Source organism: Hemicordylus capensis, chromosome 5 (genome assembly GCF_027244095.1).
Source record: "Hemicordylus capensis ecotype Gifberg chromosome 5, rHemCap1.1.pri, whole genome shotgun sequence".
In the NCBI taxonomy this organism is placed as follows: domain Eukaryota; kingdom Metazoa; phylum Chordata; class Lepidosauria; order Squamata; family Cordylidae; genus Hemicordylus; species Hemicordylus capensis.
Genome location: NC_069661.1, coordinates 144944603 through 145063943, shown reverse-complemented (window position 1 = coordinate 145063943; position 119341 = coordinate 144944603). Strand labels below are relative to the sequence as shown.

Below are 119341 nucleotides of genomic sequence, written 5' to 3'. Positions count from 1 at the left end.
CCCCCCATATCCTTGGTGGGAGGAGCATATTGCCGTGCTAAATAGTCTCCACAACTGGATCAAGCACTAAGTGAGCTACTTGCCTCTCACCACCTGTAGTGTATTCAATCATCCCTACTAATTAACGACCCTACTTGTGCACCTTTGGAGTCCTACAGTGCCCTAGTCCAGGAATTACAACAGCTCCTCTCTCATAAGAACTGCAAGCCACATGTACATCAACAGGCCTCCAAGCAGTGGTTTGATAACAATTGTGTTAACGCCAAAACAGCCCTTGCCACTACCTATCAAGTTTGTAATCTAGTTCTGGACTGCTGGCCATGCAGAATCTCCTTCAGCAGAAAAGACAGTACAAACTTGCTGGCTTGTAAGAAAAGAGATGCTATGAAAGATGCCTGAATGAGACACATTCAGGCCGTTAGATCCAAAGATTCTGCCATGTTTTGGCATCTTACAAAGCACTCACCCAGCTCTGGTCCAGATGTAGCCCCCAAGGCCACCTCTCAAGAGCTGTTACAACTCAGAAGGGCGTCAAACAAGGATGCATTTTGGCCCCACTTGTCTTCAATTTCTACGTTAACTCTATGGTGGGCCAGCTTGGCAACCCAGATTTCCACCCTCCAAAGCTCGCTGGGAGACACATTGCCATCCTGTTATATGCGGATGATGCAGCCATCCTCTCAAGGACCACCCCACCCCCATTGGCCTTAGAAGAGCACTGAGGGCCCTGATGCTGAACTGCAGAGAGGACTGCCTGGAAATCAACTACCACAAAACTAAAATTATTGCCTTCACCAGGAGGCCTAAGATCCACTCTTGGTGGATTGAAGGGCATAAGATTGAGCAAGTTGCACACTTCAAATACTTGGGAGTAGTTTTTCATTCGGGTGGCTCTAGGAAAGCTCATGGAGAACAGGTGGTTTTAAATACCCAGAGAAACTCCTCTGCCATTCTCAAATTCCTGCGGACAAGAGGAGGACTTTATGTACCCACGGCTCTTGAACTGTTCATAGCCAAGTTGCTAGCTCAGCTCCTCTATGGTGCTCAGTTGGGCCCCTCACCCAACATTGCAACTCTGGAACTTGTACAATCTAAATTCCTGCGGGCAGCACTCCAAGTATCGAGATGTGTCTCCAGTGCCACTCTGCACCTGGAAACAGGCCTGATCAAGCTAGAGGCCTGGGTGTGGGTGGCTGTTATTGGCTCAGACTATCCTTTTGCCCAATTGGTCTTGCCCCCCTAACCCTACACGGTGATTACCAATTTAACTAGATTCAGACAATTGATACAAAAATAGCTACTCTGGGCCTTTCCTCCTTGACCTTGCTCAGTATGGGAAACAATCAGGCAAAAGCAACCATCAAGCAGCACATTATAGACATTGAACGCCAAACCGATCTCAGCAGGGTCCCATAATTTCATATCCGTGACAGGCTTAGATATTTTGCTTCTCCAGCAGCATACCTCACTCAACTGGAGGTTCCAAAGCACCAAAGGGCTTTTACTTTGGCTCGCTGTCATGCCCTCCCTTCAGCAGTGCTAGACAGCCATTATTGAAGGACCCCAATTGCAGAGCGACTATGCCCCTGTGGCCTAGGGAAGATCGAAACTATTGAGCATGTTCTCCTCTACTGCTTGTTCTATAAAGACATTCACACCTCCCTCAACCTTCCATTGCTAAACAAGTATCCAGGTCGTCCGAGCCAATTCTACAGCTCCTTGTTACTCTATGACTCTAAGCCTGCCATCACATAGCTGTATAGCACCACCAGGTACTGTGAGGCTGTTATCAGCATTCATCAGTGGATGACAAGTAGTGAGTCCTATCAGCCTCAATCTGGCCCTTGGTGTTGTTGGGCAGGCCCTGCAATTGTTTACACGCCTCCCTTTTTATTGTTCCTTATAACCTTCAATCTGGCTGTTTTCCAGTTTTATAGTGCTCAGGCTCAGGCTTTGTATTTCTGTCTTTTCATGTCTTTTAACTTTATTTCACCCATGTTTATGTCTCCCCCCCCCTTTTATTTTTTAATGCCTTTTATGACTTTTACTCTTTGTCAGACTCTTAGGCCCTCATGCTTTCGGTGTATTATCTACTAGTATTTTTAGTCCTTTTAGTATTAGTATGTACCCTTTTATACGTAATCACTACTCTCACTTTTAACGTGTAATCACCCTTATAATTTATGCTAGTCTATAACTGTAATAAAGATTGATTGATTGCTAAAACAATGTATAGCACACATTGAAAAGCAGAGCAACCTGGCACAAATTTCTGCAAGAAACTTTCTTGGCAGTTTCATGAATTAACCTAAACCAACTCACTAGTTAATGAATTTAACTACCCTGTCCCAGAGAATGTCTTCTCCCTTGTATAATTTAATGCACTTCTATCTGCTATACTGTAGGTACCGTAAAATCTCTATTACCAGTCAAATCTGTCCTTGTGAGCAGGGTGTTGAAACTGTGAGTCATGTTTTTTTTACTGCCCATTTTACAGAGATATTTGTATTTATCTTAATCTTAATCTTAATCTTAATCTTAATCTTAATCTTATCTTATCTTATCTTAACATCCCTGTTAGAATGGATGATGGATATACAACATTTTTATTAGCTGATCACTCTGTATCTACAACACTATGTGTGGCCAAATTTTGTGTGGCCGCAGATAAGATTGGGTCTGAGTTGATTTGAGTTATTGTATTACTGTATTATTTTCATTGTGTTTTGTATTGTTTCTGTGATGTTGGGTCAATGGCTGTAATAGCGCATTAATTCATACAGTATTATGGACGAAACAATTCTGCCAGGTGGTGGCACTTTAATTACTGTTTTTGTCTCATAACTGTTTTATTATTGCAAAGTATACCTGACTTCCACTGATTGCTTCTAGACCAGCAATTTAGTTGGTAACTGCCATCTTTCACTCAGTGATTGCCAACCCATTCTATTCCGGCATTTTCTGTATCTTATTTTTTTATTATTATTTCTGGTAATGGTGGTGTTTTTCATTTATAATTCAGTAATTCAATATAATGCACTTTCCTTTCACTATAATGTTAATTGATAATTACCATCTTCACGTCAGCCCACTTATGCTTGAAACATTCACACATCCACCATCTTGAAATGGGGTGGATAACATCTACACAAACTATGCCATCAAGGTGTGCCTGTGTGTCCCTACAACTGCACCATATATGGTTCAGATTGGTTAGGCCGTTCACAAGTTACCCCACTCGCACCTAACACATTAATATGCCCACAGGTAGGTGTCCTTCCCCCTGTACCAAATTTGGTGCAAATTGGTCCGGGCATTGCAAAGTTGATAAAGACATAAAGCTCGGTGATCTCATATGCTTACTTTACTTAAGGAAAGTAGGCTACAAACACCTTCACCATCACTATATATTTTCCAAGGAGTCAAATTTGTGTCAGACAGAGTGATCAGGCTTGGTCTTGTATAGTAGAACAAGCAGCTCTGTATGGTAAAACTTTGCATTGGGCTACCATGAGATTTTATCAGAAGAAGAAAAGGCTGCTAGAGACCATACAAGTATGCCAAGCTTGAAATGGGGAAATGGGGGAGGATGTCCTATCATGACCTGACAAGGCACAGGTCAGGCAGATTGCACCAGGAAGAAACACAATAAGCCTCACAGACCAGCACAATTTACAAACAGAAGCACACACAAAAAAACCTACATAACCTAGAGGTTTGTGATACAGTAGTTAAGCACATAGTTAAACATAAAGATCAAATAACAATGATTCTTAATGAACTTCTGTTGAATTTTACTGGCTATTAAACAGAACTTTGCCACATTATAAGATCTCAGGTCATTCTGGTCAGTTAAATCAAGATAAAAAGAATCTATACAACCTGGATGGCAGCTAATAAAAGGAGTTATATGTTTACGCCATATATCTTGGTAAAATTGACAATAAAGGAGCACATGAGCCGTTGTTTCAGGATCTCCCAATTTGCAGAGACGTTCTTTGTAGGGGATTTTTTGATATCACCCTTCCAGGACTGCTGTTTGCAAGGCATTGCATCATGCCTGTATCAGAGCTCTACAGTATTTTGGCATGGTTATCTGGTTTAGGGATCTGGCAGGGTTGAAACTCAGAACTTGGTTGCCCAAATGGACACCAACAGGAATAAAGCTCTGATCAGTTTGACACTCCATATCATATATTCTTTGTTGAGTTTGACCCTGACATTTTCATGCCCCAGAATTATCCATGCAAAAGGGGAGAAACCATGATGATGCAGCCTTTCCTCCAGCTCTCTCTTCTGCCTGGATTGATAGATATCCTTTAGCACAAGTGGAGCTAGACCAGCAGGGTGGAAAACCAGCTTCAGCCAGAATTCAAAGATATTAATCCATGCTCTGGCCTCTACTTTAAGCAGTCCTGCTTCCAGAAGAAGGACAGTACTGGGCACACATTGGGGTACCTGAAAGATGTTCCTCGGGAACTTACATTGCATGGCTCCTACCTTAGAGAAGTTAGAGTACATGCCAAGTTGAGCTCCATATAGGAGCTGTGTTTGTACTTTAGCCAGAAAAGTTTTATTGCGGAGGGGATAAATTGGGCACCCCTGGAGTGATGGAAAGATTGAATTGCTTGTGTACTCTTGTGTACATTCTGCCTTACATATTCTCTGTGTGAAGAGAAGACTGGAATATTACGCCAAGGTATTTGAAATACTTAACTTGTTCTAATCTGTGCCCATTCAGTGCCCACTTCTGAATCTTTGGTCTCTTCACAAACATCAAGATCTTAGTTTTGTTATAATCAATTTCTAAAAGTAGTTCTTCGCAATAGGTAGCAAGAGTGCGCAAAGCTCTTCTTAGACCTATCAGAGTTTGCGAGAGAATGACAGCATCATCTGCATATAGAAGTATAGCAATATATCTGTCTGCTAATTTTGGTAGATGATGATCTAGATAATCTAAATGGGAGACAAGACAGTTAATATAAACGTAGCAGCAGAGCCAAAATATATCCCTGTCTGACTACCCTGAATGTTGATAGTTCCTTGGTGAGGTGTCCCTGAGTGCTGCAATGCACCCTCAGACAATAAGCCAAAATTGACATGTGGAAGAAGAGCACCTGATAGCTAAGTAAAGAACACTTGATTGGCAAAGCAAATAATCCTCTAGTTAGCCTTCAGAGTAAATATTCAGTATGACCAGCAGACCTAAACCCTAAAACCCTAAGTATCCTAAATAATGTTTTTTAACATTAACATTGATAGAGTTGTACAATTACTTATCCATGATGAAATGGCACATATTAGGAGGTCTGCACGAACAGCTCATAACAATGTTGTGCAGAGGCTGCAGGGAACAGTGCCGCAGCCCCACACAACCGGTTGAGGACTAGGCACCACGCCCAGAAAAGCGGCGGGACAGGATGAGCACATAAGGAGCCCCTTACTGACTCCTTAAGGGAACCACTCCCCACCCCGTCAAGCCACCTCAAATGCCAGCACCTGAGACAGTTCAGTGTTTTCCCAGAGGAGATGCTGAATTGGCTCGTGTACATCTCTACTGAATGTATTACTGAATGTACAGTAGTTGGCCTCTGGAGCCTGTCTTAAATTACATATTGAAAGAAAGCTAAATTGCATTTGACTAGTTAGATACACAACTAGTGTGCTACAATCATGGGACTCTAAAGCGGGCAAAGAGGGCAGTCCTCCTCCAAAGATTCATGGCCAGATTAATGTGGAGCAACAATTGCTTTTATTTACATATCTATACATATTTATACATATCTATTCTGTCTCCCCTAAAACGTTGTGCAGATGTCCATGGCTATAATCCAAACTCATTGGGTTTCTATTCATTTATGAGTAGACATGCATAGGATTGTGCTGTTAGTAACACTAATGTAATTCTTACAAGGGTTTACCATTTGAAATATATTTCTAAGTCAACTACTTTTTCTCGATAGTCCTATATACACGTTAAGCTCAATGTGTGTAAAATCTGGACAGTGCGTATTATTGTTGCTCTATATATGTGCAAAGTTATTCATATTATGTTCAATACATATACTGCACAGTGGTGTGTCTATAATTGGGTGGAAGTGTTCTAAGAACACAGGATTGCCCTAGGCCCCATGGGATGAGGAGCCGCCGAACACCGGTCAGCTGCTGCCACCACGGCAGCCCCACTGAACCTCATGGCCCAGCGACAGGCATCAGGCCACAATGTCATTATAGAGCACCATGGCCAATGAGGGTTAGCAAGTTGTAGGCTTAGTGGGATTGCTGCAGAGGCTCCAGGTGAGGGGAGCAATGAAGGTAGGTGGGGGAAGGAGAAGGCGGTGGCGAGCAGGTGAGCAGGCAGTGAAGAAAGATGGGATCAGGCAGGCAGGCAGGCCCATCTTCAAGCTTTGGCCCAGGGCCACCCCTGGAGTTAGATCAAAAGTCCCCCCCCCCCCGCAAAAAAAGGTGCATGGGCATGGCACAAAAATGGAGGCCCTATCTGCAGTTCTTGCACATGGGTCCCTTCTGAGCTTTACACATACACCAGTATGCACAATCTACATTTTTAAAGGGGTCCGGCCCCGATGTGAACCTTTTAAAATGAATGCATGTACAGTCATTCACGCACAGATGGCTCAGGTGCCCCATGAGCTGTGGGAACTAGGTACGATAGTAATGGATTCAGAGTTAGGAACTAACACAGAGAGTGAGAATATTTTAATGACTGCCCTTTAGCATTTTTAAGCCTTGTCACTCATTATGGCTAACACTGAAGACCTCTTTCAGGCAACAATATAATTCATCTCCATTCTGTAGATGAAGAAATGCAGCCAACAAGTATTAGAGTGATTTATCCACTCATACATACTCAATGAGTCAGGAACGGCCTGCTGTGCTAACTCCCTGGGCACTCCACAAGACGATCTTCCTGTCTTCATAATGAAGAGGAAAACAATGGGCATGCCTTGTAAATATCCACTTGTTCGCATTTTAACCCCACAAGTATTCCTAGGAGAGATGACAACATTTTCACAGTTGAACAGGATCTATGTTGGCTTCCCCTTTCCAAGAGTTTATTTTAGTATTGTATTTGTTTGGTCCTTGACAACAGTTTTTATCCTTTCATTGCTCTTGGCTTGTCCTTTCTGTGGTGTAACAGAAGAGTAGGTAAGGGGCCCAAACTGGGGTATGCTTGTCAATATTTTGCTCTCTGTGTTGTACTTGTTTTATGTAATTGAGTTTGTCTCATACTGAATAATTGCTTTTAGCTGTGAAAGCATATTGTACTGAGAAGCTTGAGGAAATTTTGGTTGGAAGATATTCTATTTAAGTCCCATTGATTTCAATGGGAGCGGTGTAGACATATTCTTTCATTAAAATGGATCGGATATGCAGCATGTACAGTGATTATTCAGCCTTGCTAAATTCAGTGGGACTTGAGTGTACATACAGCTGTAAAATATTTAAATACCTGGTCTGTGCCCATCACATTTTATTTAATGTTCTGTTTGATTCTATGTTTGAACATATTTTAGAACTGGCCAGATGCATCTTTAAAAAAAATTCTAAGCATGTTAGCTCTGTACTTGAGGGTCATATCTGGAGTGGTTCAATACTGTATAGATTAGAGATTCATATGCTGGTCCTGGTGCTAGAAATATCTCTAGGTATAGATACAAACTAGCTTTTGGCCATAAAAAAGATTCTTGAGGCAGCAAATAATTCCCTGGCTTTAGTTCCTTTTGCTATATTGCCTTATAAATGTGCTGGTATTGTTTGTGAATTGTGTGATAGAGAGTCAAATGAAACATTACACTCATGCATTGCAACTGCCCAACCAGCAGACACACTTTTAGTTCTCCACTTCTTCTCAAAAACACATTTTAGAACTTATCCGGATGTGACCTCACTGATCCACAAGACCTGCTAACTGTGGATTTCCCCCCACAAGCCTCTAAACTGCTTAGGTGCATCAACATGCACAACATTCTATTCTACATTTCCCTACCCTCACTCCACACAACTGGCCACTGCAGAGCGACAGAGAAATACAGAAATCATGGTACCACGATAATGTTAAGTTATTCTAAACTTTACTGAGGCAAGGAAGAGCTACCTACACGTGTGACTGCTGTTCTCAGAAGCAACTGTACATTTAGCTTAATGCTTGGCTCTGAAACACAACTTAATATTGCCTTTGTTTTCCTGTGCTCTGCTCTTCTAATCTGTCGTTACATTGTTTTGGAACTAAGGAACCACGTATATAATGCAACCACACATCACTGTATTTTCATCCCATCATTAGGGATGTGCACAAAACAGATTTTGCATTTTGTTTCAAGCTCAAAACAAAATGCAGACTGAAAAAATCATTGACGTGGTTGACACAATGAAACAAAATCCAAAACATTTTGAGTGTTTCAGCAATAGGGAACAATGGGGAAAAATCAAAACACCCCAAGCTAAATGGTCAGGTTGATTCACAACTGGTTGGAAACCCATACTCAACAAGTGCTCATCAACAAACTCAAGGGAGATTTCGAGTGGGGTACTGTTTGCTTAGGGAGCAAGAGGTTGCCGGTTCAAATCCCCCCTGGTACCTATATCAGGCAGCAGCAATACAGGAAGATGCTGAAAGGCTCATACTGCGCGGGAGATGGCAGTGGTAAACCCCTCCTGTATTCTGCCAAAGAAAACCACTTGGCTCTGTGGCACAACTTTACTTTACTGGACCTGACCTGGGCTAGATACTCTTTAACATTTTTATTAATGAAATAGATGAAGGAATGGAGGCAATACTCAGGTTTGCTGAGAGAGAGAGAAAGGGAGGGAGAGAGGGAGGCAGGAATAAAATTCAAAGTGACCTTGACAGAATGGAACTGGCCTGAAACAAAATGAAATTCAATAGAGAAAATTTTCCGCCAAAGTAATTACATAGCGACTAACAGGACGTGCCACATAGATGTGTGACAGTAAAAGCTGCATAACTGAATTTACATTCCCACCCCCCCGCCTGCATAAAATTGTTTCCTCAAATGGCAGCTATTTGTTTCCTTAGCATGACTGGACTTCAGTTAATAAGAACTCAATTTTGACTAGCTGCTTAGTGGCCCAAGTCAGAATCCTTATGATGCTCAGTTACTTTATAAACCAAGCATTTATTTTTAACCTATGAGAATCCTAAAGTGCAGAAGTAATGGTACTTTTGTTAAGGGAGTAGGAAGAAGAAAAACAAACCTCAGAGGCTGAAATAATGTTTGCTAAAGTTAATCTACACTTCCAGTAGCATCTCTTCAGAATGACATATTATCTAAGGAAGGCAGAGATCAGGGGAAAACGAAAGAGACTGTAACATGCCCTGAAGCCATTCCAACAAAGAATTCAAATAAATTAATAATTCAGTAAAACAGCACAATCAGCATGCAATGCATAGCCACATCCCTCATTGTAGAAGATTTCATGTTTTGCCTCCAGCTATCCTTCCCACCTCTCTGGACACATAGTGTCTGATAGCTCAGTGACCATAAAGATGGAATGAGAAAACTTCGCTTCACTCAAAGGATCATAAGATGGGTGTCCGGCTACATGTCCCTGTCTCCTTTACCCAGCCCGGCTAGGCTTATCTGGTCTAGCCTCAGAGCAGGGACGGGAAGGGGATTGAAGCATCACCCTGTGCGTTCACTGTCCCAGGCTGCTTGTTCCTTGTGTCTGCCCCTCTCGAGGGGGCGGGGCTGACACTCCACCAGCCAGCCTATCATCCCGGCCGGCTCCTTAAATGCCTCCTCACAGGCTATGCATTGCCCACTCCCAATTATGTGGCCAATGCCCCTCTTTATTACCTATAATTGATTACCCTTACAGCTGTTGCCAATGCCTCTCCCCCTTCTCCTGCCTTCTGCTCAGACCCCCTCCCTTCGAGAGGCATGCTGCTCATATTATCCTCGTATGCCTCCCCTCCGGCCTTATCAGGGCTCTGCTCCTCCTCCACTGGAGCCAAGTCCCTGCCTGCTGGCAGTCTTTCCTCCATCTCTCCCCAGCTGCCACCTGTCCCTGTCACCTTGGGCCCTCTCACCACTCCGTCCTCGGAGGTAAGGTCAGCCGGCCTCGCCAGACAAAGGGTTTCAAAGGAAGAATGTATTATAAACTTTGAATTACTTTCCCTCCTACCCCACTTTGTGATTCTTCTAAAGCAGTCAGGAAACTTGGTGATCTCACTTAATTCAGAACTACCTTAATAGATCTGGAAAGTTGGTGATCTCACTTAATTCAGAACTAACCCCCCCCCCCGGAGAGGGGCAGACACAAGGAACAAGCAACCTGGGACAGCGGAGGCACAGGGTGATGCTCAATCCCCTCCCCAGCCCTGCTCTGAGGCCAGAACCGATAAGCCTAGCCAGGCCGGGTAAAGGAGACAGGGACATGTAGCCGGACACCGGTTTTCTCATTCCATCTTTACAGTCACTGAGCTATCAGACACTATGTGGCCAGAGAGGTGGGAAGGATAGCTGGAGGCAAAACATGAAGTCTTCTACAATGAGGGATGTGGCTATGCATTGCTGGTTGTGCTGTTTTATTGAATTATTAGTTTATTTGAATTCTTTGTTGGAATGGCTTCAGGGCATTAAGTACATGGCAACCCAACCTCTGAACCATTACACTTGCTTGGTTCTTGCAGTGTCAACGATGCATACAGATACAGACATCCTTCATCTATTCCACGAACCTCAATGGCCAGCCTCATATGGCTGGGGCCTGCCCAAGGTTGTGGTGATGGTGGTGTTAATCTATGAAACATTAGGTGAACTAAAACCAATGAAAGCCTATGCATTCTGTAGTGTTGCAGAGAATTCTAGAATGCATATGCAAAGAAGCAGGCAAATTTTAGACACATTGCAAAAGACTGGATGTGCACAATACATTCAGCATGGTAGGCGCCCCTTGATTTATGTTACCCCCAGACGCCGGCTGCCTAATCTGTTTACACGGTCAGGTTGGCAGGGCACTGCAATTGCCCATTCTGCTAACTGTACCTGACATATTACCAGCACTTAAAGCAAGGATGTAGCAACTGCTCCTCCATCATTGAGAGCCAGCATAGCATAGTGGTTAGAGTTTTGGACTAGGACCAGGAAAACCTGAGTTCAAATCCCCATTCAGCCATGAAACTCACTGGGTGACTCTGGGCCAGTTATGTATCTCTCAGTCTAACCCTACTTCACAGGGTTGTTGTGAGGATAAAAATAAGCACGTACACTGCTCTGAGCTCCTCAGAGGGAGAACGGGATATAAGTGTAAAATTAATAATAATAATAATAAGTTGTTCCTCAGTCATTTTATCTTCTGAGGATTTCGAATGTGTACTGCAAGGAGACTGGGGTAAGCGCACTTCCTTACAAATGCTCTCCTTTTCTCTAACAGGGTATGTTGGCACTCAGCATCATGTCCACATCAATAATAAGAGGCTTGCTCAATTGCCTTAGAACAGCGAGTCGATCATGATTCTGTAGGCATAAAAATCAAGTGACAGTAGGTCTACTGACAATCTCATTTGTGAGTTAGATCAACAGCAGAACCTGTGCATCTTGATTCTTATGTTGTTCTCTCACTCAGTATAAGAAACCTATTAACCCCATAATATGCCATTTGAGCATAATAGCATACCTGCTAACATGTCCCTGTTTTCCAATTGGGGAAATAGGGACATGTTGGCAGGTATGCAATATTTATTCATTGTCATCACATCAGTTATTACAATGTGAAGAAATGTTTTTGAAAGGGAGGAAAGCCTGCAGAGCTTTGATGAAATTTGGATCGGGTTTCATCATCTCTCCAAATTAAAGCTGGGTCTTAAAATGAAAGGCCTTACCAGACAGTACCTTATCTTAGCCCACAATACCCCCATAATAAACAATCTGGGATGTAGGGAAGAATGCTTAAATTATGTATAGTACTTTTAAATTAAACATGCCTCATATAGTGGAAAATTAATGCTAGCTGTACCCTGCTTTTAACAGTATTATGCAACCAATCTCTTCTGTATTATTAGGAGTCAGAACATCAAAAGAGCGTTGGGAGAATGAAACAAGCCCCACATGACACAAAATTTATCAAAACAAGTTTGCAGACATTCATCTCATTCTAGTGGCAATAGATTTTTCTTTCTGCTCAGCACTCATTTCCTCTCAGCATGTTCATCTTTGTGTCTCATCTCCTGGTTTTGTTTGTGTTTCGGAAGCAGCAAGATGCTCAGCTGTATGAACACAGTTCTGTCCACGAGGTATCTCTTGACATCTCTAAAAGCACCTGGCATTCTTTAGCACTGAATAAATGGACTTATAAAATGCCCTGTGGTTTTGTAAATAAAAGCATTCTCACAGACTTTTAAAAACAACAACTGACAATCACTTTTTACATACTGTATGTCCTCATCAGTGAAGTTCTTAGTGACTTTGAGTTGCAGATTTGTCCGGCAATTCATTAGAGGTCTAGGCCTTATGCTCAGCTTCACGGCAATAGTCCCAGAGAATTATCTGTCACCCTTCCTGCAAGGAGCTCTGCTTTGTGGTATTAGGCTCAGAGATGACGATTTACTTAAGTCCACCCAGTGAGCACTCTGGCTAAGCCTGGATTTGAACTCAGTTCTCCCAAAAGTATTCTGCGGGGAAAATAGAAGACTTGGGAGGGAGGGGATTCTTCTATTCTGCACTCCTGGAACAGGTGGAAAAGCCAAAGCAGTCTTGGCAAGTTGTTTCTTCAACCACAGGAAATACTCATTGAGAAAAGGCAATACTTATATATGAAGCTGCTTTCTCCTGGATGCAACAAAAATGTCAGATAAGATCTTGTACTGCCACTTCCTCCTCTGCTGCCTCTGTAGTCGTGGCTACAGTGCTTATGAATTATTCAAAGCATATCACTTGTATATTTGTATTTAGGACATATTATGCAAATTATGCTATCAAGATTTAGAGTGGGGCTTAGGATGTGGCAAATCTACCACACTAGAACCACGCCAGAGACAGCAAGTTTTAGGTGCAGAAACCAGACTACACAGGAGCGGTAGTGTTTCTGAGGAAGGGATTGAAGAGCTTGAATTTAAGTTTTAGGATTAAGGAACTGCAGTAGCATGCGCTTGCCTACAAAGTAATGCCACAATATAGTAAGGGAGACCTTAAGCTGCAGGACTTAACTAGTCTTTGGCAGTGTTGGATTCTGGTCATTGTATTCTTGCAGCAAACAGCAACACTATAACTTTTCTTCTGGAAACTAACTTGTTACAACAAGCAAAAAAAGATCTCTCTCTCTCTCTCTCTATATATACACATTAGTCTCATGAAAAGCTGGTTTAAATCCAGGCAAGTCACCAAGAAAAAAAAAGCCTCTTGAAATCATGGGTTTAAATCAAGTTTCTCAGATCAATGGTATTTCAAATATTTATTTAAGATTCTACATGGTTAATCGAAATGCTAAAACATATTAATTTACAATTAAGGTGTTAACATCTACAAGAGTGCCTAATTTACATATTGTGATTTTTTACTACTTTTAGAAAATGTTACATTTGTTACTTTTATTACTATGACATCATCATCATCATCATCTATTACATTTATAAACCGCCCCATCCAGAGGCTCTGGGCAGTGTACAACAACTTTTAAAAGACATTAAAACACACAATTGAAAACATAGTGCTAAAAACAATATAAAAACAATTAAAAAACATTAAAACCATTTAAAACCAATTAAAATACTTTTAGAAAACAACAACACTTTACAATCTTTGGAAGGCCAGGCCAAACAAATAAGTTTTTAGGGCTCTCTTAAAGGCCAACAGCGAGCCTAAACTGTGTTTATCTGCCGGCAGTGCATCTCATAGGCCAGGAGCAGCTACAGAAAAGCCCTGGTTCCAAGTCGCCACCAGACATACCAGTGGTAACTGGAGACAGACCTCTCCAGATGACCTAAACGAGCAATGGGGATCATAACGAAGAAGGTCCTCTCTAAGGTAACCCAGACCCAAGCCATTCAGAGCTTTCAAGGTAATAACCAGCACTTTGTATTTCACCTGGAAACATAGCAGCAGCCAGTGGAGCTGTTTTAAGACAGGCATAATATGGTCTCTCTGGCCCACCCCAGAGACCAATCTGGCTGCCGCATTTTGAACTAACTGAAGTTTCTATTTTCCATTTATTAAGAAATCTTATATTCCACAACATATTCCATAAATAAAATCTTTATTTATTTATTTATTTGATTTCTATATTAATATTATGTCTTTTTAATATGTCAATGTTCATGTCAATTTTAATTTTATGTCAGTTTTAATACAATAAAATCTAACAACAAAAACCATCCTTCAGAGCAGTAGGCCAAAAGCCTAAGAGAGAGATTTAGAGACAGGTGAATCTAGAAGGCCACAGTGAACAAGATGGTCTTCAATTTCCTTTGAAATACAAACCAACAGTGATGGGACCAAACGCACCTGCTAGGGGAGGGAGTTCCACACTGCGGGGGCAACCACAGAGAGCAGGTAACCTGTCCCTGTTGGATCTAATGGGACAGGCAGATTCATATTGGAGAAGGCAGGTACCTTGGCCCTAAGCCATATGGGGATTCCAAAGAAAGAACCTGTGCCGTGAATTGTGCTCAGAAACCCACTGGTAAACAGTGCAGTCTATGAAGAGCAGGTGTCATGTGTCACCTAACACCCTCTGGCACTCTCACAGTTGCATCTAAAGGGGCTTCAACGTCCTTGGCTAACTGAGCAAAGAGACACCTTTAAAAGTGGCGATTCTTTTTATTTAGCAGGGAGAGAGCAACTGTTCCTATCCGCTTTGAGAACTTTGGTTGAAGGGCGATATATAAATATCAGTTGTAGTAACAGTAGTAGTTCAAGGGCAGTTTCTGAATGGTGTTCAAGGACAGTCCCATGTAGATTGTGCTACAGTAGTCCAAATGAGAATTACCAAGTGCATGGATCAGCCAGGTCCAACTGAAGCAAAAATGGCTGCAGTTGATAAACCAGCCAAAACTGGGCAAATGCTACCCCTCTGTTCCCCGCCCACTACAGCTGCCACTGGATGGTCTAGCAGTAAAGCTGGTCCAGGACTAATACCAAACTGCATACCTATTCAACAGGTATTAGAAGCCACATAAAGGTCCACAGAACCAACATGGATGAATTTCCCCTTTCCTGTTTCTGGGTTCCACCTTGGTGGTTCCTAGTCAGCCACCAAGGTGAGCAAAGCAGTTTCCACCCCAACTAAGTTGCAAACCAGACTGAAATGGGCTTGCATGAGACTCCTCTAAGAATTCCATTTACATGCTTATTTAATGGACAACTTTGTTCCTTATGTACTATGTATCAGAATCAAGGGTTGGTAGCTCCTGAGTACAACCGGTGTTTTTTTTTAATGAGATAAAAAGGAAATTCTATTGTTTAGAGAGAGTAAATATTCCTAATTTTAGAACAGCACAAATAACAGAGCTCAAAGAGAGCATAAAAACAGGAGAATATCTGATCACCCAAGGGAGCACAGTGAATTATCCTAGTCGTACAGGATGGCATCTCCTGGAGCCAGAAGCCCAGTTCATTGGGCCCCAAGTATCAAGGCCACAATAAACAACACAGGATATGGCTCATTGTGCCATATTTAAAATGCTTGCCCTCAAAAAGATGCTTCGTCATTGACACAGAAAAGGGGGATGTTGATTAAATTTTAAGGGATTATTAAAGTAAAGTTTTAGCATTCTGGTAATTGAATTAAGTATTAACCAGTTTATCTTAGAAGAGGGCAACCAAGATGACCAGGGCCTAGAACACCTTTCTTATGAGGCAAGGCTACAACACCTCGGGCTTTTTAGTTTAGAAAAAATGACCGCGGGGAGACATGATAGAGGCCTATAAAATCATGCATGGTGTAGAGAAAGAGGATAGAGAGAAATTCTTCTCCTTCTGCCATAACACTAGAACCAGGGGTCATCCCACGAAATTGATTGCCAGGAAATCTAGGACCAACAAACGGGAGTATTTTTCCACACAATGCATAATTGGCTTGTGGAATTCTCTGCCACAAGATGTGGTGACAGCCAACAACCTGGATGGCTTTAAGAGGGGCTTGGATAACTTCATGAAGGAGAGATCTATCAATGGCTACTAGTCGGAGGGTTATAGGCCACCTCCAGCCTCAAAGGCAGGATGCCTCTGAGTACCAGTTGCAGGAGAGTAACAGCAGGAGAGAGGGCTTGCCCTCAACTCCTGCCTGTGGCTTCCAGCAGCATCTCATGGGCCACTGTGCGAAACAGGATGGTGGACTAGATCCAGCAGGGCCTGATCCAGCAGGGCTGTTCTTATGTTCTTATCTTTAAAGAGAGAAACTAATTCTCAAAGAAAATTATAGTCTTTGATTATTCTTATTTATATATTATAATTCTATAATTATTTAGTGAAATACCAAAAAAGAGTTGTATATTTGCCTATCTTTTAAAAAAGCCTAGCAAACAGTTTAGACATGACATCACTATTCAAGGTTAAGCTGTTCCTTCATATTATACTTGGCTGATTAGGTCTACCTCCAGGTATCCTGTCTATGCTAGGATTTTAGCTCATGCTTGTCATCTTTACAGATTAGACAGTATATGTTTGCATGCATCTGTTTATTTGCATTGCTTTGCTCTTCTCTCTTCTTTGCCCAACATTGCCTGTTATAACCACATACAAGGATATGCCATGTTTCAGACTAGATTTATATATTTCTCTAAAGCAGACAAGACACCTCCATGTACATTCTGTAGCTCAAAAGTTCCTAAATACACTTAGCTGGAAGTAACTGCCATTAAATTCACTGAATAAATACAGCAAATAAACTCAGTTGGATCTCTTGTCAATTGACATGTTAAGTAATTTAGACCAAAGGATACCTCTTGAGATGGAATCAAACACCATCTGGAAATCAATGAAAGCTGCATATAATGGGATTTTCTTGGTACAAATGTATTTTTCTATTAAATATTGAAGCACAATACAGTGGTCCATCACTGATCTCCCAGGTCTAAAACCTGCCTGTTCTTGTTCCAGAATGTCCTCCCGGTCCATGCACTCACAAAGTTTGAGGCACAAATGCTTAGCGTACAGCTTACTGATGACACTGAGGAGACTTATCAGCCTGTAATTCAGAGGGTCATCCCGCACTCCCTTTTTATATATCGGATCAACAACCGCTAGGCCCCAATCAGCGGGGATGTGAGTTGTTTGGTCTATATAGGTGAATAATGCAGCTAAGATTGGCGCCCACCAATCTTTGTTTGCTATCAAAAAGTCTGGAAGTCTACTATTATATAGGCTTCATGAAAACTCAACTCTCTGCATCCGCCTCAGCCCTGCTGGTCATCTCTCAAATAAGATTCCAACAAATAAGGGAGTCAGACAGGGCTGCATTTTAGCACCGTTTTTATTTAACTTTTATGTGAACAATTTAATCCAGCATCTACAACAAACAGATATTCATGCACCCAAACTATCAGATAGACGCATACCAATCTTAATGTACGCTGATGACACAGTTATTCTGTCTCAGAGTAGAATAGGCTTGAAGAAAGCCTTGGATGTGTTGGTTGGTTTTTGTAAAGAACAGATAGTAATAAATTATACTAAAATGAAAATAGTTCATTTTGATAAGGGTAATCGAAGTTACAATTGGTCAATCGATGGTCACAAAATAGACCAGGTCAAACAATTTAAATATTTAGGGATGACCTTCCAGTCTAATGGCTTCAAGAATGCACACATTAGCTCAATGGCCGAAGTGGCTAAGCACAATATTGCAGCAATAATGAGATTTTTCTGGTCTAAGGGGGGGAATTATATCCCGGCAGCAATCAAATTTTACAAAATCCTGGTGGTTCCCCAAATACTTTATGGAGCCCAATTGGGGATGCATGCAAAATTTGGCAAACTAGAAAAAATCCAAACGGGTTTCTTGAGGAAGCTATTTGGCACCCCCAACTGTGTGCCCAATGCGGTGATCCACTCAGAAGCGGGCATTCTCAAACTGGAGTCCAAGGCCTGGATGTTATCAATCAACTATTGGATAAAACTGCATCTTTCCCCAACAGGATTAATCCCCAAATTACTGGCAGCAGAGCCACAAGCATCCTGGTGCAAGGAAATAATGCACAAGCTTTCCTGCTGCGGATTATCTCCCGCTTTACTGTTGGAGGCTGGTGCGACTACAGCTCACAAATTGGTGCAGCAAAGACTGGTCGATATAGAAATACAAAATGAGAGGGCTACTTTACCTCAGTTTTACAAATCTGTACAGCTAAAGACAGACTTAAGCCCAGCTACCTACTTGTTTACGATTACTCAATGCAGTCATAGATGGGCTTTCTCTAGGGCGAGGTTTAACGCCTTCCCTTCAGCGCTTTTATATGGGAAGTATAACAAATTGCCCTATGGAAAGCGCATATGTCCTTGTGGCCAGGAGATCGAGTCAATAGCCCATATTTTATTAAAGTGCCCAATTTACCAGGATGTAAGGCAGCAATTAATCCATCCCTTGCTAAATAATTTGAAGGGGGAAACCGGGGATCTTCTTTTAAAGTACTTATTAGCCGATGAAGATTCAGTAATCTCCAGAACAGTTGCTAAGTACTGTTATGTGGCTTTTAAAATAAGAGTCTCAAACTCATGAGGGTATTCTTTAAAAAAAACAAAAACCTGCCATTTTTAGGTGTATACACACACACACACACACACACACACACACACTTATTTTAAGGATTTTATGTGATTTTGAGTTATTAATGACTGTACATTTCTCTTTTGGTCACTGACCATAAATAAATAAAGTAAGTAACTCAGTTGGATTTATTTCTGAACAAAAATGCATAGCATACCAACTGTTGGGCAGTGCCCAATTTGTTTCTCCAACTCCTTCCATTGCCCTTGCTCCACCTTTCTCCTGGAGTGGCTGTATGCTACTATTAGAAGGCCATAGCTGCTCCAGCAGCCTGAAGGATGCTGCACTAGGGGCTAGGGTGGTGGTGGTGATGGATCCATTGATCCCTTTTCTTCCATGCCCCTCAAAGGCAAAAGAGATTTGACCCAACACCAATGCAGTGCCACCAACAGATAGTTCTGTCTCTGTGCAAAGGCTGGGGACCAACTCTCAGACCTGAAGTGTGCCTCGAGACAGGGGGGAAGCCAGACATTGGGCAGGCTGTATGAATCTGTGTAGTTGAGAACAGTTGGAGATGGCACCCCACAGTTAAGTAGGTTCTGCACCTGATGCTCATTTTCCACCCACACCTGAAAGTTATTGGGATCTAGGAATGAAGTTGTTTTGCTGCTTTTCAAGATCCACTGTTGAAAACCAGCACACCAAAGAGTCAGAGTAGATGATGATGATGGCAGGTTTAAGTGTGTAGACCCAGATCTGCCCAAATAATGTCTAACACAAAACTGAGTGACTGTTTGATTTTTTTAAAAAAAAACAGTTTTAACAGCAGGAGGAATATGCGGGTGAGACGTGCAGGACCCTTCCCCAGCCTGCCACTTCCCTTGTTCACAGTCCCTCTGCTGGATGCCTTTTTCCTAGCCAGGCTAATTTTCAACGTTGGAGCTAAGCTGAGAAGAAAAGCACCTGGCAGAAGAGAATGCTGAGAAGTAAGGAATTATGTGGGAGAGTTTCGCAACCCCCACATGTAACCTCCTTTTGCTCTTAAAATTACACCCCCAGCCACCTTTATCTACCTGTCCGAGGCAGATCCAAGCTTAAATATGTGAACGTGTGTCATTGCATCAGTTTGGTCACAAGGTATTCAACATTGCACTGCTGGGGCCAGACCCAACATTTTGCAAAGCTGAAAAGCTTGTGGCCAGGCAAGATCAGATTTGAATAAACACACTACAATTTTGCATACTGAAACTTCCATCCTGGAATTTAAATTGAGCTATGAAATCTTAATTCTTAGCATCACACACACACACACACACACACACACACACACACACACTCTTCTGGAAACTTCTGAATGGCACGTGCCACATTCCACCAACTGGGATATGAAGTCATTGCTTTGGAATCTCATTGGCATTTAAAGATATTAGGGAAAAGTCACCAGTTTGGCATGAGGTGTTCGGTTATCTGCAACCATTGTAGCCTTTGGGTGTAAAAGAGACAACTCCAAGTAAGATACAAGCAAAAGTAGTAGAAAGAATGTACTTTACCTGGATACAGAAAGAAATATTTCTACTGAAATACTGAAATACATTTGGGTAGTTTTAAGGGATAGAAACATAAGGAAGTATAATTTATTTATTATTTATTTGATTTGATTTTTATACAGCCATTCCAAAATGGCTCAGGGTGGTTTATAACTAAAACAAACCATTAAAACAGTAACGAACTAAAACAAAAATTAAAACACAATATAACAATTAACAATTTAAAAACATTTTAAAACAACAATTAAACAATAGTAGTAATTAAAAACCCTGAAACCGGGTTAAAATATTAAAACCTATTTAAAAACCCTGGAAAGCCAGGCCAAACAGATACGTTTTAAGATTGTAGATCCTTAGTTCATTCTTCTAAATGAACTACACTTGCGGACTAGTCTTCACTTACAGAGCCCCACAACAGGTGAAACAGGGGCGTAGTGAGGTTGGAGTGGGCCCAGAGACAAGATTTTAAAATGCTCCCCACCCCCACCCACTGAAGCTCAGCTCATGAAGCAAAGAAATCTTAAATGAGGCTCATGCTATTCTGGTAGCTCCAGGTCTTAACACTCACATCAATTTTGGAGGATGAATACAACTGAAGGAAGCCCTGGCGGGTATGTGGCTGAGGGAATCAGTCATGTGACTTGCCTCTGGGGGGCCCCCAAGGCAGTGGGCCCCCAGACAACTGTCTGCCCTTGCCCTATTATAGTTACGCCCCTGAGGTGGAATGCTCTCTAGGGGCTGATTCCCACCTCACTTGATTCCTCTACACTTGGCAACTATCAGCTGAATTGGTAATCTGAATCAATTGAAAAGAATTGTGTGTACAGCAATGAAAATATTCTACCTGCAGTATTAAGTCTGTGATGGCCCAAATGCAAGTTATAACTGGATGCTGCTGTCATCAACCAGTTACCCGCTGGTCTTGGAGCAAGAGGAAGCAACAAGCTTGTATTTCTCTCCTAAAGAAGATATCAAGCAAGGGAACACAGCAAGGAAATAAATAAAAATAAAATAAAATAAATAACCAAGAAAACAAGAGGGGAAGGAGAAACTGTCTGTTAGGGCTGGTGATTTTCTAGGGTTTGATTTCTGGCTGGGTGGAAGTGTTTGTATCTTTGACAGAGGAGCAGCCTGTGTGGGGGATTCATTCCAGGGAAGTGCCTCAGCTTGTGGGAGGGGCCACATTCCGAAGGGGAGTCAGTTTGCCTGCTGGTCTTGAATACAAGGCTCAGAACAGAGGAGCTTTGTTCACAGATATTGAAGGAGTTTATTGGGAGTTTAGTGGGAGATTGGCAGGAAACTCTGTAGGAAAAAAAAGTGGTCCCTCTTCATCACAGACATCTGAGTACTACCCCACTTTTGTGATTTTCTTGGAGGACAAAGCTAAAAACCTTTAATTACCTGACAACTGCACCCAGTACATAGCTTAGTTATAAGTGCCAGCAGGGAAGGAGGTGCTTCCCAGTGTATTGCACAGAGTGTCACATGCCTGAGGGGCAGAAATTGTGGGTGTGCACTCAGTGTAAAGAGCTCCTGGCTCCCAGGGAAAAGGTTCGCTCCCTTGAAGCCAAGGTGACTGATCTGGAGAAGCTCAGGGAGGCAGAGGAGTGTGTGGAAGAGACCCTCAGGGATGCGATAGAAGCATCTCACTCCCAGGCTGACGGCGCTTCTGATGTCATAGAGAATGAGAGTGAAGTGACCAGTCTCACCTCCCTCTAAAGAGTTAACAGCAAATGAACCCTTGTCTTGACTGACAGGCTGGTGACTCCAGGGCTCAACTGATCAGTACACCAGGTGGGTGGGATCTAGAGAGCTGTTGCAGGGAACTCTGAGAACAGGAAAGGAAGTCTTGGTAAAGAGTGTGGACTGGCCTACAATCTGTGCTGGAGGAGTGAGGAGGACTTGCATTAATGAAATTTTGCTGCAGCAGGATGACTGCAGATCCTTGTGAGACAGGATTACAGGAGGCTTGATTCTCATCAGAAGCTTGGTGAGTTCAAAGGAACAGGAAGCCAAGGCTAGGGGCTTCAGAAGTTTAGGGCAGGAGTAAATGTTTTATTAATAATTTGTGTTAGAATTTCTGTTTCTTTGGTGTGTGTGCTTTGCATTGTCCTAAATATCTGTTCTTTGCAACAGAGTAACTAAGAGTTCAAAGTGTGCCACTGTGGAATCATCAGGGTGTTTTTGAAGTATTCTTGGAATCAATGAAGTATTTTTAAGTGTTTCTAAAAAGCTAAAAGCTTTAGACAGAACCGGTCTGTAGTAATTGAATAAAAGTCTTTTCTTGACTCTTTACCCTTTTCAAGCTTCCAAGGGTGGTTATTAACCCAGCAGGAGAAAGGGGGGGAGGCAAAGGGGGGATTTCTCTGGTGCAAAACACGTCTCAAAGAGAGCTTTTCTTTAGTCTTGCCTGCTATCAAAAATGGGGAGCAGATTGTTGCATTTGCCCAGTACCCAGCTATAGAGGGACCTTGGACTAAAGTACTCAACCCAATGGTCTGATTCTATGCAAGTTTTAGAGTGCTTGGTGGCAGCAGGAACCTATCAGAACTTCTGAGTTTACCAGAATCTTTTCTTAGCTTTTCTGGGTTTTGGAAAGTTAAAGATTTTTAAGCCAGTCAGTCTGCTTTTCAAGCAGAGGAAAGGGATGCTTCAGCACTAGAGTCTTCGCTCATGCTGCAGAACTGGTTTAGACCAGTCAGGGAGGTTATCCATTAACCTGGCCTGAGTCAGGAAAGGAAAATTATTCCACTACCCACAGTCCACTACAGAGAGTCTTAGGGAAGGAGGACATAGGTCTGAGGAAGAGGGAAACACTCCCTTAGCAGGGACCCCTTCCTTGGGTGATGCACGCATATCCTCTCGCACAGGGGATACTCCTCCAGGGGGTGGGGGCCTCCTAGTAATGGGTGACTTGATCATTAGGGGCATAGAGAGATGGGTCTGTGACCTGTATGTAGACTGCATGGTGACTTGCCTGCCTGGTACATCGCGCTGCATCCAGGTAGGCTGTAAGGCAGTGCTGGAGAGGAGTCAGCTGTTGTGGTGCACAATGGCACAAATGATGTTGGGAATTGCAGTTGGGAGGTCCTAGAAGCCAAATTTAGACTGCTGGCAGCATACTGAAGTCCAGGACCCCTAGGGTAGGGTTCTCTGAAGTGATACCTATTCCATGTGCAGGGACAATGAGACAAGCAGAGCTGAGGGTTCTCAATATGTGGATGAGACGGTAGTGCCAGGAAGAGGGGTTTAGATTTATTAGGCACTAAGATACATTTTTGGGGAAGCAGTCTGTACAAAAGGACGGGCTCTACTTGAACCAAGTTGGAACCAGACTGCTGGTGCTCAAAATCAAAAAGGTAGCAGAGCAGCTTTTAAAATGACACCTGGAGGGCTGCTGACAGGAACTGGGTGGTATCTGCTTCGGCCAGCAAAATCCCCAAAGGTCTGAGAATGAATATGTTTTGGACGAATCAGAAGGTGACAGAGTAGTTCCAGGAGTTGAGCAGAAGGAAACATATGGCAGCTTGCCAAATAGGTCAAATGATGGTAAGTGGCACATACCACCACCAGGTGAGGGACCCGGCCTATAGGTGTCTGTATACCAATGCCAGAAGCCTCCGAGGTGAGTGAGCTGGAATATTTGGTTACTAACAAAAACATAGATATAGCGGGTGTAATTGAAACCTGGTGGAATGGTGAGAACCAGTGGGACACAGTTATTCCTGGATATAAACCTGGTGCAAGATATCAGAGTTGCAGAACCATTGGATAGCAGTAACCATAGTGTGATCCAGTTTAGCATATATGCAAGTGGAGAATTTTCAAGGAAGTCCGACACAGATGTGTTGGACTTCAGAAGAGGAAACTTCACAAAAATGAGGGGACTGGTAAGATGGAAGCTGAAAGGGAAAGTCAAGGGGGTCAAATCACTCCAGAAAGCATGGGACTTATTTAAAACCACAGTACTAGAAGCACAGTTGGAATGTATACCAAGGAGGAGGAAAGGTACCACCAAGTTCAGGAGGACACCAGTGTGGCTAACAAGTAGAGTCAGGGAAGCAATAAAAGAGAAGACTTCCTACAGAAAATGGAAGCCTTGCCCAAATAAAGAGAACAGGAACTCTGGTGAAAGAAATGCAAGGAGAGAATAAGGGATGCAAAAAAAGAGTTTGAGGAGTATATATCTAGAATTGTCAAGGGGAATAACAAAAACGTCTTTAAATATATCAGAAGTAGAAAACCTGCCAGGGAGGCAGTTGGCCTCTTACATGACGAGGGTGTGAAAGGGATGATTCAAAAGGATAAGGAGATTGCAGAGAAGCTGAATGAGAGGAAAGCTGGTCTTGTGGTAGCAAGCATGACTTGTTCCCTTAGCTAAGCAGGGTCTGCCCTGGTTGCATATGAATGGGAAACACTGTGTGAGCACTTACAGTGTGAGCATTGTAAGATATTCCCCTCAGGGGAGGGGGCCATTCTGGGAAGAGCAGAAGGTTTCTAGTTCCCTCCCTGGCTTCCCCAAGATAGGGGAATCTCTTCCCTGAGAGAGATTCCTGCCTGCAACCTTGGAGACGCTGCTGCCAGTCCGTGAAGACAATACTGAGCTAGATAGACTCCGTATATGGCAGCTTCCTATGTTTCTATGTTCTTTGCATCTGTCTCCATGGCAGAGGATACTGACCATATATCCCCTCTGGAACTGAGCTTTTCAGGTTTAGTGGCTGAAGAACTGGGCCAATTTGAGGGAAGATGTCCTAAACTGTCTTGAAAAACTAAAAATTAACAAATCACCAAGGGCAGATGGCATCCACCCAAGAGTACTGAAGGAACTCAAATGTAAAGTGGCTGATCTCCTAGCAAAAATATTTAAATTCTCACTAACCTTTTGGAGTTATTTGAGAGTGTCAGCAGGCATGTTGATAAGAGTTCCGGTTGACATAGTATACAGTACTTGGACTTCAAAAGGTTTTTGACAATGTTCCCCACCAAAGGGTCTTGAGTAGTCATGTAATATGAGTACAGGTTCATGTGTGGATTGGTAACTGGTTGAAGGACAGGAAATAGAGGGTAGAAATAAATGGACAGTTTTCACAATGGAGGTAGTTAGGAAGTGGGGTCCCCAGGGATCTGTACTGGGACAAGTGCTCTTTAACTTGCTTGCTAATTTATTTTTTTCTGTGTAAACCGATTTGGAAATTTTAGTTGAAAAGCAGTATATAAATATCTGTTGTATTGTATTGTATAAAAGATCTAGAAGTTGGGGTAAGCAAAGAAGTGGCCAAATTTGCAGATTACTAAACTATTTAGGGCAGTGAAATCCACAACAGATTGTGAGGAGCTGCCAAAGATCTCTCCAGACTGGGGGAGTGGGCGACAAAATGGCTAATGTGGTTCAATGTAAGCAAGTGTAAAAGTGATACACATTGGGGCAAAAAACTCCAGCCTCACATATATGCTGATGTGATCTGAGCTGTTGGTAAGTGACCAGGAGAGAGATCCTGGGATCGTAGTGGACAGCTCATTGAAAGTGTCAACTCAGTGTGCGGCAGCTGTTAAAGAGGCTAATTCCATGCTAGGATTCATTAGTAAGGGGATTGAAAATAAAAATGCTAATATTATAATGCCCTTATACAAATTTATGGTGCGACCACATCTGGAGTAATGTGTACAGCTTTGGTCACCGTATCTTAAGAAGGATATTATAAAACTGGAAAAGGTGCAGAAGAGGGCAACCAAGATGATCAGGAGCCTGGAGCACCTTCCTTATGAGGCAAGCCTACAGCATCTGGGGCTCTTTAGTTTAGAAAAGAGGCGGCTAAGGGGAGACATGATAGAGGTCTATAAAATCATGCATGGAGTGGAGAGGGTGGACAGAGAGAAATTTTTCTCCCTCTCTCATAACGTTAGAACCAGCGGTCACCCCATGAAACTGAAGGTCAGGAAATTTAGGACTGACAAGAGGAAGTACATTTTCACACAGTGCATAATTAATCAATGGAATTCTTTGCCATGGGATGTGGTGATGGCCACCAACCTGGATGGTTTTAAAAGTGTTTAGACAGATTCATGGTGGACAGGTCTATCCATGGCTACTAGTCTGGTTGCTGTGGGCCCCCTCCAGCCTCAGAGGCACAATGCCTCTCAAAGCCTCTCAACCAGTTGCAGAGGAGCAACAACAGAGGAGACGGCATGCACATACCTCTTGTCTGTGGGCTCCCCAGAAGCATCTGGTAGGCCACTGTGTGAAACTAGATGTTGGACTAGATGAGCCTTGGGCCTGATCCAGCAGGGTTCATCCCAGAGTGTGTGTGTACACTCTCTCTCTCTCTCTCTCTCTCTCTTTTAGCAATAGTATTCCACAGAATATAGTCCTCAAGGGAACATGATCTGGAAAATGAGGATGAGTCAATGACAGGAAATAAATAATTATGCACACTTTTCTTACATTGCACTAAACTCCAAGGGTTTTGAACATAGGAAGCTGCCTTACACCATCAGATCATTGTTCCATCTAGCTCAGTATTGCCTACACAGGCTAGCAGCAGCTTCTCCAAGGTTGCAGGCAGGAGTCTCTCTCAGCCCTATTTGGAGATGCCAGAGAAAGAGAACTTGGAACCTTCCAATGCTCTTCCCAGAGTGGCCCCATCCCCTAAAGCACATACATAATAGTGCTCACACATGTAGTCTCCCATCTCTACTGAAAACATAATTTGAGGTACAATCAGGAACTGTTCATAGGACTTTTTGGAATTAACATACATTTGTAGTCATTGTGCTTTTCACTATGGATCCTCATTTTTCTGTATGCATTACAGGTGCCATCTGCTGGCATCTTCAGGTAGGCCTGGGAACCACAGTCTGAACACCTTGATCAGCCACTAGTGGTCAGTGTAGAGACAATACTGAGCTGGATGGACCAATCATTTGACTTAGGATAAGGGAACTTTCTAAGTTCAAAGTGAAGTTTACATAGAGAAAACTAGATACCTGTACTGCTGGTTCCTGATTGAAAATGCCATATGTGCAAGGAGCACGTAATAGACACAATCCATAATCCACAAAAGGAAAGCAGTTCTGTGTCACCTGCCCCTTTTCTCTCTGGGCTAGTTCAGATGTCATGTGAAACCTTGTTTAAAGCAAAGTTCCACTCAACATCCCTCAGCCTTGGGAGTGCATGCTCCCTCCTCCCATCCCTGCACAAGCGTTTACTTCCTATCTAGGATAGGATAAACCAAGGTTAGTCTTGAACCAGAACTGACCAATCTCAACTTATTCTAACCCACTTGCTTTAGAGAATCTGAGATCTTCACTTCAACTCTCACATTCAGATCTCTGAAACAAGTAAATTAGAATAAGCCAAAACTGGTCAGTTATGTCAAGACTAAGCTTGGCTTATCCTAACCTAGACCAAGAGGAGACACTCGCACAGGGATAAGAGTTCACTTCTGAGGTTGTGGGACATCGAGCTGAAATTGACTTTAATCAAGGTTTCGCGTGACATCTGAACCAGCCCCTCTATATGGTACCTTGTACTTTACTGCCCTGCATATGGCTGTGCTCAGTTAGTGGTCAGTTTACGGTAGGGGAGTCTTAATGTTTTGCAACTTGATCCTTTCCTAGTTAAAGCATACTGAAAGACTGCAACAATGTGAACCACTCACTCATGTTATCTTATTTTATATTTAAAAACGGTATGAAAGAACAACCTATTTCTTTACTTGCTGGAACTTTGGGAAAGTCTGTGAATGATATTCACACCTAAGTTGCATAAAGCAATTGGAAATGAATCTCCATATTCCCTTTAGCACCTAAACCTCCTATGTAGGAAAATGTACATGGTTAATATCACACACACACACACTTACACTTAACTAAGTGTCTTAAGAAAGAGTCTTTGAAAGCATTTGGTACTTGAGCCCTACTGACATTCGCTGAGAAAGCTCTATTTTAAAATAGTATATAAATATTTTAAACAACAACATTCTCAAAGCTGTTTACATAGCGAAAGGAAGGAGAGGATGACCCCCTGTCCCAAAGGGGCTCAAAGTCTAAAAAGAAACACAAAGGAGACACCAAACAGCCACTGCTGGACAATTGCCATCCCTCCCCACCGAATTTTGGCAAACCACCACTTTAAAAGGTGCCCCTGTTTATTAAGCAGGAGCCAAGATAATGCTACCTGTTGGTTAACCAGTGAGGAAACGCTACTGGCAGACCATTTGTCAGAAATAAGACACCCTTAAAGGCCGGCTGCTGTTGGTAGGTACAACAACTGTCCGATTCATCACAAGAACTTCCTCCTGATTTCAAAGAGGCATCACAAATAATAAAAAATAGTTTCAAGTTTAAGAGTGTGTGAAGGTCAGCAAAACATGGACATGTTTTGTCCAGGTCAGAATCAAATAAGTATTTTTCTAGTTGAGTCTTGGCAGCTTGATAGAATTCCAAAGTAATTCTTGGTAGTAGAGGCATAACAAGTGGTCATCACCGACAGAATGGTACAGTACTGCCATTATGCACTATGGTTATTACCTGTGCCAAGGCCAAAATCCAAACAACAAAGAAATTTCCATGGGACAAAGCCTGATGCAGATATGAAATCTCTTTATTTATGTACCCCTTTCCCAAACAGTTGTTTCAAAGAGGATAGAAACAGAGCATTAAAATTAATGAACAAAAATAATCTAGTGGCATTTTTAAAAGTAAAATATCCGTTTAGACACCAGCTCTGTGTTCAATCCCAGACAACTGAAAATTTGGCAAAGAAAAGTTTGATTTTCAGAATAAAATGTATACTTGATTACAGAGAAAACCTGGAAGTATGTATTACTTTTGTAAATAATTCCAGTGTATTCCTTAAGTGTAAGTTGATTACACACACAGTAAGTTTATCTGGAGACACTGCTAGGATTGTAAAGTAGTATCTCCTTCTTCTGCCCTTCTCCAGTTTTTACTGTGCTTAGCTTAGTCGGATTTTTATCTCAGCACCAGGGATTCTTCCTCCAAAATGGTTCCTTTGGGCGATAAGACCTTAGCCCATGTGTTCAAAAGATCCCAGAATATGTGGCTCATGCTCCAATTCTTTTGTAAACCCATGTGCTTGTGAGTGTTCTTATGGTAACAAACAGCAGCACTGATGTGCATACATGTTCCATAGGAGCAGGTGTTGTCCTGGTAATTTCAAGATGAAGGAAGGCTCTCTACAGAGCATTCCCAAACTACAGATAAAATCAAGTAATCCCTGTTCAAATGGACTTGTATGTGTACATCAGTCCAACAGATCAGAGCTTTGGCTGCAATCCTCCATAAAGTTTTTTTTGTTTTTTTAAAATAAAGTTCACCGATCCTACCTGGCTGTTGAAAATAGGATGCTGAAGGAGACAAGTCTCTAAGACAGCAGAGCTCTTTTTAATTTCTTAATACAATTTACTTCCCAAAAAATTACGGGAAATTGCAGCTTAATGACTGACAATACTGCCAAGACTCTATTGTTGCTTTCCCCTGTACTTCACTTATTCAGAACTGAAGCCATACACTCTAAATACAACAGTGAATAAAGTATTTCTAAAGAAAAATGTTAATATGCTTTCATTGGCTGAACTTCTCAAAGGCACTTGAGAAGATTAGAATGTCCAACAGAACAACAGGAATTGGGCAGTCAGACCACTTAAGCTGCTTGAAAGTTTCAGCCAAGGCATGCAAACAACTACACAGTTCATGTCTGAAGTTGCTGAAGCACCCTTTACTGAGCCAAAAAAGTTTTTTCCCCATTTTACTGCCAGACTCTTATAAATAAATAAACCCTAAGTACACCATTTTGTGTGCTAAATCGGGTCCAGGAGAGCGTAGGGAATTGGTTTTGGTGGCTGCCCCTCAACTTTTGAATTACCTTCCCTTGGAGATTTGCCCATGCCATATTAAAAAATCTAATAAGGTGATAAATCTAATACAGTGATAAGGTGAACTTTTGTGACTCAGAGAGAGTTCATTAACCGGTAGTCAAGAACCTAAAATGCAGGTTTACAACCATGTGCCTGTTTAGCCTTAGCTTTTTCTTCCAAAATATTTCCTCCTGTAATTATGAAAATTACAGCCCTTGTTTTTGAAAAAGGCAGTCATTGGGCAGCCTACTGTTTCTAGAATTTGAAGTTATAATGGTTGGGGTAATACATGAGTACTAGCCCACAATAGTTGCTCACCATGGCAAGTGTCTCCCTTGCCCACAAACATAACAAGTTCCACTCCGCCCAAGTTTGGATTGTAGGGATGATTGCCTACTTCCAGCTCTGAGTCTGGGAAGACTCTCCAGCAAAAGGTGCAAAGGAGACTTCTTGTGGTATAACAACTGAATTTTGTGACAGAATACAGAAATTTTGATTAACACCCTTAAAGTGACTTTTCATTTTAACATGCTATTTGCTTCATAATACTTAGGCCCAACCTGGTACTCTAGGTAGTTCTGTCACAACCACACACTTATAACTAGCCTAGCCAATTATCTCACCTGTACGGCGAGTCACCTAATGGTGCAGCGGGGAAATGACTTGATTATCAAGTCAGAGGTTGCCGGTTTGAATCCCCCGATAGTATGTTTCCCAGACTATGGGAAACACCTATATTGGGCAGTAGTGATATAGGAAGATGCTAAAAGGCATCATCTCATACTGCACGGGAGGAGGCAATGGTACACCCCTCCTGTATTTTATCAGTGACAACCGCAAGGCTCTGTGGTTGCCACCAGGAGTCAAAACCGACTCGATGGCACACTTTACCTTTAAGGTGAGAGTGTCTGTATTGCTCTTTGCTGTAGTGTTTATTTGGCCATTGACCGTAAATAAATGAGTTCAGTTCAGTGGGAGTGACTAAGCATAAACTGAGATATCTACACATCTGTTCCTGGACAAAAAAATACATACTGTAGGAGTGTAAAATCCTGCCCCACCACCAAATGGTCAGAATGGGCTTTACAATGAGAGAGAGGCAGCTGGCTCAAGTGGCAGATTTTGGACAGTACTACGGAGCAGAAAATTGTCAGTCATTTCTTACTTTAGGTTTCACTTCTGTGGCAGGGGGCATTGGTTTTTGTATCTGAGGACCTAACATGACTTGGGCCAGCTTTGCTAATGAAATAATGTAACCTTTAGTTATCACTAACTATAGCAACAAGCAGATGCTATTCACGAATACTTTAACACAAGCCAATTTAGGTTCCTTGACTTCTATAGCGTTAAAATTGGAATTGTAAATAGCACTTTGCATTTAATTTGATGTGGCTTCCACTGTTTGCTATTTTGTACTCGCCCCCCGCAAAGCAGAGTGTTTTGTACTTTTCTTCCCAAAGCAAATATGTTGTATCTAAAACAAATCACAAGAACTTCCTCAGTCTCAGCTTCAGTCAAGGACCCAGTCTTAAGGGTGAACCAGTTCTTCTATTACTTGTTCCAAAAATACTACTTGAACACTATATTTTGCTAGGGTGGAACAGCCGCTGGCATTGCAATACAGATCAACAAATGCTAAATTTGGAAAGATTTTCCTGTTACCTTGCTTTTATACTGTTCTGACATCAACCTTAGGACAAGTAATCCATCAAAACAATCAACACTAGGAAATATGCCCGCATTATAGATTAAATACTAACTTTTCCATCCACACCACAAATCTTCAGCCAAAATCCATGGAAATATTTCTATAAATAGCATTTCTAAAAAAGCCTTCACTCTTTGATTTTAAGACCCACCTGGGAAACAAATAAGCCTGCCTCTCTCTGAACTGTCAGCCATGTGAGTCTCCTGGTAGATACAGCTCTTAACAGTCCCTCCTTGGAAGTGGCTTCAGAAATCCAAGGGAGCAGGGAGTTCACTCACCCACTCCATCTCCAAGTCTACTTGCCACTTTTTAGCCTTCCCCTGTACAGTCTCATATGAAAATGGGGAAGTGCTTCTTCAGCCTTCTCTTCTCCCTATCTCTGCAGGCAGTCTCCCAACTTGGAAAGCTGAGGCACATGGTACCGGCCCCTCAGTGAAGGCTCAGGTCACTGGAACCCCTGCTGCCCCGCCAGGAACTCTGCATGCTGCGCTTTTTTTTTTTTAAAGAGGAGAGCTGGTCTGGTGGTAGCAAACATGACTTGTCCCCTTAGCTAAGCAGGTTCTGCCCTGGTTGCATTTGAATGGGAGACTACATACAGTGTGAGCACTGCAAGATATTCCCCTCAGGGGATGGAGCCGCTCTGGGAAGAGCATCTAGGTTCCAAGTTTCCTTCCTGGCATCTCCAAGATAGGGCTGAGAGAGACTCCTGCCTGCAACCTTGGAGAAGCTGCTGCCAGTCTGTGTAGACCATTCTGAGCTAGCTAGACCAATGGTCTGACTCCGTATAAGGCAGCTTCCTATGTTCCTAGCTTAAGAATTTCCTGACAGCCAGTGCAGATCCTGTGAGAAACTAAACCCTCATCCTGCTAGGACTTATCCACTCACAAGACCAACCCAACATGGGAAGTTGTCAACCCCTGTGCACTTTGCAGCCACTCTGGTGGCTGGCCTAACTCACTCTCCTCAGGCCCAACCCACCCTCAACATGGCATCCTTGATGCCAACTATTGGCTGCTCCACAAACTTTTTCTTAAAGTCTCTCTTCTTGAAAACAGGATTTTGTTAGGAGATAATTTCTCCCATTACTGCAATATACAGATGTCTCAAATTCCTTGCAGGAAAGTAATAGTCTGCTCAAACAGACTAGGATTAGGAAGCCAGATAAAATAATTTCAAAAATTATTTCAAATAATAATTTTATTTGGGGGTAAATTTCCAGGAAAAACAATTCTTAGTGTCAAAAAGCACACAACCCTTCAACCATTTGGGGGGTGGGGGTGGGGATTGCTATGAAAGTCGCAGAAAATGTTCAGCCAGAGTAAGGCAATGGTGAACTACAATGTATTGCCCTCACTCTCAGCTGGCTTTGATAAACCTCAGTGAAGTCATGTAACGAAATGTTTATTTTTCAGCACTACAACAAAATATATAACAGGGGAAATAAAAGAAGAAGAAAACAGAGGGGGTCCCCAAAATACACAAACATAACATAAAGTATTGTAACTTCCACATTGTTACCATGCAATTTCTGTTTTGCTGGACTCAACCAAGTAGCTATTTCCAGGAAAAAGAATACTCAGATAAGACACTACTAGAAGAGCAGCAGAAATACAACATTAACAAGAATGAAAGCTCTGAAAGCTCTGCTTTCAGCCTTAAAATCAAATATTTAGATGAACATTGGAAAATTCACAAAGTTAATTCATGTAATCAAACAGAGCACCAGTTGAGCACCAGGCCAACCTAGGCAGGGTTCCAACCTTCCTGTCCTGAGATGGGCACAGATACTCTGCCTTCTCCACCATGTACATGTCACAGCTAGAAATCCCACACCACAGAAGGGCTTTTACCCTCACCCATTGCCATGCCCTTTCCTCCGCCATATTGGAAGGCAAATACAGGAAGATCCCATTTGCAGAGAGACGTCCCTGTGACATGGGGGAGGTAGAAACCACAGAACATGTACTCCTCTTTTGCCCATTTAACACAGATACTTGGGCCAATCTTATATTTCCACTACTCCGCAAGTACCCTGGCCACCCAAACCATGTCTATACCCAGTTGCTGCTTTCGGATAAAGACCCAGCCTTCAAGTATAACACTGCCAAGTTCTGCATGGCAGCATGTAGGATCTGCCAGGTCATGACTGCCAGGCCATCAATCAGCTCTGCATAGTTTTAAACTGTGACTATATTATCTTTTTTAGTGTTCCTATTTAGATGTCTTAGCCACCTAATGGTGCAGCAGGAAAGTAACTTGCCTAGCGAGCAAGAGGTAGCTGGTTCAAATTCCTGCAGGTATGTTTCCCAGACTATGGGAAATACCTATATTGTGCAGAAGCGATATAGGAATATGCTGAAAGGTATCATCTCATACTGAGTGTTAGATGGCAATGGTAAACCCCTCCTGTATTCTACCAAAGAAAACCACATGGCTCTGTGATCACCAGGAGTTGACACTGACTCAACAGCACAACTTTACTTTACTTAGAGGTCTTATTTCACATACCCTGTTTTAGCCACTGCTTTTTGCATTTTATATATTTCCCATTGTATATGCTTATAATTTTTTAAAAGACAGTTTAATCTCACAGCTACCCTCTTTTCTAAGGGTAGCAGCTTTACAGTATTTTAATATAGCTTTATAGTATTAGAGTAGTAATTTTTAAGTAATATAGTTTTATGGTTCCATAATCTGTTTTGTTTTGTTTTGAATTGTTGAATCATGCTCTAGTGTCCTATGCAGGTCTTGGACCATAGTAAAAATAATTGATTGATAATTCATGTAAGATTTTTCCAAGAATCCAAGCCTAGGAAAGCCAGTACAGATATGCTATAGAGAGGGGGAAAGCCACACCCAAACTTTACTCTATGCAGTTACATATATTTTCAGTTATATAAACTTGGAAAGCAAACAATACGTGAGTGAACTAATCACTGCATAAATATTATGACACTCTATGACACTCATTGGACACACTTCTTGGTATAATTTTGTGCCCCAACATTACTGAAGGTATATGATAAGACTAGAGAAATCCTTTTAATATTCAGAATATATTTTGTGAAAATACACATTCATTTCAATTAAATTTCTTTTAAATCCATATCCAAGCATCTCAGAAGTTTAGGTTACACACAGCATGGTTCAGCTTTGAAATCTTGATATCTAGTTTCCAGGGTATACAGAACTTAGGTTTGCTGGCAAAGGGTACATATTCCTTGTAGATGTTGGACAGCAGGAGTATTAGAACTATACAAGCCAAATAATATTTTGCAAACTGTATATTACTAAGCTGTAAATTACTTTAAAATGCTCCCATCAAAATCTGACATGGTTTATCTTTAATCTCAAAGTATAGTTATTCATCAGTCATTCACTGCAGCTGACAGCTGTTAATGATACTTAAAGTACAGACTTCCTAAATCTAAACAATGGGTTTTATTTATCGCCCTCATTATCTATATATTTAATTCTCTAATGGCCAACTGAGAAGAGAACTGCGTGGGGATGTTTGGCAAGCCCCACCCCCGCTTCAGCCATGGCCAATGCGAAGGTGGGGCGGAGCTGCTGCTCAGCGCCGGGACAGACAATGGGCTTAGGAAGCGACGCGGCGGCAGCACGGCCACCCAAAAGTGGCTGCCTGGCAGGCAGAGAGGGAGGGAACCGGGTGGCGGACAAAGCCCTGCTGCCTGGAGGAGGTCACTGGTGAGCTTAGGAGGAGGCACTGTGATGGTGGGGGGAGAAGCGGCCTAGCAGGGAGGGGGGAAGAAGCCCCACTGGCCTCAGGAGGAAGGAGACGGAAGGAGCAGGGAGGAGGTGGCAGTGTGACCGGGTTGAGGAAGCGGCTGTTGCTGGGCCGGCCAGTGGCCCGAGAAGAGGCACAGGTTGAGGAGGTGGCTGTTGCCGGGTCAGCCAGCGGTCCAAGGAGAAGCGGCTGCTGCTGGGCCAGCCAGTGGGCCAAGGGGGAGCGGCTGCCGGCGGGCCAGGGAGGAGGTCTGAGTTGTGGGGGGCAGAGCACAAGGGTCGTGGGGGGAGACAGACAGAGAGAGCAAGTTGGGGGGGGAGAGTGAGTTGTGGGAGGATGGGGGGGATGCCACAGGCTCTGTGTACTACTACACAGATGCTCTGTGCGGGTTCAGCTAGTATTTATATAATAAATCTGAAGGGCTTGTCCACTGAACAAATTACTGAACAAATCAGCCACCAAGACTTAGATATGGGTTCAACCACAGCTGCTCAGAAGTAATTTGTCTCCTAATCCTTAGTAATTTGTACCTCATTAATAAGATGTTAATAAGCCTTGCTACCTACTTTAGAAAACTGAATGCCTATGCTAAATTTCCCAAAACCTGTTGGATTACAGTGGTGAAATGACAAAACAATATTTGTCTGCCTTAGGTGTCTTTTTTGTAGAACAGAGCACCTAAGTACGTGAACAGATACTATTCAAAATAAATTACCTATTTACTTAGGAAGATGATACATCATCCATCAATAACAGATAAACAGATTAGTTGGAAGCCTCTCCCCCACAAGCAGTGAATTGTACTGAATTAAGTTAACTTGCACTGGAACTTCAAATCAAAGGATGCCACTCCTCTGTTTATACTTCTGCTATGCACAGGAACAACAAGAGTAAGTTGAGATAGCCACCCTAAGTATACTTTTAATATAGAAAGTGGGATATAGATGATAATAAATACATGCAGACATTTAATCCTGGAGGTGTGACGTGCATTGATTGGTTGTTGTGAACCAATCTTGGAAAGGCAAAATTAAGGCACAAGTGGATTCTCCAACCAGTATTAAGCACTTGGTGCCTATTTGCCAGATTTTAATAACAGAATTCACAAGGGTAGCTGGAAAAGAGTTGGTTACACTTTCCAGTGGCAATAGATAATTTCCGCTGACATGCACAGATCTGCTTGTTAACTCTGCTTAAAAGGTGTGAACAAGACCTAAAAAGCAAAGAGATGATCACAGCAACTAGCAGCCAAACCTAAGCCACACAGTGAAGACAGATGTAATGTTTTAAGTGTTTACAAGCACCTCTACTGCCTTTAGTATACTTGCATTTTAATGTCCAACGCTTGGATGAGAAGACAAAAAGATTCAATAAGGTTCCAGCATGTTAGCAAAGTCAGCTGTGGTGGACACCTATTGACTAATACCCATAACATTGTACTAGATGTACTATCCCACCTCAGTCCCTACAAATAGTGTTGCAAATATTTAACAAACATTGGGGATTTTGGGGCAGGGGAATGAGGCAAATGATGAGTATGTTCATAAATGCATACGTGTCATATTGTAAAGGGGATTAGTTGTGCCGTCGAGTCGGTGTCGATGCCTAGTGACTTATCAGGGGTGTATCTATAGGGGGCAGGGGGGGCACGTGCCCCAGGCACCACTTGAAGGGGGGGGCGCAATTTCTTAAAATTAAATATTTTTTTAAAAGGCCACCAAAAACAAAATGGCCACTGGGCATGCTCAAATGGCCTCTGTGAGGCCCTAGGGCATGCCACGCCTCGCAGAGGCCATTTGAGCATGCACAGTGGCCATTTTGTTTTCAGTGGCCATTTAAAAAAAAAATTAAAAAATGACCACTGCACATGCTCAAATGGTGCCTGTGAGGCCCTAGAGGCCAGTGGGAGGAGGGGGAAACTTTGCAGACCCCCCACAGCCTTTAAGATGTCCCCCAAAGGGGCTACAGGTAATTTTTTTTAAAATAAAAATTAATATAATATGTCACTGTACACATATTCAGATTGGCACTATGTACATAGAATAAGGGCTTGTGAATACTGAGCTAAAGTTTATGAGCTAAGATTGTATCCATTTGCTCTTACTTTGCTTCTTGTGATAAGTGAGTTAAATGTGATGTCTTAATAATATGGCTATTAATGGTGAGTTTGTCTTTGAATCAGTGTGAAAGCCTTAGTATTAAGGCCCACTGGGAGTTTCTTGCTCTCTTTCTCTCATTTTAACTGTCTTTCTGAAATACTAGAATATATTCCAAGCAGTGACACAGTTTACTCTGCATATCATTTAATTATTTTCAGAGTATCTGGGAAAAGTCAAATTCTCCATTTATTTTTAAAACTTATGTAATAATGATGCTACAATGCATAGCAGAGAATTAGACAGACACTTCTTTTAGTTTTTCCAAGTACAACTCCGCATAATATTTGGGGATTTCATGAGCCCCAGCATACTGAAATTTGTCGTTTTCCAGCATTTTAACCTGAGCTATCCAAACAAATTAATGATAGCCCCACAATTTGGATAGTTTTAAAAAATAAATCTGAAGTGGTAGATAGGAGCTTGACCACATGTATGATATTGGTAATTTTTGTAATTTTTTAAATTTTTAAAATAAAAGTTTTCTGAAACATGTGTGTCAGTCAGATGTATGTTTGGGGGGTGGCGGGGGGGTGCGGCGGGGGGGTGCAATTTCAGTGCTTGCCCTGGGCGCCGTTTTCCCTAGTTACGCCACTGCTTATCATCCTATATCGCTGCTAACTCATACAGGTGTTAAGCCATATTCTGGGAAACATACCAGTGGGGATTCAAACCGGCAACCTCTTGCTCCCTAGGCAATTTATTTCCCCACTGTGCCATTAGGTGGCTTTCTAAAAGCACAAAGGAAGGGCAAGACTGACAGCTGATCTAGCATTCAAGTTGCATATGAATACGCATGTAAGGTAAATTTTGAAGTTCATGAAGATGAAGACTAGTGTCTACTGTGAAGAATGTTGTATCTGTTTCCCGCAATATACACATCAGCAAAGTTCTTGAGGAGCTTAATGCAGACACCACGCTGCATTACAAATGCAGGAACGCGCTTGGAAGTGGGTGTCACAAAAATAGAAGTGGGTCAGTGGCTTAGTATTTTTGAATTGTGGTTAAACTCTGGACCAGTAGGACCAGATCCTACTGGTCCCTAGCACCCTTTGTATTACGAGATAAATTTTCATCTTGCTGGATAACATTCATTAGAAAGGAAATTATGTCATTACAGCTCCCCAGACTTTCTTGTATCAATTAGTTATGAAAGAGCTAGATTAATGAATAAGAAGCGAGGAACAGCAAATAGAATTGAGCCATGAGAACAAGTCTGTGGTGGTGGACATTCAAGTTTTTAACATCAGGCCTACCAGTTACCTTGGTCAGATTAAAGTGTGCCGTCAAGTTGATTTCTACTCCTGGCGTCCACAGAGCCCTTTACTTTGGTAGAATACAGGAGGAGTTTACCATTGCCTCCTTCCACTTAGTATGAGATGATGCCTTTCAGCATCTTCCTATATCACTGCTGCCCGATATAGTCCCAGCGGGGATTCAAACCGGCAACATTCTGCTTGTTAGTCGAGCATTTCCCCACTGTGCCACTTAAGATGAGCTTGGTCAGATTACTGTCCCCAAAAATCTTAAAACTTTTTCATTAGCCCATTTCATACAGCTGAGCTTGAGGGAAGTTTTAAGAAGGTTCCCTAAGCAGAGAGTCTATGTCCGTGTAACACAGGAGTTACTGAAACAGCTCAAACCCAGCTCATTTTACGTTCTATTGCAATTTTTATTATAATATTAGTAGTTAATCTTTACTGCCTTTTTAAAAAGGTTATCCAGGGTGTTCTGATAAGTTATGTAAATCATCTTTTATCAGATACGAATGATATGATACCTTTAAGTGTAGCAAAGTTTTGTTTTACAGCAGGAAAGGTTCAATAGAAGACTTCCTATCCCCTAAGTCATGGAGTCCACCTTCAGTATATCCAGCAGGGAGGATGGGAGGGTGTTTAAAAGGACAGATGACCACTAGAAGAACCGAAATTACAGGTAAGCAACCTGTAGTTCTTCAACGTGTTCTCTGTCTTTTACACCAATGGGCGCATAACAAGCTAGCTCCATAGCAAGCTCCACCCAAGGTGGAGGGAAAATTAAAACAGGAACATGGATGCACTCTGCAAGAAGTATTTAATTCAAAGAAACAAAGTAGATCAACTGAAAATAGACTGCAGGACAGTTCTGCCAAACTGAACATCATTCCGTGCCCTGTTATCAATAGCATAATGAGGAATAATGGAATGGGGCAAAGCCCAAGTAGCCACCTGACAAACAGTGTCTAAAGGGACCGCATGATCAAAGGCCACAGAGGCCGTCATGGACCTAACTGAGTGCACTTTAATGGTCCCAGGCAATTGTTTGTTTGCCAAGCTATAGCAAAGTTCAATAGCTGAAAAAATCCACATAGATAGGAACTGCAAAGAAACTTGCAAACCTTTGTGAGGTCCATCATACAGAACAAACAGAGGAGGGGTTTTTCTCCACTGTGCAGACCTTTGAACACAGAAGGACAATGCCTTCCAAACAACCAAACGATGCAACCTGCGTTCTGCATCAGACAAAAGATTCTGAAAAAATACAGGTAAGGTAATTGGCTGGGAATGGTGAAAGGTAGAAACAACTTTCAGAAGAAATTGAACATCCGGTCGGAGCACGACCTCATCTTTATGAAATTGAAGGTATAGCAAATCAACCCTCAGAGCCTGCAGCTCACTCACCCTCCTTGTGGAGCTGATTGCCACTAAGAAGGCAATCTTCCACATCAGAAGGTGAGGATCGATTGAAGCCAAAGGCTCAAAGGGTGGGCATAGCAAACCAGCCAGTACCACAGACAAATCCCAAGCCGGTGACATTACAGGGTCATCCTGCAAAACATGGGACAGCCCCTTCAGAAAACTCTTCACCAGTGGGTCCCTGAACCAGGAAATCCCAGTGGTGGGCGAATGTGCCACAATGGCTGCCAAATGTGCCTTGAGAGAGGAGAGTTTCAAACCAGACTCTTAAATACAAAAGTTAAGTACAAACATTTTGAACATACAGGTTAAGAACATCAAAACCATTTTGAGAAGCAAAGGCATGAAAACAAGCCCATTTATGTCCATATGACTTTCTCGTCGAAGGCTTCCTAGTGGCAAGCAAAATGTCTCTGAGCCAGATCCCGCTTATCCTGGGGCAGGTGGTCCAAAAAGGGGGCCACCTTTTCCCACAGAAAATGGTTATACTTGGCATTATAGGCCTGGTAGTTGGCAACGTGCAAATGTAGAGCTGAAGCCAAATAGAGTCTCCTCCCAAAGGAGTCCAACTTCTCCTCCTCTTTATCACCCAGCGCAGAGTGACTGCGACCCTTAGACTTATTCAGGGAGGCCTTCACCACAATGGACATTGGCGTCGGTCATATTATATTATTATTATCATATTATTAAAAGGTCATATTATCCTGCATCTGCACCCCATAGAAATTCTCCAAACTTCTGTTATGTTGGGAAAGGGTTGCTGGCTTCTTCCAATGCCCACACACGACTTCCAGTAAAGCTGTATTAAGTGGCAGAGATGCCAGTACTTTAGCCTCCGCATCAATGAGACCAAATGAAGGGTCCAGCTCCCCTTTTTGTTGCATATCAAGGCTCACCCCTGAAGCCAAGGCCATGTAGGACACATAAGCTAAGTATTGTTTCAGATCCTCTGATGGAGACACAGGTTTAGAGTCAGATTGAATGTCCATGGGAGACAATCCCAAAGAAATTAGGTCTGAGGCAGGAGAGTCAGGTTCATTATCCATTTCTGGAAATGCAACCGGATTTGGAACCAAGTCTAGAGGGATGCTCGGAACCTCCAAGGGGTTATCCAAAGGGGATGGTACTGACCCATCCACCGTTGTAGTCAGTATCAACAAAGGCTGTGTGACTGGAGGCTGAACTGGAACTTCCAATGGCGACATGTGCCCACTAATGCGGTCGCACAGATACCGTCGAGTAGAACTAGAGCGAGGTCTTCTTTCCAAATGCAAATGGACCCTATGTAAATCACGTCTATTCCCCCAGTAATCAGTCGCAAATTCCTCCCAGTACCGAGATCCGTACCACGACCTCCCATAGTCAGAATAACCAGAGTGGCAATCAGAGAGAAACTGTCTATGCATGCTGTCTTCTCAGTGCCAATCTCCACAGGAGGGGGGTTTGTTCTCTATGTGGCACATGGAACCCCGCACAGAGTCACAGTATCGACCAGAGTATGACTGACCACATCAATCCCAGTCTCTCCCATATCTACATTCGGAGGTGCGGTCCTCTGATTCCCAACGCGCCCTTCAATCCCCACAGATCCTTCCGCATGGTGTATGGGAGACAAACGATGTCTCGGTAGCCATGCCGAATTCGCACCACCCCGTCAGGTGAATATGGCTCACAGCATAGTCTGTTTTGTCAGCCGCTATCAAGCTTTCCTGTCCGCCATTGGGAAAGGTACGTCAGGCATCTGGTTAGATGGCTTCCTAGCCACCAGGGAACTAGTGAAAGGGCAAGGGCCGGAAGACTTCGGTACTGAAGAAACCAGTACCGCGGCTGGCATACTCTGATGCCTGAACAACAGCTGCCAAGCCTTGAACCGAGGAGGCCAATTTTGGCTTCTTGACCAAAGGCGCCTTCGAAGAAGAAGCTGGCAGGGGCTTCTTCTTACTGGGAATAGGAGGCAGATACTGTCCTGTCAGTAGAGGATGGACTTGCACCGGCTTCTTCTTCTTAGGTCCCGAAGGGACCGAAGAGGGAGTTGTTACCGAAGGTATAGTGGGCCTAGGCAACTCGTCCAATGGCACAGAAGGAACAGGAACCACAGGCGGGTCTGAAGAAGGCACCGACAGTATCAGGTCTGAAGCCAGGTATTCTAGCGCCGGCGGAGTGAAGTCCAAACACTCTGACGGTATTGATGAAGCTATTTTAAATGACTGCTTCAACGATAAGGCCTCTGACAAATGGAGGGCCAAGTCACACAGGGTAACATGCAAGCGAAAAGTCCTATTCTTTCAAGTCTGCTTCATGAACCTTTGGCAATGAATGCAGGTCTCAACTATGTGGGATTCCCCCAGACAAAGTCGACACTCGGTATGAGTATTGGGGGAAGGGATCTTAAATCCACAACAAACACATTTTTTAAAAAAATTTGTGTCCGGCGTAGAAGTTTTTGGCTAGCCAGCCATAAAGCCCGTCCTGACCAGGACTGGAGCCAAACAAACAAGGAGAGAAGGTGGGGGGTGGGGGGTTAAAAACGCCAAGAAAAAACCGCTACTGCGTAAAGTAAAGGAAACAACAGGCTTGAAACGTGGAAAAACAGGAGAAAAAAACCAAGAGGGTCTAAGAAAACACAGTCCTACTCATTGCCAAGCTGAAGATTCCGCAATGTCTACTGAAGCATGGACGACGAAGACTGAGGGGATGGGAAGTGGCCCAGCTGCATACAGTGGCTGGAGGCGGGGTTCCCACCAAAATCAGGAGACATGAGCTTGTTAAGTTCCGATGAGGTCTCTGTGAAGGCGCATAGCCCATTTGTGTAAAAGACAGAGACCACGTCGAAGAACTGTGTTTTATCAAACACACTAATTTTTAAATAAAATATATTTTAATTTCCCCTGTCTATTTGTATAAACCCCCCCCCCAGTCCTGCTATGCTGCCTCAGGGGGTGTTCCTGGGAGGGATGAGCAAAGTACGCAAGGAGTTATACTCCCAATAGGGTTACCCAAGCACGAAGGTCATCCCAGATGCCCAGCTATCAGGCACCTATGTTGGGCAGCAACGATATTGGAAGGTGCTGGAGGCAGATGATCACTTTAGTAACAATGACAAAGGCATCATTTCATATTGCGCAGGAGGAGATAATGGTAAACCACTCCTGTATTTTACCAAGAAACCACATGGATAGGCAAAATAGAATGATTGTCAATGGAGTGCCGGATGAAAGGCCCCTCAGGTTGGATGGCACTCATCATGCTACTGAGGATGTTCTGAGGATCTCTCAAAGTACCAATGGTGTTTATGATGCGGTTAGATTAAAGCCTTTTGGACGTCTAGCGGCTGATGTTGCCATGCAGGAAAAGAAAATCCGAAGCTGCAAAGACAGAATTACAATGGGAATGTGAAACTTAAGAAGCATGAATATGGGAAAGCTCGACACAGTGAAAGATGAAATGAATTGACTACAAATTGACATCTTGGGAATCAGTGAATTAAAGTGGACTGGAATAGGACACTTTCAGTCAGAAAATCATACAGTTTACTACTCAAGACACAAAAAACAAAGAAGGAACAGTGTTGCTTTCATAGTCAGAAAGGATATAGCAATGACAGTACTTGGGTACAATGCGGTCAGTGACCTAATATCAATTAGATTTCGTGGACAACCGTTTAACATGACAGTTCTTCTAGTCTACGCCCCAACAACTGATGCAGAAGAAAAGGAAGTTGATGGGTTTTATGCTCAAGTTCAGTCTATAATTGACAGCACATGCAAGCAAGATGTGATGCTGGTGGTTGGAGACTGGAATGCCAAAGTTGGAAATGGTAAAGTGAAAAATTCAATCGTACTGTATGGCCTAGGAAACAAGAATGAAGCAGGAGAACAACTTATTAGTTTTTGCCAAGCCAACTATCTCTTCATTGCTAACAAACACATTCTTCAAACAACCAAAGCGGTGCCTATACACATGGACATCACCAGATGGAGTACACAAATCAAACTGATTACATTATTGGTGCAAGGAGGTGGAAGAGCTTGGTTATAATAGCAAAAATGTGGCCGGGGGCCAATTGTGGAACAGATCATGAACTGCTCAATGCGAGTTCCAAGTCAAGCTAAAGCAGAAAAACAAAGCTACCCAGCGTCCACGATTTGATCTTGAAAATGTACCCACCATTTTCAAGGAGAACATCAGGAACCACTTTGAAGTTCTGAACCTCATTGGTAAGGAACCAGAGGAACTCTGGAATGAAATCAAAGAAGTTGTTAAGGATGAATGTGAAAAGAGACTGCCAAAGACCAAGAAACAGAAGAAAGCAAAATGGATGTCAGAACAGACGGTGGAAATTGCCAAGAAGAAGAGAGAAGCCAAAGTCAAGAAAGATAAAGACCTCAGGAAGGAACTTAATATGGAATTTCAGACAGCTGTTAGAAGAGATAAAGAGCAGTATTACAATGGCATCTGTAAAGGCTTTGAGGATGGAAATAGACATGGAAAAACAGGACAAGTTTTCCAAAAGATCTCTGAACTCAGAAGGAGGTTCCGATCTCAAATTGATATGTTAAGGGATGCCAAAGGACAGCTAGTAACTGATTCACAGAAGATCAAATAGAGATGGAAGGAGTATACTGGAAATCTGTACAGCAGGGACATCAACCTCCAAGATATTCTAAAAGATATTCCCTACTTGCAAGAGCCTCTAGTATGGGAAGATGAAGTTAGATCAGCACTGTTGGGAGTTCTCTGTGGTTCTCTCTGTCCTTTCTATTACAACAGAGTGCACAGAGGCAAAACACAGCAGAGTCTGCCTAGGCGTGTGTGTATGCTGACAGCAAAAGAAACTTGGAGCCAGTTCATAGTTTCAAGCCAATATAAGGAGTCTTTATTGGAGAACTCCATTCTAGATAGGAAAGTGGAGAGAAAGAATCTCTAATTTAGTTAGCTGGATGCAGACAGATGCTGTCTGCATCTCTGTGCACACATGGTGCAGAGAGAGAGGCAAGCATGTGTATTAGAGAGAAGGAGGAGGAAGAGAGAGGAAGGAAGGAAGGAAGTCCCTGAGAGTAGCAATCTATATATCAAAGGGATAGAGCAGTAGAGAGAAGTGGTGACCAGTGACTTTACCCCTCTAGCCCTCTGATTTACTAATCTGTTACTGAGGCATGAGGCAGTGCATAGTCCTTTACTTCCAACAAGCACTCAGGTCATTACCAAGTCAGAAGGCTACAGGAATTGATGGAATAGCTACAGAAATATGGCAAGCAACAGAAGAAGAATCAGTCAAGGCCAGCGTTCCCTCTAAGGCGTGTGCATGCTCACAAGTTTTTTTATGTCTTCTCAGTTAATTTTAGATTCCACTCAGGTTGAATCAGGAAGGCCTATTCTGAATGCACATGTGCATATATTGTCATGATACTCAGAACAAAATTCAGAACAAAATTCATTCCACACACAGATGAGAACACTGGTCAAGGCTCTAACCAAACTATGCCAGCAAATGTGGAGAACACAGTGGCTAACAGATTGGAAGAGGTCAGTTTACATACCCATACCAAAGAAAGGAGACTTAACAGATTGCACAAACCATCACACAATATCCTTAATTTCAGATGCTAGCTAAATAATGCTCAGGATCATCCAACAAAGATTAGAGCCTTACATGGAAAGGGAAATGCCAGATGCTCAAGCTGGTTCAGAAAAGACCCAGGATCAAGGGACATTATTGCCGATACATGCTGGATAATTGAGAAAGCCAAAGAATACAAAAAAAGTCGATATGTGCTTGGTCTACAGAAAAGCCTTCGATTGCATCGGCCATGTCAAGTTGTGGAAGATCCTTAGGAAAATGGGTGTCCCAGAGCATCTCATTGTTCTCATGAGAAACCTACACACAGGACAGGAAGCCGCAGTCCAGATGGAACATAGTGAAACAGACTGGTTCCAGATCGGCAAAGGAGTAAGGCAAGGCTGTCTACTTTCTCCTTATTTATTCAACTTCTGTGCTGAACATATACTGAGAGAAGCTGAATTGGAAGATGAGCATGGTTTTAAAGCTGGAGGAAGAAACATCAATAACCTGCGCTACGCTTATGACACCACTCTGATAGATGAGAATGTGGTTGACCTGCAAGCTCTAGTAATGAAAGTCAAAGAGCAAGTGGGGGGGAAAAGGGACTGCAACTAAATGTAAAGAAGACTAAACTAATGACAATGGGTACAGCAACCAGCCTCAGAATTGATAATGAAGACATTGAAGTGGTGGATAGCTTCTGCCTTTTAGGATAAACTGTCAACAGTAAAGGATCCAGCAGTCAAGCAATACACTGCAGACTAGCACTTGGTAGGGTTGCAATGAAGGCCTTGGAAAGGATATTTAGATGTTGTGACATGTCTATACCTGCAAAGATTAAAATCGTTCAGACAATGTTTTTTTCCATGACGCTCTATGGATACAAAACTTGACTTTGAAGAAGCAAGACAGAAAAAGTATTGATGCTTTTGAACTTTGATGCTGGAGAAGACTTTTGAGGATACCATGGACAGCCAGGAAAACAAACACATGGATCATAGAACAAATCAATCCAGTATTTTCACTCAAGGCACAAATGACCAGACTCAAACTATCATACTTTGGACACATTATGCGAAAACCCAGCTCCCTTGAGAAGTCCCTAATGCCAAGTTAAAGACATATCATCCTGGAGAGAATCTATCTATGTGGTTGCTAAGAGTTGACACCAATGTGAAGGCACTTAATCAATCAATTTGTATAAATATTTACAGAATATACTGAATGTAAAGTATAAATTGGTAAGATCGGCAAGCTTTTCAGGTGAGCAAATGCACATAAATGAGCAAATGGACAAATATCCTGTACAATTTGCTCAAATAAAAAACATTGCCATCGTTGAATATAACCAGTCCCATAAAAGGCTTGTCTCTAACAGTAATGTACAGTAATTTCTGCAATGGTATCTAACGTGCATCAAGCATATATGTTTCCTGTTTCAATTATTTATTTATTATTCATTTATTACATTTATAGACCGCCCCATCTAAAGGCTCTGGGAGGTGTACAAGAAGTTTTAAAAGACATAAAAACAAACACAATTTAAAACACACTGCTTAAAACAAAACAATTTAAAAACAATTCAAAACCATTTGAAACCAATTAAAATACTTAAACAATTTTAAAACTTTGGAAGGCTATGCCAAACAAGTAAGTTTTTAGGACTCTCTTAAAGGCCAACAGTGAGCCTAAAATGCGGATATCTGCCAGGAGCGCATTCCATAGGCCAGGAGCAGCTACAGAAAAGGCCCGGTTCCAAGACACCACCAGATGTACTGGTGGTAACTGGAGATGGACCTCTACAGATGACCTCAACGTGTGAAGGGGATCATACAGAACAAGGCACTCTCTAAAGTAGCCCAGACCCAAGCCGTTCAGAGCTTTAAAAGGTAATAACCAACACTTTGTGTTTTGCCCAGAAACATATCGGCAGCTAATGCAACTGTTTTAAAACAGGCATAATATGGTCTCTCTGGGTTACCCCAGAGACCAGTCTGGCTGCTGCATTTTCAACTAACTGAAGTTTCCGAACTACACACAAAGGCAGACCCACATAGAGTGCATTGCAATAGTTAAGTCTGAGGTTACCAGCTGATGCACCACTGCTTTGAGATCGTTCTCCTCAAAGAATAGATGCAGCTGTTGAATCAGCTGAAGCTGATGAAAAGCACTTCTGGCCATAGCCTCCACCTGAGATATTAGGGTGAGGCCTGGATCCAAGAGCACTCCCAGGCTGCGTACCTGTTCCTTCTAGGGGAATGTAACCCCATCCAGCACAGGGAGATCTAACTCATCCCTCAAATTCCAATCTTGCACACTGAGCACCTTCGTCTTGCTTGAATTCAGCTTCAATTTGTTATCCCTTATCCAGCCCATTACTGCCCATAGGCGAGCATTTAGGGAGTGAATGCCATTTCCTGATGATAATGATGATGATAAGGGGGAATAGATTTGGGTGTCATCAACATACTAATAACACCCTGCACCAAATTGCCTGATGACCTCACCCAGCGGTTTCATGTAGAATATGAACTGGTGACAGAATGGAGCCCTGAGGGGCACCATATAATTGCTCCTATTTCGAAGAGCAACTGTCACCAAGCTCCACCATCTGGACTCTGCCTGAGAGATAGGAGCAGAACTACTGCAAAGCAGTGCCTCCTATCCCCAACTCCCCTAGGCAATTCAGAAGGATACCATTGTCGATGGTATCAAACACCACCAAGAGATCCAAAAGAACTAACAGAATTCCAGTCTGTCGATTCCTTGGTAAAGGTCATCCATCAGACTGACCAAGGCAGTCTCAACCCCATAACCTGCTCTAAAGCCAGTTTGAAATGGGTCTAGATAATCTGTTTCCTCCAAAACTGCCTGGAGCTGGTTAGCCAGCATTCTTTCAATCATCTTGCCCAACCATGGGAGATTGGAGACCAGCCTATAACTATGCATCACTGAAGGATCTAAGGAAGGCTTTTTGAGAAGTGGTCTAATTGTTGCCTCCTTCCAAAAAGGAGGCATCCTGCCCTCCCTCAGCAATGAGTTGATATTAGCTAGGCCATCTCCAACAATTTCCCTGCTTTTTAGAAGCTGCCAAGTTGGGCAAGGATCCAGAGAACAAGTGGTAGGCCATGCCACCCAAAGCAGCTTGTCCGTGTCCTCGGATCCAATCTAATACTGCAAGAGAGATTGTGGAACCACCTTAAAAGACTCTGCAAAAACAGTGGAGTCCAAGTCAGCCCAAATACAAGAGATTTTGTCTGCAATGAATCCATTAAAAGGATCACAGCAGAACAAAGTCTCCAGGGACTGTTTTGAAATGGAAGGAGCCTGAATCAAACTCCTCACAACCCAGGACAGCTCTGCTGAACGCGAACCTGCAGAAGCAACGTGTGCAGGCCAGAATTATTGTTTTGCTGCATGCACTGCTTCCGCATAAACCTTCAGATTGGTTCTATGCTTGTGCACCAGTCGCCTACCTTGCTGCTTCAGACCCCACAACTCCTATGTATACCAAAGGGCCACTTTTAAAGCAGGTTGGAAGGGACGCTTAGGAGTGATTGTGTCTACTGCCCTGGTGAGTTCCCTATTCCAGGTTCCCACCAAGGCATCAACAGAATACTGGCAGGACCAACATTAAAACCTTCCAAGGCTTTTTGGAATCCTACTGGCCTCCGGGCATGCCTTCTTCCAATTTATGCTCCCAAGGGCTCCAGAAATCTCCCCTCTCACAAAAAAATCTCTGGTCCTCAGGGACAGGTAGAATCACTTAAGCACTCACAGCAGCCATCTCAGGAGAACCATCTTAATAGGTCCTCCATCCCTGCAGTGGGTTGTGGCTGTGAAACCAACCTTAACCAGGTAGTGGTCCATCAATGGCTATGGGGAAACCACAGGATCCCCCACCCACGGAACACCCTCCTGATCCAAACAAAAGACCAAATCGAGTGTGTGGCTAGCAACAGGAGTTGGTCCTGAAACTAGTTGGTATAAGCCCATAGTTGTCACGGCTGCTATGAACTCCTGAGTCGCACCAGACAAGTCAGCCTCACAATGGATATTGAAGTTCCACAGCACTAAAAGTTTTGTAGATTCTGAGACCAGCTCCATCAGGGCGCCAATTGGGCAGTGGGGTGGATGGTACACCAACAGAATTCCCAATCTATGCCTAGTTCCCAGCCTCAGAAATAAACACCCAATATAAGTCAATTGTCTCACATGGGCCCTGGTAAGGGAAATGGTATTCTTATGGCCCACAGCCATTCCATGCCCCCCATCCACTTCCCCTAGCCTGCTCCGAAAAGTTGGGCCCACACTGGGCCTCTAGCCTCCCCATCCAAGTCTCAGTCATACAAACCAGGTTGACTCCCTCATCCATGATCATGTCATGGATGATTTCGATCTTATTCTGAACCGATCTGGCATTGCAGAGGAGCAGGGCTAGGTTCTGTGGGTAGTCGGAACTGCTTTGAGGACAGAGAGCTGATAGGGAAGTCGGAAGTGGAAACAGTGACTGAATTACTGGTTTCCCTTCCCTGTAATGGCCAGTTGCTCTGCCAATGCCAGTTCTTCTATTCTCCACCACAACAGTAACAGCTGTCCCAGAGCTGCTGGATGCACACCCTGCATCATCCTGCCTAAGAGAACTCAAAACACATAACAAAAGGCCTGGCCAATCCAATAAAAGGAGGACTAATAAACTTCAACCCAGACCTACAACCCCATTTTAATATAACTTCCCCCAGACCCACACCAAAGGCCCGGCACCGAAGGCCAGCCCCCTTTGGCGGCCACATGAAGGCGGTCCACTGACTACACCATCAGCTACACCTCCGGTATGCCTTCTTCCAATTTATGCTCCCAAGGGTTCCATAAATCTCCCATCTCACGAGACATCTCTGGTCCTCAGGGACAGGTGGAATCAGTCAAGTACTTGGGTAGAAGGCACAGGTGGAACAGGAAAGCAATCAACCAGCAAGCAGGTTGGTCTTCAGAAGGTCCGGGGCTGCAAAAAGAAACCTCCTCAAACAGATCAGGAATATGCAGGCAGGGCAAGAAAGCTGTTGTTCGTCAGGAGAGATCAGGGAAGCTGACAGAATCTACCCTCCTCCCCTGTTCCTCTCCTCACCCTCTCTGCTCTGCCGCTATAGAATTATCCCCTTCTATATTATCCTCTTTGTATGATAGAATTATCCTCAAAGCAGTTTTCATAGATATCAATAAATAAAATGGTTCCCTGTCCCCAAAGGGCTCACAATCTTTAAAAAGAAACATAAGACAGACTGCAGCAACAGCCACTGCAGGGATGCTGTGCTGGGGATGGATAGGGCCAGTTGCCCTCCCCCTACAAAATAAAGAGAATCACCACTTTAAAAAGGTGTCTCTTTGCTCAGTTAGCAAGGAAAATCAAACAAAGCAATGCAGCTCATACAATAACTCTGTTATACATTACTCTGTTATACATTACTCTAGAACAGAACCAAGACAGACATCTAGTGGCTATTTAGAGTAACTACTCCAATTTCCTACAATTATTCTAGAAGCAAACACTCTCGGGGACACTTAACACATTTTATAATTTGTAGATACACCCTTGTACACTAGTAGTGTAATCTGTAATGTGCAAGAAGAAACACTCCCCGCCCCCTGCTTTTTGATACCATGTACATGCTGAGACCTGTCGTCTCTGGGCCTGTTTGGATAAAAAAATTATCTGACTGGTCCTCCTCACATAAGAACGTGTGTGCACACCAGGGGGGTGCACACACTCCCCATGTCTGGTACACAGTTCCTTAATTGTGTGGGGATGCAGTTAATCTATCACTCTTCTACATGCGCTATAAATACTTCAAAGTTGTGTTTTCTGCACTTGCAGAGTGACAGTTATATGAATCAATTATATGTTTCCCCACCACTTGATTAAGAAACAGCATCCAGAGAGTGCTGGAGGACATATACACTCACAAGTTCTTATGCAAGAAGGGCCAAAATATTATCTGAACTTATAGGTACAAATTATAGGTACAAATTATGCATTTGCTAATTTCACAGTGTGTGAAGAGGCCCTCACATAAACATGATCTTTCACATTAAATCTGAACAAACTTTAAATCACATGCACACATCATCATCATCACTAAAGCGATAATTTTTATGATACATCCGAAAAACTATTCACTATTGCCTATATTAAAGTATAATTTTAAAGCAAATTTGAAAATTCATATTTAAAAGACTGTGTTTACCCCAACTTCTATGATACCATGTTAGCACTTTCATGCATAACATGAATGATGAATGTATTCCCAAGCATTCAAGTGTGATGAGCTGCAAACAGACATCTTGCCTTGTATTGTAAAACAGGAGTACTAAGAGCAACAAATATAGCCTCAGAAAATTATAATATATAGACATTTATCTTCAAGTTTCTAAATTAGCTATTGCTTATATTGTTAGGGATACTTCCCATATTACAATTTTAATGACACACACACTCAAGTGCTAATCTCATGTCCAATGTGACATGTACATTTTAATGCATGCATCTTACTCAGTTATTTTTCTCTCAAAAATAAATACAAAAAGGTCTTTATGGCCTATTTTTAAACTAATTTATTTTACATCACATCTGTACATATGTATATTTTAAAATTAGAAAAAAACTAAATTTATCTAAATTTTTCTATCTTGGGTTGTTTCATTAAGGAGTTCCTTTTGAGTGACCAACAAAAGCATCTTGTATGCACTTTTTATGTTGATGATATCCCTCTAATACTATCTCAATGACATTATGAAGTCTGCCAAGTTCTATTGTTTCAACTCCCGCATTTCTACAGTAGATTTCTACAGGGGTAATGTAATATTTCCTGATCAATATGCTGGATGACTGTTAAAACACATCCACTGTCAGCTTCTTGATCCCAGATTTTGTAGACAACCAAATATATCTAGAAATCCTACAGGAATTGACACAGAGTCTTGATCTACTGAAGTCTTGATCTACAGAATGTTTTTCTCCCTGAAGTAACACTAATAAATTAGGGACCTAACCAAACCACAAATAAATATTTCAAAGATTAAAACATATCAGAACCAAATTCCCTATGTCCATTTTACAGAATCTTTGCCAAACTTTTTCTTTTCTTTTTCACAAAAATATGTTAAGGATTCCAGTTAACAAGTGTATCATTAACAAAATTGAGGTCCTCTGTGTCCTTAAAAAATATCACATCTTTTCAACATATGCAGCCAAAACCATTTCTTTATAAACAAGGCAGGTTTTTCAAAAATATATATATTGTCAATATAGAGAAAGTAAATATGAATTAAAGCCTTTAAAAATGTGCCAACACAGTACTTGAGGATGTACAAATCATTTTTGTGCATCAAAATGTGTGTATGCTCCTCAGTGGTATAAAACTAGAGTGTCCAGTGCATATCACTGAGTTCTGCTGGATCACCCAGCCCTCCTTCAGCTTCCAAGTAATTCATAAGAGCAGCCATAGTTGTATCATTTTCACACACTGCATCAAAATCCAATTGAGAAGCATCACCTAAAAAACAAGCCAAGAAATGTCACCCGTTACTTCATGAACCACAATGAAATTGCAACAACAGAATGCACAACTCACCATTTACTCTCAAGCACAAATATCCTTGAGTAAGGACAACGTTCTTGTAAAAATGGTAACAAGATACTCAAAACAGAAGAAGATCCATAGCAATTTGCAGATGCTGCTTCTGGGTTGTTTGTAGAGTATGCTGTAAATGTGTGCCCATATTAAAGGTACATTGGGCTTTACCCCGTATTGTGTCAATGGCTGCCAGAAACTAGGTCTTATTACAAGTACCATATTTTCTGGTAGAAGGGCCGCATCGGCGTAAGAGCCTCACCACTGAAAAAAATGCTGAGATTGTTAAAGATCATATCAGAAAGGCCACATCGACATAAAGGCCACAGCTAAAGCACCAAGTTCACACACCCCTTTCCATTTCCCATGGATAGCCATTTGTGCTCCCATGCGGGGGCATTTCGGCCCCTTGCTCTCTCCCCGCTGAAGGAGTTTGCTCGGGCGATGGTGACCAGGTTCGGCCCATGGCGAGGCCACAGCCATATTTAGCAGCTGGTGTGGGCACCACGGGGGCAGCGGGAGGCACCTTTAAGTGGAAATTAGGTGCTTACCTCCCTGCATCGCTGGCTCTGAAAGCTCTTCCCCGCAGCAGCAGCGGATCAGTTCCGCCACTCAGCTGGGGCACGCACTGCTTGGAAGAGTGGCTGCAGCTGAGTGGTGAAGCTGATCCTCCACCACAGCTGGGAAGAGCTTTCAGGGCCAGCGATACAGGGAGGTAAGCACCGTCTCATTTCCACGTAAAGGTGCCTCCTGTCGCCCACTGCGGCACCTACTCTGGCAGCTAAATATGGTCATGGCCTCGCTGCGGGCCTAACCTGGCCACTCCTACCCAAGCAAACACCTTCAGGGGAGAGAGCAAGGGGTCAAAAGGCCCCCACATGGAGCACAAATGGCATTGCATGGAAAATGAAAAGCGGGGGGAGCATGCAAAACCAGGGCCAGGAAGGCCCAACTGCACTGTTGCCACTCCTCTTCCGCTGCCTCTGTTCCTTCCAGGCCCTCTCGACCACGTGGAGCCTATTGTTGGTTGGAGGGTCCTGCCTTGCACCTCCTTCCCGTGCCCCTTAATTCTGGTGTAAAGGCAGCATCAGCATAAAGGCCGCAGGCACCTTAAAATAACTTTTAAAAACTTATGTGCCGCGGCCTTTCTACCAGAAAATATGGTATTGGAATGCAAATAGGAATGACATGTATTCTAACCATCCTAGCACAGAACAGTCACTTTCTAATTATAATTACACACGTACACATACATGAGAAAAAGTTCCTAAGATATATGTAGGCAGATAGGAAGCTTATTGCATAGCAACATCTTGGATATCCTGAATCAAAAAAGAATTAAATGCAGATTTGCCAAGGCAGTTCCTACTTCCAATATGTAATAAGTATTTGGAGGAAGTTTTCCATTTATGAGGAAGTAAGCAAAGTTTTACAGTTCCATACCAATTCACTGAAAAGCACTTAGCTTGCTATGGATCAGTTCAAGTTCTATGTTGCTAATATAGTTCACTTTATTTTATGCCACTAAGTAGCAATCTTCTTGGACTTTAAATTGTAAGTTTTACTCATAATTATGCTCCTTAAGAAAATGTGTAATAAAAAGCAGGACATTCATAAGATATTAGGTGAGAGATCTTCTAATAAATAATAAGACATAACGAATGATGCCTTTGAACTAACACTTGGCTTCAGTTTTTACAGAACTTTTGGCCATTCAAAGACAGTCAATGGAGAATGGTCCTACTTCTTACAAAAGTTCTAAGTTCTGAACAAGTGAGAGATGGTGAAACTGGATTATAAAAATGTCTGGGTAGAAATCTAGGATAGTTTTTTTTAACCTCAGGACTTCTGTGACCTAAGACAGGAACATTTTAGAGCATCAATCATTTTTGAATGACTCTGAAAAGGTCTTTCCTTTTAATCTATTTAAAATAAAGCATTTTCCTTGACAGGAGGTTCAGTATAGAGCTTCTCTAATATTTCTGTCCTTGCAATCCTTCTGAATGAATGATGGTTGGTTGGGTGGGCAACCTTTTCAAACACAGAAACTAGCTATTCAGAATAGAGATGTGCGAACTGGTTCGAATTCAAACCAGGGTGGTTTGAATTCAAACCAAACAGGGGGTGGTTTGATTCGAACTGGTTCAAACCTCCAAAATTGGGTGGGGTGGTAGCTGGCACCCATGGGTACCTACCACCCAAACCCCAAAGCAATCTGACATTTGTACAATTTTATATGAATTTTTGAAATTTATTTTAATTTTTTCTCATAGGGTATAATGGGACTCGAACCAGCCCATTATTCCATATTGTGGAGCACCCATGTGTACCAACAACCACCCAAACCCCAAAGCAATCGGACACTCCTATGATTTCTTATGAATATTTGAAATATTTTTAATTATTTTTCTCATAGGGTATAATGGGACCCAAACCAGCCCATTTTCCCCTATTGTGGAGCACCTAGGGGCACAAAAGTGGGGTTGGTGATAGGCACTCAGGGGTGCCTACCACCCAAAAAAACCCCAAGGCAATTGAACACTCTTCCAATTATTGGTGAATTTTAAATTCCTCATAGCAAATAATGAGGATTGTAGCAAATTTATAGCTTCACGTCGGGGGGAAAGGGGTGTCCTAGAGCAGAGTGTGGTGGGTGGTAGTTCCCAAGGTGTTCAAGGAAGCTATCAGAATTATTTGAAATGAATTGGGCAAAGGGCTGATTTTTAAGTGATTTATTAAGTTTATGTGTCTTTAAGGTTAGCAGATGAGAGTGGATTCATGGTTTGTCATTGAAAATCTAATATGCTACCAAAGAATCTACACTCAGAACACCTCAGAAACAACAAAACCCAGTACCCCATGGGTTAGCAACCCATGGGGGTGGTTGGGACCCTCTGTGTACTAGGCCACCACGAACTCTGGGCTGTCCCAGCACCCCACAAGTGGCTTTAAGGTTTTTCTCCATAGGGAAGAATGGAGGTTTCAGCAGCCCCATAACTGCACTTGGGAGGTGCTGGGGTGGCCCAGAGCGAGGGTGCCAACCACCCACATGGGTTGCTAACCCATGAGGTACTGGGTTTTGTTGTTTCTGAAGTGTTCTGAGTGTAGATTCTTTGGTAGCATATAAGATTTTCAATGGCAAACCATGAATCCACTCTCATTGCTAACCTTAAAGTCACGTAAACTTCAAAAATCACTTAAAAACCAGCCTTTTGCCCAATTCCTTTCAAATAATTCTTATAGCTTCCTTGCCCACCTTGGGAACTACCACCCACCACATTCCACTCTAGGACACCCCTTTCTCCCCGACGCGAAGCTATACATTTGCTGCAATCCTCATTATTCTCTATGAGGAATTCCAAAATAATTTTAAAATTCACCAATAATCAGAGGAGTGTCCAATTGCCTTGGAACTTTGTGGGTGGTAGGTACCCCTGGGTGTCTACTACCCACACCACTTTTGTGCCCCTAGGTGCTCCACAATAGGGGATATGGGCTGGTTTGGGTCCCATTATACCCTATGAGGGAAAAAATAAAAATAAATTCAAAAATTCATAAAAAATCGTACGAATGTCCGATTGCTTTGGGGTTTGGGTGGCAGGTACCCCTGGGTGCCAGCTACCATCCTACCCATTTTTGGATGTCCGAACCAGTCAGAACTGGTCTGAACCGGTTCAAATTTGAACCAAACCAGGGGGAGGTTTGAGCAAAACCAAAATTGAACCACCCCCTCCTGGTTCGAATTCGAACCAAACTGGGCAAACCGGTTTTGTGTACATCCCTAATTCAGAGAGCTTATAGCAATCCTAAATGCAGGTCTCTGGGGGTTGCTTAAGATTCGGGTTGTGCGAACCAGTTCACTTCTAGCCAGGCTTGACATTGAGCTGGCCTGGTTCAAGCGGTCCGAGTTCAAACTGGCACAGTCCCCCAAGGGGCCTGGACTGTCATTTGGGAGGCCAGCGGGGTGTGTGTGTTGGATAGGGGTGTGCACGGAACCGCAGAGCTGCGGTCCGGCACTGTGGGGTGGGTTCCTTTAAGGGCGGGGAGGGTTTACTTACCCCCCCGCCACTTGCCCCCGTCCAGCGCGCATATTTAATGTAATAATTGGGGCAGCAGGATACTTCCCTGCTGCCCCTTGTCCCTCTGCAATGCCGCCAGCCGCTTTGACTCACAGTTTTGAAAGTAATTACTGCTGCCCAGTGCCAATAATGAAGTTGAAGAAGAAGCCGGCCTCCACTTCGGCGCCTCTCCGCCCAGCGGCTCCCCTAGGAGCCGCCGCCACCTCCCAGCAGCCACTGAGAGCGGCTCTGCCATGGAGGACGCGCCGCGGCGCCGCGGCTTCTTCTTCAACTTCATTATTGGCACTGGGCAGCAGTAATTACTTTCAAAACTGTGAGTCAAAGCGGCTGGCTGCATTGCAGAGGGACAAGGGGCAGCAGGGAAGTATCCTGCTGCCCCAATTATTACATTAAATACGCACGCTGGACGGGGGCAAGTGGCGGGGGGGGTAAGTAAACCCTCCCCGCCCTTAAAGGAACCCCCCCACCCAGACCCGAACCAGCCAGATCCGAACCGGTCTGGAAAGTCCGGAGGCCTTTACAATGGCTTCCGGACCGGTTCGGACACACCCCTAGTGTTGGAGGAGCCTCCGACGTTGCTGCCGCGGCCACCTCAACTATCCCCACCTGTGGGAAACTAATGGTAAAGATTCCCTTTTCACCGCCTGCCCCCCTCAATAGGCTAGGGAATCCCCCTTTTATTGTTTTGTAAACCGCCCAGAGAACTTGTGCTTTGGGCAGTATAAAAATATGTTAAATGAAATAAAATAACCGGATTCCCCTTTACAAGTATTACCCACAAGCTGGTTTTTAGAACTTGGGGCTGTCTGGTTCAAACTCCTACCCTAGAGTTCTACCCATACATTTTTAAAATCCAGTTTCACCATCTCTCACTTGTTCAGAACTTAAAACTTTTGTAAGAAGCAGGACCATTCTTCAGTGACACTGTCTCTGAACGGCCAAATGTTCTGTAAAGACTCCGGCCCTTCAATCAGCCTGCCCTGTCATTTGGGAGGCTGGGAGGTTTGGAGGAGCCCCTGGCGCCACCTCCCATGTTGCCTCTGTGGCTACCTCCGCCAGCAAGAAACTAACAGAAAAGAGAATCTTTATCTTTCCACCCCCACCCCACCCCCAACTAAGCTAGGGAATCGCCCTTTACTTGTAAAGAGGAATCCTAGCCGGATTCCCTTTTTCAAGTATTACCCCCCAAATGGCCTACAAGCTGGCTTGGCCTTGCTCAATGGCCAAACCAGACGGATTTAGCCAAGCCCAAGACCGGACCAGACTGGTTCGAATCCCACACACCCCTACTTAGGACAGCCACTTTTTCTTTGCAAGATAACTGAAATCTTTTGATAAGAGGGAACAAACATTTGGGTTTCTTTTTCCTTTACGTTCACTACCTGGGACACCATTACTCAGAATAGGATGACAGGCATAAACATCCCCTCTTGTCCTGAAGGGGACACACCTTTTAAAATAGTGGCTTTCTTGTGTTTAAATGGAAGATGGCAACTGTCTTCATTCTTCATCCTATTCATTCTGGCATTCCAGTGTCTGCGGTTAGTGCTTTTTGCATTTCTTTTTAGACTAGGTAAGCCCTTTTGATTGGGTTAGCTTCAGTGTTTTACATCTAGTTTTACAGGTACATTCGATCTGCATTCACAAGCTATACTTTTAACCTAAGATTTTTTTTTATAAGCAGGACTGCTGGGCAATCTCAAGCTGTTAGAAACAGAGAATATTCAATTATACAATCTACTACATCAGAGGCTACATGTTTTCAACAAGTAACAAGCAGCTTACTGAGAAGGGGTTCATTGCTAGGAAATGCAATAGCAGTAGAATTTTGCCCTAAAGTCTCCAAATTCTCCATCTCTGAAGGACATAATTGATTAAGTTCTTTATTTGGCACCTGTAAACACAAAAGGTGACAACAAAAGCCAATGTTCAATCATATTTTTAAAAATCATATAATATTAAAAAAACATATTCAAGAAATCACAAGTATCAATATCCATCATTAAGAAAATGATGGAATCTTTATTTCAATCACCAATCAGAATCATAACAAGGCAATTGTGAATCAATACTTACATACCAGTTGCCACCAACATTGCAAACAAACTAATGTTTGCAACAGATAAAAAACCACTGCCATTTCATTCTACATATAGTCTTGTAAAACACATGTCCTCTGTCAGACTATACTCACTATTAGGTAGAACTTGGCAACATCTTCTTCATATTTATTTCTTTAAGACGAACCAGTGGCTAATCCCATGTGTGGCAGCTCTCGTGAGAGTTCAGAGGCTTCCGGATACCCATGGAACGGGGGCGGGGGAGAAAATGGCAGTGGCCGGCGGGCGAAGGAAACTGTGATGGCCAGCCAGTGGCAGAGTAGGATGGGTGGGTGGGAAGGCAAGCTGGCAGCAGGCCGGCGGCTGCATGGACAAATGGCGGCAATGGTGGTGACGGAGGCGGGCGGGGGGAAATGATGAGAATATGATGGTGGCCAGAGGGTGGGCTGGGTGGGGGAAAAGAAAACAAAGGCAAGTGGGCAGAGAAGTGGGGTGGGGGGACAGCGGCTGGTGGGGATGGGGGCTAGAGGTGCAGATGCTCTGCTTCCAGCCCAGCTAGTTTAGAGATATATTATTCAAATCTGCTAAAAAGCTAATTTACATAAAAAGGTATCCGACAGTCCCGGAAAGTCTTTTTAAAATTACAGCAAATAATGATCCCAAATGTCTTTGTAAAAATTATAACACAGCAATACATGAGCTGTTTCAATACTACCTGAATGGGCACTGACATTCTGCATATGGGACTGTCTTGAACATTGTTGCCTCTAACAGGGATTCCCAGATGTGGTTGACTACAACTCCCATAATCCCCAAGCAAAAGCCATTGTAGCTGGGGATTCTGGGGATTGTAGTCAACCACATCTGGGAATCCCTGTTAGAGGGAACACTGAATCGTCTTTCATGCACAGCAGTATGTAATGCACTGAGGCGTTCAGAATCAATCCAATCCTTCACTTTTTCGTGCACATTCTTGGCATAGATCTTGCTCATCACACTTAGTAAGCGTATAGGGTGTTAGCTGGCAGGTGTATCTCATTTACCTTTCTTATATAAAGAAATTATTATTGTAATTTCCCATTCTTTTGGCACCTGGGCTGTTGCATCAATTGCAGTGAAAAGTGTCAATTGCAGTGTGTTAGAACACAGGCACCCACTATTCTAGATTGTCCTTTATCGGATGAACTGTTATCAAATCACTTCCTGGAGCCTTATCTACTTTGAATTTCTGGACCAATGAGGCCACTTCTGATGTTGTAACTGGCAACCATTTTGGTATGGCCTCTTCACCGAACTCTAAAGTAAAATCATCAGACCCTCTGCTGCATATAAATTACAAAAGTGGTCCTCCCATAATGTGGATGGAATATGGCAGGCAGGTCACAATGGTCCAAGCGAACAACCACGACAACAAAATATTTATATACTGCTTTTTAACAAAAGTTTCCAAAGCAGTTTACAGAGAGAAATAATAAATACATAAATGAGATGGCTCCCTATCCCCAAAGGGCTCATAATCTAAAAACAAACACAAGACAGACACCAACAACAGTCACTGGAGGTACTGTGCTGGGGATGGATAGGGCCAGTTGCTCTCCCCCTGCTCAGTGAAGAGAATCACCACATTAAAACGGTGCCTTTTAATAATCTCTGTATACAGCATTATGCAATGATAAGATAGATCAAGTCAAAGTTCCAGACCTTCTTAGAGGCTAGTGGTTTATGGATACTCACATTACTGCAGTTCACTGTCAGAACTGGGGAAGAAGACTTCCTCATAAGATCTGATGGACTTAATTCACCAAGAGGAGGAGAAGTATGCAACCTATGTGAGACAGAGACAATACCTTATCCAAGAGAAATTTATCAATTTAAATGCATTCATCTATCAAAAATCTCAGCTCTACTATTCCAGCCAGTCACCTGTTTAGAGAAAATGAATCACATTCAACCATATGATATTTTAAAATTCAGGCTAAAATGATCAAATGGCTATTTTGTTTTTGTTTTTTATGTGTTGAGCTGACTTGTATAGATCAGAGTGCTAACTTGTATCAATAGGACAAATTAAAATGAAATAAGGGTATGAGCAAGTACAGTGTACTTACTAGCCTCTGCTTCATAGTCCAGATGTGCTCTACTGTATAAAATTTGATATGCTACAGTACATACTTTACAAAGTTTTAGATGAGGAGCAATACTGTATGTATTGTATGTGCTTTTATAAAATGTCCTGGATGTGCTTTTCTAAAACGTTCTACACCCTTAGTAGAGTTTACAGCAAATTAAAGTATTACCTTTGTAAATTTAAGACTTCATTTGCAATCTCAGTTCCGATACTTCCAGCCCACGGTACAGTTCCCGTAGTCATACCTGGTACATCAAGAAATGATGGTTTTGATGTATCTACATTTCAAGGGAAAAGAAAATCAATTTGATTCTATTATTACATTTTAGACTATTTCCCATTTAAAAATATATATTCTGATTTAATTCTTGTCCTTACCTAAAAGGTTGCTGTTCACCTGTAATGACTGGAAAAGATCTCATTCTTTCAGTTTTGGTGATACAGATGGTGCTTTAACTTTTATGTAGTGCAACAGTTTAATTTATAATTAACTGCAAGATTACTTTTTAATAATACAGTGCTATGACACATAACTACCATAGAAATCTTTAAATATATATATTTTACTATTCCAGTGTGTATATTAAAGCTGATATGTTTTAGATTATCAGTAATATATTAAGATGTTTCCATTGTCTAGTATCACAAATAAAGAACTATAATAAAAATTAAGATGTAGATATAGTGTTCTTTTGGGTGGTACAAAACTATTGCAAAGAAAAGAGGTAGAAAAATAATATTATTCAAGTTGATACTATAGTAAATATGTAAGTACTATACATATGCTCTATAGAATAAAAAGATCCTTAAGTAATACCCAAATTTAATATTGAGAACTAACTTCTACAATTTTGCTTATCATGCTCACTCGGATGAGGCTGGCACTATTTGATGAGCCTCAGTCTTCCTCCCAGCTTTAGAGCTGGAAAGTTAGGTGGGGATTGTCCTGACAATTGTGTGGAAATCCTTGCACCTCCCCAGCTCTGAGACTCGTAGGAAAGCTGGAGATTTATTGGCTGCTTTGTGGCCCAAGTGTTCATGCCAACTTGGCCATGTAGGCTCAAATTAGAAAACATCCTCCATGCTTTCCTGCTATGGAACCGGGGTGGGGGGAGGGGGGAGCCCTTAGCTGCTGCATGCCTCTTGGCTAAGGCCAAGAGGAAGCTGTATGGACACATTCCACACCTCCCTTTCCTGCTTTGGAGAGCTAGCCACTACTTGGCCCAACTGGTAAAAAAGGAGGTAAAGGTAAAGTGTGCCATCAAGTTGATATCAACTTCTGGCACCCACAGAGCCCTGTGGTTTTCTTTGGTAAAATATAGGAAAGGTTTACCATTGCTTCTTCCCGTGCAGTCTGAGATGATGCCTTTCAGCATCTTCCTATATCACTGCTGCCTGATATAGTACCAGCAGGGATTCGAACCAGCAACCTTCTGCTTGTTAGTCAAGCATTTCCCTGCTGCGCCGCTTAGGTAGGCAACAACAATTTTGACTTGGCAACCAAGACCAACCCAAACTATGGATCACTGATTTTAAAAACCATGGAATAAATACATTTGGCTAAGAATTACAAACTGCTAAGAACAAAACAGATTATAAGTTAAGTCATATAAAAGAGACTTTAAAGCCTCCAAAATGACTTCGAAGTTTCTCCAAAGTAGATTGGTGAAATGTATAAACAACTGACCTTACTGTACCCCCACTCCCAATTTATGAATAATGTGCATACAAAATACTAGATGTAATTGTGTTACTCTTATTTACCTTAGATAAATATCAAAATGTTGCAGCAAGGCAACCAAACCAGTGAGGCCTCATTTTAATACTAAAATAAGAATTAAAAATTGTATTATATAAAGTATATACACATCATGTATGCTTTTGGAGACACCTCTATAACAGTATAGATTGTCTCAGAGACAGCATCCTATATCCAAGATCATCTGCACTTTGCTTTCTCAAACAATATGCACACTTTGGAGTATTTCAGCATGAAATGCCACTTTAAAAAAAATAATGCCACTTAACAAGAATAATATCATCTGCTGTATACAAAAGCAGAGTATTATTGTGTTCCAGCCACTTCTTGGGGTGCTTGATATCCAAGGTGAGGTCAGCATGGGTGGCTCCCATGCTGCAGGGCTAGCAAAGGAGAAGCCACACTTCTGGAGAGACCAAATTGTTTTCCAAGCAAAGAAGAGAGAATTGATGTACTTATAGAGGAGAAGACAAATGAGAGTCCTGAGAATGGAGACAGATTGAACAGCTATACCAGTAAGAAGGGAAGGGACAGGTTATTTAAATGGCCCTGCAGGCTTATTCACTTCAAGGGCTGATATTGCTGGATCTCTCTCTTGTTTTAAGGGATACATATAGAAAATGCATCATGGTTATTAAAACAAATGTCTTTTAATAGCCTGAAAAAACTTTCATTTCTCAAAAAAATCTTCCAAGAACAAACCCAATGCCATACAATAAAATATCCTCTGAACTTTCAAAAAGTTTCACTCAGTTTCAAAAGTGATGTGGTGGGTCTGGGAAAGAAAAAGCTACTTTTTAGAAAAAGAAATCAAAAGCTCTGTTGAACTGATCAAATTGCATAAATCTGGCAATTTATAAAAATAATAAAATACAAGCTGTGGCCTATGTTAGGAATCATTTTTTAATGTGTGACCAAAATTCAGCCTTCAAAGCATGGGTTGAGTTGTGCACCCTTGCTATATGCAGTAACATTTCTGGGAAGAATGTGCATACTATTTGAACAACAAGAAAGAGAACTCACCTTCTGAGGACAGGGAACTGCAGGGTAGTAATGCATCTTTGTCTGATTCATTGTGACCTCTAAATTGCAAATCATAATAGAGAAAATTAAGGAAAGAAGCTTTTCCAGACACATTCTCAGGGCTGTCCTTAGGGCGGGGTGACTGGGGCGGTTGCCCTGAGCCAGGAGAGGCTCCACACCGGCAGGCAGTGTCGCTCTGCAGTCACCACAGCTGAGGAGCAGCAGGCAGAGAAGCAGAAGCTCATCTCACTGTTCTGGGGGTGGATCCAGGGGGAGGGCACCCTTTGGATCCAGATCGAATTTGGATCCAGATCGACATTTCCTCAGCGGCAGCAGAGTCAAGAAAAGGTTAACACTCTGCTCTGCTAGTCCTGCCCTCTCCCAGAAGGAGCTGCCTGATTTGTTCTCCAGGGGTCTTGTGCTCCTATCCCTCTGCCCATCTCCAATCTGGCTGGCATCTATATATATAATTCTCCTTGGTGTGCCTTGGAATGTGCGTCCCAGCGCCCAGCTGATTGGCTGGGTGTCGGATGGGCCTGATTGGCTGAGGCCCACCCAGGAGGATTGGTTGCCGCAGCAGCAGCAGGCCTGGCCACAGAAGCCAGAGGCAGCGGCGGGCCCAGCCCAGCCACGGAGGCAAGGCTCAGGAGTGGGGTGGGGGCAGAAGTGGCAGTGGGGAGGAGAGGCGGCTGGGCCTGGAAGTGGAGACTGGGGCATAAGGTGGGGGGGAAGAGGTAACCGCCGGCCCCAAAGAGTGCACAGATGCTCTGTGCGGGGTCGGCTAGTTTGAATGTAATTTGCCATGAGTTCTAAGTGAATCAAATTCTCAAAATGGCTTAAATAGCAAAATATGAAGAAATGGTTTTCTCTGCGTTTCCCTTTATAATCATTACTATTTTATTTTGCTTTGTGCTTACAAAGTAGCTCATATATAAATAACTTTTACTGTATATAGACAACCTTTGGTGGGTTGAAGCAAGGAGCAAGTGTTGGTGTTGTTAAGTTGCAGTAAACCTTCAGAGGTAAGGCAAGAGGGACAGTTTCCAGAAGGGCTGGGGAAAATGGGAGGGGAAGCAACAGGATCAAGATTTGGTTTGACAAATCTTGCCTATTATTTATTTATTTTTATTTCACAAACAAAAATGGTAAACACAAAGAATTTCAGTTCACGAAGTGTACAAGTTTTGCTGATTCATGCCCATTTTCCTTCATGGTATTCCTGCTTTTGACAGAAGCAAAGCAATACACTTGTATGCTTTACAAGGTGTTTTACTGTCAGTTTAAAGATAGGAGCAAGTTCATATCTGGGTTTCTGTCCTATGTATTCAACTAGTAGGTGAGGCCTGTTGTTGATTGGGCAAAGTAATTTTGCATAGATCGCACTAATAGAGGATTTACAAATAGGTAATAGATTTTTTTTAAATTAATGTGCTTGCAAAAGAGAAGTTAAAAAACTGTTTGAAATTTGTAGGATTCAACTTCAAATGATTTTAATTTTATTGAATAATAACTATATATGGTAAATGTGAATCTGAGAAAGATCAGCTTCTTTGGGGCATGATGTAGTTTTGGAATTACTGTTCTGATTGAGTGGTGAACATCTGTTGAGAAAGACGACAGTTAAAATCTGCTAGTTATCTTGAGCATTTCTTTTTTTAAAAAGCAAAATAATATTTAAAACTCCGCCGCCCCCGCCCCCTTCCCCCCAAGCATATTCTGGTGTAAATAGTAGTGCATTCATCTAATTTCAGTGGCAGGATTGTTCATGCAAAATTTGGTATCTGTAGGTCATTAGGAAGTATTACTGCATTTTCCACAAATTATCCAACATATATAATGGATTGTTTAACTATAACCTACACTCAGTGGCCACCATCTAACTTTGAGTTAAGTGTTGGGAATCCAAGTGTCTTCCTTCATCAAATGAGATGTTTATTGCAAGATAATGCAATTTTGAAATTCAAGTTTGGAATGCAAGTGTGTTAAATTGCGTATGTTTGCATTTGTGTTTTACATATTATGCATATTAGATTGAAATGTTAACGGGTCACCGCACATACTGATTTGCCCCCAATCAACCAACCCACCTTCAGGAGAATGAGATTATACCTGTCTGCTCAGCTTTCATAACTAGCTCATCGCTATGCATTGGCTGTAATATGTAACTGAAGTGCACACACAAGACCCCAACCTCACTATTATTATCTATCTCCCTTCATATACTACCTGATATATACACTTCTAGGCAATGGACACAATCCAAATTACAATATAAAAACAAAAACAAACAAAACACATTTACAGAATACAAACAATTAAAAATAAGTCAGAGAGTGAAACAAAATAATTTCACAGGAAAAATACTGAACAGTTTAAAATTAATTTTAATTAAAAGCCTGCAAAAACATAACAGGTCTTAAGGGTCTTTTTAAAAACAATCAGAGATGGAGAAGCTCTTATTTTGACAGGGAGTGCATTGCATTCCAAAGCCCTGGGGCAGCCACAGAGAAGGCCTGGCCCCAAGTAGCCTCCAGATGAGTGGGTGGCAACTGTAACTGGACCTGCCCAGATGATCTTAATAGGTGGCAGGGTTCATGACAAAGGAGATGGTCTCTTAAATACCAAGTCAGAATTGTGATTTTTCAAGCCTGTTTCTGTTAGACAAGGGTCTTTGGGGATTAAACAAAGTGGAGAGTATTCCTTTACCCCAATATGGATTTTACCCTTTGTGCCTGACATGTGAAAAGGTCTTAAGTTCAATTAGAAAGATCACACAGATAATCAGACTGGCCCAAATCTGGTATCAGTGCAATGAGCATGATATATATTTTAGTAAAATCCAGCATGCTTTTCAACATGTCACTAAGGCCAACAATTGCCGTAAACTGTTATACAAAATGACACTTGCTTGGTATGCAGGGCAAGACTCCATAGACCACAGTGTTAACAGCTGCACAATGAAAAAGACCTATTATTTTTATACTACAAGTTCATAATTAGATGGTAAAAGCAAATACATCTTTTACTATGTGTTTTATATTTCTATATTAATAAACTATAATTTCATAATGAATAAAAACATTCACCACTTTTTATATCAACAGTAACTTACAAAACAACTGTATTGGTTGACACAATGTACTCCAGTTCTTTGGTCCATGGATTGATGAAACTGAGCCACTGACTTCTTAAGGTGACAAAAGAGCCATCTTTTGCTTTGAATTTGTAGGAATTTGTGAATACTCTCTCTTTACTTTGCAGTACTAGAGGAAAAAACAGATGAAGATAATAGCTTATAAACAAAGACAACATTAAACCCAACTGTAATTACTCTTGCTTTTGCTTATCTAACAGTTGCATTGTGCCATGTACTTGAAACATTTCTCATTCCGCCTAACATTCATCCTATTATGCAGGTCATTAGGAGTTCAATTTAACAGATGAAGACCATGAGCAGCAACTTGCTCCAAGACACCGAAACTAGTGAGCACACTTCCAGTTCAGAGATCAAAGTTCCGGGAATGAGCGCAATCTCTTGCAGCAACCACAGCACACAGCTGTTCCCTGGCTGGGAAAAACGCTATGACCGACAATAGCTGCCCCTGCTCCGGATGCCCACAGTGGAGTGCGATCATTGCTGGATGTTTTCACGCACAAGTGACCAGGCGAGTGCCTGCTTAGTTGGCTACACACTTTATCTAGTATGAAGCACTTGTAGGACAAGTGCTGAACCCACTCCGTTATTAATGCCTTGGGTGTAAGTTTTTCGTGACTCATCCCCATTCCCAATTTCTGCATATCTCTGCTAAACATAGAAGCACTATGAAAAAAGCACTGTGACTGTAGAGTCAAGGGCAGCATTCTAGACATCCATTTCTGTCCACACAGACTGAAACTAGTGGTTGTTATCTGCAGGATATATGTGCTGGTTTACTCATTAATTCAATCAGACTCCAATGTTGGATTTCCAAAAAGTGGTTATAGAAAAGAACACAATGTTCATATAAAGACAGATACAGGCACATTCTCAATGACTAGAAGCATTTCTAGTTCTAAACATGGAGAGAAGGTAATTTGAAGATTTGTTTAAAGTGTTAAGGTTTTCCATAGTCAATGTTTAATGACCAGACACAATGCTAGGTTCTAATGGATCCTCTTGTTCACAAGACAGGCTTGCATGACCAAAGACACTAAAGTATTTGAAAGAAGATGCTCTTATTTATTAGTATCTGGATGTATTCTGTATACTGTTAACCTAGCCACAGATCAATCTAATACAACTTAATGATACAGTCTAAATGCAGTGGGCTGGGGCTGGGGATATTAACAGTGAGATAACAGTATGTTTAAGTGTGCATGGAGGAACAGCCCTCTATTCCTCCTAACCTTTTTACCGCTGCCAAGAGAACTTTTGGTATGGCTGGGTCCACCACAACAGCCCTTCACATTTATCAAAAATTTCAAAAACAAAAACAAACCTCAGTAGTGTGAAAAGACTTATTGGTGTGGGGTGGAGACAATAAACAAGCTTCTAGTTTTTTAACAAGAAAATTTACTTGAGAAAAATTGGTTGAATGAAAACATTTCTTTTACAGAAATAAAATACAAACTCAAAACAGGTCAGGGAAAATAAAGAGCTGGAGAAACATAATCACTACCTGCCTCTATACAGGTCCCTACTCAGAGTCCTCTTGTATTTTTTACTGGGCTTGCTGGGCAAACTATTTGTTCTGAGTATGGCACAGGTCTGAGGCTCAATCCAGCCTAGCTCTTCCTTTTCTTCAGAGATTTCAGCTCAAAGGCTTCTCTTCTTCTTGCTGCTCACTCTCTGCAGACTACCAACTCTGCTGACTCACTCCCAGGACTCTGTCTTTCCTCTCTAAGCATTCCCAATATATGCAGTTTCTCTGCCCATCAGTTCCTCAGCCCAGCCAATCAGAACAACAACAAAAAAACTCCCTCTTTTAAAAAATCTCCTTTACCTCCAAAAACCAACTGTCAAATGCTAAACCAAATGTGAAACTAGAGAAAAACAAGACTGAATTTTTGACCCCACACAGAGACCGGCCAACATTCTATACATATATACAATGGAGAAGAGGTTTGTGCCTCATTCCTTCATAGTGCTCAACATACATTAGTCCAGTAATCTTTACAACAGTCCTGCAAGATAGTATTGCCTCATCTCTGTACTGCAGGCAGAGAGCAGAGGCCGAAAAATAGTAACTTGCCTCAAATGCCCTCAAGCAGATTTATGACTAAGGTGAAGTGCAATCAGGGACTCCTCCACTTGTAGCTCAAATCCTAGGCTACTATGCTACTTGAGCTCTCACATGGGCAGGTTCCAGATGGCGATTTACTCCTACTCCACTATGATTAGCATGGGTGGAGCAAATTCATACAAAGGAAGCATTTACAGCGCTTTCAACATAACAGCAAAATGTTGTTCATATTATCAGTGGCATTATTTGCTTTTTTCATAACAACTGGCCCTTAATGTATAATATAAGCATTAAGTGTGGGCTACTCAGGCATTTTAGCAGAGCTGTGTAGCAAGACCCATGAGATGGACGTGTGGTTACCTGTCTGGGAGTGACTTTGGGGAGTGTGGGCTCTACCTGCCCTCTCAGTTCCACTCCTGGGCAGACTTGCATCCTGGGCCCTGCAGTCTCCTTCTGGTCCAGAGCTCCATCTAATACTGATCCTCACCCCATCAAAAAAGCGTTTGGGAGGGGGTCTTGGGGGGAGTTGGGAAGGCTGTGTTCCCTTCCAGATGGTGCACTTGGGGAGGTAGAATTTATGGTCTCTCTCTCTCTCTCTCTCACACACACACACACACACACACTTCTTGTGTAAGAACACCAGTACTTCAGAGTAACTCAGCAATGTTTCCTTTCATAAAGGGAGAAATAGTAATAACAGGTCCATGGTATCTGGGGAGGGAGTGTGCATGGTGCCCTGCTATCCCATAAGATATTGTTTTCAGTGAGGTGGTTTGGAGTTAGTGCTCCATTGCAGTAGCTTAAGTTTCCCACTGATCTAGCATGCAGTTGTTGCACAAGAACACTAGGATATACACACACACACACACACTTCACATACATACATACATACATACATATATAACGGTGAAACTTGGAAAATTAGAATATCGTGCAAAAGTCCATTAATTTCAGTAATGCAAATTAAAAGGTGAAACTGATATATGAGACAGACGCATTACATGCAAAGCGAGATAAGTCAAGCCTTAATTTGTTATAATTGTGATGATCATGGCGTACAGCTCATGAAAACCCCAAATCCACAATCTCAGAAAATTAGAATATTACATGGAACCAAGAAGACAAGGATTGAAGAATAGAACAATATCGGACTTCTGAAAAGTATACAGTGTACTGTGCTTGATTGGCCAGCAAACTCGCCTGACCTGACCCCATAGAGAATCTATGGGGCATTGCCAAGAGAAGGATGAGAGACATGAGACCAAACAATGCAGAATTGCTGAAGGCCGCTAATGAAGCATCCTGGTCTTCCATAACACCTCATCAGTGCCACAGGCTGATAGCATCCATGCCACGCCGCATTGAGGCAGTAATTGCTGCAAAAGGGGCCCAAACCAAGTACTGAATACATATGCATGCTTATACTTTTCAGAGGTCCGATATTCTTCTATTCTTCAATCCTTGTCTTCTTGGTTCCATGTAATATTCTAATTTTCTGAGATTGTGGATTTGGGGTTTTCATGAGCTGTACGCCATGATCATCACAATTATAACAAATTAAGGCTTGACTTATCTCGCTTTGCATGTAATGCGTCTGTCTCATATATCAGTTTCACCTTTTAATTTGCATTACTGAAATTAATGGACTTTTTCACGATATTCTAATTTTCCGAGTTTCCCCTGTATATACACACACACACTCTCTCTAACAAGACAGAAAATTACATTTGGAAGGGGATCCGCAGGGATGCACTCTCTTCATTCCAGGGCACAGATGAAGTAGGAAGCAGGGCCCCCATGTCCTCTACAACTCTATTGGCCAGAAATGGACGGGATGGATGAGAGCAAGCCTGCTGTGTGAGCGAACTGAATTAAAAATGTAATGACCCATCAAAGGGCAGCAATGTGTATGGCTAATTCTAACTCTGATTTATGCTTATACACACTTTATATACTCTCATTCTAACCTGCAATACTGTCTCCTGCAGTAAAGTCCCCCAGTCTGGAAAATGCCATGTTGTAATTATATTTGTGCTGCAAGAATTAGTTATACAACCACAACACTACCATTTTGCCACAGGTTTACTTAATTCAACACTGTAGTCCATGGACTCCAGACCAAATTCCCAGAAAAGGGAATTTAATCCAGGACTGTGCTGTCAAGTTGTTAATGTGTACAAACATGAAATCAGATCACACAGATTTATTCCATTTATAGTCCGCATTTTTCCAAACACACACTCAAGGTCCTTGTTTCAAACTTAAGATGTTCATTTTGCAACAGTACCCCACATTATATATAAATAACCAGAGAATTGCTTTTTTGTTGTACCTGCTTTGTGTTTATCAGTTAGATGATTATGATCATCTTGATGGAAATACTCATAACAAGAAGTTCCTAGGAGTTCTTGTGGTAGATAACCCAAAATTGCTGTTGCACTGTAAGGAAACATGAACACTATGTTGACTTTACAAACATCTATAACACTTTATTCTGGCAGCTTACAAAATAAAAAATACATACAAAGCAACAGATGGTGATGATTGAAATGAAACAGTACCAAAATGATCTTTCAAAAACATAGCCAAAAATGGTAGACAAAAATATTACCCTGTAATTCTTAAGTTTTATTATTTTAAAAAACCACCTCATTTTAGATACTAGTTCTGAAACAATATACCTCAGAACTAAGTGCTTAATGTTTGTTTATACCAATAACTTCACAAGCTGGCAACTTTAGTGAAGGTAACAATTTGAAATGGGACACTGATTTGATTCAGAGGTTTGAAACAACTGTTCTAATAAAATAAAGCACCTCTTCGTAAGCAACTAGCTTAGGTAGCCCTAAATATTTGTTTCACACTAGAGGACTGCAAAATATTTACAGAATGCTGATAAGGTAATGAGGATTCTCCGAGAAGGGTGTGTGTGTTCTATTCTAGATTATTGCCATAAATTAAAGACACAAAAATGCTTACCGTTGGTCTACAAAAACAAATTTTCCATCCATAGCAAAGCGCGTTACAAATTCTGTTGGCTTGATCTTTATATCATTGCTCTTTTGTGGAACAATGTATGGGTGCAATCGTCCAATTGCAACAAGACAGTTGAAGTTACTGATGTCTTTTTCCATATCATTCTCTTCAACTCCCACCTCATTAGGAGGCCAGCTTTTCAGATACCCAGTGCAATGAACAGTACAGTACTGTTTATTATCTAATTTAGTCAAAACACAAAACAGTTTTTCATTTTCTTCTCCAAAACATAAATGTTCTGTGCTGTGCTAAAGGCATAGTTTCTATATATCTATACATAATACTGCAAAGTTAAAGTTGGGGGGGGCGGGGTTTACACAGAGCATTTTTACACTATTGGCTTACCTACAGAAGCGCAATTATAATCTTATAAAACATTTGGGAAAGTGAGTCACAAGTGCTGATAATTAAAATGTGTTCTCACATAAAAAGAAAAATATACAGTTTAGTAAGAGAGACTGCTTTCTTGTACTATTTTAAATTGGTTTATAACATGCTATGTTAGAAATATATTGCAAACAATGCAATATTTAAATTGGTTTCTATCATGGTATGATTAATATTGAGCTAGAGAACCACAGAAGGAACTTTCCAAACGTAGCTGTTAAATTTAAAACTTACCAGTTTAGATATTGCTGAACAAGGGCATAAAACACACAATCTGCATGGACTGTATAACTTCAGATTAACAATTGGACAGCATGACTGAATATTTCACAATGAAAATAATTACATGCACTTATAAAATTGTTGCCCTTCATGGTCCATTAGGAGACTGCAATGTATTAGTCAGGATATGGACTTGGGTTACTACCAGGAGGCCATTCACTAATACATAGGAATTGCTTCGGGATGCTTATATAAGGTTATAGCACTACTGGTGTGTGGTACTTATTAGTTAGTTAGTTAACTGTACTTCCAGTACAAGCGTTAAATTCAAATACTTAATGCATTTGAGAAATTAACTTTATCTTTGACCAGGAATGTAACACGTACATTAAGGCTCAGTGTTGCATTGATTTTCAGTGAACATAGGAACAACATAGGAACATAAGAAACTGCCATATACTGAATCAGACCATTGGTTTATCTAGCTCAGTACTGTCTTCACAGACTGGCAGTGGCTTCTCCAAGGTTGCAGGCAGGAATCTCTCTCAGCCCTATCTTGGAGATGCCAGGGAAGGAACTTGGAACCTTCTGCTCTTCCCAGAGCAGCTTCATCCCCTGAGGGGAATATCTTGCAGTGCTTACACATCAAGTCTCCCATTCAGATTTTAACTATAAATATGGATCAGAAAGCTAAAGACAGATTCTCTTAAATAAGTGAGTTGAAAGTGGAGAAGAAAGTTAAATATTTGGGGGTCTGGTTATCAAATAACAACTCCTTGTTGTTTATAAATAATTATGTTAAAATATGGAACTCAGTGAAAATTGATCTACAAAGATGGTCTAAAATGAATTTGTCTTTAATGCGAAGAATTTCAATGGTGAAAATGAATGTCTTGCTAAAATGTCGTTTCTCTTTCAGACTATTCCCATAATTAACACTCTAACTTGTTTTAAGCAATGGCAGAAGGACATAACTAAGTTTGTTTGGCAGGGGAAAAGACCAAGAATTAATTTTAAGAATCTAACAGATGCAAAGGAAAGAGGTGGTCTTACCTTGCCAGATTTAAGGTTATATTTTGATGCTGTTTGTTTGACATGGTTAAAAGAATGGATAACGCTCAGAAACCCTAGAATTCTTGATTTGGAAGGATTTGACAGAATGTTTGGATGGCATGCGTATTTGTGGTATGAAAAAAGTAAAATACATAAAGATTTTTTGAACCACTATGTGAGAAGGAGTTTAATAGGGTGTGGTTAAAATACAAAAATTGGTTTGAACCTAAAACTCCGTTATGGGTATCTCCGATTGAAGCCTTATCACGTAAAGAAGTAAATATGCAAATGTGTTGGGGTACCTACAGGGATTTGTTACATTTTCAGGAAAAGGATTGTAAGTTAAAAAGCTTAAATGAAATACAAGATTTGGTTAGAGATTGGTTTCAATACCATCAGTTAAATGAGATATATACGAAAGACCTTAAAGTCGGATTTGAGGACCAGACTTCAAGTTTTGAGAAGGAATTATGTCAAAACGATGAAAATTTAGTTTATAAAATGTATAAATTGTTGCTTTTGGAGGAGACAAGAGAGGAAGTGGTTAAAACGACTATGATAAAGTGGGCTCAAGATGTGGGGCATAATATAGAAATAGCAGCCTGGGAAAAGTTATGGGGAAATGATTTAAAATTTACTGCATGTTATGCTATAAAAGAAAACTATTATAAAATGATGTATAGATGGTATCTGACACCAAAAAAAATGGCATTAATGTATAAAAATGTTTCAAATAAATGCTGGAAGTGTGGACATTTTGAAGGCACATTCTTTCATATGTGGTGGACCTGTGGGAAGGCTAAAGCCTATTGGGATATGATATATAATGAATTAAAGAAAATATTTAAAATGACATTTCCTAAGAAGCCAGAATCCTTCCTGCTGGGAATAACACAAGGTGCAATTTCTACAACTAATTTAACATTTTTTTATGTATGCCTCGATGGCGGCTAGAATTATATATGCACAGAAATGGAAGACCAGTGAACTGCCTTCAAAAGAAGACTGGCTGATAAAAATTTTGGAATATGCGGAGATGGCAAAACTTACAGCACTATTAAGAGATCAAAACTTGGAATGTTTTAAAGAAGATTGGAAACCATTTTTGTTGTATCTAAAGAATTTTTTCCCTACTATGGACTTGACAGCAGGGTTTGAAATTTAGTAAAAATCGCAGGTTGGTTAGATTAATTATGTTTGTAAGGGTTTGAATTTATGTTTTGAATTCTTATTATAGCAAGGGTAAATTTTATAGTTGATGATTCACGAAGAAATGTGAGCGGGAAGTCCACCTTTTTGTGTGTATTTGTAATGAATGATAATATTACGGTTGTTAAAATTAATAAAAATTGAATTTGGAAGGGAAAAAAGTCTCCCATTCAGATGCAACCAGGGCAGACCCTGCTTAGCTATGGGGACAAGTCATGCTTGCTACCACAAGACCAGCTCTCCTCTCACTACACAATACAAATTACACAGCATATTTACAAATACAAAGCACATTTCTTTTTATATATTGCTTTAGGTATTTTGAATGATGAAATTCCAATTCTTCAGCTTACACCAGTACAAAAATAATAATATTCAGAAAAAGACTCCCTCCCCCTGCCAAAACAACAACAACGATTCAGCATGAGGATAAATGGGGGGTGGGGGTAGATTGAGGTTCAGCTTAAGTGTTTTTGAAGAGGTGACAATTACAGAAAATGAACTAAATAAGAAATGAGTTGTCAGGAAACCAGGCATGAGGAAAAGCAATGTTCCATCCTAATTAAGAGAGCACAAATTACAAGACTGATAACTGTGAATGCAAATTCCCTACAGGCACCAAAGAAAAAATAATGGTTCATGCATGCCAAGTGAAGGCAGAGCTCTCCTGCAAACTTCCATGGTAACATACTGCACAGCATCCTGCAGGCATTGTAAGCATCACAGCAGCTGCTGCATGCTCATAACAGTGTGCATCCAGTTGTGAAAAAGAGCTCTTGCACAAGTGCTAGAATTGCACAAACATGGTTGCATGATTGTACAGCCATTATTTCCAATAACTGTACCAACACACAACTGCGATTGCACAGTTCTAGTGTTTGTGAAAGAGTGCTCTTGTACAATTGTGTGCATTGTGCAGCAGCTCCCGTGGTGCCAATGCCTGTAGGATGCTGTGCAGTTTATCAGCCTATATTCACAGGCCCCGATATCAAAGGTCATGACTTGTAACTTAATTAGTATTGTGACAAGTTTCTTCTTACCCCTGTAAAAAGCACATTTAAAGCCCTTAAGCAACACACACGTCACAATTTGAATAGTCACTCTATAGTGCAACATTAAATTGGTCAACCTTAGTTTGTAAATATCCATTGGTTGAAATAAGTTGCTCTCACTCATTGAAAAATACCTCTCTTTTTTGAATTCAGTAAGGACTCCTCTTCTTTCACTGTGTTTCTTGTATACTTTATTCGACAGAAAAATGAACGCCGAGCACCAGAATGCAGACGAGATGATCCTGCTTGAAAATCCGTATGAACTTGCAAACCAGCTTTTAAAAATTTAATAAGGGCAGAACAGGGGGGGAAAGTTTGTCAAGTGGATTATGAACATTTTATAGAATCATTAAAATATTTTAAACATACTCTCAGCATGTTTTCAGTTTATTTGAATTCTGATATTGTAATTAACTATTTAGAAACTTTTGATGGATTCAGATCTAAAAATGAAGAAATATGACTGCCCAACTCAAGAGTGAATTATACATAGATGTTTTGCAACCCTAGTAGATAGAATACATTATACAAGATCAAATTTAGTTTAACTCCATATTACGTCAGCTCTAATTTGGCTGGGGCAGAGGGGGAAAAATTCTGTCAATATTCATACAAAAGTAGCTGTGAAATATATAATGTCTGATAGAAATAATATATGGTTACATTAGAACTGGAACTTAACATTTTCTGAGTAGAGAGATTCTTGGAACTGAAGCATTTTATCCCATGGTTGACTACACCAGGTCTTTTCTATTGACAAGATCTATTAAACACAAGAAAAATAAACTAGTACCCCTGGTAAAGATGACATGCAAGATCTTGGCATATATCCAACAGCTTAAACATTACTCTGTTATTGTCTCTAAAATATGTCTACACTTTTAAGCAGCTCTCACTTATCAATGTACTCCCGTAAGCACAAACAATTGTTCTTATTTCATTCAAACAAATCAGGTCTGTAGAAACATGTCTGCAAGCAAATCAATACATATATATTTAAAAACAATTAAATAATGAAATATAACAAAGTACAAGCATTCTTAGGTGCATGCTTACTTTTGGTATCTATTAGCTTCTCTCTTGGTGAAGCATCTGAAGATGAAAGTTGCTCCTTCACTTTGGCAACATCCTTTGGATGAAGATAGTCAAAAAGACTCTGCCCAATCAAACTGGCCTAGTGAAACATAATATTATTAGCTATGCATCATACAGCCCATATACCAAACACACAATTGCAAAGGCCTTGTTTGCGTGGTTATTTTTCTGGTCAGACACCATAATAAAGATGATTTGGAAGGAAAGTTCACCAAGGTCTTAATTTTTTGCATTTTAATCATCAAACGCAGTTGCCTCTCTCAAGGTGTAACTGAAAATAATAAAATAATAATTACACGTCAAATATTTTCACATTATGGCACGCAGAATTGACAGTTTCTGAAGTAACAACATGTAAACTGAAAAGGCAGTTATAAGCAAGCAACTAGCTAGTGCTAATTCTGCTAGTTAGCGCAATTCTGTGAGAGTGACCTGCATGTACAGGTAAGACTTGCCTGTTTTCAGGGTTTTTTTAAAGTACAGAGTCACATGTACTTGAAGAAATCCTCTTGTCATAGCCAACAACAGGAAGGAGGCACACATGTAGAAGATGTAGAACTGGCACCAGTAACCAGATCAGAATGTTCAGTTATACATAAAGAAATACTTATCCTGAATATTGTACTGTGGCATGTCTACCTGAAAGAAAACTTTCAAAGCCACCATTAAGGCTTACATTCTGATGTTGTCAGCAGAAGCAACTAGTTCTTTGCTGCCATAGTAAGTCTTATGATATTGGACCTTATGTGTATTCAATTTTAAGTTAATGAATATCTTCATAAGATGTTATGGTAAACAGAAAACCAAGCTCTGTGAACGTAAAACAACTCACAACTCATGACTTGCCCTGCAAGAATTAAAAAGGGGATTTGTAGATTTCACTTACAATGCATCACAGATATTTGCATGAGTGGGAAGTGCAAGCCCTCACTTTGCAAGTCACAGGAACAACACAGAAAGAAGATTCAGATTAAATTTATTACAATCCAAGACCAGAAAACAAAATAGAAATATCGGGGGAAATGAGGAGTTTGTAAATGGATGTGATGTGAACAGCTTACAGTTTACATCACATTCATTTGCAATATTACAGATACACTAAATCAGTGTTTCTCAAACTTTGTTGGTTCGCCGCCCCCTTTTAGAAAAAATTGAATGCTTAATGCCCCCCTGCCAAGCCCCGCCCCCAGGGTGGGGGGTGAGCTGCCCAAGCCCCACCCCTAGAATACCCCGCCCCTTGCCTAAGGCACTGCTGGGGGTTGGGCCAGCCCCGAGTAATGGTGAGGACATAGAGGACAGGAATACGAACTAAACTAGTAACAGAATAAGTTTTAATGAGAAGGATGAGCCTGATGAGATTCTAACAATTTGTCAATATTCGGCTCCATGTTTGTTAACAGCATTCTCAAATCTCCACAATTAGCTATCTGCAGCCTATTTCTTTTTTTTTTGTTATTAGCGTTGTTACTGCACTGAACTCACGTTCCACTAAATAAGACGAAGGGAATGCAATAAGAAGTTTTTGACCAATAGTCCATAAACCAGGATAAAGTTCAGGTATCTGCTTCTGCAGCCAAAACTGTTGGTATCCAGATTTAAATTTAAATTTCAGCTCTTCATTTGTTCTTAACTCAATCAACTCTTCTTCTAAGTTTGGAGATGCTTCTGAAATTTCACAGGAAAATGGGTCCAAAAGCCAATCAGGTACATCCATTTTTAAAATATCCTGAAATAGTTGTTTGAAGTCCAATTCCAGAGTTTCCAAATGTTGGCAATATTCAAGTAAATCTTCGTCATTTTTTTCTGTTGTTGACAAATTTGGAAAGTGGATAAATTCTCCCCGTCCCAAGTTTATTTTATGTATTTGAAGCTTTCCCACAAATGCAGAAATTACATTTTTAGTTTTTATTAGATTCAGGTTATCACCTTGGAGCAGAAGGTTCATTTCACTTAATTTGTTAAACAAATCTGTCAGATAAGCTATATCTGGTTTTGATTTTATCAAATCTGCTCTTAAAGTAGCATCTTTGTCTTCCAAAAGGTTGGAAAAACGGCTCAAACTGGCTCCCTTTGATAGCCAACGAACTTCTGTATAAAGAAGCAGACGATTGTAATCTTCATTGTTCTCCATACAGAGTTGTCCAAATAACCTGTCCTGCAAAGAATTACCTCTGATTTTGTTCACTGCTCTGATGACAAGATGAAGTGAGCTATGTAAGCGTTCACTCAGGTTTTTCGCTACTAGATGTTGCCGGTGAATAACACAGTGTACGGCCAATATATTTGGTACCTCTTCCTTTAAATGTGCCATAAAACCATTGTAGCATCCAACCATCGCTGGAGCACCATCAGTAGCAACAGATAATATGTTATTCAGGGGAATTTCTTTCTCTTCAAAAAAATCTTTCATTACACAAAATAATGATGCTCCTTTAGTATCAGTTTCTAAAGTTTGGGCAAACAATAACTCTTGGCAGATTTGTTGATCCCTTATGAAACGCACATAAGCGAGAAGTAAGGCTTTATTCCCTGGCAAAGTTGACTCATCAAGTTGCATTGAAAACTGAGATGTTTTTAAATAATTACATAGAGAGTTTTCAATGTTTTCAGCCATCTCATCAATTCTTCTTTGGACTGTGTCATTACTCAAAAGGAATTTTTTTGACAATGTCAGTTGGTGACTTGTGTAGCACAGTCTGTAATACCTCCTTTATGGTTGGTATAATAAGTTCTTCCCCAATAGTATGCGGTTTCCCTGATTTTGCAATAAGTAAAGCTATACTGTAAGAAGCACGCAACCCATCGTTACCTTGTTTGGAAGCTGTTGAAAAGATAGTTTCCAATTTGGGCTGTTTTACAAACTTTTCTTTGAGTCCTTGAAAATAATGCAAATCTTTATTCTTTTTATCTGGATGGATTTTTGTCAGATGTTCTTGGAGTCTAGAAGGCTTCATAGCTTCATTTGAGAAAACTTTTTGGCATATTATACACATTGGTAATGCATTATTTGAAGGAGATGGAATGAAACCATTTTTCAAATAATCAACACTGTACTGCCTGCATTTTTTCTTTGCCTCAGACTTGGTAATAACTGAAACAAGAAGCGTTGGAGCTCCGAGGGGCAGGAGCATTTAAAAAGTTGGCGGGCTCCCTCAACTGCATGTAAAACTAGTGACCACCTTCCCCTGAAAAGTTTTGGCCGGTGGTGGGTGGGATAGCTGGAGGACTGAAGCCCAGGGCGGCAGCTGCCTGAAGACCTCCAGCGTCTCAGTGGAGTCTCAGTGGGCGTCAGAGGATTCAGCCGGCTCCCCTGCTGCGCCTGTGCAATGAGCCCCTCCCTTGGCTCATTGCGCAGGCGCAGCAGGGGAGCCGGCTGAATCCTCTGCCGCCCACCGATTGGTTCCTGGCGCCCCCTAATTTTACATGGAGCTTCCAACGCCCCCTTGGATTGCTCCAACGCCCACTAGGGGGCGATACCGCCCACTTTGAGAACCATTGCACTAAATCAATACTCAGAGACTAACACCTCCCAAGGGAATCAAATTACAGATTTAACCATCTGACTCCTAACTGAGCAGGCTATGGAGCAAAAATTTGCAACATTAGGAGTAATGTCTGTGTTGAGTCTGAAAGAAGAGAGGTATAAAATGTATCTGACCTGCCTGGAAATTTCTTTAAAATTGGGGTTGTAAAAAGAAAATGCATGACTATAAAACTGGCAGTATAATATCATATGGTCCACAGTTTCAACTTCTTCCACCTGACAGCAACAAATCTGATCTGCATAAGGAGTTTGGGGGTATCTCTCTTCCAGTACAGCTGGTGGCAACGCATTAAGCTGAGCTAAGGTGAAAGCTCTCGGGAACTTCAGTGTTAGAAGATTGTAAAGCTATTTTGCTGGGGAGAAATCTTCACTAAGATTTCCAACTTCCAGACAACAGGAGGCCAGACTCCTGTCCCCTTGCAAATCCATATCCCAAAAATGCAGAAAGCAGCAGTGGCACTTAGGGAGGGCATCTGCTCCATGTTCTGCGCCTGATTGTGTGATTATTCCATTGCATCACAGATATCTCCAGACAGCATGCTGGTTCTGAACAGAGTGGCTATTGGTATAAGCAACAGAGTGGTGTGCACACACACACACACACACACTCCATACCAAAGGCAGAAATCCTTATGCTTAAAGAAGAGGGCGCCGTTGGAAAATGATATTGCTGAACTGTAAAAATTAATCACAAATGCTCTCTTACATATTGCTTCTGAGCAATTTAATAACTTTGGACATGGGCCTTTCAGTGTTCTAGACAACCTGCATTTCTATCCCATATATGAAAAGGCTTCCTAGGGAAGGGAAGTTTCCCCTAGTTTTCTTAAACTATAATCCAGCTCTACAAAAGCTATTTTCTAATCAAGGGAAAGTGATTTCTATACCAACTACTCAAAAACTTTACACACATTGTACACTTTATAGGAGGATTAAAAATCTACAAAACAATGTCACCTACAGGGTCATAATTCAGTATCTTGCAAACAGATTCCGAGACAAACAGGATTTTTCCTCTGTCACATCCAACCACAAAGAGGAACCCATCTGCAGCCTATATATTAAAAACAAACACCACATTAACACACACTAACAGTAATTGGCAACTATAGGCAGCTACAAAAAATAGAGACTTCAAGGTACAGCAAGGGCACAAAATGAAACAAATTGTAGAGGGCGGAGTATTTTTAGGCATTTTACAGTCTAATTCTATGTATGTTTGCTTAGAAGTAAGTCCCACTGTGTTTATTGGGGCTTTAATACCCTTTTGTTCCTCCAAACTAGTTGGTCTAGAGTCAATTTCCCTCCCCCCCAAATGGAGGCTAATACTTCTCTTTGGGTTAGCCGATTTATTGTATGTATTTCAGAGTCTACTAATTCCTCCACCTCTTTTCCTAGCTCCCCCCCCCCCCGGGGAATCAGGGGAGCGGGCAGTGCTGCAGACAGCTACATGGGCCTTTTGGCACTACAGGAAGGAGAAATTACCCTGCAACCCATCTAGTATTTTCTTGCAACATTATAGTAGAAGGTAGAACTGTGGTCTAAAAAATCCAAGTTATTAAAAGAAATGCACAATGTAAAATAAAGGAAATCTCAAAAAATCATAGTGGAATATTTTAACAAGAAAAATGTTTAGTAGGAATTCCACTTAACAATTTACTTGTTAAAACGACATTAACAAATAAAGTTTATTATTTAGTATTATTTTTACTTCATAACAACTTTGCCCATTCACTTACAAACTCCCTTTGGCTCATTTCAGAACTGGGTCAGCAGTTAACAATTTTAAGTGGAATTAAAGAAGTATGTGTGGTGCTTTAGAATCACAAATAGCTCCTAACATGGTTAGTATTGTATTATTCTTTAAACCAGGAATAGGCCAACCTTGGCTCACCAGAAGTTATTCTACTACAATTCCCATCATCCTCAGCCACAATAAATTATGTCTGGAGATTATGGGAGCTGCAGTTCAACAACAGCCTGAGAGGCAGTGTTGCCTACTCCTGGTTGTGTGGAAAAGCAGACATACCTGATCCCCAGTTCATTTTTATTTACCTTAAGGATTAAATGTTGGAGTTCATCATCTTGTAAAAATGAAGGCTTATAGCGGACTTCTGAGAAAGAGCTGGTAGAACCTGCAGAATAAGTTTTACACACAGTCTTTAATTCACTAAGAAAATAAAAACTGTACCCTGGAACACATTTACATTTGGCATTTATCTCCATTTTATGCAAATTAGCAGGACACCCAATATCAGTCTGCAAGCAAAACCAACAAGAACAGATAGAAACAGACAATTCAATCAACTACCTCAATTATCCAGTAAAAAAGGTCAAGGGGACTCTGAGGAAGTAATTGACTCACTATCTTCCCAACAGGTTATGAGGAGAATTTTTGCCATCTGCAGGGCAAGCAGACAATGCCAGAATGAGTGGGAAGGGAAGGGAGGCTGGCATCTACAAATCCACTTGCCAGCACACTCATGGTGAGTGCTCCCAGTTCGCTGGTGAGCAGGACAACCTGTATCACAGGTCTCCTCACCAGAGGGCTCATTTCCACTGCCATTTTTGAGAAGGTAAGAAACAAAAGGAATCCTTTTTGAGTAGTAGGAGAGGGGGCTCCCACTCTTTCTTGCTATCTTCATATTGCAGTGCAAATAGCAGAAGATCTGCTTCTACCCATGAAACAGAAAAGGATCTGAGAAAAGAGAGGAGGTTGGAGAACACAAACAATGGCTAGTAGCTAGTAAGCCAAGCCTAAATTTGTAGATCCCTGAATGGAACCACTGCAGGATGAACAATTTTAGTTTTTTACATTTATATCTTGCTTTTCCTCCAAGAAGCCCAGAGAAACAGCAGTAATGGCTGTGAATTTGTCCTTGGCAGGATCACCAGACATTTGAGAGGAGATCTTGTTCCATGCAGCCTCTGCCAGTTGTACAGCCTTGATTACACAGATTCCCTTGTTCTCACAGTAATACATGAATCAAGTTTTAGACATGCTGAAGTACACATGATTTTAAAAATGATATTCTGAGTGATGTCATGAGTTATTGTACTCCCCAAATCAAAACTATTCATAGACATCCCAGTTATTACAAGGTTGTCATTTATTATATGTACATTATGACTTGCTATTACGCCTAACAAGCCATTACCATTATTAAATCTTAGAAAAAATAGGGAAGTGGGAATATGATCAACTCAAAAAGTTAATCATCTTCACAAAGACACACTAGAAACATAATATTAATTGCATGTATACTGAAACATGGAATATGTTATTCATGTATAAGCAATGTTTCTCTTCCTGCTGCCTCTGAGTGTGCAACTGAATACATTACAATTCTTCTACATTGATGCAACAAAACCATCATATGTACACCATCATGTGTAAAACCTGCATGAGTGCCTATTTATCCAGCCACACATTTGGAAATTGTGTTCTGAAGCAGTGTTGTCTTATGAAGCCAGATTCTTTGCCCTGCACTACAGGGTCTGTCTGAAGCTGCAGCAGATGGCTAAGAGAACATAAATGTCAGTAGCCAGCACTTATTATCCTTGAAGCCTACATAAGAAAAAACACAAACAAGTAGCCAAGGAAGCCTGGAACAGAGGCATGGGATAGGAAGCCATTCTTTCTGGAAATGAATGGAGAAACACACATGGCCCCGGTGGGGTTGGGGGGTTGGAAGGGTGAAACAGAGAATAGCTATATGAGACTATATGAGAGAAGAATCTTATCTGCTCTAAGTGGGAAATGGTACTATGTCTAAATCCATGAGAGCATGGCCCTGCTGGATCAGGCCAATCTAGTCCAGCATCCTGTTTCACACAGTGGTCCATCAGATGCCTCTGAGAAGCTCACAGGCAAGAGATAAAGGCATGCCCTCCCTCTTGCTGTTAATCTCCTGCAACTGGTATTTAGAGGCATCTTGCCTCTGAGGGTGGAAATGGCCTATAACCACCAGACTAGTAGCCGTCGATAGACTTGTCCTCCATGAATTTGTCTAAGCCCCATTAAAGCCATCCAAGCTAGTGGTGATCTCCACATCCTGTGGCAGAGAATTCCATAGCGTTACATACACTGCGTGAAAAAGTACTTCATTTTGTTGGTCCTAAATTTCCTGGCATCTAGTTTCATGGGATGCCCACAGGTTCATCCCATGTTGTGATTTTATGTGTTATGTGTTTTTATTTTATGATTTAATGCTTTGTTATGGGGCAGCTAACAAAATTTATTTATTTATATTATTATTATTATTATTATTGTTGTTGTTGTTGTTGTTGATTAGTGGCTGACATCCTGTCTAAATTTATTCAAGGAAGTCCCAAAGAAATTAAAAGGACAAGTTAGGCATAAAGTTAGGATGTAAGACAGAAAGTATTGTATAACTGCCATAACATTACTCTCATCTGAAATGTGGGTAGGGGGAGGAGGGACAGGGAAAGGTACTTAAAGAATATAGTAAATAGAAGTAAAGGATGCAAACACAGATAGATACAAGAAAGGAAGGTTACCAGGCTGTCAAGATACTCATAAATGTACATAAAGGTACAGATGCTACAGTATATTATCAGTTATCAAAAAGTGGTGGCTGGGTTTCCACATCAACAACAGATAACAATTTACCAAGCCTGATTCCTGGAACTGCTGAGGAAAAAGAACTTTTAAAATAATCAACTGAAAGAACAAGCAAGTGGATGAATCTAAAGAGCCACAAGCTGAGCAAACAGCTCTAATTACCGACAAGGGAAAGAGACTTAAAAAAAAAAACAAATAATAAAACAAGATTATTCACATGGTAGAATACATAATGAGGGGAAATGCAGCCTTGATTAAAGAATATTTACACACAGAAATAATCACAGGAACATAGAAATCTACTGTCTACTGAGTCAGTCTAGTTCAGTCATGTCTACTCTGACTGGCAGTGGCTCTCTAGGGCTTCTTCAAGGAGGAATTTTCTCTCAGCCCTACCAATGAGCACAAGACAGAAAAGGTCATAATTAGCTTGCAGTCCAACTACAGGTGTGCTTGGTCTTGGTTTGTTTTAACTAATCGGTTAGAACAAATCACAGTTCCCTGAGTTTGGACATAAGAAGAAATTATGGTTAGTTAAAACACTAAAGGGAAAGCCTTCGACCTCCTACTGTCATATGCAGACAAGAAGAGGAACAGCAAGAATCTCAAGCTTGCCACAGACTGTTCTCATAGCACTAAGCCACCATGTTAGGGTTATATCTGAACCAGGCTGGTGTAAAGGATCTTTCTTAAGGTTCTGATAGGAATGAAAATCTCTTTATTCTTTCCTTAAACAGTTAAATGCAAAAGTACCACATACCAATTCTTCAGACCAATTACACAATCCAATGAGCTACTTCATTGGCGCCATAAGGTATACTGTGTCTGCACAACATTTAGACTTAGTTTGGTGATAAAGTATCAGATAATATACAGAATTAACTTGTTCAAATGCAATTGCCACCAACAGGAAGTCTAGCAGGTCAACTTACTCCATCTGTCTCACATATAATGCTGTTATATTTACATGTGTGCAAGCCACTCTGCACTAGTTACTCTTTGTAATTATGTAGGATCAGGTTCCAAGAAGTACAGAGGTATGTTATACAATTCCTACTCAAACCAGAATCTTTTATACATGTACATCATTCCTCACTCACCTTTCAATGACTTTAAGTGCTGCACAGCCATTCTTAATACTGTAAGTTTATCCAGTTTACGTGCTACTGGATTGCACTGAGGTATCATAGCAGATAATTCTTCTATCAGGTTATTCATTTTGTCTCTTCTTCGCTTTTCTGTTTGGCTATGAGCTTCCCTAGGAAATGCAAAATGCAAATATATTTCTATTAGATTTCCTTGCCATACCATCAGCTCCTGAAACTTATTTTTGCATAAGAAATATATTCTATACACCACACATAGGAATCAGTGAGCCAAACCATGGACCAGTCATCTGTGAAAAACTATGATAACCTGAAAATTGCAATTTCCAATACAAGTCACTGCAAACAAAGAGAATTTACACAGCATCATTATATTCCAAGTTCTTCTAGTTCAATCAAGATTCTGCTACTACCAGTTTTTTGTTCACTTTTCCAGTTTATTGCAAGAAGCAATTTTATCTTGTTAGCAAGTTACTAGCCAGCATATGGCTGAAATGGTATTATTATTATGATTTATTTGATTTATATACCGCCCTTCCAAAAATGGCTCAGGGCAGTTTACACAGAGAAATAATTAATTAATTAATAAGATGGATCTCTGTCCCCAAAGGGCTCACAATCTAAAAAGAAACATAAGATAGACTGGAGGTAATGTGCTGGGGGTGGATAGGACCAGTTTATCTCCCCCTGCTAAATAAAGAGAATCACCACGTTAAAAGGTGCCTCTTTACCAAGTTAGCGGGGGTATATTATACATGAGTAAGATTTTTCAGTAAACACTATTTGCAACCATGGATTTATAAATGTTCTTTTAATTGCTATATTCTAAAGATTTGCCACACATTAACACGTATCCCTCCGTTGTGTGGCTTCCTTATTAATTTCAGCCATGCTAATGTAGCCATCACACACACACAACTGGATGTCCTTTGTTCAGTATCAACGCACAAATAATTACAATAGCTATCAAAGTCACTCCCTTTCCTTTTTAGGCACACACAGACTTTGTAAGCCAGCCAGTGCAGCCTTATACAGGGTGTACCTACAATTGAGCGGATGTATTCAAGGGGCATGCACCATCTGAAAAGAGGGTCATTTGGAGGTTGCAAGGGAAGAGGGGTCATGGGCACCTCCTGCAGAAACTAGGCTAAACTGCTCTGGACTGGGGCCAGGCCTGGCTGGGGGCATAATGGAGCAGAAAGCAGGACAGACCCAGCACACTGCTGCCTTGGCCAGCACCCACCCCAACAGCTGATTGCAGCACAAGCATGGCGCCATCATCTGCATATGTTGGCTGCACAGCCAGCTCATCAACTTAGTCTTTCTTGGAGCCTCCCTCAGGGTCTGAAAAGTGAGTTGTGGGCAAGCAGCAAGACAAGGCACGGAGGCAACAAGAGAAGGCAGCTAATGTAAAACAAGCATAAGCAGACAGATGCACAAAGTGCCATTGTGCTGGGACCACCTATATCCCTGTGTGTGACTCAGTTTACAATATTCAGTTACATTCCAAGAAACTCATGTTTGGAGCAAAAATGTGGAAAACATCCTCAAAACCTTGGGCAGTGCCTACGGCACCACGAGAAGAGAAGAGAAGAGAAGAGAAGAGAAGAGAAGAGAAGAGAAGAGAAGAGAAGAGAAGAGAAGAATGGGGGCAGGATGCTCAAATTTTGAACATGGGCCCCTTCAGACCTTGTTATTTGAAAGATTGTTACTTGAGATCATATTTACTTGAAAGCAAGTCCCACCAGTTTAGATTGGCTCACGTTTGGACTACTGAAGCAGACATGTAAGGAAGAGCTGTACACTCACTGTGGCAGCCTTCCCCACTCAGGCTGTGCCCAGCACACAGTGAGCGTGGCAAATATCAGGGTTCCAACCATTCCCTCAGGTCATTCTGACCCTGCTAACTTGGCAAAGAGGCACCTTTTAATGTGGTGATTCTCTTTATTTAGGGGGAGAGTAACTGGCCCTATCTACCCCCAGGACTGCATCCCTCCAGTGACTGTTGCTGGTGTCTATCTTATGTTTCTTTTTAGATTGTGAGCCCTTTGGGGACAGGGAGCCATCTTATTTATATATTATTTCTCTGTGTAAACCACCCTGAGCCATTTTTGGAAGGGCGGTATAGACATTGAATTATTTTTTATTATTACTTCTTGTTTACACAGTCAGACAGGTGTTATTGACTGGTTTGTTTTATCCAGACATCGAGTCCTTCCCAAGGACCTGGGATGCCAGAATTTTATTGTCAATTGTTATAGATATCGTCGCAGAATATAGGCTGTTCCCAGTAAAGCTGCTTTTTGTAATTGGCTGATGGTGATTTCTGTGGCCCCTATGGTGTTGAGGTGCTCTTCAAAGTCTTTTGGAACTGCACCCAGGGCGCCAATTACCACTGGGATTATTTTGGTCTTTTTCTGCCACAGCCTTTCAATTTCAATTTGTAGATCTTTGTATTTGGTGATTTTTTCTATTTCTTTTTCTTCTATTCTGCTATCCCCTGGTATTGCTATGTCGATTATTTTGACTTGTTTTTCTTTCTTCTCGACTACAGTTATATCTGGTATATTGTGTGGCAGATGTTTGTCCGTTTGTAGTCGGAAGTCCCATAATATTTTTACATCTTCATTTTCTTCCACTTTTTCAATTTTATGGTCCCACCAATGTTTGGCTACAGGTAGCTTGTATTTTTTGCAGATGTTCCAGTGTAGCATCCCTGCTACCTTGTCATGCCTTTGTTTGTAGTCAGTCTGTGCGATCTTCTTACAACAGCTGATCAGGTGGTCCACTGTTTCAGCTGCTTCTTTACAAAGGCGGCACTTGCTGTTTGTTGTGGTTTTTTCTACTTTTGCTCTTATTGCATTTGTTCTTAGTGCCTGTTCTAGTGCAGCCAGTATTAAACCCTCTTGTTTCTTTCTTCAAGTTGCCATTCTTAAGCCATTGCCAGGTCTTGGTGATGTCTGATTTTCCACTTATATTGTGCAAATATTGACCATGCAGGGGCTTATTTCTCCATTTTTCTGCTCGGTTCTTGACTTGTTCATTCTTGTAGGCCTGTTTTGTTTCATTGGTGTTGAATAGTTTCGCGTTCTTGACCATTTGAAGTGCATCTTCTTCACTGTCCCTTATATATTCTTCAAGGCCTCTTTTCTCCTCCTCTACTGTTTGATCGACTTGCAGCATTCCTCTTCCACCTGAGCTGTGAGGGAGGTAGAGCCTATCTACATCACTGCGGGGGTGCAGAGCATGATTGATGGTCATGATTTTCCTGGTCTTACAATCTAGCGTCTCTAGCTCTGCCTGGGTCCAGTCTATTATTCCTGCAGTGTATCTAATAACAGGTACAGCCCAGGTTTTTATGGCTTGTATGGTGTTCCCGCTATTGAGTTTGGACTTGAGGATTTTTCTGACTCTCCTGATGTATACACTTCCAATTTTTCTTTTAACTTCAGTGTGTGCGATGTTATCAGCCTGGAGAATGCCCAAATATTTGTCAGGTTCTTTCTCTTCCAGGTTCTTGATGTTGCTTCCATTGGTCAGTTCTATTCCTTCTGTTTTTGGTATTTTCCCTCTGTTCATTATTAATGCAGCACACTTGTCTAGTCCAAACTCCATTGCTATATCGCTACTGAATATACGGACAGTGTTTAGCAGTGATTCGATTTCTGACTGGGACTTTCCATACAACTTCAGATCGTCCATGTACAGCAGATGGTTGATTTTACTGGATGTTTTAGATGTTTGGTATCCGAGGCTTGTTTTGTTTAGTATTTGTGAAAGTGGGGTCATGGCGATTACAAACAATAGAGGGGATAGTGAGTCCCCTTGGAAAATGCCTCTTCTAATGCTAACCTGTTAACTGTGTACTCCACATGCTCATTGCTTTTTTAATAAATATCTGAATGTTTTTGCTGACACCAGTTGTTTCTAAACATTTTAGTATCCATGTGTGAGGCAATGAATCGAAGGCTTTCTTGTAGTCAATCCATGCAACACTTAGATTGGTTTTTCTTCTCTTGCAGTTTTCTAAAATCATTTTGTCAATCAGCAGCTGGTCTTTTGTGCCTCTGGTGTTCGGGCAATTTCCTTTCTGTTCAACTGGAAGCTGTTTGTTAGTTAATAAGTGTTGCATCACTTCATCTGCTATTATTCCAGTTAATAATTTGAACATGGTTGGCAGGCAGGTTATGGGTCTATAATTACTTGGAACTGCACCTTTTGCTGGGTCTTTCATGATGAGATGAGTTTTCCCAGTTGTTAGCCATTGTTCAATATCACCGCCTTTCATAATGTGATTGAACTGTTTGATAGTTGTTTATGAAGGCTTGTTAGGTGTTTAAGCCAGAAGCCATGCAGTTCATCGTCGCCTGGCGCAGTCCAATTTTTAATTTTCTTTGCTCTTTCACTTATTAATTCTGGTGTTATTATTAGATCTTGCATTTGTTGGTTACATTTGTTGACCTCTTTCATCCAGCCTGCTTTTTTATTATAATCTATTGGATTGTCCCATAATTTCCCCCAGAATTGCACTGTTTCTTCTTTATTTGGTGTTTCTACGTTTCTTGCAGTTTCTCCTTCTATGCTTTGGTAGAAACGTCTCTGATTCGACTAGAATTGGAGATTCTGCCTGTGTTGTGTAATTCTGGCTTCATATCTGCTAATCTTCTTTCACACTGCTGTTATTTGCTGCTTTATTACTGTATTTCCAGGACTTCTCTAATTTTCCTTGAATCTAGGTGGTATTTTTGGATCAGATACTGTTTGGTGTTTTCATTCTTCAGCTTCTTGTCTTTCATATCTTTCAATTTAGTAGCATCTGATCTAAGCCTGGAGATTTTATTTTCTAATCGAATCTTCCATTTAGGTGATGTACTGCTTTCTTTTTTTACAGGTCCACTGATCTTATATCCGAGCTCTTGTGTTGTTATTGTTGCTGCACTGTACATTAGTTGGTTTGTTTCTTGCAGATTATTATTATTGTTGTTGTTGTTGTTGTTGTTGTTGTAGGAGAGAGCCAGTGTGGTATATTATTATTTATTTATTGTTTATTCAATTTCTATACTGCCCTTCCAAAAATGGCTCAGGGTGGTTTACACAGAGAAATGACAAATAAATAAGATGGATCACTGTCCCCAAAGGGCTCACAGTCTAAAAAGAAACACAAGATAGATACCAGCAACAGTCACTGGAGGTACTGTGCTGGGGGTGGACAGGGCCAGTTACTCTCCCCCTACTAAACAGAGAGAATCACCACATTAAAAGGTGCCTCTTTGCCAAGTTAGCAGGGGTATGGTGATTAGAGTGTTGGACCAGGACTGGGGAGACCCAAGGAAATCCCCATTCAGCCATGAAACTCAGTGGGTGACTCCGGGCCAGTCATGTACAGTGAGGGAAATAAGTATTTGATCCCCTGCTGATTTTGTCCGTTTGCCCTCTGACACAGAAATGACCAGGCTATAATTGGAATGGTAGGTTTATTGTAGCTGTGAGAGACAGAATAACAACAAACAAACCCTCAAAAGCCCAGTGCCCAAAAGTCAGCGATGGATTTGCATTGTAGTGAGGGAAATAAGTATTTGATCCCTTCACAAAAGATGTCTTAGTACTTGGTGGCAAAACCCTTGTTGACAATCACAGAGGTCAGACGTTTCTTGTAGTTGGCCACCAGGTTTGCACACAACCCAGGAGGGATGTTGTCCCACTCCTCTTTGCAGATCCTCTCCAAGTCAGAAAGGTTTCGAGGCTGATGTTTGGCAACCCGAACCTTCAGCTCCCTCCACAGATTTTCTATGGGATTAAGGTCTGGAGTACTGGCTGGGCCACTCCAGGACCTTCATGTGCTTCTTTTTGAGCCACTCCTTTGTTGCCTTGGCTGTGTGTTTTGGGTCATTGTCATGCTGGAATACCCATCCACGACCCATTCTCAATGCCCTGGCTGAGGGAAGGAGGTGCTCACCCAAGATCTGACAGTACATGGTCCCGTCCATCGTCCCTTCGATGCGGTGAAGGTGTCCTGTCCTCTTAGCAGAAAAACACCCGCAAAGCATAATATGTCCACCTCCATGTTTGACGGTGGGGATGGTGTTCTTGGGCTCATAGGCAGCATTCCTCCTCCTCCACACACGGCGAGTTGAGTTGATGCCAAAGAGCTTGATTTTGGTCTCATCTGACCACAACACTTTCGCCCAGTTCTCCTCTGGATCATTCAGATGTGCATTGGCAAACTGCAGACGGGCCTGTACATGTGCTGCCTTGAGCAGGGGGACCTTGCGGGCACTGCAAGATTTCAGTTCTTCACGGCGTAGTGTGTTACCAATTGTTTTCTTGGTGACTATGGTTCCAGCTGCCCTGAGATCATTGACAAGTTCCCCCCGTGTAGTTCTGGGCTGCTTTGTCACCGTTCTCATGATCATTGCAACTCCACGAGGTGAGATCTTGCATGGAGCCCCAGACCGAGGGAGATTGACAGTTGTTTTGTGTTTCTTCCATTTGCGAGTTATCGCGCCAACTGTAGTCACCTTCTCACCAAGCTGCTTGGCGATAGTCTTGTAGCCCAGTCCAGCCTTGTGCAGGTCTACAACCTTTTCCCTGACATCCTTCGACAGCTCTTTGGTCTTGGGCATGGTGGTGAGTTTGGAAGCTGAGTGATTGCTTGCTTCTATGGACAAGTGTCTTTTATACAGGTACTGTAACAAGCTGGGATTAGGAGCACTCCCTTACAGAGGGTGTTCATCATCTCAGCTGGTTACCTGCATATAGTGAAAAGACACCTGGAAGCCTGAAATCTTGCTGGTTGATAGGGGATCGAATACTTATTTCCCTCACTACAATGCAAATCCATCGCTGACTTTTGGGCACTGGGCTTTTGAGGGTTTGTTTGTTGTTATTCTGTCTCTCACAGCTACAATAAACCTACCATTCCAATTATAGCCTGGTCATTTCTGTGTCAGAGGGCAAACGGACAAAATCAGCAGGGGATCAAATACTTATTTCCCTCACTGTACCTCTCAGCCTAACCTACCTCACAGGGTTGTTGTGAAGAAAAACATAACTATATACACTGCTCTGGGCTCCTTGGAAGAAGAGTAGGATATAAATCTAGATATATTTTTAAAATTCCTGTAACTTGTACGAGTCCCTGGGGATTCACAGCCCATGGGAACATACTACCACATGTCACAGAGTGTTTCTCGGGGAAGGAGCAGTGTTTTATTTTATTTTATTTTTTTATCATAAATTTACATTTATAACACACTTTTTCTCTGAGGAGCTCAGAGTGGTGTATATGCTCATTTTTATCCTCACAACAACCCTGTGAGATAGGCCCAGAGTTACCAAGTGAGTTTCATAGTTGAAAGGGGATTCGAACTTGGGTCTTCCCGGTCCTAGTCCAACACTCTAACCACTGCGCTATGCTGGCTCTCTCATAGGCAACATTTAAACCCACCACCACCACTCTTTCCCCTCGAAGTGCACTGCAGCACACGGAATTACTTCCCCCAGGGCTATGCAACCCTCAGGGACACATTAGAGAGTGATTTACAAGAAAGGTAGAAACCCCAAAATTTGCCCTCCCTACTTTGCATTGGGCAACACACAACTAGCAGGGCACCCCTGCTGGGTAAAGAGACACCTTTCAAAGTGGTGATTCTCTTATATTTAGGAGGAGGAGAGAAACTGGCCTATCCATCCCCAGCACAACATCCTTCCAGTGGCTGTTGCTGGTGTCTATCTATGTTTTTTAGAATGTGAGCCTTTTGGGACAGGGAATCATCTTATTTATTATTTATTTTTTATTTTTCTGTGCAAACTGCTCTGCAAACTTTTGTTGAAAAGCAGTAGATAAACAGTAGTAGTAGTAGTTCTGGTCCTCCAAAATGGACATGTAGATCATGTTACCAGCCTACTTCAGTAGTCCAGATGTGAGCCATTGACCTTATTTGAGTTTAAAAGTGTGCCTAAAATATGCAAGAGATTAAGCAGGCATGTAGCTAGGGGAGGGTTCCCTCTCCCTGGCAGTCCCTTGCACATGCCAGTCACGCCCCTACAAGTCATGGCACACACAGGGGCATGGCCAGCACCTGGAAGGGCCCAGTGTGGCCTTCTGGAGTTCATTTCCTGGCCAGCTTCATTGTCAACTGGGAATGAAGTCAGCCAGAACTTGGCACGAGCCAGGCAGCTCCCAGGAGCTGGGTGGCTCATGTTCTTTGAACACATCCACCCAATTACAGCACTGCCCCTGAGATGCAGGGATTTCTAAAGTAAGTAGAATGCTGATGGAGGTACACGTTTACGATCTAATAGCAAAACAGGAGGTAACATTTCATAGAAAAACACCACACAGAATCTTCTCAAGTTACAAAGGTGTGCACCACAATTATTTTTAAAATATTACACATGCATCACAGGAATAAATAATTTCCAGTAATACCATACTAACTTAGTATATCAGATTTACCCAGTCATCAGATGCGCAGCCCAATCTTAATGCTCATCTTAATCTTAATGCTCATCAATCTTAATGCTTATCATCCTAGGATCAACCATTGATCCTAGGGAAAAGAGCAGAATATGTATCTTCTCTTTCCCCATTGCTCATGGTGGGTCACAGCCCAACAAAATGTGTGTAGTGGAGCATGATTCCAGGTGGAGACAGTGGTTTTTGCCCACACCTAGTTGTGTATATACTCCTAGTTATGTGTGTTACTTGGTTGCATGTATATAGGAAGAGCTTATTGGGGCTGGGTGTGTGTGCTGGAGTTATGGGTGTTGGACAGACCCCAAAGTGAGCAATAAGTGATGCCATCCTGTTGCATACAGCCCCCTTTGGAGCAATGCAGGAGACACTGACAACTCCCATAATCTGTTTCTGTTCTTATTCTCTGGGCAGAATATTCCAAAGCAAAGAAGCAGAAAGTTCTCTCTCAAAGTGGCTACAGTTTGCTATGACTACACCTACATTTTGCAGTGATAAAGAATTCCAGGAAAACCATTAGGCCTGTTCAAAACTAACTTGTCTCTAGCTGCCCGAATCAGAGGAGACAAACATTGTTATTTGTAAAATAGTTCCAATACAGATATACATGTATTAAATAAAACCTTCAATTAACAAAATATGAACAACCTAACAACTATCCCCAATCCATGATGTGTGGAAAACAATTGTAAGAACTGACAGGCACCTATGTCCCCCAGTAATCAATGCAGTTCTGTTTTGTCTTGCAGTTCAGAATGTCAACAAAAAGGAAATCTTCCTCAGTTGCTGAGGCATTACAGATGTCCCTCAACTTTTCTGACATTAAGGAATCCACTGGGGGCAATAAATCAGCAGGCAGTGGCAGTGATGCCTATGTGCCGAATGCTGAGAGTCCCTCAGGAAAAGATTGTGTTTCCTCAAAAAGCTCATCTACATCAAGTTTGGATGATGAGCAACCTATTAGAACAGCACCAGAAGGACTCCGAGGAACAGTGGCGTAACTAGGGAATGGTGCCTAGGGCAAGCACTGAAACTGCGCCCCCCCCCAAACATCTGACACTCATTTTTCAGAAAACTTGTCTTTTATTAGCTCAATAATACAAAAATATCTATGTATTAATCCACATGATTAATGTGGATTTGATTTAAAAAAAAACTTTTTCCAATTGGAGATTTTTAAAAAGGCATGAAAATAGTTAAAAATATGATTTCCGAATATACAATTGCTTAAATATATTTTGCTATAGAAAAGTGCATGGTCAGATTGTATACTTGAACAGCCTTTGGTTTGAAGTCTAACATGGTATATATATTGGACTCTAGCTTTTATATTACACTAATCAAGTGTGTTCCTCTTTCATGTGCCTGTGCTGAACAGTCCATATGGCTAGAAACAGGTGATTGTTTTTCAGGAAGCTAAATTTCCTGCATTGTGAACTTAGTTTATTATATAGTTGCTCCAGTGTTCAGTAAGGAATATGATTTATCTCCATACATGTAGCCACCACTGTAAAAATTGTGAAGAACCACTTCTAGTACACAAATGATAAATTAGAGGCTCAAGGAAAAGCATGAACTCAACAGCAGGCAGAATCCAAAAGTTAGATTCCAAATTAGCCACAATATATATAGCAAGTAGTGATGAGATCCAGATTTGTGGTGTTCTACTACTAGAAAAACATTTGGTCTCAAAGTTTCTGGATGTACAGATGAATTTGAAGAGATATAGCAAAATCCAGCTACAAGTTGTAAGATCCAAGATTTTATAGTGTTGCTTCACTGGGGGCACAAATAAACCATAGACACAGCCTCAATATGACAGTTACATGCAATACAACTTGCAGATGGAGAATTCAGGCTGCTTCCCAATATTACTTTCAGCAGACACAGAAGCTGGCCGAAGAGTCACACCCGAATTTAAAAGTTAATGAAAATGTAGTATCACAAGAGTAGCACAGAAATGTCTGTTTCAGAGACAAGACTTGCAAACTTAAAGAACTCTAGGAAGCTTACCCAATCCATGGCTCTCCTCTAAAACAAACAAGTTTATTACCCTTCTGACATTCTGAAATCACACACTTAAGTTTCCCCTCTTCTCAAAAACACAATGGACACCACAAACCTAAACATATTTAGCTGGAAACATGTCTCACCTGTTTCAGTGGTATTCCCTAGTAAATATACTAAGGATGGAAACAAATCTCACCTGCTTTCCTCACCTTCCTTTGCAGGTGAGGAAAGAACTCTCAATCTCAACATATATTTACTAGGAAGTATATTCATTACTTCCTAGTAGATATACTTTGAATGGGGACATAAACTCTGTTGAACTGATGAGATGTTGGGGATCAGGGTCAGAACTGACTAGAATAGAACATCGAATGTGGGAGAGGCAGAATATTACAGCTGCATTCATCAGAGTTCAGATTTGATTGATGGAAGAGCATCCTCTACACCTTTATACTATTCAGGCACTGGCTTCTAGAGATAGGGTTTTGACAAGTGGAAATAAGATTTTAAAATGAGATCTATGGGTTATTTTGCCAGTGATTGGAGTCCTCCCTTCCCTAAGTTCCCTTCCGTCCCTGCAATCAGTAGAAGACACACACGCCCCGGTGCTTTTGCCAGCACTTTCCTGCTCAGCTCTCCTTCCCCTCCCAATCCCAAATCTCACCCAGCTCTCTCTGATCCCTTGGCACTGGTGGGCAAAAAAAGACCAGACGACGGCATCCTGAGATGCAAGAGGCATTAAGCCAAGAGAAGTTGGGGAAGGTTATTTCAGCAATAACGGGAGTCCTCCCTTCCCTAAATTCCCTGCTCGCCGCCTTGTGGAAAACGCCCCCCTTCACCTGGGCAGTCGATTGCCGGGCGGCTGCCCCCTTCCCTCCTCTTTTTTTAATTTTTACATTGGCCGCCTCCTGCACATCCCTCGCAGACTCCTGATTGCCACCTCCTGCTCTCACTCTTGAATTGCTGCTGCTATGCTACTCCCGCACACCCCATTTCCCAAAACTGTTCTGCTGCAAATTTGCTTGGTGTGTTGTAGCAATGCGCCCTGCTTCCAAGTCCCCCCCTTGCAGAGGCAGGCTGCAAAGAGGACGTGACATCACCTCCTCAGCTCCAGCCCAACAATGAAGGCTGAGCAACCCACTCCCTCGTGCCCCAGCAGAATTGTAAATAGCGTGATGTTTGAGCTGCTGGAGGGGGAAAACGGGAAGGGCTGGGACCAATCAAGCTAAACAAATGGCGCATGACAACTACTCCTCGTTGTCCACCTGACTGTGTGCAGGCGAGGCAGGCAGGGAATCGCATGGCACTTAGCGCAGGAAATTGCTCGCCTTCAGCTCCTGAGCTCTATGAACTCTCGCTTTCAAGTTGTAGTGTTTTCAAGTTGTTCATCACAAAACCAGCACACTTACTTTGACTGCAAGAGTAAGTGAAGCAGGTAGGGAGCAGAATCAATGGATTTTTTGCTCCCTGGTCGTCTACTCCCTCCTCCTCACTTCGGTAGCCAGGTCCAGGCAGGCCATGAACAGCAGCGGCTGCAGCAGCACACACAACACGAGGGCAGCATGCTCTCCTCCACTCCTCCTCTCGCCAACAGGAGCCAATGGGAGAGCACCGCCACATCCAGACAGATCTGGCAAGTCGCGCAGCGTGCCTGCACTGAGGGGGGGGCGCCGCCACCGGTCTGGACTCGAAAAAAGTCCAGACTTTTTTAAAAAAAAAATTGAAAAAATTTGTGGTGGAGGGAGCAGAGGTGGGGAATGGCAGGCACTTTGCCCCCCCCCCACCTCCAGCGGTGTCCAGGGCACGTGCCCTATCTGCCCTACCGTGGTTACTCCCCTGCCGAGGAAGAGATAGAAGAGCAAGAGGACATAGAGGTGGTATGCATGGCACTGAACAGTTTGCTGAACTGTGCTCACCTGACAGTGAAGATACCAAGGCCCTGGGTTATATGACAGGCAGGAATGGCAGAAGATGGTATACAACACCACAACATATCCATCAGTGGCTCAATGCAGACAACACCAAATATCCAAACGCAGGAGCAGTGCTTGAAACAAGCAGAGGCACAATAGAGAAAACCTTCATGCTTGTGGTCACAGAAGATATCTTGAACATGCTCATCAGAGAAACCAATCAAGAGACTGAATATGTATTGAGAGCCATCCTGAAAAAATATGAACTTGGAAGTCCCTTGACCTTGCCTGCTAATCCTGGCTGATATTTTTCATGCCAATCATGAAGCCTTGCAGGAACTGTGGGCAATATGTTATAAGCACCCCTACTTGTGCAACACTGCCGGAAATCAGTTTGGGGCCATCCCAAATTATTTAAGATTTGATGACAAAGCCACACAAGCAGAATGAGGAGCAATTGACAAGCTGGCACCTTGTTTGTGCAGTAGAGCTACATTCCTGGGTCTGACCTAATGGTTGATGAGCAGTTGGGTTTCCGAGGGCACTATCCCTCAAATCAAAATGAAGTACAGTTTGAAAAATATGGTAGTGCTGTGATGCAGCAACATCCTACCCACTGACAGGAGAGGTTTACCATGGGAAGGCACCTGGATGACTACAGCCAAAACAATTGGATCTGCAAGTTGTGCAGCAACTTGTGCAATCTTGGAGAGCTGGTCTTGTGGTAGCAAACATCAATTGTCCCCTTTGCTAAGTAGGGTCTGCTCTGGTTTGCATTTGAATGAGATACTACATGTGTGAGCACTGTAAGATATTCTCCTTAGGGGATGGGTCCACTCTGGGAAGAGCACCTGCATGCTTGCATATGGAAGGTTGATTATAATAAGCTACAATCACTTGCACAACAGTATATACCCCTAGATATATTACCCATCATTTCCTAAAACAACTCTGAGGCAGGTGTCTTCAAAGACAACCAAAGGAATTGGAAAACTAGCATCTCAAAGTAAAAACAAAGTTAACGGGGGGAGAACATCTGTAGAGCAAATCCAAGTTGAGCTCATAGCATTCATGTTTTGAACAGAATCTAATTTTATGAAAGGTTCTAAGTAAGCACATTTAGTATTGGCCTGTAAGAATCTGTGCCTACATTCTAATGCAACAATCATACAGGATGGAGTATGAATCCATATGAATCAACCATACAGGATGGAGTAGGGGACCAAGTAGGGATGTGCAAGAAATGGATTTTGCTTTTTGTTTCAAGCTCGAAACAAAGTGGCTGGGCCGCTGCACATGCTCAAATGGCCTCTGTGAGGCCCTGGGCCATGCCAGGCCTCACAGAGACCATTTACGCATGTGCGTAAATGTACTACAGAGGCCCAAACAGGCCAAAAATGATCAGCTTCCAGGGCCACGGTGGTGATTTCAGAGGCCAGCGAGGGGAAGGGGAACCCTCACAGACACACACACCCGCGGCATACAAGAAGCCCCCAAAGGGACTTACATTTATTTAAAATAAAATAAAATAAAATCCGCGAATTGTCCGGACCCGAACTGGACCGGGGAGGGGTTTGATGGGGGCCAGACCAGACTTGGCCGGTCTGGTTCGAATGCAGTCTGGACTCAAACCGATCCAGCTGGTTCTGTGCACACCCCTAATGGATAGCTCCTAGCGACATCAAAATGAGTTGGGTAGTAGGGTGTGATGGGTGCTACTTACCACCCAACCCACAAAAGAAGTGGGCAATTAGGTGATTTTAAACACATTTTTAACCTTTCCCCCAAACCCCCATAGGATCCCAAGCAGTGTTCCCTCCAACAGGGATTCCCAGATGTTGTTTACACAGCTCCCATAATCCCCAAGCAAAAGCCATTGCAACTGGGGATTCTGGGAGCTGTAATCAACAACATCTGGGAAACCCTGTTAGAGGGAAAACTGATCCCAAGCCAATCAGAAGCCAGTGCCAGAAAACCAATCAGCAAGGGGAAAAAACAGGCCTCCAAAATGCTGTTTAAAAAATCAAAATGTTTCAAATCAAAACAGGGTTGTTTTGTTCCAAACTTGAAACAGGCCCTTTATTTAAAGGGTGTTTTGTTTTGAACTCAAGATACTTGAAATGGCCTGTTTTGAGTTGTAACATTTCAATGTTGAAACGTTTTGCACATCCCTAATACCAAACATAGCAAATAATGAAAAATGGCTATAAACCAGCCAAACTTAAATATTTTAAGCTCTACTGGTTATGTTAATGGCTAACAGGTAAGCACATAACTAACTCCCCACTGAAAATAAGAGGAAATTTGCTGAACCCTGGGTTGAATCATGCCTTATATCATCATCCTGATACTCCAGGCAGATACCAATGCTTAAGATCACTGTGATTAACATTTAAATAATGTTATTTTCCAGAAAACTCTTTTTTTCCCCTAATTTGTAGTACCTGAAATATTTAATTTTTACATGTTCTTCATCTTCGCTCCTACAGGAAAGAAGCATTACGTTTTAATAAAAAGGATACTTATGCATTTGAAGATAGTATTAACTGATGACACTGCTTAATCCTGCATACAACTCCCCCACTAAACCAGACTTAACAGTTTCAAACACAAACCATAGAAGTTTCCCAGTTCCATAAGAGAGCTAAAAATTATTATTCAGTTGTGAAAGGGGGAAAAAAATCATAGTTACAATTAAGATAGTTCCTCCACTATTTCACAAAATTACATATTATTAGTTAGCAAAAGACATTGTGAACATTATACAAACACATTGCAAAATTATTTTTATATCTCAACATACACAAAACTTACATTGATCACTGTGATTAATAGCTGTGATTAATAGATGGGAGAAAATACTGGTATGTGTATGAGATGGCAGTATTCGGGGTGCATAAAATAAACGACAAAAATAGTGGTATCTCTTTAAATTAGCTTTGAAAATTTTAGTTCTAAGACGTTTTATTTTAGGAATCTGATGTACAATAAAATTTGTTATACAAATGCAATCTTGAAACCTACCACTTATCGCAACTGAAACAAAAATATTTACTTTTTATCTCAGAGAGAAACATTGTTTTACTCAATTACCACTACACCTTTCTGGAAAGTTTCAGGCAATTAGTTAACAAACTTGCAACAAATATAACAAACTTGCTGTGTGCCTTTACATATGTATGAAGACAGCCAGACACTTAATTTCACAATTGCTCCCACACCCCATTTCATCCATAAACACTGTTGAAGCATGGTGTTTTCATCTTTCATTTAAAAAGCATTATACCTGCCCTGAAGATCATCAACATCAATGTCGCATGCATACCTGAGGAAAGAGTTTAAACTAGTTAGAACACATCAAAATCAAGAACAAAAAATCAGTATAATGGAAAAGAAAACCATGATGATTTTTATCTATTATTCCTACAGCTGAAAAACACAAAGACAGAAAAATGCTAGAACAGAAGTATGTTCTTACTCTACACTCTGAACAGTTAAAGAGATTAGACAAAAGCAGTATTCTAATAATGCAATTCCAATACTTTTTATTTCTTGCAACTAAAATGGAAGCGAGAGTGTAGACTGTAAGCTGTAGAAGTCTAAGGCAGTTGCCCAATACAGCCTTCATTTGAATAACATTAGATCCTATGCTGAATCCATTCAGGCTTAGTGTTGACCCTTATCAGAGGCGTATCTAGGGAAAATAGCACCTAGGGCAAGCACTGAAATTGCACCCCTGTCCAAACATCTGACACACATCTTTCAGATAACTTTACCATAATATCAGCTCAAAAATACAAGTTAAGCTTGTTAATCTTTTGGATTAAGTGGACGTAGCCAGACCAAAAAATGCTGGAAAACCACAAATTTCAGTATGCTGGGGCTCATGAAATACCCAAATACTATGTGGAGGTGTACTTGGAAAACTAAACAGAAGTGCCTGTCTAATTCTCTACTATGCATTTCAGCATCACTATAATATAAGTTTTAAAAATAAATGGAAAATTTGACTTTTCCCAGATACTCTGAAAATAATTAAAGGATATGCAGAGTAAACTGTGTCACTGCTTGGAATATATTCTAGTATTTCAGAAAGACAGTTAAAATGAGAGAAAGAGAGCAAGAAACTCCCAGTGGGCCTTAATACTAAGGATTTCACACTGATTCAAAGACAAACTCACCATTAATAGCCATATTATTAAGACATCACATTCAACGCACTTATCACAAGAAGCAAAGTAAGAGCAAATGAATACAATCCTAGCTCATAAGCTTCAGCTCAGTATTCATAAGCCCTGATTCTCTGTACATAGTGCCAAACTATAATATAATATAGTACAGTGACTTATATTAATTTTAAAAAAAATTACCTGTAGCCCCTTCGGGGGGCTTCCTAAAGGGGGGGCTGCAAAGGTTCCATCTACCCCTGCTGGCCTCTAGGGCCTCGCAGGGACCATTTGAGCATGTGCAGTGGCCATTTTTAAAAATATTTTTTTTAAATGGCTCCTGAAAACAAAATGGCTGCTGTACATGCTCAAATGGCCTCTGTGAGGCCTGGCATGGCCTAGGGCAGGGGTGGGGAACCTTGGCACTCCAGCTGTTGTTGAACTACAACTCCCATCATCCCCAGCCACAATTGTGGCTGGGGATGATGGGAGCTGTAGTTCAACAACAGCTGGAGTGCCAAGGTTCCCCACCCCTGGCCTAGGGCCTCACAGAGACCATTTGAGCATCCATGGTGGCCATTTTATTTTTGGCAGCTATTTTTTAAAAAATTAAATTTAAAAAATGGCACCCCCCCTTCAAGTGGCGCCCAGGGCATGTGCCCTGCCTGCCCCACCCTAGATACGCCCCGACCCTTATTGTCCAGTTTTCCTTTATAAAAATGTCTGAGGAAGGTGTGTGTCTTTTGGGTATAGGAATTCATTGCTCTTAGTGTCAAGCCTCTATTGAGAGTTCTAGACTTCTAAATATCTTTGTCTTGATCTTTTATGTTTTACAGGCCTTTTCATTAATATGCCATCAGTAATTCAATTTTGTGCTATATATATTTATATGAATATGATATCTCTATCTCATATATTTGTGTCATCAGAAATTCAATTTTGCTTCTTCAGCGTTTCATATGTTAAAGTAAATTTTTAAAAAATAATTCTTGCACAGTTTGTTCTATACATTGATGGTATTAATGAAAAGGCATGTAAAACATAAAAAGATCAAGGCAAAGATATCTAGAAGTCTAGAAATCTTGATAAACACTAACAATGAATCCCTATACCCACACACACACACACACACACCTCTCCCTCAGACTTTTATAGAGGAAAATGTGTTAAAATTACTGTTTGGTGACAGATCGCTTGAATGTGTCATCTAGCAAATTCTCTACAATGTTTTGGAAGGGTCATCCCAGCCTGATCATCCTCTACCCTTCCAAGGTACCACAGCAGCTGTCAGACTTCACAGTAAAATGATTACAAGATCTGTTAATAAATAATTTTCTTCATAAGGCATCCCATAACAATTGATTTCTGAGTGGTTCACAAACAAACATACAAGGATCTGATTTGATACATTCAAAATATTCCAGGCATAGAATGTATCATGGTAGAAAGAATAACAGCAGAAGCAGGAACTAGGAGATTCAAGGGCTGATAGCACATCATCACAGCTTTCCTACCATTAATTTGGCATGTAGTTCGGCTGCGGTGGTGCAGCAGGGAAGCAGCTTGTCTAGGGAGCAAAAGGCTATTAGTTCAAATTCTCGCTGGTGTGCTTCCCAGACTGTGCCTAGCAAATATATATTTGTAGTCATCTGAATCGAGAAGCAGCAATATAGGAAGGTGCTGGAGGCAGACGATCACTTCAGTGACAATGGCAAAGGCATCATCTCATACTACGCAGGAGGAAAGCAATGCTAAACCACTCCTGTATTCTACCAAGAAAACAACATGGCTCTGTGGTCACCAAGAGTCAACACACAAGTGAAATCAGCCCCCAAAGCAGCAGCAGCATCATACTGAAGAATCATTTCAACTGTGTGAAAGTACTCCAGCTTCCAAAATAAAATTTATTAGCATCTGATATCTAACAATAAAAACCCTAACACAGACCCATTCTCTTACTGGAATTCAGAACATAAGCCAACCCACTTACTGATTATCAGAATCACTTCCTTTGCGTTTCCTTGGAAACTCCACCACAAATGTATTGATTGAACTGACAGTGGCAGGCTTGGCTGTGGGAGTCATAAGGCTTGAAACTGCAGAGACAACACACTGGGCTCCTTCCATTAGAAGATTATCTGGAGAAAGGAAAACAGGAGTTCTATTGTCTTTTGTTTGGGTAATCTTTAAAAAAGCATATTATACCAAAGACTGCTGACCCAAATATCCAGTTGACCTTGATAAATATTTTTTTAAAAACATGAAGCAGAACCCTACCATCAGCAGCAGCAGCAGCATACTTCTTCACTCTGTGCTATGGCTTACCTTTTTGTGCAATTGCTGCTACAGCACAACTTGCAAATGGCTATAGAGCCATTTGGAACATTCCGAGGATGTGTCCCTAGCAATGATAGTTCATGTCACCTTGAACACCTGTCCTCCTGTCCTGTACTATACTACATCTTGTGCATTCCATAACTTAGTGAACATAATGCCTACCATGTCTATTTATCTCCCACCCCCACTCCACACACCCACACCCCTGCTTCTCCCTTTCCAAAGCATGTGCTTTTATGAGCAGCTAACCCAACATAATAGATTTTGCTCAGGCATTACAGAGCTGTGGTCTCACTCCACAAAATTTCATTCTTGAAACAGTATCTGGGAGAGTTGGAGGTAAGAATCTAGTAAGCACTCCAGTCAAAATGTGTTCAAGTAGTTGAACCAATATAAAATAGTAGGGCTTATTGAACAAGATGGATCAATCTGCAACCGACGCCTATGCTCAGACATAGAAGCAGAGAAAACCAAGGGTCTGACCCTCCGAATATTTGCATATGTCGCTCAACAAAATACAGCAGATAGGATTCAAAAGGTATTCAGCAGTGCAAGTGAAGAGGCACTTCTGCTCTTACTTGGGTGATATGGTTTTTCCCAACTCTCCCCCCAACATCCCATATCATTTTTTAATATCCTGGCACCCTCATGATTGGCTTTTCAAAAAGGTAGCACTGGGGGCTTTAGCATGAAGGAAGGTGTAGGAAAGTCCCATTCTATGAATGTAACAATTGTTAGACCCCAAGTCAGAGTAACTAACATTTTTTTTCAATCTAGAATGAGTTGTTACACTTCATACTTTACAAATTTTCTTGGATCAATTACAGAATATGTGTAGGGTACATAGGAACATAGGAAGTTGCCATATATGAGTCACACCAGTGGTCCATCTAGCTCAGTATTGTCTACACAAACTGGCAGTGGCTTCTCCGAGGTTGCAGGCAGGAATCTCGCTCAGCCTTATCTTGGAGATGCCAGGGAGGGACCTTGAGACCTTTTGCTCTTCTCAGAGCGGCTCCATCCCCCTAAGGGAATTTTATTACAGTGCTCACACATCTCCCATTCATATACAACCATATACATGTACAACCATATACACAGTCTCCCATTCATATACAACCAGAGCAGACCCTGCTTAGCTAAGGGAACAAGTCCTGCTTGCTACCATAAGACCAGCTCTCCTCCCATGAGGTGCACCCCAAACCAAAACTCCCCTCCCCCAGTCCAGGAATCAATCAAAATATTTAGCACAAAATTAACAGACTTCATGATGGATGCAGGGGTTGGGGGAGAAGTATATTACTTGTACAGGGCTTGTCTTTATGCCCTGTACAAGTAATATTCTTAAAGAACAGAAGCAGGCCTGCCTGGGACAAGAAGCTTTTATTCAATATCTTGGAATATCTTAGTCCAGGCACCACAGTTAAATTTCTAGGTGCCATGTCTCCCTGGCACCCAAGATCAAAGCTAACACACCATGTATTATGTAAGCCAGATGGCCAACTCAGCAGTTTCTGTCAGCTCTTGCCAAGTCTTGCATCATTTTCTAGGCTGGACCACCCTAGACATACTACCTTGGAAGCTGGTTACACTAGTGGGTGTCAAAAGGGCCCTACTCTTTGGAAGCCACAAGTACCCTACTCCAATTACTGCAACTGCTGTTTCAGTTGTTTTAATTATGTGCCTTGGTGATTATGTGAATCTAGGGAGGATTGGGTTAGAGTGGTTGCAGGTGCAGGGAAATATGATTCAGGGGCTCACTTACGCCAGGAGAGAGGAAGAGTACTTTGACAACTTCATTCCTATCTCATCTTTTTGGCTGTTATCCTAATGGGTGAGTTCCTGGTTGCCCTTTGGCTTGCTGTTCAAAGCCATCTCAGTTCAAAACAAAATCTCTATCATCCACTATTTAATTGTAGATGAAGAGGCCAACCTGATTTGTATTATAGGACCTGGTGTATGTGGAGGTTGGAGAGATTAGTCTCTCCGAGTCATGCCTGCCTAGGTATTTAATGCAGCATTGGCATTGACTGGAGGACCAAGGAGGACACATTGCTGTAATCAAAGAGTTCCAGCTCTCTTTCTCGCTCTCTAAGTCTTCTATCTGAGTTTGGAGTGTTGTATCCAACATCAGTTTGGAGTACTGTATCTGGTGTTGGGCATTCAGGACAGAGTGGGGATGCTGCTAGTGTACTGTCCACCACACTGTCCAACAGTCTCCCTCCCTGTTCACAGAGGTGGTCTCAGAGTTAAGTGTTGAAAATTCCCAGGATGATTGTAGTAGGTGATTTCAACATCCATGCCAAGTCTGCCTTGTCTGGGGCAGCTCAGGACTTTGTGGGGCTGTTTCAACACATGAATTTGGACACACACTGGGATTTGATTTTCTCAACTGGGCAGGAGGATGGTGATCTGAAAGTGAGGTGTTAGCAAAATTTAGCCACCGTATCTACATCATCAGAATTTAGGTTGGTAAGCAGATAATTTAAATAAAATTCATCTTGATGACCCGGGAAATTATTCAAGAGCAGGCCTATTACTTTACATCTTACTTCTCTATAGTGATCACAGTACAACAGGACATGAGTGGTTGTTTCAATATGGCCAGATCCACATGGGCACACTCTAGATACACTTGACGTGCCTGAGAATCTTCCAAATAAAACCACTGTAGGTAGAGCATTTAATCAGGCAAGAGTGAGAGCTCACCTGAACTTTGGTATCAAGACATTACTTAAATATGGAGCTGGCTTAAACTCAGTGTTCTGACTTCCAAGATATATACCACCCGGTAAGTTTGCCTGTTCCATTTGCAGCTCTACATCCTGTATACGCTGTATAATCAAGCGCTTAGCTCGATCAAATCCTAGTCTGGTTATCTTCACTAGGGAGAAGTGAGGTGTTAGTCATTTATTCTTTTCATGGCAGGATCATTTTCTGCTGAGATTTAGATTTTCAGTCATTATACCCATTTGCAAGGGGTTAAGAGGCTAATGAATTCCAGTGGGGAGGACTCTAGAGGCTTTCCAGCTGGTGCGGCTTATGCTCCTCTCAAAGGTGATGAAACAAGTAGGAAGACAGCTGGAACACAAGTGGAGGAAAACTCAGGGCAAGTCTGATCGAATATGGGTTAGATATCATTAATTTAGCCTACTTGTAGCAGTGATGGAGAAAAATAAACCCTTCCCCCCCACACCAATGCGGGGTACCTTCAAATCCCGTATGCAGATCAGATCTGTCCCTGCTCAGATGAGGTGAGTTTGCAACTGTAGACCATGTGTTATATTGTCAGTTATAAAGAGAACAAATGTCTCTGTAGAACTCCAATTTTAAGGAAATTCCCAGGCAGGTCACACAAAATTTATACCTCACTTTTCAGATTCCAATATGGATATTACTTTTCATGTTGCAAAATTCTGTTCCAGGGCCTGCTCCTTTGGAGTCAGAGAATTAAATCTGCAATTTGATACCCTGGAAAAGTGTTGGGTTTTGCATACTGATTGAGTGTACTTGTAAATAGATGTGAGTTGCATTGGTTTTCCTGTAACTTTGTGTTTTGCCCTTTGTTTCTGATTTTGCTTGTTTGCTTTCTGGTTTTGAACCATAATCAACTTAATCTGAGGCTCAAATGGCCTCTGTGGTTCAGAATGCCTTTTATCAGCTTCAGCTGATATGCTGGTAGCAACCTTACCTCAATGGAGATAGCTTAGCCACAGTTACCCACACTTTGATAGCTCCGAAGCATATTACTGCAATGTGTTAAAAGGTCTGCATGTGGACATGTGGCAGCTATAACAGTCCATGGCTATGCTTTGTTCAAGTGGGGGAAATTAGGCTCAGCATGGGTGCATATCAATCAACAGCAATAAAGTATTTAAATTCCTGCAGAACTGCAGCCACAGTGTGGAAACACTAGAAGGAATGAAGGAGGATAGATACTTGATCATAAAAACAAATAATTGTTCTTAGGGATAATGGGGGTACAAAAAGCGAAAATAAGTTGTTTATTCTTGAGGCAAATTATCAGGCTACAATACTGAGAAGGGAAAGAAGCATGAGGGTGAATGAAAGAGAAAGGAGAAAAAAGTGTTAGTCATAGCTACCTGTGTCAAGCTAGGGAAATCTGTCTCTCTGGTGGCTCAAGCAAGAGGCAAGCAAATGAAGTACGCCCAGGCAGGGTGAGGCACTGATCAGTAGTCAATACTGATTCACGTGTTCACTTGCTGTCTGTTCACGTGGGTGAACAGACAGCAAGGGTGGTAGGTGTAGCAATGATGGCATGAAAAGAGCACAATACCATTTTTGAGCGGGTTTTTTTTTTTAAAAAAAAAATAGGCCACATATCCCAAGGCATGACTAAAAGGTTAAAAGCTTGAAAATTCATCAACACTTTGTTAATTTACATGAGCTATTGTTTCAATGTAATGGCTTGTTATCCAATCATTTTGTTTTGCTTAATGTTGGTTGTGTTTTGCTGGTTGGTGACTGTAATAAAGAACTGAATGGTTGGCTAAGAGTTGCAGGCCCTCCTTGAGAGATTCCCAATTCCCGACTCCAAATGATGTATGAATATTGGTTGATTAGGTTATGTCAGGGTTGCTCCTCTGTATGCTCCCATAGACAAAGAGGTTCACGAAAGCCATCACCTTAGGCAATCACCTGAATAAAAGGGGCACATCTGGCATTGCTTCATTCATTTGATAGGTGAGGAAATGAGGTGAGAGATTTGTTTAGCCTTGAACCTCCTTATCTTACATGGGTGGAAGAGAGATTGAATTCCTTTCCCTTTTGTCTCTTTTCAACTCTAGTTTGGGTCTACCCAGCATCCCTCTCTGCCTATGCTCATATGCAATCAGAGAGATGCATTTCCTTCAGCCCACTGCAATACTTTGCAAATTGATCTGACAGGCAGTGTGGGAAATGTAAGAATGACCTTTTGTCCGGAATGCAGCCAGAATTTCTCTTCCAAGCAAGCTAAGGGAAGAAAATGGTTAAGTAAAAGGTACACTGAAACAACCCCAGAATAGCATACCAAGTATGGCTAGTAACAGTATTTGTAGAGCTGCCTTTAAGTGTGTGAATAGCTTTATTACAATTTAGATCAGACATAAATATAACAAATTATACAACATTCAGATAAGAAATCTATCATACAGTACACCAACAAAGTAAACATTTTATGGTATGATCTAAAGGGTAGAAATTAATTGCTGGCGGATTATTAACTGGGACCAGGCATTTTGATTACATAATGGTGCTTGGTCAGCTGCACTGGCTTCTAGTTCTTTTCAAGATCTGATTCAAATGCTGAACAGCTTGATACCATGTTACCTGAAAGAACACCTTGCCCCATACGTCCCTACCTGGATCTTAGGATCCTTACTGGAGACCCTGGTCCAAGTGCCCCCACCAAATGAGGAGGAGGAGAGACAGAGCGAGCGAGAGGGGCGCGCGCGGGGGGGCGAGAGACAGAGCGAGCGAGAGGGGCGCGCGCGGGGGGGCGAGAGACAGAGCGAGCGAGAGGGGCGCGCGCGGGGGGGCGAGAGACAGAGCGAGCGAGAGGGGCGCGCGCGGGGGGGCGAGAGACAGAGCGAGCGAGAGGGGCGCGCGCGGGGGGGCGAGAGACAGAGCGAGCGAGAGGGGCGCGCGCGGGGGGGCGAGAGACAGAGCGAGCGAGAGGGGCGCGAGAGACAGAGCGAGCGAGAGGGGCGCGCGCGGGGGGGCGAGAGACAGAGCGAACGAGCGAGCGGCTATATTTAAACAGATCTCCAAAATGACATAAGCAGCCAAAAGGCCCAAAGTACATTACAATCCTAAACAAAATCTTCAAGCCCTGTGGAGGTTTCTAGCCAATGTTACAAATATATAATATGAATACAAGCCCTTATATCACAGAAAGCTTTGGATTTACTGTTATTTAGCAAAATACAAGTATTTCTCCTATACTACAGGATAATTTATCAGCTCAGTTATTATACTGTTTATTTTGTTTTCTCCCAAGATTACAAGATGTCAGGTCAACAAACCTTTATTAAATAAACATTGTTCAACTGTGCAATGCTGATGTATACACCCAGATTTGTACTAAGATAAATTATGGTGATTACTGACTTTGTCACTTCCAGATGCTTCTCAGGCTGATAACATGATGCTATTGATTGTAGAGACTGGATTAAAGTTTATGAGAGCATGTGTGTGTTAGTATTGGATATTTGGGTTCAACCAATAGTCTTAATCAACAGATTAGTGAAAGGACTGAAAACTTGATGTACACCTCAACTAAAAGGGAATTCTGCCAATAACAGCTTCACACATTTTTTTAGTGGGTTAATTTACCTGAAGGCTTTAATTCACCCAACACTAAAATCAGTAATGTTAATGTTCTGGGTACAATCAATACAGACAGTATTTAGCAATGAATAATAAAATTATTAAATGATTAAGTGCACAGTTTTTAGACACAGGTTGTCAATTATTAAATACATTTTATTGGTTCGAAAGTATTTCTATCCAACTAAGCATTATATGCATTTCACCCAATTTAAAATTAAGAAGAATATCCATACCAACAGTTTGAGGGCAAGTTTTCCAATTTGATACAAGCATATATACACACGTGTGCATATCTGAATGATTGTTGTACTTAACAAGATTTTTATCCCACCTTCGTACACATTTATCCAAGATCACTTCAAATTAACATTTAAGATGGTGTGAGTGGAGACTCAGAATGCTTCTCTGTGAGTTCATCATATCCACTTCTTAGAAAATGTATCTATCTGCCTGCTGCCCATTTTTATAGTATCAACCAGCATGGTGTAGTGGTTAGAGTGCTGGACTAGGACCGGGGAGACCCGAGTTCAAATCCCTGTTCAGCCATGAAACTAGCTGGGTGACTCTGGGCCAGTCACTTCTCTCTCAGCCTAACCTACTTCACAGGGTTGTTGTGAAAGAGAAACTCAAGTATGTAGTGGGTTATTGGAAGATGGGCTCCTTGGAAGAAGAGTGGGTTATAAATGTAAAAACAACAACAACAACCTTCTTTCAAGGTAAGAAAATGTTGCTGCAAACCTCTGGTCAGTAACCTAAATTAAGAGTTTTTTTGTCACTTCCACTTTGAGTAAGTGACAGAATGCAGTGAGCCAGAAGCCCACTCCTACTGTATAAAATATTCCTGCTGCTATAGCCACCACTCTCCTCCACACACCAATTTTACCTCTGGATTGACAAAGGGCCAGTTTGGGCCAGAGTTTCTGGTTTCAAATCCCCAACATAGGCATTTGGGAAGCATTTTGGAAAGCTTAATTCCTTGAGAGTACATCAGAATTTTACATTTAAACAGACCAGTTATAAGCTCTGCAAGCAAGATAGTAGTCTGCAAATCAGATATGGAGAGAAAAACAAACCCTGACCTACTTTTCAAGACCCAGAACCTACATGCACAATGTTTCTCTAGCAGCACAATGTGAAATAGAATTGACAAGTATAAAAGACTCATCTTTGTATCTAAAACTGGAATAAGTAGTCATATTCACTTCTAAATTAAAACTGCAGCAAAGACAACACAGAAGTGGCAAGGAGAAAGCCTGCTATTTGAAAATGTTTTATATATCATTTGAAGAACAAGGGTTATTAATTTACAAAAATAAGAAATACTTAGACTATGGAACACCACAACATGCCAGAAGACTCTCAGCACACACAGCCACTGAAAAGTTAAGGGGAAAAGTTGGGATTTAAGAGAGACAGGCTACATAAAATAAAGACATATTCCAGATGTTAAGTAGATCAGACAAGGATGCATGGCTGTGGTTACATGTACACCATGTCAAATAGTAAAGGTGTCATTTGTGGCACTTTCTACCTACACGATAAAGGAAGTTACTTTCCTTAGATGTTACATATGAAAACTTAAGCTACAATAAATATGTTAGTATCTCAGGTGCCACAAGACTGTTTTTGCTGCCTCTCTGAAAATTATTTTGATGCTATTTCCCAACATCTATAGATTGCTGGTTTAAAATCTAATTTAAAATGCTTTCCAAACTTTCAGCAGCCTAGTACAGAGTTAAACACCATCAAAGTCATGCTCTCAGCCATGAAGATTTAATCTTGTCTGCCAAATGCAAAATATACAGTTTGTATGGTTTAAGTGTACAACACAATATTATTATTATTATTACATTTATATCCCGCTCTTCCTCCAAGGAGCCCAGAGCGGTGTACTACATACTTGAGTTTCTCTTTCACAACAACCCTGTGACTTAGGTTAGGCTGAGAGAGACGTGACTGGCCCAGAGTCACCCAGCTAGTTTTCATGGCTGAATGGGGATTTGAACTCGGGTCTCCCCGGTCCTAGTCCAGCACCCTAACCACTACACCACGCTGACTCCTATACTATTAAGGTTACCAACAATGGCCTATTTTAATTTCTTTTCAGAACACAACAGCTCCACAGGGACACATTTTTACTTTGGATCCACAGCAATTTTCAGAACGATCACTGTCGATTAATTTCATTGCCCATTTTGTCCTCTGATTTTTTGAAGAGAGCCAGCAGCAAGCAGCAACTAGAAGCGTAGACCCAATGGATTCGATGCTAGAAGCGTAAACCCAATGGATTCGATACCACCTCAAAAAAACCCACATCTCAAGAACTAGGCAGACAAAATAAGTCATTGCAGTGAGACACAGAAGAGGAAAAGTTTCACATCCTCCTTCTTTTATACTTCTGTTCCTCACACTATATGTGGCCTGTTGTGTGTTGGGGAAGAATTGGGGTGCAGCTTCACACAGAAGAGTCAACAAGACGCCTTTCCTGGGTTATTATTATTTTTATTATTACATTTATATGTAATAATAAAGGTTAGGCTGAGAGAGAAGTGACTGGCCCAGAGTGACCCAGCTAGTTTCATGGCTGAATACACCACGCTGGCTCTCTCTGTAAGGACCTGGGTCTTGGGGAGTGCAGCAATCTACCGAGCGCCCTCTCAGCACTGGGAGCCACCTGCGGCGGGGGATGGGTGGGAGCCAGGTGACTGACGCCCCGCGCACCCGCCACCAGCTGCCTATCCCAAAGTGGTGTGTTTAAAGCGAGCGTCTGAACAGCCTCCCCTCCCGCTACTTTCTTCACAGAGAGGGCTGGGCAGTCTGCTGCCGCACCACAGAGAGGTGTTGCTGCTTGCGCCTTCCCACTCACCTGCTCCGGCCACGACCGCGACAGCCGCTCTCAGCCCTTCATTGGCCTCTTCAGAGCTGACTCTTCCTGCTGCTGCTGCTGCCGCCGCCTCGGCCATGGCGAGCGTCCCCAGCTACCCCGCTCCGCTGTAGCAGCGGCGGCAGCAGCAGCGTCCCCCTGCCCTCTAGGCATAGAGGAAGGCAAGCGGGGGCCACCTCGGCGAGCACAGATGTGACCGGGTGGGGGGGGGGGGAGGAGAGGAGAGGTGCGTGTCGAGGATGAGTAGGACGGAGCAGAAACCGCTGCCGCCCAGCGAACGAGCGCGCACCTGAGCAAAAGTCGTCTCAGCAGCAGCAGCAGCAGCGCCTCCTCTCCCTAGCAGTCGTCTTCATCAGAGAAGCGCCCGTCTTCTCGCGAGAGCCAGCCGGCTTCATTAGAGCGCAATTGTACACAGAGAATAGAGTTTGGGCCTGCCGCTGGCCCCGTGGAGAGGATTGAGCCCCCTCTCCGTTCCTGCTCTTTATCACAGTTTATCAATACCTATCCATGCAGCGCGCATTCAGCGCTTCGACTCTTCCCCACCGATCAACTCTACCTCTAGCCCTACTAAGCCTGCCTAAAAGATATTTATTTCCTTTCTCGATATTTCCTTCAGAATAACCTGATGCAAAGAGAGAACCCCTTTATTCAGAGTAGACGGGCGTTTCTGCAGGTGCAGTTTTCCTATCCTTAGCACCTCTGTAAGCCTCTTTTCTTATGGTATTAGGAGTGAAGCACTGGAGCCTTGTCTCCTGTAGCTCCTGTCACTCTACAGCCCGATCCTGCGTCGCGCTCGACGCGGATAAATCCATCGCCGACAGTAGTCAGTTCATCTCTACATACCATGATCGGGCTGCTAATTCCACGTTAATATGCACATGCACGCGCACGCAGCTGGCACGCAATCAATGACCAGCTAAGCTCCACCCTAACATCACCCACTGACCCAGATATTCTAAATTCCACCATATTGGCTGAGCTGGGACTCGCTGACCCAGATTTTTCAGGTTGCCGCAAATCACACCATGATTAATCCCAACGGATTCCAACCCAGCCACCACTACCACACACACTCCATTGCCTTTCAGACCCTGATATACAGAACACTACGGATCAATTAATCCAGAATCACAGCCGTATTTTCCATCTGAACTCACAGACATTAGTTTGTAGATCAGGATAATTCGACAACACATAAACACGTTGGCAGGGAGAGGGAGAGAATGCAAACACACTGAAAAACGGGAGTGTGGAGAAGGAGAATCCAAACACTTTTAAATACAAGCTACTATTGCTACCGATGTTTCAAGCTCCTACTCATCCCAGGGCACCAAGTAATCCAAGTTATGCTTTTTAATCAATTATTCAAGCACTGAAGGTCGCACTGTGCCGTTGAAGTTCGTTCCTATTCAACACGGAGATGCAAAAGGAGCAATAAGTTTGTAATTGTTGCATGCCTCTCTCTGGCTTCTCAGAACAAGGTCTGGGCATTCCCAAATAAGTTGTACACTCTGTATAAAACAGTTCCCTACGAGGTGCCCTACCGTCAAGTCTAGCTCAGAGCTTCACTTACTTTTCTGGCCGGTGTTTGCAGGTGCAATACTCGCTCGCTCCCTGTCAACATTTTGAACAAGACACAGAGGTGGGGGTTGCACATGAACTAAACGTTAAGTCCCTCCATATCATGCAGCCCTGCCACCGGAAGCCTGCCTCTGAGATGCTGTATCATATCCAGGCCAATACTTTAAAAAAAACAATCTTTTTGATCTTGTGACACTCAGAACAATGACAGCAGTGCCAGAAAGAAATATTGGGGAGCACAGAAGGGGCAAAAGAGCATTTTTGCAGGGAGATGAGCTTTATTTCACAAACTGATTTCAAAAAGAGAAATAACTGCATATTTTACATTGTTTCCATGCTAAACAGGTTTTGCCTTTAAAAAGTTCTAGGTGTTTGATTTAACTTTCAAGTAAGCATGCTTAGGTTCACACCTCCAGGATCCAATGTGTGGCAATTGGGAGAAACAGGCTACTTGCCTGATGCTCCCACTGGTGTCCTCTATCTCCTTGAATGCCAGCCCAGTGATTTGTTTTTGTAATTCAGCTACAAAAAGGATTTGGAAGGTGCCAAACTGAACAACCTAAGGACTTGAGTTGTGCACAAAACCAGCTGGTCCAGTCCGGTTTGGGTCCGAACCATAAGAACATAACATAAGAACAGCCCTGCTGGATCAGGCCCAAAGCCCATCTCGTCCAGCATCCTGTTTCGCACAGTAGCCCACCAGATGCCGCTGGAAGCCACAGGCAGGAGTTGAGGGCATGCCCTCTCTCCTGCTATTACTCCAACGGAACTGGTACTCAGAGGCATCCTCTGACCAGGCCAGTTTGGTTTTACACCCCCCTCAACCCTCCCAGTTCAGTTCAGGGGGTTCATGGGGTTTTTTGGGGGGGTTACTCACCTCCTCTGGGGGGTCTTCTCCGAGGCCATGGGGCGGTCTCCGGAGGTCCTGCCCCTACTGGCCTCCATTATGTGGCAAATTGCCCAGTAAAGGTGGTCTTTGGCCAGTTCTAGGCCTCACCCCCAAAGTGGTAGCCATTTTGGAGGCCACCACACATGACAAATGGACCTCTGCATAAGCTGGGTCATGACATTGAACTTGTTTGCACATACCTACTAAGGACCATTCTGGACGTACAGTGAAGCATCCTGTGTTGTTCAGTTTCATCTCTGGAATTACAGTTCAGAATTTTTCCAAGAATATGGAAACACACAACAATTATTAACTTGCAAATTATTCCTAACACTTTTTACCTGAAAAACAAGCTTAAAGGGGCACAGGAGTGCCCTTTAGTTAAGGTGAGCAGCAAAAATAAAATAATTTTATTAAGCTGCTTCTACCATTATAAGCTTCAAAATTCTATTGCTTTTAATTATGACAACTCTTGAGCTAACAACTTGAAACTTAGCATGTATAATCTATTGGGTGAGGTCTACAAATGTGCTTAATTTCAAGGAGATCTGATAAAAATTGCCACAGCTACAGCTAGTTAAATAGTGCTGAAAACTGTTAGAAAATTGATAACATGGGGCTACTTTGCTGGTGCCAGGCACTCCATCTTTCCTATCTTGATTTGAGCCTCAAAGATCAAGGAAATGTGTGGGTTCATGGAGGACAAGTTGGAAATGAGTACAATTTGTGACACTGCACAAATGATTGTGTGGCACATCTCTCAAGGCAGATGCCTTAGGTTCAAATTTCCTGGCTTTGTGGAGCTTGAGCCAGATTAATATAGCTTCATCTCTGGTCTTAATCTGGTAATTTAAATTTAGCCTTAACTCTGGCCTTAAACAGGTTTCTTTAAAACCATCTAATGTAACATGGGGTGGTGTACAATCTAGCACCATGTTTATATGCATTTGAGGCAAAGAATAATGAGAGAAACAAAACATGGCAAGGGTTGTTTTCAATGTACCTGAGGCATCTATAGCAAAATGTGGTGGTGACTGAATGTAGAAGATTATGGTATGGAGTGTAGTCTGATCTTTCAGGGTTGTGTATCAATTATAGGATGTGGCAGGAAATGCAGGAAGACCTTTCACACAGTTTAGCAACAGATGTCAGTGGATATAACACAGTAGCTGATGAGGTCGGAGTTGCCAGAGTGAGACAGGCAGGGTACATTAGAGAAAAATATGCCCCTTGTCCTCTTTCAGGTCTGATTCCTCCATCTCCATCCTCTATATAAATATTGCTTCCTTAAACCATTCCCATGGGAAACCTGTGTTTGTTTTACATGCCTCTTGTCCCCTCCCCAAAGGAGTTATCTTTCGTCTTTACATTCTGTATTCTACAAAGTGGTGATGGGAGGAAGAGGGAATGACATAAGTGGATTTGAACCCTAGGTGCTGGAGTCCCTGAGGGTTTTTGTTTCTAGCCTCTTGCTGCTTGTTCCATAGCAGCTTGGGCAGTAGCAAGTGCTACGGCACACGTGTGTAGCAGGTCGGTTTGTGTGCATGTAGTAGGGTGACATTATGGAGGCATCTCTCCATCACCCTGAATGGATTGGCTCCTTCT

The 119341-nt window shown here is 41.9% G+C and overlaps 1 protein-coding gene and 1 long non-coding RNA gene across 11 annotated transcripts; one reads left to right on the top strand and one right to left on the bottom strand.

Annotated features, from left to right (window-relative positions):
- Positions 1 to 52455: 52455 nt before the first annotated feature.
- BMAL2 (basic helix-loop-helix ARNT like 2) lies at positions 52456 to 116977 on the bottom strand. Of its 10 annotated transcripts, XM_053258684.1 has the most exons (18): positions 113706 to 114281; positions 108759 to 109130; positions 105703 to 105850; positions 102833 to 102871; positions 101991 to 102029; positions 87142 to 87299; positions 83512 to 83591; positions 82418 to 82510; positions 77874 to 77991; positions 76952 to 77092; positions 72838 to 73075; positions 72191 to 72297; positions 67749 to 67899; positions 64637 to 64695; positions 62024 to 62132; positions 61461 to 61551; positions 59452 to 59560; positions 52456 to 53509 (listed from the first exon to the last, which is right to left on the bottom strand). In XM_053258684.1, the coding sequence occupies exons 3-18, from the start codon at positions 105837 to 105839 to the stop codon at positions 53376 to 53378; spliced, it is 1803 nt and encodes a 600-aa protein (XP_053114659.1). In that variant the 5' UTR covers positions 105840 to 105850; positions 108759 to 109130; positions 113706 to 114281; the 3' UTR covers positions 52456 to 53375. The 10 variants fall into 10 exon arrangements, 7 of the variants coding, with proteins under 7 accessions (XP_053114659.1, XP_053114658.1, XP_053114660.1 ...); XM_053258683.1 differs by lacking the exons at positions 108759 to 109130; positions 113706 to 114281 and adding an exon at positions 116840 to 116977; XM_053258685.1 differs by lacking the exons at positions 108759 to 109130; positions 113706 to 114281 and adding an exon at positions 116110 to 116194.
- LOC128328566 (uncharacterized) lies at positions 65332 to 70755 on the top strand. The gene is made up of 3 exons (XR_008309294.1): positions 65332 to 65658; positions 67741 to 67829; positions 68053 to 70755. It is a non-coding gene; the product is annotated as an uncharacterized LOC128328566 (long non-coding RNA).
- Positions 116978 to 119341: the final 2364 nt, after the last annotated feature.

Bases quoted from the DNA above. Each gene is read 5' to 3' on its own strand.
- BMAL2 (XM_053258678.1), bottom strand. From the start codon at position 115,345: ATGGCCGAGGCGGCGGCAGCAGCAGCAGCAGGAAGAGTCAGCTCTGAA. The intron at 72,298-72,837 runs GTAAGCATTTTT...GTTTCCTTACAG, and splicing joins TTTGTTTTTGTAGACCAACG to TGCAACAGCAATTTTGGGTT. The intron at 67,900-72,190 runs GTACAACAAAAA...TTTTTCCTCTAG, and splicing joins AACTGATAAACACAAAGCAG to TACTGCAAAGTAAAGAGAGA.